The sequence below is a fragment of the Anguilla anguilla genome, chromosome 2 (genome assembly GCF_013347855.1).
Source record: "Anguilla anguilla isolate fAngAng1 chromosome 2, fAngAng1.pri, whole genome shotgun sequence".
Classification (NCBI taxonomy): Eukaryota; Metazoa; Chordata; class Actinopteri; order Anguilliformes; family Anguillidae; genus Anguilla; species Anguilla anguilla.
This window is the reverse complement of record NC_049202.1, coordinates 5,768,033-5,910,040: the sequence shown is the minus strand read 5'-3', so window position 1 is coordinate 5,910,040 and position 142,008 is coordinate 5,768,033. Positions and strand designations below refer to the sequence as shown.

Sequence of the window (142,008 nt, the reverse complement as noted above, 5' to 3'; positions counted from 1 at the left end):
TATAAATAATACATAATCATATTTGATACAGGTTGGTGAGCCAAAAAGATATAATGAGAAAATATGCTAATTACCCCTAATTATTATCTCAAAATATTTCAAGTTCAAACAAAACAACGGCGTCTAATTTTCAAAAACTCTAATGAATCTGTGAAATACAACGGCCTTTTTTTCATCAGATAAGGGAACAATTATTAAATGCAACGAACTGCTCACACTTTTCCAAAAAATAATGAGCCTTTTCCAAGTTAATTGGTTTTACTTGAGAATCATTGCCTCAAACCAAAAAAAGAAGAAAGAAAAAAAATCACCTTTATATTTTATAGAATATTTGTGTCCTAAAATAACAGGAATTAATCTGCCTTAACGTAGAACCTCTATCCATTACAAGAGAGGAATATTGATTAAATTGCACACATTACTGCAACCAGTTTTGTTAACCCTGGGTCCTGAACATAGCTATAAACGTGAATCACCCTAACCCTAATGATTACCATTTTTCTAACCCTAATCCTATAGTTTTAATGAAACCATAATTATAGGCCTGTGAGTCATCTGAAATATGAAATATGACACCTGGGCATTAAAATGGATGAAAAACAACCAGCATATCATTAATTAAACCAAAATAAATAATAAATAAATGTAAAAAATCAAGGAGATCTGTTTTAAAAAATCAGCTGTAAAAAAATGTGGGTATAGAGATATGCCCCAGTAGTGAAAAAAACGAGTGACTGAAACAAGGAAAAGCCCTTGCACTGACCCTTTCCCCAGCTCCTGAACAAAATGCTAAATTCCCCTCAACACTAATGCTCAACATTGTCCTAATACTAAGCCTAACCATAATTATAGGCCTAGAGAGCCATCTCAAATACAATTTTTTTCCTTCTCTTAATGTGGATGAAATACCCCCAAAATATAATTAATTCAACAAAATAAATTCTATGAAGTCTGAAGTCATTCATTCTGAATGGACGCGAAGGCGTAATAAAACCTCAACCGATTTTAAGCAAAACTGATGTGTGTATTTTTCATTTAAATGTGGATGATCTAGGATATGGTCGAGCTTGAGGTAAGGCATACCAACGAGGAGGAAGCCTTTCAAACAGGGGGAAGGAGAAAGACCTCTCAGAGGGGTCTCTTTCAGATAACACCCCTTCAAAAACACATAAGAGGGTAGGAGAGTCACAGGGCATCGAGTTTTAAGGGAAGATTAGCGACATGCTAAGGACCCAGTTTGGTAGGAGAACATCAAGGTCGGGGAAGAGTGTGAGAACACCCTCAGTGCCGGTTACACACCATTCCAGAGGTAAACATCCTGCTAAACGGATCAGAGGCCCTTTTTTCTTGAAAGGATTAAGAAATGCAATCATTGTATGCAATCATTATAAGATGCAAAGTAGAGCCAGTTTGCAGAATGCAGTTTTACTTTTTTTGATAGCTGAACACTCAACGAGAGAGAGATAGAGGAAGAAAGAGAGGGACATTGTAAAAAAATACTTCATCATACACAAAACTCCTTACTCTGAACAGTCACACTGAAAACATAAAGACAATAAAACTTTGACCTTTGATTAAACACTGAGGATTTTTTTTATTTTTTTATTTTTTACGAAAGTAGCGCCATACTCATTCACTGTACCTATAACACACACACACATATATATATATATATATATATATATATTTATATATGCAGAGAGCAGGAGATTAAAAATAAAGACAGGCTCTGTGACAGTCAGGTTCATCTCCCTCTGTGTTCTAAATTATATCTTGACATCTGATACTTGCCAAATTAATTTATGGTTCAGCCATCATGATGTTTTACTCTCCGCAAATTAAATTCCACTGCTGCTGGCCTACAGGCCTCAGACCTCCAAGCAGCCCATTGCATTTTCCGGAAACCTGCCACAGAAGGTTAATTATACACAGAGACTGGGAAATACACTATTTTCAGTTGGGACAAAGGCTCTGAAGCACTTGAGTTGAGACAAGATACAAGGAAGACCCCCAAGACTAGAAATCAAAATGCTTTACACAGAGGATACTTTTCACCAGGGCTGCCCAACCCTGTTCCTGGATATCTGCTATCCTGTAGGCTTTCACTTCAACCTTAATTTGGCACCCCTGATTCTACTAATTAGCATCTCAACAAGTTTTCAAGCTGCCGTGTGATTTGCTTGGGTTCGAGTGGCGGTAGGAACAGGGTTGGGCGGCCCTGTTTTTGACCATTTAAGGTGCCACTATTTCTAAGTCTGTACGACAGCATGTGGGTTTTGGCGAAAGTTTAATCAAAATGGCCACTTACATTGTACATTTACAGAGGCATGTTTCAACCCATGCACTGTGTCCTCTCCGTATTACAGAGGAGAGGATTAACACTGTCTAACAGTTCCTCAAGTTTCCTGAAGACAGAAATATGAGGAAATATGACACTTTTTTTCCTTTTCATTTCTTTGGTGCGGAGCTTAAACATTGACTGAAACAAATTGTGTTAACTCAACCATTATGGAATTCACAGTCTCACTGTCAAATCACTGCTCCTGAAATGTAGCTCTCTAAAGGTATTCTGTTCATAATCTGGCCTCCAAGCTAATGTAAGGAGATATCCTGCACTGAAACTCAATGAAGATGAAAATCAGTTTCCCCTTCTATTATACTTTTGTAAAGGTTTGTAATAAAAAAGAAAAGCCTGACCGAACTTCTGACAAATGGCACCATATTCATTGAGGTTTGGTTCTTGGTTAGATTTTCCAATAAATAAGCAGTATGGCTGACGATAAGAGGACAGCAGCCAGAACCGAACTGAACAGGAAGGCAACAGACTAAGATTTTTTTATTTTTTTATATATTATTTTATTTATTTTTATTTATTCATAAATAGCTGAATATTTAAACATGTTTTACGATTCTCCTGCCCTGTCCACGAGACAATTCTAGTTTTTTTTATTTTATATATCTTTAGAATCTAGTTTGGCCAAACTATGTTATACTTAATTCATTGGACCCTACTAATCATTTTCTAGAGCAATCATCCCCACTGGGCGAACACACGTGATGAATCCACTAGATTCAGTGTGATTAATGATCCGCACGGTGTTGAGTACTATAATCATTTTAAGGCCTTCTGCCTCAGTATTCTTATTATCACATGCTATGTTTGGGCATTTAATCTGTTCTGTGACTGTGCATTACAATGAATAATTCAGTATTTTATGTTCCTAATTCATGCGTTAACCTCACTTCCAAGACTGACTATATTACAAATTACTTGTTTTACTTGTTTGCCAACAAACTATTAAGCTGACAATTCGCTGTCATCTCTGAACACCCACTGACTTGTTTTGTTCTCTGAATATTTATATCAATGCTTTTAACTTAATCAAGGTATTGAGGTTACTTTCGTTGTGTCAAGGCAGAATGTTTTTAGGTTTCTCATTAAGTGTTGAATCTCAATACTTTGTAGTTTCATTATAGGTTTTGACATCAATGAACAATTCGCATTAAGGTTACAATAACGCATGGGCATCATGAACATAAAAATAAATTAATTATAATTATTTCATTAAGACTGTCTCAATGAAGTAACCAACGCTTTCGATGTGAAAGCTTGCAATTAAAACGGAATAGGGAGTGTGGAGGTGAATTATGCTAATTAATCCCCTAAAATCAATTAAATACTGTTTCTATAACACGCACACAGTACATGATTATAGGGTTGAACCAAAGAAACGGCTGTATTCAGTCAGAACTTTAGAGAAGTCTTTCACTGCAGGCGCAGAATGTACTCTTTAAGGTCCGTGTTCCTTTCCCGAGATGGAGTCTTTGGCACAGCATACAAATTAGAGGAAAAAGAGGCCTCCTAGCCTCAAATATTAAGACAAATTATGCTGTAAAATGAAAGCAAAGGCAGCCCTGCCTGTGATCCATGGTTCTGCTCTCTCGTTCTCTACCATCATACATTACCACCAGAGGACTGGATAAACACAATGCTTCAAGACCCAGAAATATGTCAGTGGAATACATGGAGATTGTGGCTGTGATTACTCAGTGATATTACACTGTGTGTGTGTGTGTGTGTGTGCGTGCATGCATGTGTGTGTGTGTGTGTGTGTGCATGCATGTGCGTGTGTGCGTGTGTGTCCCACCTTGATAATGACAATGTGTGATCGATATGACAGCAGTTCGGAATAAGCGGTTTGATTTATTTTATTTTTTGCAAAATAATTTACAGAGGAAAAATGAAATCTGTCCAGGGTGTAAAATAGTCATTCTCACACAGGATTTTCATCGTAATGGCTGTGTGGATGATGAATAAGTAAAAAAAATGTTTTCAAAATATGAAATAATGACTGGTAAGAACCCTGTCAGTAGAAGTATAAATATTCAATTTTAACAAAGATGTTCATATTTAATTAAAAGAATGGGGATTGTCTGGGTATGCTAATCAATCCTCCCTTAACGAATGGTAATCAACAGAAGAGTTTATTGTTTTCATTAGGAGAGCCTGGTATCGTAGTTGCACTATTTTCTAGGGACTCAGCTCTGCATGTGCGTTACCAGACTGGCTGTTTAGAAAGCTCTAGAAAATGTTCTGCTTGGTACAGCATTTGTTCTTTTTCATTTAAGATTTCCACAGCACAGGATTTCTGAACCGTGTCTGTTTTTATTCTGCAGCTGTCGCAAAACTTTGTGACTACCTTAATGAATCTGTCCTCTTTGTGCATTTTACTAGGTTTCTTCCCAGGCACTTGCAGAGGGTTGAGCCCCCACCCATTTTAAACACACCCCCCCCCCCCTCCCCAATTAAAAATAAAACTATTTTAATCTTTGCATGGCGCAGCATGGTTTGTTCAACATTCTCTCTAAAGAGAGGTTCTTCCTCTGTTTCTTGGACAATATCGATCAGTGTGTGAGTGTCTGTCCAAAAAACAACCGGTACCTAGTTTCCATTCTCTCATAATTGGCCACTTTTCATTTTTTATGGAATCCCTGAGGTGTTTCAATAGCCTGCAATTAATTTTCTGTAGATAGTTTCCACATTGAGATAAATAAATTAATGAATTGTTAAAAACATGACAGATAGGCATGAGCACAAAACACGTACCTGTAAACATAAACAATTCTCATGTTGTCAGCAACTACTGTCCTCATGTGCTGGAATATTCCTTGAAATGGCTATTAAAACAACTGCTGAAACACTGACTTGTTAGGTAATACTGTGGCCCAATGCCTCTAACAATCCTCAGGCAATGCTTTAGGTCCAAACTGCTTATTACAAAAAATAAAAATAAAAAATCTAATCAGTCTCAATGCTGAACAGGAGTATTGTAAAGGTTGACCCTTTTGCCAAGACAGTCATTATACAGAAGACTGAGGGCTCATATGACAGCCCACAGAAAAAGCCTTCAGTAATGACATTTCTATCTTCATCTCCATCACTCCTGCCATACTATTAACTCAATCTGAAGGTGGAGGTCAGAAACACTGCTGGGCATCCCTAATGATAGTCACCACTGATCAAAAGCTACATGCTGCACCTGCAGATGACTTCAGGCAAGCCTTAAGCCATCCAGAGTAGCTATGCATATCCATTAACAACATCTTTCTATCTGCATTGTCACATAGCCTGTTAGGGTGTGCGATCAGAAATATGTGATTAGAGTGTTTTTAACTGAACATTCTAATGCTGATGTAACAATCGCTGCTGGTAACTGAAAGCAATGGATGTCTAGAACACTGACTTGGATTTTTGAACCTACTGTTTAAGGGGTTAAAAAAAGACAAGGCTCTATTGCTTTTTTTTTTGGTAACTGTCAAAAAATGCTACCTAGTGCTAGTATACAAATTTATGGAAAAACAATAGACAAGCTTGCTCATAAATGAAACCATGTTTCTTAAAAAGTAGCAGAGGCAATTATGTTCTTCTCATTGTTCAAGAGGTAAAGGCTAAAAGTAGCTGTGAGCCAGTCACAGTAATTGGACTCAAACATAACAAGCTGGCAGGCGTAGATTTGTTCAGCGCCATCGAAGACTGTCGCACAGAAAGCCTTCACATCACCACAGTAAACAGTTTACAGTTAAAACGTAAAAGGCACGAAAACATTACCCCACCTTAGCTACAGCCATTTTTACATTGTTTCACACATTTAAAAAGACAAATGTCACGTGTGTAAGTCACACGTTCACTGTTAACAAAGAAAACAAAAAAAAAAGTTTTGTTCAGTTCCCTGTCCTTCTCTTAGTTAGGCCCTGAACCTTATGTTTCGTTAATACATATTCAAAATGTGTTGATATTGTAAAGTGGTGCAATTAAAAACATAAAAAAACTGAAAACTCTAATGAGCTTCTTTCTCATCGCTAAATAACCCTTTGAACCGTTGGTTTTTATTATTATTTTATTTCTTTCCAAAAATTCCAAGTGTTCTAGAACATTGCTTTTAATTACCAGAAGTGACTGTTACAGCAGCTTGAGAACATTCAGTTCTCATGATCTCTTTATTTGGACTATTAGAAATTGCGTATATAATCACATAAATAAAACTCACAATTTGTTTAGTAACTGGGATGTTCGAAAACTAATGGAAACTAGCTTCCGCGTCAATTACCAAGTCTTAAAGTGTATTACCAAGTCACTGTAAACAACCACAAACTGCTGCAAACCACCCTATGGCTCTAAAGGATGTACAAATAAACCAAGACTAAAAAAGGACAGTAACACTTTTCTAAAGTAAAGCTTACTGAAAAAATGCATTCATAAAAATTGGACAATTGAATAAAAAAAAAGAAAAAAGTACCAGAAAATGTTCTTCATTCGGCTTCATGCAGTCAAGCCTATAGCCTGTATCCATTCTGAAGGCAAAACAAAAACACCTTCTAGTGGTTTTTAGGCTTCCTGATAGCACCCAATGCTAACATCACAGCGGAAGGGGTCAGAACGGTCGGATTGGACGCAGGTCATTAATCTCAGCAATGCTTCGGGGCAGTACGGGGTTGACTTCCTCCTGGATTGGGCAACAGTTTGAGAATGATTACATCTAAAGGCCAGTTCAGGAAACATCCATCTCAGAGGACCCGCTCAAGGGCCCGGGACATCAACCTTTCAGCGCACGGTCACCTGTTCTGCCCCCCCAAAGCAGAATTCTCTTTTCCTTGGAAGGTTTATGATTTGGAACTTTTTTTTTTTTTTTTTGTAGTCAAGTAATCATTTTTCATTTTTCTTACCCCATGTATTTTAGCTGTACGGGTTCCCAGTGCAGAGGCATTCCATGAAGCCATTACGAAGTACAACCTAGCATTTACAGCATAAACCATTTCAGTAAGCCTATCTTTCCTATTAGTGGTAGTAGTAGTAGTAGTAACAGTAAAAGTAGCAGTAGTAGCAGTAGCAGTAATAGTAGTAGTAGCAGCAGGAGCAGTGTGTATGTGTGGGTGTGTGTGTGTGCTCTGCTGTCAAAACTCCAGGCTCTCCCCTCTCTGACAGAAAATTTATTTTTAAACCATTCCTTTAAATCATTCTTTTTCTTTTTTGTATTTTCCTTTCGTATCGCAAAATAAACTTTTACTCAAACTTTTACCCAAAAAAAATGTATTCAAATTTGAGTTTTAAATGAATTATTTACTAGAGAAATCACTACTTTTACTTTCACTGAAACAAGATATCACTGAAGTAAAAAGTACTTTTACCCGAGTATTTCAGCACCCTTTCCACCCCTGGAGATCACGCGTATTCAAACACAAAGGGAAAACACGTACAGTACAGCAGCGCCTGGCAGCGCCGGCAGTGAGACTGTAAGTTCCCTCGCCACAAAGAAAGATCCGCTGAGACCCAGGATTAGGCTTTGTAACCCTGTTCCCAGCTCACGCTAAACGCCCAATAAGACGTCCCTCATCAAGCGCCAAAGCCGGGAACCAGATCTGATTGGCTTTTCGGTTCATTAACCGTTTGGCCAAGTTCCTCTCGCGGCGAGGGATGGCGGCGGCGGCGGCTTTTTTATCCGCGCGCGCGCGCGGGCTCTCTCGCTCGAAAAAAATTCCCGCGGACGGACCTGATCTCGGCGAGGTTGGCGCCTGAAAGACGGGCCTGTCGGTTATCGGCGAGGTGCAAGCACGCGAGGATTTCCCGCTAATCGCCTTTCAGCCATTTCAGTCGGGGGACCGTGACGACGTCGACGCGGCGACTCGCATTTCGTCAGCCTGGGGCGTCGTGAGTCTGGCTAAAACGCCGCAGAGAGGCCTCGCCGCTCGGGCTCCAAGTTCGTCCGAGAGGACGTCACGAGTCAGGCGTTGGTCTCTGTACCCCCGCACTCCCCCGTTCGCTCTCTCTCCTTCCCCATTTCTCCTGTAATGAACTCCTTCACAGCTTGCTGCTCCCTGACAAATGCTTTCCCCAAATTCCTTTGTACTCTTTTTCGCCCCCAAATTGGAAGGTCCGATTGTATTTATTTATCATTGTCACAACCTTGGCTGTTGTCGCAGAAAGAGCTCAGATGAGAATGGCCGGGATGACTTGGCAATTGACACCGAAGAGTGCAGACTTAGCATTGCTGAAATGAGTTGGCTATTAACACAGGAGAGAGCAGACTTAGCACGTCCCCTCCTCCAAAGCACATGATGTCAGCCTCACTTGCTTACCACACCAACTCGCACAGACACGAGTTGGAGGAAGTCACTCTGTGTGCAGTTGAAAAGGGACGAGAGGAAACCCAATCGACCAGAAGGGGTTGCTAACGCAGGAAGAGATCATTCCGGCCCACTGAAATACTCCCCAGTGAAACTCCCAAAAAACTCCCCATAAACTCCCTGGAGCGCGTAATACACCTATTTTCCCTTACCTTAGGTAAACAACAGCATTACAGCATCAGTTTCAGCAAGCACAACAAACAACTTAATTTCATAAAGATTATGAAACATTATGTTGCAGAACAATTTTCTTGAAATAAAGGATACAACAGTATCAATTTCAACATTTATACAGTTGTGTCCTTTATTTCAAGAAAACTGTTTGTCAACATAATGTTTCATAATCGTTATGAAATTACATTGCTGTGGGTGCTGACATCGATGCTGTAATGCTGGTTTAAGGTAATAAAAAACGCGGCCTCTCTAGTGTTAACAGACACCAGACCATAGGGCCCAGAAGCCAGAATGCCAGGAGGGAGGTATCTTAATATGATCTGACACCCACTCCTTCACTCTGGTCCTGAGCATTTTAAAAGAGTGCAGTACAGCAGAACTTTAGGTAAATATTTTGTTCGGTGGAACACAGAGGTTTTTTTTTGAAGCCCTGAGTGGATTAACAAAATAAGTGCTCCTCCTTTGCTTTTTTGCACACTGGGGGCCTTTGAAAACACAACCAGCTCATTTAATTACCTGCACGTCTGCCAAAGACAAACCCAGCAGTACAAAAGCTCTCTCTTTCTCTTTCTGCCAGAAAAAGATAAATGATTTTATTATTTTATTTTTTTAAACACCCATTCTCTCCATTTCCACACGTTTTCAGAGCGTGCTTTTTGCCCTGTAGTTACGCACGCCGAGTCATATTTTTGAGCCGAGACACGTACACGCACGCGCGCACACACACACGTAAATATGAATATCAGTTCCTATGGCAACACTATCACCCACAAATCATCGGGAGCGCGCAGTCGTTCTCCTTCCGAGAATCTCCATAAATCCCCGGTACCCGGCACTTAAGACGAGACGTCGGTTGAATTGTATCATAGCGGGGCGTTCTCTGTTTCTCTCGCCGCGCGACGATTGTTTTAAGACGGCCCTAACGGAAGAGCCCGGGAGGAGGCCGAAGATGCGTTATCGTCTGCGGTTATCACGGTTACGGCCACACCCCCCCACCCCCCAGCCCCTGGTCCCGTTTCGCTACGCCCGCTGACTGAAATCTGAAGTCGCCGCGAAGTCACTTGCGGCATAAATATCACTTTACTTACCGACCGAAATTGCATTACCCGCGCGGGCGATTCTGAGAGTGTGGAGGATTCGAGCAGTTCGCCACACCCCACCGCTGATTCGTTCTGAAATGGGATCTGTGCAACAACAAAAAAAAAAATAAGGCAACGTGGCGTACTGAACTACTTACATATCACTTCAGAAGAAACGCCGCGTTCGGGCTGCGGCTCGTGATTAGTCACGGCGGGGACAGGTTAGGTCTGGCGGAAACGGGGAGTCTGTTGAGGTCAAGGCCTGAATATGTCACTCTTGTGATGGAGAGGAGCGGGACTGGAGAGAGCGCGGAGAGATCGCTGTTGCGGAGAAAAGGAGAAAAACAGGGCTTTTCTGCAAACGTCTAGTGCTTTTTTGCCACAATGCCGAGTTTCTGTTGTCCTCCGCTGAGACGACGAGGGCGTCCATCTTCTTCAAGGTCTAACTGGCTTCTGAGGAGCTGAGTCAAGCTGCCTGTTCGCCAGGAGGACCGAACGCACAGCAGGCCCACTGGCTCTTAACCTCCGGGTCTTTATTAGCCCGCGATATAATTAATAGTTTGTTGTTTTACTTTTGCTGGGAGCATTCATTAATCAAGCGCACGACGGTGCTAATGGAGCTCAAGTGGTCTGCTATGAGAGAGGCAAAGGCGGAAGATTAAATGATCAAAGGGAGCTGCGTTTCACAGATTTCGTGATCCGACAACAACAGGGCAATGGACATCCATCCATCCATCCATCCATCTATCCATTATCTTCACCCGCTTATCCTGGGCAGGGTCACGGGAGGGTGCTGGAGCATATCCCAGCGTGCATTAGGTGAGAGGCAGGGCTATACCCTGGACAGGCCGCCAATCTATCGCAGGGTACAAACACCATTCACACACACACACACTCATACCTACGAGCAATTCATGTCTTTGGACTGTGGGAGGAGTTATCCAGTGAAAAGACACGGGGAGTACATGCAAATTCCACACAGGAAGGCGCAGGCCGGGATTCGAACCCAGGACCTCCTTGCCGTGAGGCGACAGTGCTACCCACTGTATTTCCTGTGCGTTAAATCTGTGTGGCAATGCAGTGGGGAGAGCGCACATTCAGAACAGTGCGGCTAAAGGTTCAGTCGCTGGGTCACCCAGAACGGCTTCTGCTAAAAAAAAAAAAAAAAACGTGGTCGTCACCGCCGGGCGCCGCGTCGATTCCGGAAGCCTCCGCACTGCCTCGGGACGTTTCCTCGCACGCGATCGACCCGGCGGTTATGGATTTCGCTCCTCCGGTTGTCTAATAAAAAGGGAAAATATGAAACGGTCCCCAGCGAGCGGCGGCACTCCGCTGGGCCGTTATTGAATATCAGCCATTCAGCCCGCCCCCATGCAGATACCCTTTATCGACGCTAGCCTCCGCTAGGCGAAACGCACCTATCCGCAGCGGCGGGAGAATCCCGCGTCGTCTTCGCATCGACTTCCCGCTCCACGTGGGTTAGCTTTAGCCTGGCGCAAAGGCTAAACGTGAGAGGTGGGGGGGAGGGGGGGGGGGGTTGAACTTTTTGGGGTTTAAGGCTGTGACGAACACATCCTGGGACTCACCGCCTTCAGTTACCGAGCGAGCGGAGCCTCACACGAAGCCTGTTCGGATTACAGAGAGTTTCGGCGTTTGTCATTCCTGCTTTTGAGATATTCAGTTTGTTTCATCTCTGCACACATCGCGGCAACCTGCTGCGGCAGGAGCGCTAAATTGCTGTTATTACTTCAAAAGACATATTCTTCAGCTTCACCACTGCCATCCTGGCAGCTCTGTAATGACATTTCATTTAAAGGTAAAAAAACGTATCGTGACTGTGCACAGGCATTTGAATAATGCATGCAGGCATTAGCAGAATCCTGCCGCTTAAAAAAAGTCAAAGTCACCTTTTCCGTATGTTTGGTTCCTTGTTGCAACATACTTTTTATGGCCTGGAAAATGGTTGATATTTAAACATTAAAAATAAACATAAACTGCCTCTCATTATTTCCTCCCTCCATGTTCAACAAAGAAACTTTCCGACGTTAGAGTTAGATCATTCTACAACAGAGCCTCCTGACCCCGTTCCTTCAAATCTGCCATCTTTCACTGCAACCCTAACAAAGCACACCTCATTCAACAGCTAGAGATCTTGTTAAGCTTGTTAATTATTAGAATCAGGTGCACCAAATCAGTGTCGAAATGAAAACCTACTGAACGGCAGATCTCCAGGGACAGGGCTCGGGTAGCCCTGTTCTAGAAAATAATTTTTTTAAATGTATTTTTTTTTTTTTAAATAATCACAACCGATGGTTGTGTTTATAGTTTTGGACACATGTCCTACGCTGTTGGCTCTGCTGGCCCTTGAGAGCTCGTGGCGTTTGCTATCCTAGCGGGTTCCCCTGGCCCCGGCGCATGTCTGCATGGGCTTGCGGGCACCGGGTCGATGCGGTTCGCTGAGGGCGAGAGGTCTAAAAGTGGCAGGTAGGAGCAGACGCGCGGGACCGCTCTCAGGCCTGGGGGGGGGGGGGGGGGGGGAGGAGGGGGAGAGGCGGGTGAAAACAGGCCAAAAAGGTCAGACGCCAAGCTGAGCAAACTAACAACCACCAGAGCATCCCTCAAGGAGAAGGTCGAAGAAAGTGCAAAGCAAGTTGCCGGGAATAAAAAAAAAAAAAAAAGGAAAAAAAAAAAAGAAAAGAAAAAAAAAGATATAGTGCGCCTACATGCTGACCCAGAAACCAGGACGCTGAAATCAATAGACGTTTGTTTACTGTACATCATGCGGAACGCCTGGAGCCTGTCACTGGCTGCTCCCAAAATGGCCGAGATACTCTGCGTTGGATTGTGCGTTGAACTTTAATGGCCGGGCTATAGTTTCTTTTGCGTAGTATGCGAAACGTACCGTAAACACACAAAAACGCACAACAGAGGAGGACTTGTGCCAATGCGCCCGATGAGATGTCGTCGTCTCAGCTGGCTGAACACCAACCTCCCCGGGTGAAATGAGCGCCAATGCCAGCCATGGTGGGCACTGCCAAGGTTGGGATGCCACCAGCAGTCCCTTTATTAAATCTCCTATTCAACACTATACCACCACCTAGACCAGTACATATACCAGCACTACATTCTACATCTAATTACAAGTCTAATTCATTAATAAAAGGTATAGTGTGACACAATTATTATTTCTCACTAGTCATAACACTGCAGGTTGTACAGCACAGATTTTTCCTGTATATGATACAAACCATTGATCAACCTTAATCAACTATTGAAATTATGAATATCATTCATACCTGCAACCATGACTATGAATAAATAAGCTACTATGTTTAATATGAACACAGATAAAAGTTTTCACATTTGAGAAAATGAATAAAGAAAATGGAATGATTTCCTGCAAACAGATTATTTTTCATTGTGACAACTTAACCAAAAAAAAAAAAAAAAAAAATCATTCATTTCCGGAGCACATTAATAATGTGAATACGCATCTGTCTTTCTAATGTCCTCAGAAGGAAGTCATTATCTTTGAGTGACCGGTGAATTTATCTGCATTCTGGAACCAGCCGTGGGGTAGCTCCCAACCTGCCCACGTCAGTGCTCCATTCACACGCGGTTAACTTCTCATTTCCTCCAGCCCAAACTCATTTTTCATTCCGTGCTCTTTCCATCAGATTTTTACATTTCGCAACTATAGAGTGTGCGTGTATGCGTGTGCGCATGTGAGAGATGTTTAGCTGAGGTGTTAACTGGGTTCGTTACACGTATTAAATACATGTGCTCGACGCTATGCCATTAGGCAGCAAAGACAATTCAAAATAATCAAATCATGAAACAGTCAGTTGTCTTCATTCTTCTCCCCCCCACAGAAACAAGTTCCTCCTGTAGGGTACTGTCAAAATTGTGCTCATTTAATTGATCACAAAGTGCCTGGAAACCTGAAATCAGGGTGTCCTATGGGAAACTTCAAACAAAAAAATCTTTGTCTGACAAAATAACATCCAATAAAAGTCAATTAAAGTCAGCAAGACATTGCAGTGATGAGGGGGAAACTTGGCTCAACCATCTCTATTGCGCAGCACCCACCTGGGTAATACAGAATCCTCAGAATCCTAGAGTAGTTTTTAGCAAAGTGGAATTAAGTAGACTGACACCAGAGACACCAAAAAATAATAATTGGCAAGTCTTGGAGTATGATATATGCACAATTCCGCATGTTCTGGTAGGTCAGGGTTCGGTGACTTGAGTTAGCACATTAGCATGTTCTCTATAAAACCTACATATTTCAATTTTTTTTTTTTTTTTAAATGTAACCCTTTTTAAATTATGATGGGAGTCCCCCTGGACGCCTGCACCAGAAAAAGGTTGAAAACCCCAGCTACAGAATGTGACATCACCCCCCTGGAGAAACCAGTGAGAGCGTGATTAGCTCCCTCGGCTAGGGACCTCGGGTCTGCGCTGTGGCTCAGTAGGCTAATCGTATCCCTTGTTGCACGGAGCGGTCGCACCGAGGGGCGAGGTTGTCGAAATTCACTGCGCGGCGACCGCCTTCACACGCCCCGTCACAAACAGCCGAGCCCTCGCTCCCACACGCCGTCGTAATTATCACACGCGGCATTCGAGACAGATACAGCGTGTTCCGGTAAATCACGATAATTACACAGGTACTGCACACGGAGAACGCATCGGTACGCAAACACGACTCGCGATAAGCAGCAAACGACGGGGGATACGCATTAATGAGAGCAAGAGAGAGAATCCCTCTCCTTCGTCTCTACCTCTGAACCTCCGGCTCCTGGGCTTTTGCCTGTTTGACGGTGTTTATGATTCACAGGGCATGCCTTACACACAGGTCAGAGTAAACAGCTCTTGCGCCAAGGCTAAAGCGCTAGCCAGCAGACTCTCACAAGGTCACCGACTTACCGGTGCTCCTCAGGTAGCGCTGGCTGTGTCTGAGATTTTTTTATTACACATCGCATGGGAACAGGAAACGTATAGAAAAGAGACAGCGTGGTCGATCACGTTCTCGGAGTATTGACGTGATCGAAGCCTGACGCGCGAAGCTAGAACATGCTGTTCAGGCTTCAGAAATTAAGATTTCAGGGTTGGCCAAGTTTCATGAGGATTGTGATAGGAGACCACAGTGCAAGGAAAATATTCAGTGTCCAGTGTCACAGATCTGCTGCAAAGCACTCAGTTCGTAATAATAGGTTAAAATGACACACACCTCAAATGCACGGGGAAAAAAATGCCCCAAATATTTGGGACACAGCAAGGGAGATAAGGGGAGAGAAATTCAGCACACCTTCTTCATTGCTGTATAAATTCTCTGTCAATATCAATGCCTGTGTGTCATCCCAGTACGGTTATTTGAGTGAACTGTATGCTGATAAATTATCAGTTTGTGCTGCTGAGCTGACAAACTCAAAATCAACGAGGCAGTTATCTATTTGTAGTTGAGAGGAAGGGAGGGGGGGGGGGGGGGGGGGGGGGGTGGGAGGGGGAGAGAGAGAGAGAGAGAGAGAGAGAGAGAGGGGGGGGGATAGAGAGAACACACAAGGTGTTAAGATGAACAAGTCCTGTACACAAGCCCACCCCACTCTGACTCATTATAGGTACAGCATCAAACTTGAATGAGTCATGATCATTTGTCTCAATAGCAGTAAAATAATTAGCAGTGAAGGCCATTCTCTTTGACAAACTCAGGTGGTTGAAGGGCTCTGCTCTTACAGGTGCCCCAGGAGAGCAGTCTTAGGAACGCAAATAGGAATATACCCAATTAGTACTTTCAGCCGATTTCACAAACATGTTTCCCCATTCACAGAAATGACTGAGCGTTATCCCTGGGCCAGCAAAATCAAATGCTAAGCTAATGAATCACTGCACACCAGTGGCCTACCACATCTGCCTTCACATGGTGAGAAAACGATCGTCTGCCGCCTCCTCACTAGGTTTGTTTATTATATCGTCTTTTGTTTGTGAATGGGAATGAAAGTTTCTGGGCTCCATATTGGGGGGGGGGGGTGGGTCGAGAATCCATAAAAATTTTATGGCTATTAAAATATAATTTTGATATTTTAATGGTTTTATTTTTTTCGCTCTGTAGGGCTAGTGAAAAATAATAATCATTTGGGCTCCTGGTTACTTCAAAACCAGAACTTATGAACCGAAACGGTTAGGCTCATAAGTTAATTTGCACCAGTGCTTTAATGAAGTTTCATTAACACTCGGTGGAACGCGACAGTTAGGGAACTGGCCTTGTAACACGGAGTTTTTCAGTTCTAATCCCAGGCAGGGCACTGCCATTGTATGGGTACAAGCACTTTACAGTTTAAACTCTTAAACTACTGACAGAAATAAATGATGTCAAACCTAAAGTTGAAAAAAATCTATATATATATATATTTTTTTTTTTTCTCTGTGCAGTCAAACACGGTCAGGGGAGTCATGTCTCCTCTGGTGCCGTGTTGACAAGTTTAATTATCGAGGAGAAATTTCCAACGGTCACACTTGGAGGATGGGAGAAAGGTGGACGTCAGAACAAGTGAAGGGGAAGTTATTCCAAAATGGAGTGCTCTAATTTGCCGATGACACGGTCGTGACATCAGCTGGAAGTCACCTATAGCCCAGAGGGCTAGCAGAGGATGTCCGCTCGATGTTTTTATTAGTGCCTCAGTATTAATATAACTCATGTTCCAGTACATTAATTTTAGTCATAATATATATATAATGTATAATAACATTTCAGCCGTGTATATACGGTTGTGTGCTAGATGAGAGGTTTCGCCATGACAAAGCACAGCGTGTCACGGTCATCGTTCTGAATCTAGGGGACGTCCTGTTAACACTGTGGTCCAACAAGCACACCGTCGCGTCCGTTCTGCATTTCATTCGGACAAATATTTTTTTGGACTTTCTAACCAAAAAAAAAAAAAAAAAAAAAAAAACCAAGGGTGAGTTATCATTTATGAAAAAAAAAACATTTATAAAAACTCAGCCACTGACAGATGAAGTGCAGGTTCAGAGCAAAATATATATCATCGTTAGCTGACAGTTTTTCTGAAATATTGCAGTCTTGGGAAAGAAAAAAAACAACCCAAAAAAAAAAAAAACCCATAAATCATAAGATCAGTTGATTCTGGTCTTCCAGCTTTGCTTCGAATATCAAAAGCCCTGGCAAGCAGGTTTATAGGGCAAGCTACATAATATACATCACACTGATGTGTCTTGTGTGTACATGCGTGCATATGGGGGGGGGGGGGGGGGGGGTTGATCAGTGTGATTCCAAAGGCCCCAACTAACAGGGGCTTTCAAAAAATATGAGATCACAGGATTTTCTGGATTGGTGGAGCCCAGTGTAAGATCTATTCACGAGGCCCTGGTGGTGCCCTTGAGTGAGTGAGTGAGTGAGTGTGCGTGTGTGTGTGTGTGTGTGTGCGCGTGTGTGTGTGTTCCAGTACATTGGAGATGTCACACATGGCTGTTAAGAAGTCGGGCTAATAAAGGCTTACTCGTCAAAAAAAAAAACCTCAAAGCTGAAAGGAGGGGACGTATATCTCAGTCAGACTAATCTGTCCCTGCGCGGGGTCAGACACACAATACAGAGCGATGACCTACAGCAGCCCCTGTCACTCCACATAAAGGTCTGTGCGGTCTGACATGCAAAGGAGAGAGACAGACAGCATGGCGCACTGATACTGGAGTCTGGCGCACGGCTACACACGGACATCAGGGCATCGCAAAAGACCAGATTGTAGGGAGAGAAAAAAAGTGAAAGAGCAAAGTGGAAAGGTTTCGGGAAACAGCTGCCAAAAAGTTTAGTTTGGCTGTACCCCTGCAATGATTTGGCAAGTGATAGTTTGATATTCCACTTAAGAACTTCAACAACCAAATCACACCCCTTCCTTTTTTTTTGAGAGACACGTTTTTTTTTATGTTAACCACCGCCAAGACAGATCTGCGGTATAATTTATGCCAAACGTGTCGCGATTAAGGACAGAAGTGGCCCCTAATCCCGGGGCCCATTCTACCATCTCCACGGCTGACCCACTCTACAGGCCCGCTTTGACAAGACAAACAAACGGGAGAAATTAAATCCGAGCTTTTAAAAACCCCGCTCCGGATAATCCTTTCACTGATGTACTGCGTTTGCTCTCCATAAAAATTAATCATCTCACACCAGCAGCGCGACACTATAGGTGAAGGAAGCGACGATAAACACATTAATTGGGATGAAATTTGAGGCCGTTCATTACTCGGTCTGTGTTCAAAGGGAGCGGGGGAAGCCATTGAAGAAAGTGAAGAAAATTGGCTTTCAGATTTAGTGGCTTACTTTGAATTTAATCTCTCATTTACAAAAACGCAAACATATCAAAAGAAAAAAGATTAAGAGGAGGAGTGTGCAGCGGGGCATTGTCCTGGAGCTAACTGATAAACTCGTTAGCTGTTCGACTGGCGGAAATTCAAGTGTCCACAGTTGACGGCTGATGAAGACCGAAATGAAGTCAACTTAATCCGCTCAGTCGCATTTGTCAACTTTTTTTTTTTTTAAATAGCTATTTGCATGAATATCTCAACTATGAGCTCAGTGCTGAAGTCTAGCGCCTCATTGTATTTTAAAGACACACGCGTTGACAGTTTTGTTAGCATTTAAAGGCTTTCTGGGATTGTAGTATTCATGACCCATCAAAACTGATTCGGTTTGTGTGAAAATAAACTTCAGGCTTCTGTTCAACTGAAAAGTGTTTTCTTGTGTTGACGTGCAGTTACTCAGACAAAGAACTGAATAAAATGAATGTTTATGTCTTACAAGAGAGCCAGTAATTAGAGGACTGAGAACAAAATGAGTGGGTATTATTGTACATCACTGAAGCTTTTGAGTCGGCAGCAACCGAGAGTCAATTTCACACATATGCAAATGAACAAATCACATCTTCGGTTACATCGACTGGTGCTTAATGTGTCATGTGGATGAGGTGGGCAACACTGTCGGAAAGGTAAGACATTTTAAAGATTAGGCTGCCACAGGGAATATAATTTAAATGTTGAAAGGAAAAACTGTGTTTAAAGTGTACTCGAATGGCCGTATTTCCTACAAATCACACGATGATTCTCAGATTTCCATGAGATTCATGAGAATTATGAGATTCAATCACAAACTTTGCATAGGTCACACGGTTTTTTATCACTTGAATGCTTCTGGAGGCCTAGATGCATAAATACTGCCCATTGTCCCAGTGCATAAATCTACAAAACCACTTCCATCAAATAGACCATGACTAAAAACTATGACTGGTAGGAGCAGCATTACTTTCACAAGGACTAAGTACTAGGATTTTGATATGCAATCCACAATTTCTTAAAGGCATATTATGCAGAATGCTTGCCATGAAAATAACCAGGAGTTAAGCTCGGGGTTGCTTTTCCTTGATGGCGACAGCAATTGAAAAACTGAGATACAAAAAACAAAACGTATAAAGCCCGATATAAAGTATAAAAACGGAGGCGAGTGGGCGCGGTTGAGGAAGGAGGATGAGACTTATTCGACTGTAAACAGAGTGCCACTAAGAATCTTAGGCTAAGAATCCTGCATAGCATGCCTTTGAAAATGATGTGGAAAAAACAACCTTTTGTCAATACAGAAAGGCAGCGGAGGAGTCGTGGGAATGAAGGACGACTCACACACACAGCTGGAAGCTTTACAGGCCAGATAGTCCCAGCTAGAGAGAATGCACAATATGCTGGAAGAAGGAGCTGACATCTAAAAATATATATATGATTTTTGGTTTTGGGGTCAGTGTCTCACACACAACACACATATACGCACAGACACACACACACACACACACACACACACACACACACGTACACACACACACCAGACAGAGAGACACACACACACACACACATACCTTGCAATTACGTTGGGACACGAGAGTTGGGAGTAAAAAGCCATGGTGAACATTAGCAATGCTTAACGGAGCAGAGAAAGAGGTCAGACCGAAAGAGCGTCTCCAGGGCCTCGACACCGCTGCGCAGTGATGTCATCAGGAAAGAGCGTCTCCAGGGCCTCAACACCAACGCGCAGTGATGTCATCAGGAAAGAGCATCTCCAGGGGCGATGGAGTTTCCTTCAGTCCCCTTCAACCGCATCTGTGAGCTTCTGTGCTGCTTCTCCCGCAGTGTTCAAGTGTCACGCGAAAACCTGGCGCGTCCATTTCATCGTCATTTCGATCCACAAATCTGAAGTTCTCGCCCTGTCACACGCACTGCAAAACCCTTCATGGGTTTTCGTCGTGGGTTCAAGACCACATGAGACTAAAGCATGTTTTTAGTAAATGAGAAACCAATGATGCAACAAAGATAGAACATTATCCGAAAGTTTTTATAAAATCCTGAAACAAACATTAATGGTTGTGTCTTAATACTAAAATAATGAGATAATAATATGATTAAATTTCAATTTAAAAAATCTGAACCCTCTTACACTGAGAAGAAGTGAGAAGCGTAGGGACACACAGTGAAAATAGTTCTAATGTCATTTACTTTTAATGTAAATCACAAGTTTTTTTTCCCCGAAATGATCTTTGAAATAAAAGCAGAACAATGCTATTCAAGCCACGAATTATACAGCATCGTTCAGAAAAGCGCAGCCAAAAAGACAACCACACAAATGCATTCTGAAACTCATGCCAAGAGGCAGTTTATTCAGTTGCAGATGAGCTAACAATAACAAAAAAAAGAAATTCTAAAAAAGAAAAACCACATGTCAATTTCCTCTTTCAAATCATCATACACTTCATAGACAATCCCCCTTTCTTATGGCTGTGCGATTCAAAATAGCTGAAGTCTGCTAACAGGGGGCAATATGAAAGTAGAGCACAGTTTCAACCCCCCTCCCCCCCAAAAAAAAAAACCCCAAAAGAAGATTGCTGCAAAAGGAAAATAATAATAAAAAAATAAAGTCCATTAACTCCAATATACAGTCCCTTAATCACATTCCTTAAATGTTCACTTATTCCAATTAAATGCAAGCGAGACTTAAAACTGAATATAGTACATGTACAGAGCATATATACATTCTATATATGTACACATATATAAGGCTTATAAAGCTGAAGGTTTTTTTTATTTTTTTTATTTGTTCTGACAGCTATAAATGTGTTGAGTGTTACGAAGGTAATAATGTCGAGTTAGCAAGTCGGCACGTGCCACAAATTGTCTTGACGAAGGCAAACAGGAGCCGATACGCATCTGACGTTTTCATTTACGCGATTCGTTAAATAGGCGGCATTCATTTAGAAAGACGTTTTCATCAAGTTAAAAAGTTGACAAGTTTTTACTCCTTGTATACCTATTAAAAAAAAAACACAGTTCAGACTTGCATCGTTTAAGTTATTAGCGTTTAAAGTTTCAGTGGAAGACTTCAGAATCGACTAGCGTTGGACGCGTGTTCTTGGCGGCTGGTTGAAGGAGAACCGTTTCGCTCATCTTCAGAGAAAATGGCGGCACACGAGCATGAACGTCTGCAGAGTACATCATATCACTTCATCAGCGGGGGGACATTTCACACATCCAGGTGTTCATGCCAAAAAAGGCTGAGGACCGACTTGAGATATGTTTTCAAACACGCACATCTGTGCCTGAGGAACGGATCCGAGGCTTACTAAAGCCAAGAAGCTGAGCAGGTGGCGTCTTGTTTTTTTACTTTTTCGAGATAAAACCTCACCACTTTACTTAAAGTGCAACGCAGAGATTTAACCCAGAGACTGTTTAGAAACATGACGCAGATTAAACATGCCGGATTGCTCTCAGTATGGGCTCTGCAGTACAGAGTCACTCAGTACCTGCGACAGTCACAGAATTCCCAATGTGCAGTACGGAGTCACTCGGTACCTGTGACAGTCACAGAATTCCCAATGTGCAGAATTCCCGCTCTGCAGTACAGAGTCACTCAGTACCTGTGACAGTCACAGAATTCCCGCTGTGCAGTACGGAGTCACTCGGTACCTGCGACAGTCACAGAATTCCCGCTGTGCAGTACAGAGTCAGTACCTGTGACAGTTACAGAATTCCCGCTGTGCAGTACAGAGTCACTCAGTACCTGTGACAGTCACAGAATTCCTGCTGTGCAGTACAGAGTCACTCAGTACCTGCGACAGTCACAGAATTCCCGCTGTGCAGTACAGAGTCACTCAGTACCCGTGACAGTCACAGAATTCCCGCTGTGCAGTACGGAGTCACTCAGTACCTGCGACAGTCACAGAATTCCCAATGTGCAGTATTCCCGCTGTGCAGTACGGAGTCACTCAGTATCTGCGACAGTCACAGAATTCCCGCTGTTAAACTGCACAATGTATAGCTGAGGTAATTTGACAATAAGACAAGATGATGATCCAAATTTTCTGCTCTAAGAGAAATCTCACATACTGTACCAATGTCGGTCTGTCAATCATTTCTTTACTTTGTCCCCATGATTTATATATTTTTTGTCTAATAGCCTAATGAAGGCCACAGTCCACTTCAACTGCATACTCATTATTTTGAGGTTGTAGGAAATAAACATATATGCACTTGAGTGTGTGTGTGTGTGTGTGTGCGCGCGTGTGTGACTGTTTTCTCATGAGGAGATGGGTTTAAATTTAAATGGACAGTTATTTAAAACTACCAGTGAAAAGGAAAGTGTTTAAATTAAAGGGAGAAGACTGCCTTCCCTTCAGCGTTCCTTCTCCCCCCTTGGCCAGTTCCACAGCAGGGGCTGCTGGGCCGACAGAGCGACGATACGAAAGATACGTCCCACTTCCTCAACGCTCGCAAATTAGCATCGGGCGCTAATGAATTCACCGTTCTCTCTATTATCTGTCCTTGATCCTGCATCTGCGAACGGCATGAATATGTATAATCCGACCCATCCACACCCGGAACGCCTATTTACTTATTGAAAGGGAGGAATGACACCTGGGCATTAGGCAATGACTGTCTTCCCCTTCAGCAGCAGGTCTGCAACACAAGGTGAGGCTTGAACCCCAGTGTGCATGGGTAGTGTAGTCCTTTATACATTCAGCAGTGTTGAAGATCGATGATCCAGTCAATGCACCTATTTATGTGTATCAGTAGAGCATCAATGGGTAGTAGAAAAAAAAAAAAAGCTTAAAAGTTTGGGGGATGTGTGCCCGGGGGGGGGGGGGTTTGTGTGTCTGCACATCATCTGTGTGGAGATTCATTTTGACCGTTTTTATTTTTTTAAATATCTGAAGATACTGATCGGCATCCATATAGGATTTCATATACGGTGCCAATTAATTAGAATGTTAACCACTTTAAACTGTCGTTGGATGCAGATCACATCTGCTGTATTCGTCGAATCCCAGTACATACGTACCCTTTTCCTCACAGTCGTTTTCAGTATCTCCCGTACGGAGGAATCTGTACCAGAGTGAATTATTAAGCGTGGCCAAGGCACGCAGACACTCAGCGAAGTGTCCAGCGCTAAGCTAACAGATGGGAGTCGTTTAACGGAGACGCAGTCGATGTAAATATAAGCCCTGCGCCCTCCGAGACCGACGTGGAGGGTGGTATCGCTGATGTTTTAGTGTTTTGCGGACGTGGCGCAGGGAACGCGGTTAGCCAGGTCTGGCACTTAGCTCGCACGTTCCCGGTGGACACGTGTGCGCTCCGTTTCGCCGTTAGCCGCTCCGCTAATCGAAGGCTAATCGTTTTCCCGCTGCACGTGTCATCACGTGTCATCCTCCAGAAGTAAAATTAGTTTCACTTTCAGCCTGTGCTAAGCTAGACCGTTAGCGTTTTCACCATTTTGAGGCTAACAAAAAAAAGAGGGGTGGCGGGGGGTGTTAAAATCTAACTGTACAGCTGTAGGACTGAAGCATATGCTCTTCTGAAGTGGGGGGGGGGGGGGGTAATAGAAACGGAACCGCTTTAGAGCACAGAGGTAGCTGTGGGGGGGTGAGGGGGTGGGGGGCTCTGCTGCATTTGAGGGTCAGTTGCCGTAGTAACAGGCGTGAGCCCGTATTCGGTATGCATTACAGAAGCGAGGGAGAGACAGGAGAGAGAGAGAGAGAGAGAGAGAGAGAGAGAGGAGGGGGCGCAGGGAAGAGAGGCACATTAAAAACACAAGCGAATGAATGCAGTCATAATCCACCATCTCGCAGGGTCACTCCGAGTTTAGGGTGGAGGCGGGCGGGGGGGGGGGAGATCGAAGTGTGGTGAGCGGCACTCTGATGTAATCAGAAAAACCGCGGGGTGACCCGACTCGGGCGTGAGCCCTGCGTTCGCCCGCCGCGTTCGCCCGCCGCGTTCGCCCGCCGCGTTCGCCCGCCGCCTCCTCCCCACTGCTTAAACTGTGTCGCAGGCTTCACATCGGGGCCCGGCTCGGCCGAGAGCCACGAGAGAGAGAAAGAGCCGGGCAAGAGAGAGAGGGGGAAAGAGAGCCGGGTGAGAGAGAGAGAGAGAGAGAGAGAGAGAGAGAGAGAGAGAGAGAGAGACAGAGAGAGAGGCGGGTGAGAGAGAGAGGGAGAGAGGGAGAGAGAGAGAGAGGGAGAGGGAGAGAGAGAGAGAGCCGGGTGAGAGAGAGGGAAAGACAGAGAGAGAGCCGGGTGAGAGAGAGAGAGAGGGAGGGAGGGAGAGAGAGAGAGAGAGAGCCGGGTGAGAGAGCCGCCGGAGGCTCAGAAGCACATTTAATCAGAAGTGTCCATCGTTTCGTCTCAGCCCCTCTCTGGCCTGGAGGGGGAGGACCGTGGGGGGGGGGGGGGGGCTCGTTCCAGGGGGACCGCCAATATGCCAGGGCGGCCAGACCCACACGGCGGCACCTGGAGCCGGCCGCGACACTTTGACGGGCAGCGGAAAGCCTGGCAACTTTCACGCTGCCCGCGTGAATTCAGTTCCTCAGAGAGCAGCTGTTAGCGGGGTTCTTTCTAGTGTTTGTGCGCGCGTGTGTGTGTGTGTGTGTGTGTGTGTGTGTCTGTCTGTGTAAAAGTTTGGCTGAGGGCAGGCAGGACGTAGTGTGGTTCAGTTTCGTCGCTGCCAGTCGAGCGCTGTCAGAGAAAAAGGCACCAGCTGTGTTTCTTTATTTGGTTCTACTCCTATGGCCGTCTTGCGGTTCCACTGTACCGGGCCTGACCGGTTTTTTCTGTCCAGCTCCGACCGGTTCCGACCGGCTCTCCCCTGCGGAGCGGCTCAGCCGGTTCCGTGGCTGCTGTAGTCGAAGACGCCCTTCTTGAAGAACGGGGAGAACTCGCAGACGGCGTGCTTGGACAGGCCCAGGCCCGTCTCCTCCGCGCGCAGGGGCGAGCTCGCCGAGCTCAGCATCAGCCGGAAGAAGTTCCGCAGGTACTTCTGCGGGAGACGCACAGGAAGCAAAAACAAAAACAAACGCGTGATGAACAACACCGATGCCAAAAAAATAAACGCAGCGAGGCGCCCCGGAAAGTTCTGCGGTTCACAAGCACGGGCGCGGTCCCCGACCTGGCGGGGTTTTCGGCGGGAAAAGAAATCCGATTTCACGGCGCGAGGCGACCTGCGCTCGGGTGGGTTCACATGCTAATGCCAGGGCGCTAGGCCAGCTCGATAAGCAGCGCTTGAGCTAAGGTCACACAGGCAAAGAGGGCTTAAACAGCAAGCTGGAGAAAGAGTGACTATTCATAAGGAGGTGTGTATGTAAATGGCAAATGGACTGCATTTATATAGCGCTTTTATCCAAAGCGCTTTACAATCGATGCCTCTCATTCACCCATTCACACACACACACACACTCAGACGCCAACGGTGAAAGGCTGCCATGCAAGGTACCAATCAGCTCGTTGGGAGCAATTGGGGGGTTAGGTGTCTTGCTCAGAGACACTTCGACACCGGCAACCCTCCGACTGCCAGACAACTGCTCCTACTTCCTCAGCTAAGGTCGCCCCTATATGTGTGTGTGTGTATGTGTGCGTGCGTGTACATGTATGTATGTGTGTTTGTCTGTGTGTGTGCATGGGGGGCAGGGGCTCAATTTAAGCAGACAGTATCCAAGGTTTGGAATTCAGGTCGCAAATATTCACAAATCGAATTCGGAGGACGTTCGTGAGCTTCGTCATCGAGGAAAGGAAGTCATCGTTTTCCCGCATCCAGCAAACTGAAACGGGCGAGATATTACCGTTTAAGAAACCGTTTCGCCCCTCTGCCAGAGTTCCTCCTCAGAGACGGGCTCACTGCACGCGTGACCCGTGGGGACCCCTTCAGCGCGAAAGCCCGCGGCCCGGGTTCCCCCGCTCGATTTCCCCGATTACGCTCCGCGCCCCTGCCCCGCGGTTTTACCCACGCGCCCCGCGACCTTGCGGCGTTTCGCGCGCGCCACGCGGTTAGCGGCAGAGGCAGAGGCTCCGTTTCGCCCCCCGCCGAAAAACGCATCGTCCGTTTAATTGGCCGCGATCATTTCATTCAATTTCCTCATTCCGACGGCAGGCCCTAAAACACGAGCGACGCATCATCAAACGCAGCCCTCCTCCTCTCTCTGCCTGGAGACAGCAACGCGCAGCCAATTTCTCACGGGCCATAAAACTCCACCGTCTCCGAGTAGCAATTTATTAGCATCATTTCAAGCACAAAGAACTGAGCCACGCCGGTAAACACACACGGGACCGCGCCCTTTTTGCTCGTGTGGATTTTACCACGGCGAAGCACGCGGGGTTCGAGCAGAGACCGTTTTCGCGCCCCTGGAACCTTGATGCTTTTATTCTCGAAGAGCGCTCAAAATAATAAAACTGTCACGGAGACAAGGAGTCGGTGTCACGTAAGGCGAACGCAATAGGCTGTTATGTCCATCTCGCCTGACTGCTGGGCCAATGAGAGTGCTTCATGTACACAAAAATTGGAGCCTTTCAGGGGAGGAGGAGTGAAAATGTTTGCGTAGACGTTTATTAATCGCGCGTCGCCGCGTTTCGGAGGTCTGGCCAGAAGCGAAATGTAAAGAGACACGGCAAATACTATTGAAGACACCTTTTCAACCTGTCCTCCGTGTCACAAGAACACAGCCACTGCAACAGACGAGCACTTAAGAGACCGGCTAAACTTTTCCTTAGGTTCTGACACAGAACTGCCTGGAGCATATATACAGTCAAATCAGGCCGATAAAGACAGGAGAACTATTGGCTGTTTCTACCCCAAAAGATAATGGATTGATTAACGTCAATGATTTGCCAGAAATTCCACCACGCAAACTGTAAAAAAAAAAAAAAAAAACAAGTCTGTCTCAAGAGTTTGTAATGAGTTATGACTTAATTTTTTTTTCTCTGACTCCAGTAGAAAATAGTTTGTTTCAAGTTTGCATAGGCAAATCTTGAAATGAGTCAAACTCTCTCACCTCATTGGCAACACTATTTAGCAAAAAAAAGGTAATATAAATAACATATTAAGTCCAAATATATACGACTAAAATACTTGCTGAGATTGCCTTATGTTTTTTTTTGTGTGTGTGTTTTTCCCAGTGCAACCGGTGTCCCAGGGCTGAAGCAGTTCCTGATTGCGGAGGAAGAGCGAAAATAAAAACTACTTCAGGCACCGAGGACAGATTTGTGCCTCCCTGTTCTAGACCGTTAAAGTTAACTTATTAAAGAGTTCACTCCAATCGATGTACAGCCGTAGAATCTTCATAATAGGATGAACTTTGGAAATGTTACTTTATTTTTTATTTTTATGGATATTTGCTTAGAGTACCTCAGGCAAGGATACAGAAGGGGGGGGGGGAATGAAATAAATATAGAGGGGAAAAATAAAACTCTCTACGCTTTAATACTGGGATCCAGCTCCTAATAACTCACGGTTCAGGGGGACGTAGCCGTTTGTGTAAAAGGCTGTGAAAATCAGGGGTTAAAGGTCACGAACCATTCAGGAAAACCGTGAAGTGCGATTCGTTATGAAGTCGTTCATTTCTCTTCAAACCGCTGCACGCCAAGGTGCCAACAGCTGAATGTATAATAAGTTGGTAAGTGGCACCGAGATAGTTTTGCATTTTGCATAAACCATGACACCATTACTGCATCCCGAGACACAGCATGTAAATAATGTCACACAGAAAAAAGAGAGAGCTAGAAATGAATACAGAACAGAGAGAGAAAATGTGTTGGCATTTACATTTCTGGCTGCATAATTACTTTAGCTATGATGCGATTAATTAATTTCCGTGATTAATTTAGTAGCATTGTCAAATGCGGAAAACTGCAAAAGGTGTTAATGATCTAAAAAGCTGACAAAGATGATTACGATTTAGCGAAAAGCTGCTTTTCCTAATCTGTCCTGACGTTCGCGCAACAGTTCTCTCGCACGTGTAGGCCCAGCGCGTGGGGGAGGAAAGACAGAGAAATGAAACTCTCTCCAAGCAATCAAAGAAAACTAAAAAAAAAACTAAACCAAAAGGAAAAAGAAAAAAAAAAGGTGAGCCATTCGCAGTTAATGGACTTGATTTATTTTAGTTTAAAATGCAACGGTTCGATAATAAAAAATAAAAAAAGCCGAACAGACTGTTTTCGGGGAAAAGCGAGGCGTGGGGTGTAATTGAAAAAGGGGCCTGAAAATTGGGAGGCTGAAAATCACTCTCAGCCTTGAGCTTATTTTCACCCAACAGAGCCCACCAATCACAGCCGACAGCTGCAGAAAGTCCCGCAAACTAAAATAAATAACAAAATTAAATTCAATCTATGAGCCGGTTTGATCTAGAAATGACAGCCATCTTAACTTCCATCAGGTCACATATGCAGGTGCTAGTCTGAGTACACATTCAGTGAGAAACCAGAGGACACTGAACCAGCCACAATTTCACTAAAGGGGCTCGTTTGGGAAAGAGCTTGGTGAGAGTACTGACTTCACCTACAGGTCTACCCATGGGATAAGTCATTTCCTCCACAAGTGTTTTTTAATTTCACATCTACGAGACAAGCCCATCTTAAAACCCAACTGCAGCAAAATCCCATCGAGGCACCCAGAAAGCTGGGCTGACCAATCTGCCGCTCCATAGGCTGATGGCCACAGACAGAACGCCCGTCTGTTTCCCCGGCCAATCAAAAACCGTCTCTAAGACTGGAGTCGGGGAGGGGCTTCCTCCAGCAGTAGCTATTGTGACTTGAGTCCCCAGCCAAAGCCAGCGCTCTACCACATTCCCATGGCACTTTAGTGGGGCAGCATCGGACGGCTTTTGTGGTTCAACCAAGTAACCGACTGTCCAAATACTGAGAGACTTTAATTTCATCGAGGCTTTGGCACACCGGCTTTCCCACGGCCTTAGCCCAGTCGTCAGATGATCCGCAACTTAGCGTCCCCTTAAATTATTTTCATTTGAGCCCGATTTTCTCTCTTCCACTTTTTTTTTTTTTTTTTTGTTTAATTTCCTTATCGGCTTCTCCTCATTTGATAGAGTCATTCAATTTCAAAATACAAGTATGATTTAATTAAAGGATGACTTTTATATTACGAAATAACGTTTCCCTCAGCCAGAAGCGGTCTGACATTTTAATTAACACCGGGTTCGTCATCTAGATATTTCTCTTGCGCTTACACGCTCATTAATCGCTCGCTGGGCTATTATTGCATTCCATCTTTAATCTTTGCGGCGGGAAAAAATCTCCAGATTAGGGCCCGTGGTACAAGACGACGGCAAGAGCGCACCTTCCCTCAAAGTCCGGATCCGTTTCAGCTTCGACCTGCGGGAGATCGCTTCGACCTCTGACTGAGTCCTGTATCCGTTAAAGGATGTCGCGCTTCCGTTAAAAGCCTTTTAAAACAGTCAGGCCATTACGCAGGCCGTATACCGCTGAACGCCGCTAACCTTTTCTCAGACAATCTTAACCTTGAGAGGAGAACCAGCCAGCCATATCGAAGTCACAGATGCATCAGCTGCCCAAGCCTCTATACATACAGTCTTTTTTATTCTTTATTTAGGGTTTTTTTTTCCGGCTGAGATAAGACGGTAGACCCTGGGTGGACTGATTTTATGTTACAGGAAAGGCCGAGGAGAGCTAATCTCCACAAACCATCCTGTTAGCGTCCCCGCTGTCCAAAAACAAACGTGAACGGTCACAAAAAAAGAAAAAAAGAAAGGTGAGTGGCCTGGGCATGCGCTGACCCCCCAGGTGGACATGAATCCGGGGGTGGACAGGCTACTGATGGACAGGCGGAGGCCGTAAGCCCACTCTCCACCAGATTGAGGGTTAGGCGCACGGCGGGCGCTAAGGCTAGCAGGCAGACACGCAGCTACACAGGCAGGCTGGTCTGCGTGCGTCTGGCCTGTCTGGGTGATACGTCCACTGGCCTGGCGGCGTGCGCAGCCGCTGCGCTGTCGATAACCCACCCGGGGGGGACCTCGAAACCCACGCCGGGGGTAGAAACCGCCTGGAAACTCGAGATCGGCGGCACGATGCCGCCTCAGCCGTGCGGCAGGAGAGCGGGATGAGACGACGAAGAAGAAAAAGAGAGGGAGAGACGAAGAAAGAAGAAAGAACAGACGGCTGAGAGGGGAGAGTAGAAAAGGGAGAATTCTGCACGGCAGAAATTCATTATTAAAGAAGTACAATATAAAAAATACAGGATGTTCCCCCAGGGCAGATGGAGGGGTGGGTGATGTGGGCAGGACGAGGCAGCCGGTGAGAGGAACAGCCCCACGAAAGGAGGGTGCTGCACCCATGCTGTCTTATAGGGGGTGGGGGTGGGGAGGTCGAGGGTTTGGGGGGTGGGAGGATGTGGGTGGTGGGGGGTAGGGGGTGTGGAGGGTGGGAGGATGTGGATGGTGGGGTGTGTGGCAGATTGGAGGATGTGAGTGGTGGGGGGTGTAGGGGTATGGAGGTGTGGGTGGTGTGGGTTTTGGGGGTGTGGAGGCATGGATGGTAGGGAATGTGGGGGTGTGGGGACGCGGGGGGGGGGGGCGGAGACTAGGTCGGGATGACCGCAGGGCGGGAGTAACCGCGAAGGGAGCGCCCAGCTGTCGGCCATGTTTGCGTCCGGAAAGCACGCGGTGGTGACCCGATCTCGGGCCTCAGGGCGTGGCTCACGACACGGCCCAGCGGAGACCGGCGCGGGGGGGGCGCTGTGCACCAGCTGCTACTGTCCACGCCAGCCAAGATCCACCACTGTGCGCGTCAGTGACGGTAAGGATGGGGGGGGGGGGTAGGGGGGAGGTTTCAAAAGATTATTCACATACACACAGGCATTTAATGAAAGTGGCATTTCAATCAAACCAGCCTACAGTCACTGAATGAATAAATACATAAAACATGAGAGAGAGAGAGAGAGAGGTAAAGGTATTATAAACTACACTAATGAGACAGAGCAGAGAGTGTTCTCTTCAAACATTCTGGATGTTTGCCATTGACATTTCCAACAATTAAAACTGTTGGAGGCAATTAAAAAGCGAGCTACACTGAAACAGAGAGAAGCAGGAAGCTCTCCATCCTTTTCTCTCTTTCTCCCTCTCTCTCCATCCCTCTTCTCTCCCTCTTGTTCCCTCTACCCCCCCCCCCCCTCTCTCCCCCTCTCCGTGTCTGCTGAACGGAAGACTGCGTGTCGTGTTAGGGTGGAATTGATTGTCTTCACTCCGGCTGCTGTATTAATTAATGAACCAGAGACTCGGGGACTGGAGCAAAGGGGCTCTCTATCCTCCACCCACCCCCCCCCCCCAACACCACCCCCCCCCCCCCCCAACACCACCCCCCTCCTCCCCCCCTTCCCGCTCTGCGAAGCGTTCCGCCAAGAAAGGAACGGTTAACCCCTTCGAGCGCAACGGCCGAGATTCTCACGAGCCGGTAAAAAAATAGGCGCCAAAATTGGGCGCTAAAGGGGGGTAGCCGCGCCGGCGCGTGTATCCGCGGATACGGAACCTTACAAACGCTACAAGCGCACGCCGTCTGCGCCGCCGCTCGTTATCAACTATTTATGAGGGGGGGGGGGGGGTAACGGAAAAAGGGGCTTTCTTCCATGTTGCCTAACGACCCGTGTCCTTGCAGCCTCCGACCGCAAACCGCGAAAAAAGAAGAAGAAGAACCGCCATCTGGTGCCGCCATCAGAAAAATATCAGCCGCGGAATTTAACGGAGATTATGAGGCGGCCACAGTTTATAAGCGTGGTTTTCAAAAAAAAGTTACAGGCCAGCGGGCAGGGTATTCAAATACAGCCGTGATGTCACAGAGAGAGAGAGAGGGAGAGAGAGAGAGAGAGCACTACAGACCGGTATTACCCTGACACGAGGACCTCGTTTATGAGAATCTGATATCGCTGTAGTGAAGATTACGCGCTGGCCTTTTTTCGAGCGCTTGGCGTGATGCGGTCGATCGAGCGGGGGGGGGGGGGTACCGGGGAGGCGGACTACAGCCGCCCCCCCCGTTAGAGCGAGGCGGGAACGGACGGTTTCCGTCTGCGGATCCGCAGCTCGCTGCTGCCACCTACTGGCGGGACCCGGCGCGTGTCCCGGCGGTGATGCCGAGGAGGCGGTGTGACCCGCTGCCCTGAAACGCCTCGACCCGGGACGGCGGGTCTTCCGCGGGCGCGGGCGAACCCCAGGGAGGTTTCGGGTTTCGGGGGGGAGCGGTACGTACCTCCAGAAGGGCTCGCCGCTCGGCCACCACGCGCTCGTCCCGGTTCCCAAACAGCTTCTTCGGCGGGAACTCCAAGGCTGCCAGCTGGAGGGAGGGATGAGGAGAGGAGAGGAGAGGAGGTCAGAGGAACAAGAGGAGGAGAAACCTGAGGGTTACTAAGAGTAATGGGGAGGTGGAGGGAGGAGGAGAAGGAGAGAGATGGAGGGGTGAGGGAGGTTTGTAGGAAGGAAAGAGATGGAGGGATTAAGGTGGGAGGGAGAGCGATGGAGGGGGAGGGGGGGTGGAGGTAAGATGGAGGGGTGAGGAAGGGGGTGAGGGGGAAAAGAGAGATGAAGGGATGAAAGGGAAAAGAGAGATGGAGGGGTGGACAGGGAGAGAGATGGAGGGGTGGGGGATAGAGAGAGATGGAGGGGTGGGCAGGGAGAGAGATGGTGGGGTGAGGGAGAGGGGTTGTGGGAGGGGGGAGATGAAGGTGTGGGGTGGGGGTGAGGGGGCACATGGCGGTGTGGCCTGCAGGAGTCTCTTCCCGGGGACGAGGTGTTCTGTCGTTCGGGGGCGAGGCGGCGGGTCAGACCCCCCTTCACGCTCCGTTGGCCCCGCTGACAGGGACTTGAAAGGAGAGGCAGACTCATAAAAATGAAAGGGGGGGGGGGAGGGGGGGGGTGAGCGTGATCTTAAGTGTGGGGCGAAGGAGCGGGTCTTAAACCCCCCACCCCCCTGCCTCCCTCCCCCGGCTCGTCTGGGTCCGCTCCTCCGCTCTCCTAATCAATTCATTAAGCCAGCGGGCACGTGTTGCACAGGGAACGGGGGAGGGCGGGGGGGCAGACATTACGCATGTGAGGAAGAGAGAGAGCGTCTGAAGAAAGAAAGAGCCGAGAGACGAAACAGGGAGGGGAGGAGGGGAGGGGGAAGGGGGGGCGGCTCCCAGGTGAACAACCTGGGCTGGGACTTAATAAAACTTCTCAAATATCACGGGGAATAAAACCTTCTTTTAGAAAGATAAAGAGCAGGAGCGAGAAGGGCAAACGAGCCGGTTAACGGGGGGGGGGGGGGGGGGGGGGGGGACGAGGCCCGTCACCTTGAATTATCATGCCGTAAGGACGCCATTGGTTCGAAGCTCCGCGGTAATCTCCGGAAACAACGGTCCCAGGGAACATTAGCATTCCTTTAAAACGCCACCGCATACATCCGTCCCCCGCAAGACCCCCCCCCCCCCCCCCCCCCGACTCCGCCCAATTCCCCGGACTGAGGGGGAACGGGCCCTCGGCGAACCCCGCCCCCGAGCGTAATGGAAATTACCTGAGGGGGAGTACGCTCCGTTACCTGAGCGCTCGTCGCCATAGCAACAGAACAGAAACACACCTTGGGAAAGCGGGGTGGGGTAAAGGGGGGGGGGGGGGGGGGGGGGGTTAATGCTGGCTGCTCAAGTGGCTGTCTACTCAGTTGTAAACAGATTTCCTCAATGCAGTCTATCCAAACGGCCCAATGCAAAAACAGCAGGAACATCACGAAGCATAGCTTACTATGGTAGCTTAGCAAACCAATGGAATGGAATCTTACTCATGCTCTCTTCAGCGCGGCTTCACAAACGCAGGCGGTGCGAATGAAGGAAAGATCTAGAAAGAGACGTTCCGATACGCGGGGGCTGGAGCGGCAGCCTGACAGAGAGGAAACGGAGTTGCCAGACACATGCCAAAGTGCGCTGAAAGACATCTTCCTCTCAGAAATGACAGCTAAATCTGAACCGGTCTCTCCTCAGCACAGGGAAATAAAAAAGCTTTTCATTCGCTCTCCCCCTCTCTCTCTCTGCTTCCATTGAGAGAAATGAAGTAGGAACCGGTGTTTTATCAAGGAGGACCGAACTTAATTGGATTTGCGCTTACGTGAAACCCAGTGTCTCTTCGCCACTTCAAGAAATAAGTTTAATGCGGTACTTAGACAAACTTAGACTAGCGATACGGCTAATGGCTAATATGGAAACGAGCGCCCTTCGGTTCTGTTAGTCTCCGGGACAGATCGACACGCCTATGACACGCAGCCTTCCAGGGCTGGCTCTGATAAAAAAAACCCAACAGTGGAAAAAGACGCGCTTCAGTGTTCTCCCAGGAGCCCATCAATCTCAGGGAAACGCAAAGATGACATTTTATTTAAGTCGGTTTCACTTTGCCAAGTTTGTCAGTTTATTTTATTTTTATTTTTTTTGGTTTTTTTCAGCATGGAAATAATTTGAAACCACATGTGGAATTTCCTCCAGACGTGGAGCAGAAAAACCCGCCATGTTTGTGGAAAGACTCGCGAATAACGCTCTCCTAGAAGAGTTTCCAGCGATATGTATTCAATTCAGACCTGGATTAAATACGTTTGTTCAATTCAAATACTTTTCTGTGCTCTATTGATCTTGCCTGGTGTAATTGAGCCTGCCAATATGACCAGAAGGCATGGTTTGCACTTTTTGAGAGTATTTCATTGGTTCCCAATACACCAGACAAGATCAGTAAAGCGTAGAAAAGTATTTGAATCCAAAACAAATACATATTTGACCCAGGGTCTGATTCAATTCATATATGTACATACATACAGGAATGCAGGCACGTGGAAGTACACGCACAGACAGAGACACAGACGCAGACAGACACACACACACACACACACACACACACACACACACACACACCCACACCCACACCCACACCCACCAAAACCCCTAATAATCCCAGCATTTCCTTTCAGACGTGCAGTACGGTAAAAATCGCGGCTGTTGACAAAAGATGCGAACGACGATGCTCTTCACATCGAGCGACGCCGCGGAACACTTCTCGCCAATTACGCCGCGCGCTCGCGGGCGTTCTCGTTTCTATTTTTAACGCGCGTCGCGCTGACTGGCGGCCGCGGGGCCCCGCCTACCTAATTACCCGCAAATTGCGACTCTCTCTCTCTCCGCGTGACTCGTTTCCGGGCCACTAGCGTTCCCATAACAACCAGCCGCCGAACGCTGGAAGACCCCACAGAGGGGCCAGGCCCGGGTCCGGTCCGGTCCGACCGAACACGCGGGTAACTCCTTTCATCTCAGACTAATTAATGAGTTAATCGGCCCGTGCGGTTTTTTTCCACGCCGGCGGACGACAAAATAAAGACGAACGGCGGACTAGCGGACCGGAACGGCAGCCGTAGGGCGAGCACACGCACGCCACATTTGGCCACATTTAGCGCACGCACGCCACACTTAGCGACAGTTAGCACGGCACGTTTAGCTGCGCGGCGGATGATCTTGTGCAGGGCGTCTTGGGTAAGCGCGCAGGGAATGACATACTTAAAGTCAACAGCAAATCACCGGTGGCATCACATAAACCTGTAACACTGCTAGCATAGCAAGGGCAGGCGGGAGACTTAGGGTATAGTGCTTTAAGCACAAAACAGATGGGGGGGCTACGGTGTTAAATGTAGCCTGAGAGGGGGGGCTTTTTAACACAGGATTCAGGGTTCAGGGTTCAGGTTTAGTGGAACTGAGGCAGCTGAGTTGCGGGTCTGCAGCAGGACACGGCGCACAGGGTCCAGAGAAACGTCCTTCCCATTGGCTGGAAGTGCGATACTCTCACTCGAGTTTGGGGGCGGGGGGTTGACCCTGGAACGCTCGGGGGAGATCCCACAACAAACACAGCGGAGCGTGTCATTAAATCTAAAATGAGCGCCAGTTCTGCCCCCTACAGGTGGTCCGCAGCACTTACCCCTCCACACATTTTTAATAAATTCATTACAATTAAAACGTTCACAAAACTGAGACTGACCACACTGTGATGTCACAGCAATGCTGCTGCCAGTTTAAAGTGCCTGGGCTCGAGTGTGAGGCAATCTAGCGAACTAATGATGCATCGCACAGTTTCCCTGTACAATTTATAACTGCGCTATGCCTACAGTAACAGTTGGCTTCTGTCGGGTTGATTAATACTGCCTTGCAGCAGCTAGAGGCACACAGACAGAGAGAGAGAGAGAGAGAGAGAGAGCGCATGAGAGAGACAGAGAGAGAGAGTGCGTATGAGAGAGAGAGAGAGACAGAGAGAGAGCGTGTATGAGAGAGATAGAGAGAGAGAGTGCGTATGAGAGAGAGAGAGACAGAGAGAGAGAGACTGACAAGCCCACTATCTGCTGATGGAAAAACATGACAGTTCTTGCCCAAACATTAACAACCCTGCACTGATAATTCTTACTTAAATCAAAACAGTGATATGGCCGGCTACAATCCTCCAAAACTCCACAAGCCTCAATGAGCCAATTTAATCCCCCTGACTGACAGCGGGACACACAGGGCACCACTATCCTAAACTGTAAAGGATGGGATGACGTACCGCAGTCCTGCACCGGCAAGCCCCGCCTCCAACTGTTACATGCAGCTCGGTAACAGACATCTGATTGACAGTCCAACAAGCCCCCCTCTTCCCAGGAGATTCAGCCCCTATGATCACTATGACAAATCTGGCACAATTCTGACCTCACAATGGCAACCTGTCACGGATAGCAAAATGACATCACTTGTATAAGCAACACACATCAGCTTTCCATTGATCACTGGACCCAGCCATTCACCCCCTCCCCCCCCCAAAAAACACAAACATTAGTCCACAAACACCTGGGTGAAGCTATTAAATTCATGATAAACTCTGCTCAACCCAAACAAACACCCAAACACCCCTGCTTCTGAACCGAACACTGAAGGGGAATTTAACCACCGGCCTCGATATCTGCAACATTACCCGGAGAAAGAATGCATTCTCACTTTCACAAGGGAGCTTTAAAATAAATAAAAAAGAAAACAGAGTTTATAAAAAGGACAGAGTTCTGCGCTGGCTCCATCGCTCCTGAAGGGGGGCTTCACCGCCAGCGGGCCCACGTTTCTCCGACGGCTGCCAAAAACGGGCGCGGCACTCGGCTTGGGATCCCCGAAACGCCTCCAGGTGGCTTCGCCGGAGCCGCAGACACCCAGGAAACACCCGCCAACCGGAAACGCGGATCGATCTTCAGAACGAGGAGAACATCGCCGCACAGCGCCTGCCAGGCTAACCAGGGTCACATACCGTCCAAACCCCATCTCATTTGAAAATGACTCCTTCAGTAACGAGAACAAAAAAAAAATGGTGGAAAACCAGTAAAATTCTAAAGAATAATGTTTCCCCAAACAGTGGTAAGAGCGCTTGGTTAATAGAACTTGCAGAAAAAATGCTTGGATCATGGCTAATTTGATTAACATATGATATGGCATGCATAAAATATGCATCCCCAAAACTAGCTGCTGTACCCAGCTCCTCTCACAAAACCAGCTAATCTGGTAGTGCTCTACATTTACCACACATTATCTATTAGGATAAGGATAATGGCATAATGTCTGACTACTGTGCATATCATCCACAACGGGGGGTTGGGGGGTGGGTTTGTCTTATTGAAGTGATACGATTTTACAGTACAGCGGTTTAGGCCCAGGGTGCGTGCTAGACGTATCCTTGCTGAAGGTCTGATAGATCCATTTCTTCCGCTCCTTTGTACCTTTTGAGAGGCAAAAAATATCCCCAGACAAAAAATTTTTTTTTTTAAAAACCTGATGTCTTACAGAGCACAACCACCTCTTAAGCAAACGTTCGCCGGATGCCACACGGTGACAAATCTTTTTTGCGCGGCCGAAAATAGCGAAGCAATTAGCATTGTGCTCACATCTTCGGGAGTCGTATTATACACGAGATCTCACGAAAGCCCGCGCCTGAGAGGCGAGGGGAGCAGGATCGTATAATTTAGGCGTTCGCTCTCGCAATCTTTTCCATCTGAGCCGCCGCCGCCGCCGCCGCCGCTGACAGATTGAGATCGGCATTATGTAGTTCAGGCAGAAGGACTGGAGGGGAGAGGAGAGGGAGAAGGAGGAGGAGGGGGAAAAAAAAAACGGTTTGGAGTAAGGAGAATAAATAAATCTGGACACCAATTTCAGAAAGGCTTAAGGTTTTTTGCCTTTAAAAAAAATAGAAAAAGAAAAAAAAAATCCCAGCTCAAAAGCCATCGCACAACGAACACACACGCACCCTCGATATATTTCTAATTCAAAAAGAGAGAGTGAGGGAGAGGAGAGAAAGGAGAGACAGAGAGAGCGAGAGGCGGAGAAAGAGAGAGAGATAGAGAGAGTGATGAGTAACACAGACAATCAGTTCAAACTGCCTGAAAAACAGCAGTTTGTTGGAACCGCCATTTAACTTCTCTCGAACCGCCGAGGTGTTCCGCGGCTATCAGACACGTTACCGACGGGCGTCGGATAAACAGAAAATAATCGAGCGAACCGACGGCGGGAACTAAAGACGAAAGCTAGCGCGCGCGTTAGCGACACCTTTAAAAAGCCATTTCATGGCTCCAGAGTGCACGCTGACCATGGCCAATGTTCATTTATTTAGGAACGGCGTAAATACAAGAGGATCAAAGGAGGGGAACGGCCTCTCTTACACACACGCGTGTGTGTGTGTGTGTGTGTGTGTGTGTGTGTGTGTGTGTGCGTCTGCAGACGCCTGACCTTTACCAAAGCATTAGCCTCAGTGTGGAGGCGGAGCGGACCGTTCCATTACCAAGGACACGGACCCAAATTGATTTGAATAAAGCGAGCTGGCACCGCTGCGCTTTCTACAAGGGGGGGGGGGTGGGGTAAAGAAAGGAAAGAAAAAAAAAAAAAAAAAGCATAGCTTCATGATTTCTTGCTCTCGTCTCCCTGCTCCCACCGGGGGGGGGGGGGGGCTGTGCTGAGTCTCGACTCACCTCCTGGGCAAACGTGCCAAGGTGTTTGAATTTGATACGAGCGAACGCTGGGAGCTTTGGGGGGGGGGGGGGGGGGATGAGAAGGGGAGGGACACAGTCTCTTCGGACACCCCCGCCAGGGAGAGTCACCCCGCCCCTCTCCCTCTACTCTCGCTTTCGGGGGGGGTGGGGTTTGGTCGTGAAGCGTACTGTGACAGAGCACTGGTCTTACACAGTGGTTTAGGGAGCTGGACAGCCTACGCCCAAGGACACCGCTTCATAGTGCAATACTGCTGTGCCCTTGAGAAAACAACTACAGTCAAATTATCTCCTGTATAAACGGACTGCATGTAACAAATGTCTACTGTGTTAGTCTCTCTGCGTGAGCGTGTTTGCCAAATGCCTAAAACTAAATGTATATGCTTGTGTGTGTGTGTGTGTGTGGTGTGTGGCGTGAGGGGGGGAGGTATGAGGTGTATGTGAGGTATGTTTGGAGTTTGTGTGAAGTGTAGGTGAAGTGTATGTGTGGTGTGTGTACAATACGTGCGGTACATATGCTTGTATGTATGCGTGTGACAAAATGCAGTGCAAAATGCATCATGCTAACTGCTCTGGATAGATCTGTGAGGATGGCTGGATATCCCACCAAACGATGGCAAAATGTCAGGGCAGAATCCTGCCGTCTGTCAGGCTATTTATTTACCTATTTGGGTAAATAAAACATTACTGGTCATAAAAGACAATACTGGTCATATAAAAAAAAACAATGGCCAAAAAAAAAAAAACATGGAGACAATGGCCCAATGTGAGGTCATCCAGTACCAGCGTTCTCCAAATCTCCCCAATCCGTCAGAAGCGGATCGTCCCGCTGAAGCAGTGAGTCACGTAAATCGCCTTCTCGTTTTCGGGCGCGCCCCAGAACGCAGACCCGCGAATCTCAGTCAGGCGCGTTCTCGCCGCCCGCCGCCGCGGCGGCCTTTTCAAACGGTTTCAAAACCCGTTTACTCACCAAGCCCCTCCCCCACGCCCCCCCCTTGTCTACTCAACTTCAATCAGCCGCTTAGCCGGAGAAGCAAACGGGGGGGGGGGGGGGGGGGAGGCCTTGCGCATGCATTCGGAAGCAATCAGATAAATTAGCCTGGCGGAACACACACACGGTGAGCGTGTAGCCTGCGCCGGTTTATGGCCTCTGACGACTGCATGGCCGCTAATCGCGTTTTCCCTTTTACTGCAACGCGTGCAGCTGGGCTCGTTCAAACCGCATTAAACCGCCGTGGCGATGCGGAATCGGGTAAACGTCCATCGCTCAAACGCGCATCGCTGTTAGGTACAGAAAAAAGTTACCTGGCCCAGTGCGGTTTTTTAAGATGCGTTTTACAATTGTGACATCACACCAAGGGGTCCTTCTCCCCCCACCTCAACTTCCTGTGTACGGTAATTATTTTTTTATTTTGGTAATTTAAAAAAAATAAAGTCGAGTTTTTATAGTCTCCTAACAACGGCTCACAGACCACACCCAGTGAGTAAAGAAGAGAAGAGCAGAAGCCACCTCTGGGTTTTTGAACAGGAGGGGAACGGCTGGTTAAAGGATGCTATTAAACGGGACGTTTCATTAGAGGCTTTTCTGCATCTGTAATTATCCTCTCCCTTAAAAATCTCCCTCTGCTTTAAACAAAGTGGAGCATTCAGAGATACTGACAGCGGTGCTTTGTCCTCAGATTAAGAGAGAGCGCTTCATCTTTCTCGCGTCAGATAAATTAACTGGTCACCGTAATTACTAAATAAATTATTTAATAAACAGGGGTGTCGAGTCTGGGGAAAAAAATAAATAAAAAAATGCAACTGAACCCATGTAACTTTCATGTCCTGGCCTGAGTGTTAAATATTAATGAGTATGCAGGAGAGGTCGGTCTGAACAGGAACACATGAAGATGAATGAGTCAGTACCCTCCAGCAGAAATAACGGTCTGCAACACACACACACACACACACACACATACAGGTGAAGCGCTTTGCAGACACTGAACCTGTGGCAAACGTCTAATGCGGAGACAAATCAGATCCTTCATACCCAACGCACTCTCGCAAAACAATGCGAATGTCAGTATCTTTCAAGGATACAAAAAAAAAATTTAAATGAAAAATAAGAACAGTCTGAACCCGTCTGCCATTTCCGAAATACCAAAATAAAAAGTTTGTACAAAGAAGCGCGTGAAGAGGAGAGTGAAGGTGGCACTTTAGACGAGACTTTTTTCCCGATTCAGCCCCGGAGTCACCAGATGGGAAACCGAAATCCCCCTCAGGCGCAAACTGCTCTTCCTGTGAAAGCTGTCACAATCCGGGGCTGCCAGTGTCGCTCAGGCCTTGCAAATGCTAATCCGGCCCGTGTAAAGGTCCCGAAAAATAAATGAATTAAATAAAACACAGAAAAACACACACAAAATTTTTTTTAAAAAATACGCACACGCACGCACATAAACAAATAAATAAATTATTTCTGTTCCGATCCTAAAATGGCAGCGCGCGGCGATATCTCCCTCTAAAGGGCCAGTGAAATCAGTCGGGCCCCAGGATTGGGGGGGGGGGGGGGGGCTCAGGAGCAGTTTCGCTCAAAGGCACGGGGGCGACGTTCGACCCGCCGTCGCGAGGGGCCCTTCCAGGCGAAGCCGGATGAATTCCCGCCGGGGGGATTCCGATAAACTCAGCCGCCCGCCGCCGTCGGGTATCGCCATCGCGTCCCGTTAAAAGTGAAATGACGCCGGGGTTGGGAGGGAAAAATACAAAAAAATTAAATGCAAAGTTAACAGTTAAGGCTGGGGAAACATTTGCTGAACTTTAACTGTCTGAAAATTCACACACATTCATTTTCAAAAAGTGTCGGTAGGATAAAGAAAAGGAACAGATGCTAAGGGTTTATGGGCTGGAAGGAAGTTTGTCCACAGATGCATGAGATGTGGGCACACTGAGTACAATAAGGGGCACCACCAGAGATACTGAGCCCCATAAAAATATCTCACATTGGGCCCACCACCCCAGAAAAATCCTATGCTCTAACATTTTTTACGGGCCCCTGTCAGTCAAGACCTTTGGAATCATCCATAACTGCCACCCTCACACCCCCACCCCCCACACGGCTTCCCTGCTAAGTCGAGTTGCAGAAGGACATCTTAGTAGTTTCACATACTGAGGCTACAGATTTAAATCATGCAAATCAAACCCACACCCCTACAAACCTCTCTCTTCTTCAAATCACTAGGTCAGTGGCCTGGATGGTACTCCTACTGTGAGCCCTTAGTAAAAAAGACACTTGAAAAATTCATTTTTGGTCATCATTTAACTTCACATTCTCCTCTTCAGCACTGCTCTGACTGGACAGCTCCTCTCCCCCTCGACAGCTCGTCGAAGGAGGCCGCTTCCGATTGGTCAAAATCTGCGGCACATGCAGAGTGCAGGACCACGGTCAAGAGCACCTCTCTGGAATGTCACTGCATCGTTTAAAATATTCTATAAAAAAATGAACAAGTGACAAAAAACACTATAAACACCGATGAGAGTGTCGGTTAGATTTTAAGCGCGTGTGACGGAGATAAGCTGCTTAAAACTGCAGCAAGACACACCATTAATTGCACCATTTACCGCAGTACAAACGATGGCGTTCGCCTGCCACATCGCACACCCATTTTATCTCCATTAGACGTGTCACCTGCTGCCAAGCATGACACGGACACGAGGGGAAACATCTGGGCCCAAAATGGCGCTACGCTCACGATTTCATCCAGACAGGAACAGGAACCGCAGACGTCCCGCTACGGTTTATCTATTTTTCTTTCCTTGGCCTCGGCCGACCACGTACACAAGACAAATGAACCACAAACACATTGTAAAAATACGACGGGTCACGGAGATCGAAACTATTCCCGGAGTCGTTCAGTCAGGAAGCGTCCCGGCGCAGAATGGGTTAAATATTACGCCGGTGTCATCGATGCGCGAAAATTGGACGAGGACCTCGCGTGGCAGCCGGCCGCTTCGGAAGTGCGGCGGGGCGGAGTGTGACTCATCGCGATTCGGATCACGGGCGTTATCAATCTTCTCCGATACCCCCCCTCTCCCTCTCCCTCTCCCTCTCGGCTCCGAACCTCCTGTTTATAAACTAAATGTTTTCCTCTGTTTCCCAGAGTCACCAGCCACAATTACAGGGAGCCAGCAGTTATGAAGTGCGGAGAGGAGCGGGGCGGATGATGAATTGGACCGCAGTCGGCCATACTAATGAAACAAAACAAACTGCTCAGCATTTAGCTCCTTTATTCTTTATTCCTTTATTTCAGTATTGCTGGGCTGCTCCTAGTAAACATGTTTGTTTGGTAATCTTATCAAGTGTGTTTGTGTGCGTATACATCGTGGCCATCACGCTTAATCCTTGTACCTCCAATTTTGGTAATTTTGTTTTTTTAATACGTATTGAAAGTTCTCGCCCGGCTCTATCCACTGCCATTACTTTATAACTCAACTAATGAAACTCATTCAAAACCCCAGATGATAAGTTCCATAGAGCTCATTGGGAAATGGGACATGGGAAATGGAAGCGGGTTTTTCACCGTTCCTGAGCGTGGTGCGGAAGAGACGCACTTCGTACACATTAAGTGTCGTCTAAAAGCCAGGCCTCCGCCACCGCGCATCACCGCAAAGGGCCTCAGTTCGACGGACGGGCGCTGGGACACGCGTCCCGCACCTTCGCCAATCTCCCGTTGCCGTCTGCGGGCGCAGACCCCAGTATCTCCAACGGGCCCCGTACATTCGACGGTTTATGATTTTAATAACCGTCGGGGGAAATGGGATGAATTGGGGGGGGGGGTAAGGGAGGGGGGGGGGGTGGCTGCTACGTCCAGGCCCCAGAGCCTGCAGGGGAGAGATAACCCGCTGAAGGAGACGCGACTCATTCATCCCGCGTCACAGGTAATGAGGCTCCGTGCCCGTCCGGGTCGATTCGGCTCACGTCCCGCGCCCCTCAAACGCCGCCTCCATTTATTTACGAGCCCCGCCCCGCCCCGCCGCGTTATCTGGACGGCGGGGGAAGAGAGCGCGCCGGTGCCGGTTCGGGACTCGTAAAAAACCGGAAGGCGCCGGGTTCGAGTCCCGTTTGGGAAGAATAACAGCCGTGGCCTTGGACTGAGGTCAGTCGGCAAACATTCAGCCGCATGTCTCTCAGCTGCGCAAACAGATTCACAAATCCTAACTACCTCTTTACAAAGGCGAAGAATAATTACAGGTACACTCGTCGCAGTAACGGTTCCAGACAACCCACAGGCTCGGGCTAGCACATCGTGTACTCCTACGTGTCCCATGTATGCAAGCGCAAAATAATCCCCGTCTCTCGCTATTATCCTAGCATTAATTAATTCAGCATTAAAAAAAAAACCTAAATGCACAAAGTACGTGGAAAGAAAACTCAATCTCGGCTCACTCTTAAAAAGAATCGCACAAACTCTTAAGGCAGTAGTACGGGTCTCCAAAACTCAAACAATGTTACCTAAGAGGGGCCTGTCAGTCTCCCCCCCTCTCTCGCTCACTCTCACACCTCTGGTCAATACGTCCCATCAGCAGCAGTCATCTCACACCCTGGCTGATTAGGACTCCTCTCCCCAACCCCCAACCCCCCCCCCCCCCCCCCCCCTTCCCCCCGTTTAAACCAGAACATTCCACACCCTCGCTGCGAAAAAAAAAAGAACCGGAACAATGCCCGTCGCAGCCCCCCCCCCCCCCATCTCCCCCCCCGCCCCGGGATCGCGTCGCTAGGCAACGCGCGGACAGGCGGGCGGAACAAAAGGGAGGCACTTCTCCGAGCGGCGGAAAGTTCCGGAGGAGCGGGCGGGGAAGCTCGCCGTGGTGTCAGGCTGACTTGGCGGACGGCGGCGCTCGTTGTCCTCACGGCCGGCGCAGATTGGCGGTCGAGGAGTCCTCGGGAGGAGCTGGCTTAAGACGGGGGCCGGAGGTGCGAAGGCCCATTTTCTCCCTCTTTTCTTTTTTAAACACCGCTGTCTTTGTGTCGCTAAGTGCTGCCTCGGCTCGCGGGGTAACCTGCTCCAAACTTAATGTGAGCCCCCCACCTCCACCCCCCCCCACGTCCTTTAAGGGAATAATGGCATCAGACAGCGAGTTTGTGCGGTGGCGGGGCAGGGGGCTGTTCGGTCACACCGCCCGAACTACCGCTCCCTCCGTTTTTCCCTCCGTCACCCCAGATCGGTGCCGAGAAACTGAAGAGATTCATCACTCCAGTGGCCGGCATCCCATAATAACCCGTGCTCACATCCCAGGACTTTGACCCAGCCCGACCAATCGAAACATTGCTTTGTTTGACAGATGCCAAATGATTCCTTCACAGGATTCTTTTTAATTGGTTAAATTATAGGCTGGTAATGTCAGTGGGAGGTTCAACGGTAAAAATGTGAGGAAGCGGGGGGGGGGGGGGATGAAATGACACGTTTTCAACAACCTCAGTCGATGAAGATTTTCGCTGTAATAGAAATACTGCTCAAGTCCCCCGTGCTCAAAGATCCAACTTTCATAAGAACACCTCAAACTATTTCAGCATGTGTTTTCAGACAGAGTGCCAATCAGTAACTTCGCATCATAAGGTGCACAGAAATCCATTAATAATAAATATATGAATATACAGAACATATAAATGGATAAATAAAGAGTGGGAATCCAAAAGCTGAAAGCTTCACAGAGCCTGAGGGGCTCAAGGGGAGCAGTCGTGATGCTCTGGAAAACAACGACTGTTCGTTTCCCAGAGCGACCATCTTCACCTGGCGCGTCTCCGCGCGTTCGGGTATCCGGGCCTGATGGGTAAGAGAGAATGGCTCGCCGCACCGCGAAGAAGAACGTTCCGCGGGAAGCGCGGGAAGCGGGAGGCCGTCTCCGTCAGCGTAGCCAGGCGACAGGCTCCCCGCTCTGAGCCGCTAACCGCGTCGGAAAACTTCTGAGTCATCGAACACCGCAAACATCTCAGAAAGCGAAAGGGGGGGGGGAGCAATCAAACGCACGCGCCGAAAGTCGTGAGACGGGAAGGGGAATAATTCAAGATGTGAAACGGGGGGGGGGGGGGGGGGGGGGGGGGTGAAGCGATATCGGGACGCGGCGGTCCGAAGCGGTTCCTACCTCCGGGTATCTCAGCTTCAGCGTCTTGTGCATTTCTCGGAAGCGGCTGTACCTCCGGAACACCGTCCACGTCTCGTCCAGGACTGTGATCTGCGGGGGAGGAGTGGGTGGCGGGTGGGGGCGGGAGGGAGAGAACAAATAAAGCTCAGATCATTAGCAAGAACTGAAATGGAGGGGGCGTAAATGAACGAGAACAAATCGATGACTTTCACAGGATCACACGTTTCGTTTGGTAACCAGCGTCATGGAAAATTCTAAAGCATCTGCAAGCGTTTCTTTTCCATTTTATGAGCATCTACATAGGCCGCGATACTGCCATAGGTCAAGTAAGCCAGTGGTGCCAAAAAAATCCTATTTGTGCACGGTTTTAACCTGTCAGAACAAAAACAGCTACACAGTTTTTACAACTATACATAACCAACTGAATGCACTCTTAAAAAAAATAATAATAATTGATCTTCCTTTAGCATCCTAAGACCCAGCAATTCCTTTTTTTGTACCCTGTAGGGGACACAAGTCTCTCGTCTTAATGTTAAGAACAATATATTCTACCATGCTAAAGCAAACACCACAAGGGACATTCAATAAAAATAAAATATCTTAAGCGAATATTTTACCTGTGACATGTTTTTTGTCATTCACGACACTTTTATTATGTCAAAAATAAATAAATAAAATAGCTTAAAAAAAAAAAAACTCTTATTTTCTCCTGCCGGGTCTCAGGAGGTTAAATACTCTTTTTCGGAATATTCAAAGCAACGAGGAAGCCCAGTTTTGTTCTCCCCCCCTCATTAAAACTTTCACACGTTCCCGTCACTCATTTTATAGACCGCAACTTTTCCGACACCTTCGATTGTGAGCAGCACGGGGCCTCCAGACGGCGAAGGATATACAGAGTACACGTCTGATTGTGCGAAACAAGATCCCCTTATCGCAGAGGAGAAGAGTTCAGACCACCGTATTTTGGGGTTTCAGCAGTCATTAGGCCGCCCCAGACTTTGTCGCATAATCGTAGCTTAGTGTCGGAACTCGAGTCTTTTTCGCAAATGAACGTGACCTCCTTTTTATTTCCCCTGAAAAGTTGCTACTCGCACGGCCAGAATTATCGTGTCACGTCCGATTAGTTAAAAGTATCATTTGTGGGATCGCCAAATTCATTATTTATCACTCTTGTAATTAAAAACTAATTAACGGTTAATGATAATTGCAGCTTTTGCGCGTTAGCGTGTTCATCTACAGCTCACACAATCGATTTCAGACAAAAGTATCTGGTCCCAGAATTAAAAATGTTTCATTATGTTCTCCTACACAACACATTGTACAAAGAGAATGACCTACGTTCATTCAACATTTGAGAGTAGGAGGGCATTTGCATTTGTTTGGGAGTCAAGGTCGAGGCCAAATTACTGAATCCCGGAACAGTAAATCTTTAAAAGTGCAGTCGGAACTTTCTAGGCACTGGTCAATTCAGTTTCGTGCAACAATAAGATGGAATTTAAAAAAATTCTCCACACGAAAGGATCCTAATTCAACTAATACAAAAGGACAGAGGAGACACACTATCACTGACTGACCTTTTATAGCATATATTTAAAATGGGCAGGCTTGCATTTCACAAGCTCGTCATAACCTTTATTATATGCAATTACGTCCTTCGGTCTTGAAATTCAAGAGACTGTAAATTTGGCACAAAAAAAAAGTTCAGAACCCAATCCAATATTTTCGCTACATTGGGCCTAATATTATACAAATTATGAACAGGGAACAAACTGGCGAGTAAATTAAAACATAGATCAGCAGTAAATCCACTGCCTCTTATTCATTTGCAGACACTCTCCTCCTCTTTTGTCTCCAAATTCAATGGTCTCCAGATGACGAGATTCAAAGCCGACAGTGTGAAGGCTAATTAAAACGTCTTCAAGCAATGAGCGTGTACTGGGGGGAGGAAAAATAAATAAATAAATAAATACATACACAAAATGGCGGCCCTTTCTCAGACAGGGCCTCTCGCTGAGAGCGGGTGAGTAGGTTTTTCGTAAGGGGGGCGGGACGGCGTCCCGTGTTGGCATCAAGCCCTCCCGTTCAAGCAGGGAGAGCGAAGCCGCCAGCGACTGCACAATTAGACCCCTAATTTTCCACGCGGGGTGGCGGCACTCATCCAACATGGAGAAACTTGCACTTTATATATTAATGAATTTATTTATTTATATTTTAAAAGAGCGGGACCAGCCTCTGGCACTTGAGAGCTAGGATATGGATGGGGGCACAATTAATTTCTTTTATTTTATTTCTTTTGTAAGAAAAGAGAGAGAAAAATCAGAGAGCGAGAGAGAGAGAGAGAGAACGGGAAAGGCCGACGCCTGCAGCTCACCTTCACTTCAAACTCGTAGTGCTCGTCTTTTCCCTGGCCCCGAAGGACGTACCGCGGGATACCGATTTTCACCGCGTCCCTCGTCCCGTCAGGACCGGCCACCAGGGGGCGAGATATCAGCCGCTGCTGAAAAAGGGACGGGGGGGGGGGAGAAAGAGAGAGAGCGAAGAGGACAAAAAAAGTAAAAGCACGTAACTCAGACTGGGGAAATGGTAAAAGGAGGACACTGGCATTTGGAGCTTTGAAGAGATCAAAGTTACACGTCCACGCGAAGAGTATACATTAGAGGACGGCATCACACCAGAGAGCCGACGCGTTTGCCCGCGGAAAGAATAAGACTGCGCATTAAGACGGAAATAAAAATGGAGCCATTCAGCCAATGCCACACGCAAACACATTAAATACTCCAGGAATCAGAGTGACACACGTATAATCTCATTCTGCGAATGCTTTGATGTGCGGTGCTATGCTAATACCTGCCTGTTAGCCTGACGTGCGTCGCTGGGTTATCTGCATTTAAACTCCAACTGAACCCGAACCTTAGCTACGAAATGACAATAAATCAAGCCTAATGACAAAGAAATGTATGTAGAATTACACACACACAATACATGACTTGTAGAAACCATGACGGACCGTGCGAGGAATTATATAAATTCAATCTTTATTTAAATTTCATGACATAAACATGACAGTTACTGCACACTGACAATACTGTGAAATTCCTGTAATCACACTGCAAATTACATCAATATCTCTTTTTTTCTGCTGCCATAAAATTCTTCACAATCACACAATTCTTTATTTAACGGCTTTGTGCAAATGTTCCTGAACAAACAGAATCAGATACAGAATGACAAACTCAAACAAAAAGCAAAATAAGAAAAAGGAAAAAGAAGAAAAAAAAAAGGAAAACGTGAATTGACAAAAACATCAGCGCTGTCAAATGCTTGTCCAAATATATTTAAAACCGCTCGACTGTCTGGTGCAACAGGATACGGCATGCATGCTCTTCCACATCGCGAATGTCAGCGAGCAAACGGAACAAAATTCTAATTCTTATTTTATTAATTCGCTTTTAGGGCAACTGCGTGCTGTAGGTGTTTTTTCTCCATTTCGATTGTCAAGCACCTACACAGGCGAGGAACGAGAAACCCTTAAAACTAGAGGGGCATTAAAACCATACACAATATTTAAAAAGCAACAGGGGCTTTTTGGGATCGAACCTAAAAATTTCACTTCCAGCATTTATCGCAACGCCAGCGTAAAGCCACATCAATAGACCTCAGCAGAAAGTCTTACATTTTAACCGGTCGTTTTTCCACAGTTTCAAACGCAAACGCAACTCTCCCACTCGCTTACGGTCAGCGGAAACCCGCGGAAGGCAATAATTATGCTTATATAACCGAGAGTAAGGCTGAGAAAACCTTGCGGTCGCCGGAATCGGGCAGAGTTGTCAGGGGCGACGTTGTTCTCCCACTCTGGAGGGCAGAGACTCGTCGCCGAAGACGACCTGCTTTGTGCAACATCGAGCCGAAAGTCACGCCTGGGTTTTCGCGTCGACAGCCAAGAAAAACACCGACACTTAATTTCCGCTCGACATTTCCTTTCCCCCCACCTTCTCGCCGTCACCTCGGAGTATTAATTACAACAACAAAAAAAAAGTCCCAAGTTTAAAAATACTAACCTCACCCTTTAACGCACCCACGGAGCCCAGCTCAAATTAAGTGAGTAGAAAAACAAACGCAAGCGAAACAAAAATGCGAAACAAAAATGAACGACGTGTGAGTGTTCGCTATTACCCCGAACAAACTTAAAATGGAAATTCGTCTGTCTCTCTCACACTCCCAGTTGGCCCATTTCCCCATTCCTCCCCCACCCCCCATTAAACCCGCAAGGAATGAAGAGTGATAGCTTGGAGAAGGAAAAAAAAAAAAAACAAAAAAAAAAAACAAAAATAAAATGTATAGACGTCAGCTCCAGCCAGACTGAAAAAAATGAAGCTGTTGTTTGGGAATGACAGACACTAATTGAGTGGAGCCGTCAGCTGTGCGCAGTGCAGTGCGGTAAGGCATCCCCGTTATACAGCTCAGCTGAGCTGACAGGTTTCACTAAAGGTGACCAAACAAAGGCACGCATTGTTGAGGGGGCGTCCCTTATACCGCAAAGTTTCTTAAAAGTACCCTCCTCCCTTCAGTAAAGTGCTCGGTGCTGAACCTGAAGTACGGTGAACCGGAGAATTTGGAACCAATTTGCTGAGAATATAAAGTACTAGGAAACACACACATACACACACATACGCAAGCACAATCAAACATACATGCACACACTCCCACACCCGTGTACTCACGCACACGCATGCGCGCACACACACACACACGTACCCGTGCAATCACACACACACACACCCACGCATACACAATGAATAACAAGTGTTCAGCTTTCTTGATGTTTCCTATGAAAGGTTTAAAGGCATCATCAGCTGTAGATACAGTACCAGGTGTAAACGGAGTGAAAAGAGGAAATAGATCAACGTGCAAACTGGCAAAACAGTATGAACAAATTTCACAAATAAAACAAGAGAACCTACACTAGCAGCACAGACGGTGCCAGCATATAGCCGTACACAAACACATTCAGTTTAAACTTATTTCGTCAATTCTTCCAGTAGTGTTTTTTTTAAATTAATGAATCATTCTTTGGCTTCTTCGCTGCTTTTGAGCGGTTACAGTTCGGACAGTAGTTGGATTGCATCACAACTCCCGCATTAGACGGCCGACAAGCGGTTGATCAGGACCGCGGCCTCTGCCCTACAGCCGAAAGTTAATTTCCAGACTTCGGACCGGGGCGATAAATCAGCGGGCTCGGCGGGAGAGGGGACGACGGCCGACGCCCCGCTTCCGTGGTTTCGCCCGGCTCCGCCCCCTTCTCGGGCCGCCTTGCCGAAGACCACGTCCAGCTGGAGGACGCCGCTCGTCTCCGCCACCAGCACGCAGCGCACGTCCGCGCAGCGCCGCACACCGACCACCTCGAAGTGGGCCCGCCCCGGCGCCGCGGCGACCCATCGGGGGGCGGGGTGAAAGACGCCGTCCTCCCGCACCAGCGCCAGGTGGGTGTCGGTGAGGAGGAACTGGGCGAGGGCGCGAGGGCGGGGCTCGGGGGTCACCGCCGCGCCCACGCTGGCGTAGAGGAGCGGCCGCACCTCCGCCAGGCGGGGGCCGTCCGTTCCCATGTTGCAGTGCAGGAGGTAGACCAGGTCGGCCAGCGCCTTGTCCAGCTGGCAGCTGACCCGGACCCTCTTGGCCTGGAGGTCGGGCACGTGGGAACCCCAGTCCAGAGACAGCTGCATGAGGTCCCCGCAGAGCAGAGGGTGCTTCCGGAAGGTCTCCTCCGCCAGCTCAGGGCACAGCACCTTCAGGAAGGTTCCAAGGAGCTCCTGGGTGAGGCGCTTGTTGTGGGTGTACAGGGTCAGAACGGACTCGGCCGAGGAGCCCTGGAGCCTCAGGTGCTGACCGGCGAAGCCCACGTGGATCTCGCCGACCTGCGCGAGGGGCGTCGCGTGAAACACCGCCAACGGCGGCGTCCCTCGCTGGGCGTCGGGCGCCGAGGTCATCGCGTAGAGCGCGGAATCAAACAGAAGCACGCAAGCGGGTCTGGGAGCGGGCTCCTCGTAGTTGGCGACTCTGAGCCAGTAGACTCCGAGCAGGCTCTGCGTAGAGCAAACGGTTGGCGGCAGGACGCCGTGGAACTGGGCCAGCAGGACGTGCGGAGGCTGAGCCTGAAGCTCCGGGAGGGGGCTGGGAAACTCCACCAGCCTCTGGCAAAACACGTGAACGTTTCCGCTCCTGCGTTGGGTCACGGAGTCCCCCGACACCCCCGCCACGGTCTGGGGCGGCACAGCGTCAACCGACTTGTTGACGTCCTGCAGGTAGGTCTGGAGAGAATTAGTGAAGCGGGCGTTCTTCTGCGGGACCTTAGGTTCCAGAGGCATCTCCAGGTGCACGTGGCGGATGGCGGGCAGGTCTTTGATGACCAGGTACATCTGCTTATAGCAGCCGCCCCCCCCGCCGGCGTCCTCCCCCTTCCCGGCCGGCCGGAGGACTCCAGGAGCGCGCTGCAGCCTGCGGCTGGCGTCTCTGTACAGGGAGGAGAGCTTCCCCAGCAAGCTGCCCAGGCTGTAGCTCTGGTTCGCGTTGACGTCCCGGGACGACGGTTCGTCATCGGCGGACGGGTCCCGTCCCGTCCTGGAACGGCCCTCGGCCGACGCTCCGGAGATGGCGACGCGACCAAATTGGCGTTCCGGAGGGCGACTCGGCAAGGACGTTTCCAGGCCCGCGCCGGGCGCTGCTGGGACCTCGGCGGCGGCTTTTTGCACGCGGTAACGAGCGAGCTGGAGGACGGGCCGCCCCTCCTTTAACGAGGTCTCTCCGGGTTCGGGGCTGGAGCGGCCGGGGCGGCCAGAGCCGCTGACGGTGAGGTACCCGCCCCCGTCGGCCGGCTGCCCGTCGTCCGCGCCGCGACTCGGGGCCGGGCCGACTCCCCCGTCGACTGGCGCCGGGACGGCCGGCGGCCGGCGGGCGCGACCCGCGATCTCCCAGCGCTCCGCCGCCACGGCGACCGCCGCCGTCTCCGCCTCCGCGCGTCCCCTTGATTTATGAGGTGACAAACGGGGCTCCTCGTCAGTCCTGCCCGGGAGAACGTGGCGGCGACCCTCCTCCGGGTCGTTAGCGCGCCGCAGCCGCCGCTCCGCGGGACAGGGGGGCTCGTTAACGAAACTCCGCCCCTCCCGCGCCCCAGCGCCGTCCCCGCCGCTCGGCGGGCCGCCCGTCCCCAGGCCAGAGGAGAACGGGATGGCAGGCTGGAGCGGAGGCTCAGGTTCTCTCTGTGTGTGGAGAGAGGGGGTCTTTGACTTTGACGAGCTCAGACAAAAAGGATTACTAATTCCAGCTTGAAAAAATTTTAATCACTAATTTGCCCAATTAAGGTTGCTTTAATTTAAAAAAAAAAAAAGAAAACCCTCTAATTACAGCTCCACCATGATGGTACTCGAAAACAATTACGAGGATAAAGTCATCACCTCAGAGGACACCGATTACAAAAGGGACAGTGCAGCATGCTTGCATGTCAGATTTGGTGCATATATAGATTAAGGATTGATTTCTGCGGTGAAATATGGAATTTGCATCATTTCTTTCGCTATACACATGCATCGCGTTAAGAAAACCCAACGAAATGCTCACAGGACTCTCATCATGCTTTTTATCCCCACCCCAAAAGTCCACTGCAATGTAAATTTAGATAATCTAAGCACGTGAATTTGACTAAACTAAATAAATCACTAAAAGACCACTTATATAATATTTCCTATTTAAAAAAATAAAATAAAAAAAGTGGGGTAAAAAATAAATTAAATAAATAAATAAATAAATAAATAAAAAAATAAAAAAAATAAATAAATAAATAAAAATGTCCCCTATGGGAAGATAAAACCAGCCTAAGACTGACGAATCAGGCACTGACGCATGAGGGTCTAACAGCACTAGCCGCAGGGTAAATACGGAACGATAAATTCGACTCCATGGACTGAAACGTGTCACAACTCCGGGGAAAAGCGGACGATGACGCAAAGAAAGGAAACCGTAAACAAGGCCTACAAATCCAAAAGCCGATCGCAAGCAAGAAGGCGGTTCGGAATGCTGAGTTGTTCTGCGATGCTAACAGGAACTTGTTTTGATCAACGCTCCCCATGATGTTAGTAGGAAATGATCACGAATAAAGATCCAAATGCCAGTCATTGAACAATTATTTCAGGATTATTGAATTATTATTAATGTCGTAGTTTAGTTTTCTCCCGGTAGATGACCCAGTTAGATAAAAACGTCCAGACTTACCTTATATTTCAGTTTCCGCGGATCCAGCCCATTTCGAGATTTCTCATCTTCCTAGAAGAGAAAGACGGCAATTTTCTGAGCACCGCAATCAACGGCCCTATAAAAATATGCAGCATGAACGCGGGCGAGATCATCACTTCCAGCCCGCCGGCTGTAAAATCAGCACAAGCCCCAAACGCAGTTCATGGCATTATGGGCAAGGGAAAGATTATAATCAAGAAAACCAGCAAAAAAAAAAAAAAACACTTAAAAAAAAATTAAAATAAAAAAATAAAATAAAAAAAAAGTGCTCAATTTCGCACGGTCAGAAAAACATTACCTGGGACCGACTGCTCGATGCATTCCTGATGATTTTCCACAAATTTTTAAAATGAAATAAACATATAAATTTAAAATTAATCTTTTTTTTATTTAATAGAGGGGGAAATCAAATGGACCGAGTCAGCTAAGGATACACGACATGCTCGATTACAGAGGTGTGTTTAAGAGGAAGTCGGAGAACTCATCGATCCGCTCCGCTTCACCAAGGAGGATTATGGGAAATGCATGCAGTTCATGGGCCATTGCGTACTCCGTTATTGTGCCCAACGCACCCCAGAGTTCGACCTCCGCTTACCTCCATGGGTTTTTCAGAGGCACCGTCTGTAACCGACTTCTCTTCCTCCTCCTGAAGGACGGAAGGATTTGATTTCCCTCATTCCGTTTTAACCTTTCCACACATCTCAGAAAAGAAAATTCTAAAGATTCTGAAAGGTGCTGAACCTCAGAGACCCCAACTCTGGGCTTTAACTCCACTCGTCGAACAGGAGCGTCGTGAGACTGACGAAACGCCGCCTGTGCCCACAGACGCATCAGCGGGTTTTCGTACTTTTCTTCCCCCCTCATTAAAAACTAAAATTCGATACAGGGAGAGCGAGAGGCTGCCCCTGGCTCTCTCTCTCTCTCTCTCGCTCAGCTGTCCGGTGAAGCCTCTGACAAATGAAGTATGTAATGCACAGTGACAGTTCAACTAAAAAAAGAAAGAAAGAAAAAAAAAACAGATACTGAAGCGATATGAAGACTTGTCTGCCCTGCACGGCTATCAGAGGAGCAGACGCCCACCGCCCCGCCATTTTAACATCGTTAGCGACACCCGGCCCAGCTCCAGTCGGGCTGCGTAGGCAACGCGAAGCCCCTGTACCAGACGAGTACGGGGGCCGGCCTGATCTGAATCACTGTCCCGCAGGGGGGGGGGGGAGGGGGGGGGAGAGAACGTACCCGCAGAGATTCGGACGACAGGGAGAGCCCCACGCCGACGTCCCCGTTCGCCAGGCTCATCTTCTGCAGCCTCCGCTGCACCTCCTCCTCGATGTACGCGTTTATCCTGGACCCAGACGAGAAACGGCGAGGGTTACACATCAATCCTGCTTTCAATTCCTCCTCAAATTAACCAGGGGGCGCCACCGAGAGCTAAACCTCCAACACAAACACGCAGTAGCGACCGTACCACAACACATATAAGGCAATAAAACAAGTCACAGTTGTGTACAATAACCAACACAGTCGCACTCCTTAGTACTAAGATCAAGAACTAAATGAGTTTAAAATCAGACTGCCACTGGTATGCTTAATTTGCCTCTGAAGACAATTTCAGATTTAGTGAAATTGAAAGTGCTTTTCCCAAGTCCTGCAGAAGGCAGGAGGCCTTTGAAAAGCAACGCTAACTGCAGCGATTCTGGTGGTTAGTGGTTACAATTTAATATTACTAATTATATTTACAAGGAACAAAGCAATTACACCCATACTGGGAAGTGTGAAGGCTGGGACACTTATTTGGAAATTCGGATCAAGTAATTTGTAATGTTGTGATGTTTGAGACCAATATTTGCTGGCAAGAAGATAGAACGGATAATGGCTTCCGCACCAAATCCAAAAAAAAAAGAGAAAGAAATTTAAAGAAAACAAGTCTCTCAGATTTGAATAGCAAACAGACCGACTGTCCGTGTGAGATTAGAACCACTCAATTAACTGTGAAATTAAATACGACCCCGAACACACAGAACGCCGAAATCAAACAAACCTCAGACGGATTAAGACTGCAGACTTCCTGGGGATTTTAGGCATTACCGCTACGTGACTGGGAAAACGGACAAAAAAAAAAAAACCTTCCCATCCCCCACCCCACCCCCACCCCGTCCAGCTCCACCTCCCTACCCCATCCACCGCCTCAGTCAATCCATCAACAGACCGAGAGCACAAACTCAAACCAGCCAGGCGAGTACAGAACGTCTTTCGTTTGCTGGCGAATCATTTCTGATCATTTTCCCCCCGCTGCCATAAAAAGCACCATCTTACCAGCTCATCCCATTGGCTTCTTTACCCCCCAGGACAGCTGCACTAAATAACACCAGCAGGCAAACAGAGGGATGGACCCCCGCTTAACTGAAGAGACAGATAATCACCGACATTTTCTTTCTTGAAAGAATTCACCCCATTTCATCCATTTTGATTGATTGTCTGAGTCAGAGCATTTGTACTAAACAGTTCAGCATCATCTGGAGTCATTTCTCTAACTCTTTTCAGGGCACAATATCTTATAAAGCAGGGTCTGACACTGCCATGAAAAAGTATTTTCCCCCTTTCCTGATTTCCATATTTGTCGCATGTTTGTTTTTTTTTTTTTGTTTTTTTGTTTCCAAGGTGAAGGGGGCGTGGTCGAGGCCGGGGCGACTCACCTGTCGTCCGTGAGGGGGAGCACGCCCGGCAGGCTCGGGCGGGGGCTGACAGGCGAGCTGCTGTGACTGGTCGACCTGTCGTCCCCGCCCACCGAGAAGCTCCGCCCACAGGAGTCACCCTCGCTCAGCCTCTGTTTCAGCTGCAGGATCTCACGCTCCATCCTGAGGGCCGGAGACAAGCTGCTGTTAGCCAATGAGAGAATGAGACAAGCACCCACTAGCCAATGGGAGACAGATACAAGCGCCCACTAGCCAATGGGAGACAGACAAGCAGCTGTTAGACAATGAACCACAGAAACAAGTAGCTGTTAGCCAAAGTGAGAGACAAGCACCCATTAACCAATGGGAGAGAGACCAGCTTCACTCAGAGCATATGCTCTGGATTTTAAGGTCACTACAGACAGAAGGAGAAAAGAAAAAAAAACAGATTTAAAATGCAGAGGATGGGAAATTAATACCATCTCTCATTTGGTTTGAGTTTTATCTTTTGCTACTCATGCTTAAAAGGCTGAGGCCTTCGTTTACAAACACAATGAAGCAATGCATTATGGGATTATTGGTTCAAAGTGCCTCTGAAGGGGAGCAGACTGTTCTCAAAACTGTCCTGTTTTTTTTTTTTTTGTTCAAATTTTGAAACTGTGTGTGTGAGTACGGGTGTGAGTGTACACACACAAAATAACGTTATTTTATTTTTTATTTTTGATGGTGTGCTAGCAGTATTTTCTTGAGCTCTCATCCTGTTCCTCTACCCTGAAGACATCAGACTGTCAGTACAGCGACATCTTTTACAGGTGCTCGATCTCTGAAACGCGTCTGCGGATTCAGAAAGAGTGACACACAGCAAGACCGAAACTGTCACTCATCACAACGGCACGCTTCGGCTTCCATCGCTGTGGAGCGTAAATCTAATCGTGGAGAACTTTTGTGAAATCACATCTTGGCAGCGCTATGAGACGATTCCAAAGGGGGGGGAGGGGGGAGGGGGAGGGGGTGGGGGGTGGGGGGGCCTAGAGACAACAAACACGTTTGACAGATTGATCCTTAAACACATATTTACTCGTTCCGCTTAATCCTTTAAAACACAGAGCTACAGTGGCAGCCAGCTACTCTAATTTCACACCGCGTTATTCGCGAGCGCTGAAAGGGAACATTTATTCGCGATGGCGAATCCCAGCCGAGGACACAAAACGATCAACGAGACTCAATTAACGGCGAGTTACTGGCCGCCGACCAGGGCGTTCACGCCGCGAAGCAGCCGCAGAGCGAACGCGTGGTCTCCTTTCTTCGGCTCGCTTTGACATGGCGCACATGTCAAAAACGCGAAAGCCCAAAATCCGGCCGCGGCTAATTACGCTCCGTGCCGATGGCACGCCTGTATTTTTCCGCTAGACCGTAATCCTAAGTGTAAACGTGTCAGAAAATTGCACTCGTTTGCAGAATCGTGCAGGCGGACGCTTTATTTGTACTTCCCGTCGTCCGTGAAAGCGATAAATTAATGACAAAGTGAGAAAGTATCCCTCAAAGTACACAAAGCGCATTAATAACTCGTGATTTTAAAATAGAAATAAATCAAAGTTTCGTTGAACAGCTGAGATCCATCGAGGCATCGATACAGTTCAATCTAGTGCGAGAATGTTCCAGAATAACATCCCAGAACACCATTTTATAAGTCTCGGCAGAAAACCCCGTCTGTATACAAAAGAGATTTAGAGCGAGTCTCGGGCAGACCTCCTGTTCTTCTGTCAGGTTCGCTTATCGTGTCCTTCAGTTAAAATTTAACTTTCTCCCTCCACAGCTGCTGAGCGCCAACGTTCAGGGCAGCAGAGCTCGTTTCGATGTTAGAGCGCTTCACGCCGGTTTGTTTTCACCTTTAGAAGTCTCTGAATTAAAGTACGAAATTAGAACAGGATTCGTGAAGACGGCTGTTGTGTAAAACTTTACTTTTGCTCCAGCTAAATAGCCTCTATGCAGTAGCCATCTGAAAGCTTCACTTGATTCACAGGATTAGAGGTCTCGGGCTATAAATGAGGCTCAAGCCTGCCGAAGGCCAACATCTTTACAACCCAACCTGAACCAGGCCGACAGGACGCAGCCGAATGAATGTTCGTAACCATCAGAACCGGCTGTCCAGCTACGGCAGAGGATTGTACCTGATCTGACCCAACGTCACAGAGGTAAGAACAGGCCCTGATACCCAAGAAACTGACAGAGTACCTTTGGGCTGCGCCGAGTACGGGTCAGGATGCAACCCTCTACAGGGGATCAGGCCATAAAACAACTCAACTATAACTGCTAAATATGCTAATAAACATCTACACCCTGGGCTTTTCCCACAGGGGGTCCCCACAGACCCCTGGGGGTCCGTGAAGGCTCTGTGGGGGGTCCCTAGGCAGGCCTCACATTCAATTTGCATAATGCATTTATTTTATGCAAATTTCAATTATTTTTAAGTATCAGGGATCTACACTGACATTTTTTGTAAAATGTTTAAGGTGAAAAATTTAGGAACACACCAATGCATCCCAGTTTGAAGAGGTGCACCTAAATTATTTTTCCAGTTTTTGTGAACATGTGAAACGGCTCTTGGGCAAGCGGAGTTCTCACCTCTCTCCATCCTGCTCCTGAGCCCCTTGCTCCTCCTCCGGACTGGCCTCCGAGCCTTGCTCCTCCTCTTCCTCCTCCTCCCCCTCCTCGCCCTCCTCCTCGCCCGCACGGGCGGAGCGTTTGCGTCCGCGCCCCTCCGTCTCCGTCCCCGTCTCCGGCTCGGCGGCGGCGGTGGAGGCGGACCGGCGGCGGCGGCTCCGCAGGGCCTCCCCTCGGCGCTCCAGCCTGGCCACCGCCTGCTCCAGGGCCTCCCGCTGACGCTTCCCCCGCCACTCCAGGATCTCCTTCTCCTTCCGCCGCACCTTCTCCTCCTGCCGCGCCACGTTGGCCGTGAACTCGTACGTCCGCTGCAGCTGCTGCAGCTCCTCCGCCCCGGCCCGGTGCGCCTGCAGCTGCTCCGCCTTCTCCTCCACCTCCTTCTCCACCTGCCGCCATTTTAACACCTCCCTTATTACACCTGCCGGAGAGGCCTTTGCACATTGTATAACATTTATTCAGCCGCCCCCACTTCATTATTTGTTTTGAACCTCCTTCTCCACCTGCCGCCACTTTAACACCTCCCTTATTATAGCCGCTGAAGAGGTCTTCGCGTGTTTTATAACATTTATTCATGCACGAAAAGGGCTGCAGTTCCTACAGGGGTCACCTGATATGGTATATAAACACCCTCGCACTAAAGCCGACAGTCTGGCACTTTGACCTTATGTTCATTCTTTCGTTTCAAATCCAAGGTGTTGGGAGTAGGCAGCCAAAACAACAAAAATTGTATCACTGGTCCAAGTAGTTTTGCTTTTACTTGTATAAACACACACATACATGTATGTAAAATCTGCAGGGTGTAGAGGATTAATGACCCGTTTTATAGGGATAAATATATGCATTATGAAAGGGGTTCTAACCTACGTGTGAACTCATATCCGTGTGTACTGCTAATTGAGCAGGGGGTAACTGGTGGAAATTTAAAAGCAGCACACGTGCACACACGCATTCTCACACACATACACACACACACACACACACACACACGCATACACGCAGTCTCACACACACACGCACACAAACTCACGCAGGCACGTGCACGCAAACTCACGCAGGCACGTGCACGCGCACCACACAGACAGACACACTCCAGGAAGCTCACTCTCTGTGATACAGATGAGCTGTGTGTCTGTCTATATGAGCCCTTGTTCATGTGTTCTACTGCCCCTTGGTCCTGGGGGACCCTTGTGTACGCTGGTTTTTGTTTCAAACACAATTGCAATCCTGGAATTTTAATAAGCCGTTCATTTTTTTCTCTCCTTAATTAGACGCTTTTCATGTTTTGAGGGATTATTAGCCACATTATGTCAGAAAATGGCTATGAAGAACAAAAGTTCCACATTCACGTTGTGGTTATCGCGCTATAATGCAAATGGTTCCATAAAAAGAGGTTTAAAAGTTTTTTAGCGGATGAAATTAAAGACTGAAGTGAATCAACAGGCTCCTAATTGGCGAAAGTGTGGACGCACGGCCACTAAAACCCGCCGTTCGCGAGATAATAGCGGTTTCAGAGTCACAGCAAACGATAACGAGCCACATCTGCACTGCGCTAACAAGTTTACGATTTAAGAAGTTTTTTTAAAAATTATGTAAAGAACTAATGAAAGAGCGTGTGTAAGAACCCTAACTGAGCAGGAGACTGGGCTGAGAAACCCCAGCTTCGGGACGGGCCCCCGGCACGGTCTGAGTTTGAGGCCCACAGTTTTTGGGGCCCGGGCTCACCTGGTACAGGGTGTTGTCGAGGCCCAGCGGACCCCGCTCCAGGAGCTCGGCGGCTCGCTGCCTCTCCTCCCTGACGGCGGGGAGGTGGGTCTGCGTGAGGGAGGCGAGCTGCCGCTCCTTAAAGTGCAGCCTCTGCTCCGCCTGGCGGAGGCGCTGCTCCTCCTGGGCCACGCTGGCCCCGTCCTGCGCCCCCTTCTCCTGCGCCTCCTCGCGGGCACGCTGCATGAGGCCCAGGGCCTTGCGCTCCACCGAGACCTCCTTTTCCAGGCGCTCCTGCTCCTGCGTCAGCGCCTCCTGCAGGCCCCCCAGCCGCTCCAGCTGCGCCTCCTTCAACTCGGCGTACCTCCCCCTGGCGCAGCGCGCCTCCTCTGGCTCCTCGCCGCCGTCGGGCCGCGCCTCCTTGGCCTTGAGCAGGACCTCCCTGATCTCCTCCAGCGCCTCCTTCTCCTCCTCCAGGCGCCGGGCGTCGTCCGTCCTCAGGAGGCCCACCGTCTCGTGCCTCTCCCGGAGCTGCTCCTCCAGACGGACCACCAGGGAGACCTGCTCGCGCTCCTGCTCCTCCAGGCGCCTCCTCTCCAGCTCCAGCCTCACCGACTGCTCCTCGCACTCCCGCCTCAACCGCTCCAGCTCCCGGAAGATCTCAGTCTTCTCCTCCTTCAGGCGCTCCTGCTCCAGCCGGGCCTGGCTGTGCAGCTCCTCCTGCTCCACGCGCCTCCTCCGCTGCTCCTCCAGCTCCTGCTGCTCCCGCAGGCGCTCCTCCTCGAAGCGCTCCCTCTCGGCCAGGAGGTCGCGCAGGCGGCCCTCGATGTCCTGGCTGCGCTGCCTCAGGCTCTCCTCCTGCCGCCGCATGCGCAGCTGCGCCTCCTCCGACTCCTTGCGCTGCGACTCCACCTCCTGCTGCATGCGCTCCAGCTCCGCCTTCTCGCACTTCTGCTTCTCCTCCATCTCCTTTATCAGCCTCCTGCGGGAGGAGAGAGAGAGGGAGTGCACGGGGGGCGTCAGCCACCTTTTAAAAAACCGTCCGCGCCTCCCTTTACCGCCGCGCTAGCACGAACGCGCCGGGCTTCGAGCGGCTCGCGCTTCCGGAAGCTTCCCGCCGCCGTAACGAGGCCCGCCGCGCTGCCCACACTCCCGCTGCGCGCCGCGCTGTGCAGGCAGCGCAACGATAAACACACAGCCTCCGTTCCTCCCAGGACTCCACACTCTGCCATAACGCGCTCCCGCAACTGAGGAGGAGCACACTCGCGCAGCTGGCGGTTTAAATATAGAGCGACGCGAGTGTTCTGTCCGTGCAGACAATTTAATCTCGCCGAGGGTGGCAGTGTAGCCAAAGGCTGTGGGATTCATTCCCAAGAGCCCCGGTAGCATTGAGTAAGGCAGCTAACCTGAATCCAGGTGAACAATTATACATGTGGAAAAACTGTGCCAGTCACACTGGATAAGAGTGAACGCTAAATGCTAACGTTCAGGTAAAGTAACGTTATGTAATTCACGTACCTTTTATGTTCCAGCTTCTCAAGCTCCTCCCGTTGTTGCCTTTCAAACTCCAACCTGTTGACAGGTACAGCAACACGATCAAAAATCACGATCAGAAACCAAATCTTAGCCACCAAATCAAAAGACACTGACATATTAGCCTAATCGACACACACCAACAGGGTTTAATCAACAAATAGTGTACACAGACGACAAAGACACAAGTGAACACACACACAGCATCACACAGGGTACTGAAGACCGCGCAAACGGTTAGCTTGGTCCTTTCTGTGGGGGTATTAATTCAGCAAGCGATGAGGTGAGCAAAAAATGAAAAATAAAAAAATCAATAAAACTAAAACAAATTACTAAAATAAGATGAAGCAAAGCGGTAACACTGCAACATAAGAGCACCAGGCTAGGTTAGCATGCACTCAAAGCAATCGAGGTTAAAACACCGAGTTCCTCTACCTGAGATAGATGGGTCCCTTTACATTGTAGAGACTGCCAGAGGAGGTTCGGAAAAAGCAAAGACAAGCATTAAGACAAGTCCTGCGCCATCGACACCCCTACTCAATACGCTCTCATGAGGGCACAAGCCCACCAGAAGAGTCAGGTCTGGTTTCTTCCACTTCTGTTAGCCCCTGTGATAGTGTAATGTGTTACATGAACCAAGTGAACCAAGCAGTGCGTTTCACTTGCATTGAATGCATTTCCTTATAAATAAATGCTAGCATACTGGAGCAAAAGCATTAAATGCAATTCAGAGGATGGTTGAAAATAAAAATAAAAATCTCTCAATTAAAATGGGCATTATGTAGCTTTTTGAAACCGAGGCTGTAAAACTGCGGTTGGAACTTCGGAGAGAAGGGCACGGTTCGGGACACATCCACAGGCCCGTCGGTGAAAACGAACACGAGACACAATGAGATGTAAATCACACCGCAGGCTGCCTTCTCCCCTCAACGTAGCCTAGCAGCCGAAGGGCACAGAGCGTGAAGAAGCAATCCGGTCCGACCGCTCTTCCCTCGGACACCGGAGCCATGCGCGTCCGCTCGGCAGAGATTAATATTGCGACAAAAGGAGTGACTGACTGGGAATTAAATGTTACCGATAAATAAATAAATAAGTAAATAAATAAAACTTTGGCTGGGGCTGCAATCCGCACTGGCGCCAGCTCATCTGAACTCAATTTAGCTGCCAAACAAAAAAAAGCTCAGCGCTGGTAAATTGGGATGCGACACAAACTGAAGTACCGTTATTGTTTCTCTGAAAAACGCCTCTGTTACAGAGTCGCCCGATCGTCGCGCTTGAAAGTCAGCTTCTATCAGACGCCGACGGTCCTCCAGGTTGATTACAGAGTGTTTTTTTTCTTTTTCTCTCTTTTGTTTATTTATTTATTTATTTTTTATCTCCGTCCTGCGATTTTTCTTCAGAAGCTCGATAGCGCTCCGGAGCGTTTGGAACGTGATCGAACCGCGCGCCCCCCGGAGGGATAGCACACGTCTGCTTTCGGCAAACGCTGCACCTCTCGGGCCGACGGGACGTCCTCGCTTCTGAGCTGGGGGGTGGGGGGTGGGGGGGGCGATTGGGAGGACGGGGATTTGATTTCCAAAACAGAGGCGAGCCACCACGTGATACAACGATTGGCTTGACCATATTCATTGACCACTGACCGCCATTTCAGGTGAGATTAGGTCAGCGCAGGTCCTTTTAAAACAAGGCCTAAATTGTATAAAACAACCCTCGTCCAATCGGAGTTACCGAAGCCACACTCTGCCCGCCAAACCGCAGCCCAGTCAGCGCTGAAGGAGAGACCGGCCACATTAATACGAGCGGTGATGAATCGCCGCTGACAAACAATTTACCTCACGCCGCACTTTTACCAGGAAGCGCGCTCTTAAAAAACGAAAAAAAAAAAAAAAAAGAGAAAAGGAAAGCAAACAAACGCGACGTTAAACAGAAAACACTCGGCCGTTTTTTTTCGGAAGGAGGTCGACGCGAACCTCGCGCTTCCCCCCCGCAGACGGAGAAAAATGGAGGGGAGACGCGTCGGGGACCTTGATTTCCGGCGCGCTCGCGCCAGACTCAAGGGCGAACAGGCGAATAAACAATTTACAAGCGAATGGATTAAGGCCGGCTCCTCGGGAAGGCCGAATCAAAACTGCGTCGGCGCGCTCAAGGGCGAGCCGGGAAGGCGACGGGCCGCCTGTGCAGTTTAACACGGCTTCGAGAGCACTCTGTACAGACGCTCTTCAGATTATTTATTTTATTTTTTCCCCCCCCCACCACCAAACGGCGAGGGTTTAGACTCGCAGATACTTTCGCGGCAAACGAGCGAGACGGGTCGATATGCGATTAATTTTATTTTATTTTTTTTTAAAGCCGTATAAAAATCTCTAAATGAACTGTGGCCTCGATCGCTAATCTCGTCCGAAGGAGCAAGCAGCGAAACGCACCGAGGATGGAGCTGCATGTTATCACCCCCCATCCCCCCATCGCCCCCATACTCCCCGCCACCCCGACCCACCCCATCGCCCCCATACCCCCCCACCACACCCCCACCCCCACCCGCCCCCATACCCCCCACCCCCACCCCCGCACCAACTATCACCTTCAATATCACCACAGATTTGAGGAACATTAATCCTCCATTTCTTTGTTTTTTTATTTATTTCTCCTCACCACACATTTATTACTTTTCTCTTCTGTTCTCGGGGGTGCGATTGTTTGCAGTGGGTCTCCATTTGTGGATATTGCGTTTCTTCTCCTTCTCCCAAACTGTTCCTTCTAGCTCAGCAGAAGGTTAGCTATAGCATAACCGTAAAAATAATATAAATCTTTTTTTTTTTTTTAATGTATTCCTTTGTTAAGGCAGGAGAGCAGAACGGTTCTCCAATGTATGTGGGGTCTCAGAGATACACAAGCCAATCCACTTCCCTATTTCATGCAGAAGTCAAGAAGAGAGATCCTGGCTCATTGTAAGATGAACGGCGTTCATCACAGACGGCGTGGCGCAAGCACGGGGAAAAACTAACGACAGCACTTCGGGACGTCGACGACTAAAATATTCAACAATGACTGCCACAACCGGTCCCCTGACTCACAGTCTCGAGACAGACAAGGTTAAAGCATCCTTCAGCGAAGAACAGGCTGAAAAGAGGTGGGGGGGGGGGGGGGGGTAGAAAAAAAGGATTTGCGATAGAGGCAGTCTTTGTTGCGCTGGCTTGATAATTCTTTTGAGGGAGTAAAATTATTTAGTCAGATTCACGTAATTCACCGGGGAAGAGGTTTTTTTTTATTTTATTTTTTTAAAAGCAGACAACCTGCCTGGTGAAAATGCTAATCCCTTTTTTCTGTCTTTTTTCCCCCCTCTTTTTGACAGGAATGGGGGGAGGTGGAGGTAGACGAGAGGAACGGAGTGAAAAGCATCTGTTCGTCTTCCTAATGAAACTTTCATAAGGTGCCACCTTCTGTCAGGCGTCCCCTCGGGGGTGTGGGGGGGGGGGGGGGGGCGGAGGGGGCCCCCCCGGCGTTGGGGCCCTGCCAGGGCCTTCAGGAGGAACCGGGGGCACGCGTCTCACGGTGGGGGGGATCGAGGTCCGTCAAAAAAAACGAGGACGGAAGTGTTCCGGAAACATCTCCCCGACGCGACGCGCTCCCGTGGGACCCCCCAGCGTGCCCGCTCGAGGATCGCCTGGACGACCCGCGCCTGTCCGTCAGCGACAGGAAGCCAGGAGCCCGGCCTGCAGGGCCGCCGTTCCAAACGACGTCAACGATCGAAGACGCGGCGCGCTCCGTGTGCGAAACGCCCTCTCCGTAAAACGAAGAGAAATCTAACCGCAAACGGCAAACGACACAAAGCAGTGTAGGAATTAACTTTTGTGCGTTTGTTCTTTTCTCCCTCACTCTCTTTTCTGTCGGATTATTGGAGAGGAGGTGGGGAGAGAGGTCTACCATGCCATTGTTTTTAGCGCTCACTGACTGCTTTACATGCTGTTAGTAGAAGACCCTTTTTTTTAAAGCATAGAGTGGTTGGTAGAAAAATACACTAACAACCCAGTCAGCTGGCTGAAATTCACAGCAAGAACAATGAAAAACAAGCGTGCTCCAGCTTTTCAATTTTTAAATGCTATGCAAGAACTCGGCTGCCTAACTACACAAAGAGAAAAAGAAAAAACACACAACAACATAATTATAGATCTGCACAGCGACTTTGGTTATGTTGTGCCTTGCTGACTCCGTGTCATAGCTGAACAACTAATGACATCACAGGAAGCATCGTTGTCATGACAACAGTCAGGAAAAAAAAAAAAAGAATCTATCTTTGTAATTTCTAGAAAATACACAGAAGCCAGATACTGGAATCCAAAGTACAGAAAATAGGACTTGAAGGGCTAATCTCTAACAAGCTTTATCCCAGTACAACGTTTGCCTATTTTGGCACTCGGTAAGAAAGCTGCTTACAAGTTAGTGTCGCCCAACTGCCAAATTGTTAGCGAACCGCATACTACACAAAAAAAACACGAATAAGTATAACAATAATTATAATACCAAAAAGGAACACATCTCTTTCAGCTTTCTCATGTCAATCATGCGGGCAGCAAACCCAAAAACGAGACACATTAGAGCTAAATGTTCACATTTATACAGAAACATGAAAAGAATGTTATTTTAAAAGTCTTTTAAAAGCCACTTTCACAGCAGTCCTCAGAAACATCTTTTTCTTTTCTTGTAAGTGCAACTGGTGGCCGTTTTATTTCTGCACCCAAGATACACAACTTCAAAGAGGTGTAGACAACAAAAAAAAAAACCACTAAGATTACGGAAATCTCAGGAGGGGGTAATTGAGCGGGATTTTCTAAAGCAGGAATTAGATAGTGACAGTACTGCCGCCTATCAGTACAGGGTAAACTGCAGACCGGGAGAGGAGCTCTTCCCATTCAGATTTAAAGAGCGCCCTGCAATCTGAATGAATGTGACACCGCATGGTGTACTGTGCGCGCATGGGCAGGGGGAGTGCCCGGGGGGGGGGGGGGGGGGGATTCTGGGAAAGTGCATGCGCATGGGCGGGGCTTAGCGAGGGAGGCGGGGTCAGCCGTGCGGGGGTGGGCGGGGCTACGGGCCGGCGCTCACCCGGGATTGTATAGCATGACGGCGGAGAGGTTCTCGCAGGACTTGGACAGGTCCGTCATCGACAGGCTGAGGGTGGACAGCAGGCCGCTCTGAAAGGGCGAGAGACGGGCGACATCTTTACCCAGCGCCCACCGTGCCATCAATACCACCTTCTTCCCACGAGACCAGCTTTTCCAACAAAACCCAAACATGATTACACAGTACATGGAAAATCTGAGGTTCACATAACGCCATTTTAAACTGAGTAGAAGATTGCACCTGTGCAGTACTGGGGCAATAGCACTGTCTCTTAATCAGACCCTGCTAACTCCCTGTCAGCACCACAAACACAGCCTGTTCCCCTTTGGGGGGGGTCAGAGAAGGGGGCACTTCTGAAACCCGCCCGGCACTGGACTGGCGCGGCTGGATTGCCAGTCACGTCCCGCCGCAGCGTTTTCGACTCGAACGGCCGCTGAGACGTGCGGACCGCGCCCCGGGGCGGGCCTCCCGAGCCTTTACCCGAAAACAGAGAGTTTATGAAATCTGCTTTTCAAATGAGCCGGAATGGCTGAAATGACACGTTTGCTTCCCTCTGTCCCTTCCCTTCCCTTCCTTCCCCATCCGCACTCTCAGAGCCCCAGCAGTTCCCTCAGTCCCTTCCCCATCCACACTCTCAGAGCCCCAGCAGTTCCCTCAGTCCCTTCCCCATCCACACTCTCAGAGCCCCAGCAGTTCCCTCAGTCCCTTCCCTCCCCCCCCTTCCTTCCCCATCCACACACTCAGAGCACCAGCAGTTCCCGACTGAAGTTCATGAACTCCTCCCCCACCCAGAGAGTAATGCACGTCTGGCCTTTCCCGAGCGTCTGGTCAGAGTGGGTAAAAATGAGGAGGAGGAGGAACAGAGCCATCCCATTGAGGATGTGTAGCTGGGTTTCAAAATAACTCTCTGCATCTCACTTCAAAAAAAAAAAATAAATAAAAAAAAAAAAACCTCTTTTCGAATGGCAGAGATTCTAAAGGCATTAATGACTTGCAGTTTCCTAATTATGCCGCACAAAGCTTTTAAACTTTTTTAAAGAAAGGCAAAGGAAGACGACAAACGCAAGCACAGGCCGGAAAATTATCGCAAACTCCACTCGCTAATTAGCCCAAATGAGCGCGCCACCGCGTTAAAAAAATAATGATTCTTAAGAAAAATAAATAAATAAATGAATAAATAAAACTTACCTTCCTTTTTTCCCTGAGCTTAGCGGCTTCTTTAGGGTGATTAAACCGGAACATGTTTGTTCTCCCGAGCAGTATGACAGCACCTGCAGCACGGAAAACACAAAAGACACAAAATAACAGAATCAGTGTGTCTGAAGAGTGCCCTACACACTGAAGAGTGCACACTACACACTGAACAGTACGCTACACACTGAAGAGTGCACGCTACACACTGAACAGTACGCTGCACACTGAAGAGTGCACACTACACACTGAAGAGTGCACGCTACACACTGAACAGTACGCTACACACTGAAGAGTGCACACTACGTTACACACTGAAGAGTGCACACTACACACTGAACAGAATGCTACACACTGAAGAGTGCGCACTACACACTGAACAGTATGCTACACACTGAAGAGTGCGCACTACACACTGAACAGTATGCTACACACTGAAGAGTGCGCACTACACACTGAACAGTGCGCTACACACTGAAGAGTGCGCACTACACACTGAACAGTGCGCTACACACTATCTCCCCCTAAAGGCCTACATATCTTACAATATACTGCAGTAAATTCCGTTTTCTAAACAGGGGAAATGCTGGTGCTATGGTTACACCCCTCCCCCACTTCCCTCCTCAGCCCCCCCCCCAACCCTTTACCTCGTTTTTTTCCCACTATTTTTTTTTATTTTTTTTATGTGGGGCAAATACTAATCCCACCGCCATTAACGCCCTGTGCCAAAGTGACAAAGCACCGGAGAGGGCCGCAGCTGGCGGGTCCCCAGCGGACGCAGAGGCTGAAAAATACTATCATCTGCACAGAGGAAGCGGCAGAGAGACGCCGCGCTTTCCAACAGGGGGGAGGACGGTGAGATTGAGGAGACGCTGGAATTGCTAAAGAGAGCCCGTGTGCCGCGTGGGTGACGACGCGTTCCCCTCTCTTCCCCTAGGGCAGCGGTCTCCAACCCTGGTCCTGGAGAGCTACAAGGGTCTGCTGGTTTTTGTTTTCACCTTAAAATCAGCACCCGGTTGAGACCCAAGACACCAGGCGAGTTGAGTTAACCGTGTAATCAACTGCTCTGATTGATTCACGAAGCGCAGGGTCACCATGACGACCAGCAGACCCTGTAGCCCTACAGGACCGGGGTTGGAGACCACCACCCTAGAGAACAAGCCTTCACTCGGGGGGGGGGGTCCCGGAAAACATTCGGTTCCACTTTTACCCCCCACCCCCTCGTAAAATCTGAGTCTGTTTCTCATTGGAGGAGGCTGGAGGCCCTTGACTGTCGACAAACCGCAGATTAACCAGACGGGTTCACAGCTCAAGTCGCTGGCCTATCGAAAGCAGGTAACGGACATTGCGGGTCGTCCGGCCGACAGAGAGGTTTAAACGAGCGCTTCGCCCCCCCCCCCCCCCTCGGGCGCGCGCTCTCGTCCCGTTCGCCCCGCCGCCCGCGGCTCGCGAAGCGAAGCGGGAAAAGGAGATCACCACCGCCCAGATCATTAAAGATGGAGTCAGGGGTGCTGGCACGCCCATCCTAAAAGGGCACCAGAGGGCTGGCCTCAGAGCTCAGGCCTGGAGGACCAGAGTCAGCCGGTCTTCAGTACCTTTCAGCACCAGGGATTCATTTACCTCAGTGACTGGGTAACAAATCCAAAAATTTTTGCTCCCAAGGTGTTAACTGGCTGCCGATTGGAAGAAAACCACGAACACCTGCAGGTACTGTGGTCCCCCAGTACTGCAGATTGACACCACTGCTTTAGACTGTCGTTGATCACAGGTGATTTAAATGGGCACACTCATATTAAAGTCATTTTTTTTTTTCAAGGAACGCAAAAGTGTTAATCAAAGCGTCTTCACAGAATTGAGTCCTTGAGAGGCCGGAGGGCTACCCTTTTGAGATTTTGCAAAAGAAAAGGAGCCGAACAGGAGAACAATTCGTAAGGTTTGGTCGTCCTCAAGAAAATCCTTCATTCTTCAGTCCTCAACTTCCGTACTCCACGAAAGTTCAACTTCTGACACTCTCCAACCGAAATCACTCTCACGAACTTGAAATGCTTCATGTATCAGTGAGCTAGCAGAAGTTAAAAAAAAATAAAATAAAAAAATAAATAAAGCCATTTGAAAAGGAAAAAAAAAAATGCTCTGCTAAGGAAAGCTTTCATTTCAGGCTTCAATCAGCATATTATTTGGAGGGCTAGCGATGAATCAACTGATTAGATCGCGGCGGCAGCCTGATAAAGAATCTCGCAAAAACCCACTCGGACGGAAAGCCAGCTCCAGGTTTCATTTCTGACGCCCCGATGCTATCGGCTTCCAAAGCCCCGACTTCTCGGCCTCGGATGGTCAAAACAAATTCACTATTTCATTCCCTTTACAATCTCCCCCCCTCCCACCCCCCAACCGCCCCCCCCCCCTCCCGCCCCCCAACCCCCACCACCCCCATACTGCAGTATCAGACCAAGGTTAAGTCAATTCTGTTCACTCCACCCATGAATGGCTTCCCTTTATGGAATCCGCTTTAAAGAATTAATAAATAAAAACGGTTTTAAGCCTGTATCAAGCTTCATAAATGCACGGTGCGGTAAGAAACGGTGAACTATCCAAGAAATTTCCCATCATGCCTTGCCACCGCTCGGATTGTAAAGCGGCTGAGGGTTCCATGGTCACCACTGCTCTTGCGAGCTTTGTTCCCGCTCACAATGGATCCCATACCCCATTACGTAAGCTCAACTGCAGACAAAGAACCACACACACACACCAAGTCCAGTTAACTGACCTAAAGGTACTGTGTACAAGTCTCACATGCTATTATACGTACATCACTGCAAAAAAAATTTTTTTTATTGAGTTCCCAGTTGTCCTACCCAGGTAGATATTTTAAAAAGTAAATATCCATTAAGCTTCAGGTCAGCACCTCAGTTAATTGGAGGTGGTCTGCAGGGAACAACGTTATTTAGGGCAGCAGTGCCCATTTCGGGTCCTAGAGTACTGTTTTTTAAACTCGATCCCTGGGGACCCACTGTGTTGTTTTCGTTACAGCCAATATCTTGATTAATTAAGTCTGCTGAAAGCGTGTATTTAAGCTGAAACATTTTTGTACCAACCTGCTCCCCCACTGAACACTTCCATCTTAACAGTTCAAGTTTCTGTGACCAGCTGCCTGCACCTTCAGAAATCAGGACTCAACTGATTGCAGACCGACATATAAAATCAGCGAAGAAATTTAACTGCCTTCCAAAGGAATCATTTGTCACATTACAGAAAATTAAGGCGATAGAGGATCTGACTCATGATGAGTCACTGGGATGTGATTACACAGCATTTATCCTTCACACAGCGCACAGCTTTTTCTGACATGGCGCGAACTTAAGGGCGCTAACTATCCTCCGACAAGCAGCACCTGTCAAAACAGGAACGATTATCGGCGCTTTGCGATTCAGAGGCTGAACTTACGGCAGGAAGGAAAGCAGGCACACGCAGGACCGAGCACGGGAAACGCGGCCCGACAGAACCACAGGACCCGCTGGCTTATTGCGCTCATCCAAAATCGCCCGACCGATTAAGACGAAGAATCCAGGTGAGGCAAGAGAAAAGTTTAAATCGATGTTTTAACTCTTTGATTTTGTGGCCAGTAACAAAAACCAGCAGACCCTACGGACCATTGGGTTCTGGGTCGAGGTTCCCCTGACCTACAGCATCGTTCCCAAGGATAGAGCAACAGAACCTGCGGTTCTCTGGGTTCTGGGTCAAGGTACTCCTGACCTACAGCATCGTTCCCAAGGACAGAGCAACAGAACCTGCGGTTCTCTGGGTTCTGGGTCGAGGTACCCCTGACCTACAGCATCGTTCCCAAGGACAGAGCAACAGAACCTGCGGTTCTCTGGGTTCTGGGTCGAGGTACCCCTGACCTAGAGCATCGTTCCCAAGGACAGAGCAACAGAACCTGCGGTTCTCTGGGTTGTGGGTGGAGGTACTCCTGACCTACAGCATCGTTTCCCAAGGACAGAGCAACAGAACCTGCGGTTCTCTGGGTTCTGGGTCGAGGTACCCCTGACCTACAGCATCGTTCCCAAGGACAGAGCAACAGAACCTGCGGTTCTCTGGGTTCTGGGTCGAGGTACCCCTGACCTACAGCATCGTTCCCAAGGACAGAGCAACAGAACCTGCGGTTTTCTGGGTCCACGGTGAAAACACCCAAAATTTGGACAGCTCACGACACAGTGTTTGGGGGGTGGGTGGGGGGGCTTACCTTGGTTGAGCTGGGACGGCCCAGTGACCTGCACCCCATTGACGGAGCACTGGGCCCCGTGAAGAGGCACCAGGGTCACCGTCCCGCTCACGTTCTCAAACACGCAGTGCTCGCTTTCCAGGTCCAGCCCGTGCAGAACTGGGGGGGGGGGGGAGGAGGAGGGGAGAGCGAGAGGAGGAGGGGAGGAGGGAGAGATGGAGGGGAAGAGGAGAGAAGGTGAGTGAATGAGAAGAAAATACCCTTTTTCACCCTTATTCCTCTTTCCCCATTATTATCATCATCATTATTATTATTGCGCCATATCACACAATAAACATCCCAGACTGCTTCACACAAGTAACAAAGGCCGCTTATATGAGCACGGGGTCTCACGCGCCCAAACAGACTGCAAGGCGTGGATTCAGTACACCCTCAGAAGACTGACAACAAATCAGACTACATTTCCCACAGTGCATCCTGTGCCAGCGACGGGTCTCCAACTCACCGATGTCCTGTTCGTTCGTGGCGTCCTCCCGGCCCACGTACGTCTTGCCCTCCTGCAGCCGGAAACAGGGGGGGGAGCCGTTAAGGACACTCCGAAAAACAAGCGGCCCATCGCCGATGACGACGGACATAATCACGGCCCGCTCTGAAGCAGCCCCCGGGAGCGGGTAACCCTCTCCAAAACCAGCGGCCGCGCCTCGCCCCCCTCGCCCCCTCGCCCTGCGGCTAAACGCCGGGACTCACCTTCAGGTGGTACAGGATGATGCCCGTGCTGAGCAGGTCGTCGTCGATGCCGATCAGGTGCGGCAGCTCCGAGTCCAGGACGACCCCGATGCCTTCCTTCCGGAGGGCGAGCGTCTCCTCCTGAAAGCGCGGAGAGCGACCCGCGAGGTTACCGTGGAAATCATACGGTTTAAATCTTTTACCGACGGGCTGAGGCCAGCTGTCTGGGGCTCGTTTGTAACCCGGCTGAACGGAGAGAGCCTCTCCAAACACCGGGCTAACCGTCAATCAGCACTCGCTGGACCCTGCCCGGACCCTTCAACAATAAATAGAGGAACCTCACGCTTCCTCTCCAAATAAATCTGAAGTCTCGCAATGCCTTGGGAGCAACTTCAAACCCCCCCCCGAAGATGGCAAATATAATCCTGGCAGTGGACAGAGGGAAGACCTGTACAACAGGACTCTGGCCTCTGATCTTTCAGGTGTATGACAGTCAAGCGTGAGTCTCACAGTGGTGGTTAATTTACCCAGGTGACAACGCTGCACAGGGATGCTGGAGTACAGGAAGCAGTAGGGAGCCTGCTTTCCTGTATGAAAGAGCTGTGGTCCCTTCAGCAGAAGAAGCTGAGCGTTTACGCACAGAACACGGTCACATTGCTAAGACACTCACATCCAAAGCCGGTTCTGACCCAACCCGCCCCGCCCCACCCCACCACCCAAAAGAAAAAAAAAGACATTACAAGGGCTCTCACACTCAAGTCTTGTTTGTCCATTCCAACTCCCCCTGGCTCTCTATTCAAAGCTTACTTTTGCTTAACCTTCAGCAGCAATGAAGCCCCCCTCTCTCTCTCTCTCTCTCTCTCTCCCTCTCATCCCACAGCCTTATGTTTGCCTGCTCACCCGGTCCTGCCAAACTCCTCAGTCCTCAGAGTCTGAGATTATTGGCAGCTCCATTAGAGATTAATCATGGCTGCAAACCATTTAGTATGTACGCACTAATTTTTCTTTTTTTCCTTCCCCAAGAACAACAGATTGGTTGTTCGCAGGCTCACTGTGAAGGCGCATGGTGATAAACGGGTTTTCATTTCGCGGGTGTGAATTAGCAATGAGTCACATGACAAGCCTTTTAGATACCGCTTTTCCACCAGGTTTTTTTTATTTTTTATTATTCCCCTCTTCCTGAAATATGACATTACGGTGCATAAAGACCAGATGTCAAAAATGTGAATAATAACAGATCCCTAGTCTATAATCCACACGCGAGTTTATGATTTATGTTGCCCCAAAGCACTGACATTCAGATTATAGCCAGTTACACCCCAATATTAAAGCAGTCACTTCATAAATCTAAGAACGTCACGCTCAAATCAATTTTTCATGAGGAAAACGCATTCTGCTTGGGGAAAAAATAAATGAAAAAAAAAAAATCAGCTAAAAATGCATTTCATGCCATTTTGGTCCCCTCAACAGGAGAGGCAATAGGAAATACAAACCGATTAAAACCATTCATCTAAATGATTGGAACAGCTCTACTCAGTATTTATTTTGTACTATTTTTGGATCGGAACGGAGTTCCAGGAATGACAAAGGAACTCAGATCCGTGCTTTCAGGTGCACTCGGATTTTGAATAATGTACAGGTTTGCAGAGCTTGAAAGTCTGCGTTCCTACTACTATTATTATTATTACATTTACATGTTTTTTTTTTATTTTTTTTTTTTTACTTTGCCATTTTGTAGGGTGAAAAAAATGATGCTGCCATGGCGATAGCAGCCAGGTCAGGAGGACGATCACAGGAAGGGATGGAAAAATCCACACAACAGCAATGCGCCCAGGGGACTGTGTGATTATTTTTCACCCAGATAATCAGCGAATCAGCAGTCGCCGGTACAGCACCTTCTTTCAAATGTACATACTGCCTTTCGATTTGAGAGAGAGAGAGAGAGAGAGAGAGAGAGGGGGGGGACTGGAAGTGAAGGAGAGAGAGAGGGAGAGAGTGTGATAGAGATAGAGAGAGAGAGAGAGAGAGAGAGAGAGGACTGGAAGTGAAGGAGAGAGAGAGGGAGAGAGAGTGAAAGAGAGAGAGAGAGAGGGAGAGAGAGTGTGAAAGAGAGAGAGAGAGAGGGAGAGAGAGTGTGAAAGAGAGAGAGAGAGAGAGTAAAGAACGAGCTGTAATGGTCCTTGGCTCGGGAGCCTGGAGTCGATCCCCGTGATTGTGAAGCGATCAGCCGCGATCAGCCGCGAGGAGGAGAGGGGCAGAATTCCGCTCCGCTCCGGAAACCAAACGGCCTCTGGTTTTATTCACCGCGGAGAGGGAGGAGCCACACACCTCAGAGCGAGGCGAAGACGTTTCTCATTATCTGTCCTTCGCTTCTGCGGGGTGCCGTGAATGAGGAGGCCCAGGAGAACAAACGCAGGGCAGGGGGGGGTCGACCGCCGGTTCAGCGCCGTGCTGATCAGGAAGGTCGCGGCCTCTCGTTAAAACATCCGAAAATACACAATGAACCAATCTGCAGGTGTCAGACTCGCTCCATCTGCAGCAGAGTTTGACGCTACCAGCGAGTGACACAGTGACCGTTATTATTTTTCACTGAGTACATATTCTAAGATCTTCCCAGCATCATTTAGCCTAACTTTCTACTGACAAAAAAACAGCCAGTCCCCCCATAGAACCAGGCTCCTCCTACAATCAGGCTCCTCCTACAACCAGGCTCCTCCCGCAATCAGGCTCCTCCCACTGGAGTTTGGAAGCTTTAACTTATTTTGGGCACAAATCTTTCCCGGCTTCTAATTTTAGTTTTTTTATTTTCAATTTTTCCTGTAAATGGAAAATTCACATTCACTCACATGCCAGAGACCGCTCTTGGCTGGGGGTAAACATATGGCCACACAGGGGCTCCAAATGCATGGCGCGCGCGCACACACACACACACACACACACACACACACACACAATTTCTTTGAATATCGTGCCCCTCATTCCGGACAAAACACGAAAAATTTACCACCGACCCCATTTCGCAGAAAGGGGCCAAAAAAAACAACGGAAAGCACGATCAGCATTCTAGAACCCATACCGACCGGAATACCAATGTCGGACGGCGAGAAACACAATCCGTGCTAAAAGGCAGTCCCCACACACGCGCGCGAGCCTCAAACTCGCGCTTAAACAAATGAATCAATGTCAAACCGAAGATGTGCACACACTGCGTTGTGTGAAATGTGAATCTTTTTTTTTCCCCCCCTCCTTTTTTAAAATTTATTTATTCTGAGCAGGCTAACGACCCGCTTTCTGCTCCCGCTCCAATTAAGGGAAGGGGAAAATGTGGGCCTAGCGTGCCCCCGTCATAACTCCTCCCCCCCCCCCCCCCCCCCCCCCCCCACCCCCACCCCCCCTTTTCCCCTCCATTAGCACAAAGCTGTGAAGAGCGAGCCGTTAGATTCCTATAGATAGTAATTAGCTCCTTAGGAGCGAGAGCAACGTAAGGCGCATCGCCGTGGGAAGCCTACATGACCCGCAAACAAGGCACGACTGGGCTCGGCCCGAGCCAGAGGGAAGCCCCCACGGCCGCCCGAGGAAGGGGGGGGGGGGGGGGAGACGGACGGCGTCACGCGGCTAATTAAAGGAATTCTTCAGAGGCTTCCTGGCGGGCGGAGAGGGGGCTCGCAGACTGATGCGCCGTCACTTTCGCGAAACGTCAGGAGGACACGAGATTAACCGCCCCGACGAGGTTAAGGGGGCGAGACCCGCCAAAGCGCCGCTTTTCAGGGGGGCGGGGCGAAGGGCGGAGTTTTGGCTGCGGCTAGCCGAAGGCGACGTAAAAACGGCAGTCGCTCACGCCCTCGTTCGCTGATCCAGGAAGCACTGCCTGCGGTGGCAACACTTTACCAGGGACCGGGAGGCTAAAAAGGCAGTTGAAGGTGAACAAACAACCGCCATGAACGAAGCCCATTGGGCAGATTTAGAAAGCAGCGGGCGGGGGGGTGGGGGGGGGGGGTGAACGCTCACTGACTCGGGATTGGACTGCTATTGAAGGGCCAGAAACACCGCCAGTCACACGAGTCCCTGGTGATGCTGATTTGGAATAAAGCGCAGAGCCGTTTCAACGTTACACGCACACCCCACACCCCTTTAATTCCACCCCTATACCCAAATACAGGCCCACTTAAGCAATGTGGAGAGAAGGGGTTTGGGGGGGGGGGGGATGCAGATCTGCATTTTCAGAATGAGCGTGTGAAATAGGTTTCTTTAAGAGACGTGAGCAACGAGAGAGAGCTCCCGCTTGAAAGCACATGGCTGTGTGGAGGTCTCAAGGGCTTTAGAAGGTACGAAAAAAAATAAATTAAATAAATTTGTAACCAAAACCTGAATGAGTCATTTACGAGAAAATGTGACCAAGTCCATGGTCAATTACAGTAAAGGCCAGTTTCCATTAGTTGTATCTAATGAAAGGTTATGACTAACACCATTAAAATACTCACAGATTTCCAATGACTTCTTCCCCTATTTGTGTCACAATAGGCGAAAAGGACTGAATTAAACCTACTGTAATAAAAATGTAAACGGCAAGAACATTCGGTGAACCGCAGCATTCACAAAAAACGGCAAGGACACCCACATTTACCTGACAAATTAGGGCATCCATTTTTATCAATTCATTTATGTATTTAAAAATCTTGGATACAGGTTCAATGCCTGAGTTTTTGAGGAAGAAAGTACGGTGGCTCAACATGCTGGGTACACGATGAGTCTTGGGTTTATCCGTCACCAGCGTCCAGGGAGAAGCTGAAGAGCGGTTTCTGTCCGGGCTGGAACCGTGGGCCACAGCAGGCGACTGAATCATTTTAACCAGCTCCTCCTTCAGCGCTGCAACTAAGCCGGTGTCTTAAGAGCCGGGTGTTTAAAGACGGAAGACCTGACGGCACACGAGTCCTGCTCCAAACGCACGGCTCTGCGACTTCGGAACGTCTCGGGTGTGGGGTACCGCACGCGGATCGTAAATCAAGCCCTTCGCCAAAGCGAAACGGGCGGTTAGGATGAGGACCCGTCGGCAGCGCGTTGAGCGAGTCGGGGAGCGACGGAGCGGGGGGGGGGGGGCGAGCGGTGCGAGAGATGCTCGGCCTTCCACTCTTCCTCCAAACGGCACTCCAGCATCATCCCTCAACAAGACTTTTTATTAGAAAGAGAAAAGAACTAAAGAAGAATGAGAAATGTGGAGTAATGCTGTGTTGGCACGGCCCAACGGCAAAGCTGAAAATATCCTGGTTGGATCATCAGTAGTTACACAGAAGTTTTCCCCCCCCCCACGCTATTTGGAAACATACAGCTCAGAAGGAAACTTAAACAACGCCAAAGCATCTGTAATTTAAATAAGCCGGCCTGTGAGAGGTACAAAGGTTTTGTCCCGATTGGCCAGCAAGAAAGAATGATGTGGCATAATCACTTTTCCCATACGAGCATAAGCTTCCCTCTGCAAAACCTGACTCTTAAAAAAAATAAATAAAAAAGAAACCCTTTTTTTTTGAAAAATAAAATGCCCTTAATGACCCTTTCTGACAGGCTACAGTTTATTCACTATTTGTACGCCCGGCTTGGTTTTTTGTATACGAAGTAAAATGTCACGGTAATGTCTTATTCTTAAAATGATTATAAATGGCGTCCCGTGTCATTGTTCTCCCCCCCCTTCCTCCCTCCCTCCCCACAGGGGAACACGGTCCCGTAAGAGCTGCATTCGAACCCCGGTGAAAGGCGCTGCCCAGGGGAGCCAGCGGGGGCGCGGTGCGTATCGATTGTGTGGTGCTGGTCTGAGTGCAGAAACCCCCGAATCAGTCGCCCCCCGTCGCCCGTCGCCCCCCGCCCCCCCCCGCCTCCCCCCCGCGCCCCCCCCGCGCTGGTCGTTTAGCCGGGTGCTATATTATGCCTGAGTCAGAGGCTCCGGTTAATGGTATCAGGTTCTACGGCGCGCGCGATTGGCTGACGCAGCCCTTTTGTCTGCTGACCTGTTTTTTTTTTTTTTTTTACGCTGCTGGTTGATGACATCGAAGGAGCGAGGTAAATGAGAAAGTCCGGGGGAGAGACGCCGGCCGTGGCGACCAATCGGCGGCGAGTGAACGCGTCAGGTGACACGAAAACGGGCAGGGATTGGACGGTGAGCCGCAGGGTGAAAATGAACATTTATGCTCTTACGTTATGTTAGTTTCATAAGGCCATTCAGCCCAACAATGCTCACCATTTTCCTGACTAAATTGTACCTGGTGCTCTGATTACCTACTGGCTAGATCGTATCCAACAGGGTAACAAGCCTGGTCCTGAAAACCCCTAGGGTTCCGGCCTCTACAACACGACCTGGCAGGCCATTCCACACAGGGTAAGGGAGGCCAGTCCGGGCCCAACCAAGAGTAATTACACACACAGAGATTCAGGAATGGACTTTGATTAAATGCACATCCGCACTCATCCACTGGAGAAGAAAACAAGGTGGCGTTATTTTTATTTATGTCCTTTTTTTTTTTTTTTTCCAACAGGGAACCGTTTCCAGCTGTGGTGATGCATAAGTGTCATTACCCGTCTGACTTACAGCACTGACACCTGCCACCCACGTCGCCCGAGGGGTTTCAGCGCTGAATTTCCTGTCAAATCTCAGGGACGTTTCCAATGCCTTTAATTAGAAAATTCCGCTAATATTTTTTAATCTGAATCTATAAATAAACAATAATTGACTTAGGTTAGGCATTTCTTTGAAACGGTACGCCTCCACCACTCTCAACGCATTCCCAAAACGGAACATTCCGGTTTTACCCCTCCTTTGAGCTAATCATAGCAGGTTAATTAAAGCCAAATTAGAGTAATGATGTAGTTATGGAAATCACTCTAATAAAAACTCAAAATGGCATTACGTACCCTGCTCTGCAATTACATAAGAGGAGAATCTTATTAACGGGAGAGGGCGAGCAGCGAGAGCGAGTCTTTAATGCCGTTCGCGAAACGTTTTCGCTTACCCGGCGTGTCTGTCAACGGCGAAATTATCTGGAGTTGGTATTAAAAAAACGCCGCAATCAAACGTAAATAAAACAAACCGAAACGGCAGAAACCGTACTGGGGGGGGGGGGGGTGTTTCTGCCGAAGCACTGCAGCACACGCCCGGCTCTCCGTTCCGAAGTGAGCAATGCGTCAGGACACGGAGTGCGCTGCGGTAGCCGAAACTAGAGTCCCCCAACTCCACCGGCGACAGACGATTTTAGCCGCTGCCTGGGACGAATTATGTCTATTAATAGCGCGGCTCCGCGGCGGAAAGAGCCGGCACATTTTCAAAAGCCGCTGTCTAAAAACAAAGAGCGTTGTTAAGAGAGCGGCTGGAGGATAAAGCCAAGCCATCAGGGAGAGCGCACACCCCCCCCCGCCCGCCCCCCCCCCCCTGCCGAGGCCCTCGCCTTCCTTAAATACGACGCGCCCGGACCCTTAAATCTTCCCTCCAGACTGAAGGTCCCGCAGCGGCCTTCGTCTACTCCCCCCTCCCCCCACCACCCCCCCCCCCCTTGAAGCTGGTAAATGCCGCATAATCGCTCTCCCCGTGCCAACAGAAGGACAGGCCGGGAAGACGATGCTTCTCCAACCGCATGCGTACACGAGCAGTGGCGTACTGTGGTAGTGAGCGAAAAACATTCAGGATTTACAGGGGGAGGGGGCGGGGGTGGGGCAGGGCTGGTCAGGGTGTGGTCAGGACTTCACAGGACACCTTATGGTGGGATGGGGTTAGGGTTAGGGGTCAGGTGGGGCAATTTAACTGTTTTTAATTCCTCCTCCAACTTTTGCTTGTACATTTTTTCCAACGAGCAGCAAAGCGACAATCATTCCACTCGACAGATCTGTTGGAGAGACGGGGGGCTCTCCCCAAACCCACCATCGCCTCTCCGGACTCCCGCCGCGGGTTCCTCACCCCCACCCCATCCCCACCCCATCCCCACACGCAGCCAGAGGAGATGGAGACCGCACATCGCTCCGGTCATCCGCGGCGGATCGATAGCCAGGCGGGACTAAGAGCTGACGGGTCCTCCTCCGCCGCCCCGTTTCGCCCACACCACCGAACGTCGGAGGCGGGAGCGCGTCCGAGAGGCTGGACTCGCCGTCGAAACACAGCAGGTGAGAATCACAGCCCAGTTTGCCATCGCACCCCGGAGCGAACCGACCAAGTGTCTCTCTCTCTCTCTCTCTCCACTGACAGGGAAAAGCCAGTACACGCAAGGGGCCTGATTTACTGAGACCTTTAGCATGTGCCAAACCTTCTAGCCACAAGCAACACCAATAACATGACCAATGATTGGTGCAAAGCAAATACCACAACCAATTGTCGGTCATGTTATTGGTTTTGAGTGTGCTACAAGGTGTTGCACACGCTAAAGGTCCAAAGCATCGAATAACATTAACACGCTAATGTAAAAGAGAGAAAAGAAAAAAAAAAAGTCTGCAATGTTACTAACGCTCTACTTCCGTCCTGGTTTCCACACGAAAGACGGCATGGATTTGACCTTCTCCAGAGAGAGAGAGAGAGAGAGAGAGAGAGAGGGAGAGAGAGAGAGAGAGACGACATCGCCTCAGATGGAGCTGTTCGTTTAACGCAGTAAACGGACGCTCGTAAACACAGGCCTCGGTAAAGCAGGGAGAGAGGTCGCCTCGCAGGTGGAGTTACATCACAGCCAGGCTACATAAAAACCAGCGTTCAATAAGAACCAGACGCGGCGACCCGAATCGCGATCATATAAAGGCGCGACCCTAATACGAAGCAGGGCCAAGAGCTTTCCGGAAGCTACCCACACACCCATACGCTGCCAGCAGCTACTGCACAAACTCCAGTCTGTGCAGCGCCTGAGCAAGGCCTTTCAAAAATAATCTGCGATATTGACGTTGACGCAACGCGTCTAAACGTGATATTTTGATTAATAGCGTTAAGGCGGAGAGGGCGTCTTTGCTCAAAGTCACCCTCCTTAGTTCATAAGGTTCTCATGAATAACGCTTCATTGTTTATTTTTTATTTTTATTTTATTATATTTTTTTTTGATAGGCCGCATCAACCGGGGATCCCGGGGGATCTGCGCACGCTTTTGGGCCAAAACGAAAACGAACGGCACGATTTCCTGGAAGACGGAGCGGTTTTAGCTCGAGGCACGTAGACCATCAATCTTTTGGGTTTTCCGCGAGTGCGGCGCGCGTTAAAATTAACAAACAGCGCAGGATGGAAGAGCGGGTAAAAAAAAAAAAAATGAAACAAAAACAAATTAAAAATAAAGACTACCATCCCCTCCTCCCCCAGAGAATCGTACCTCGCTCCCGCAGACAAAGAGCACAAATGAAAACTATTTGCGGTGAGCCACTTTTCCAAAGCGCTCGCTCTCCGCTGCGGCTCGTATTAATCAAGCGGCCTTTCGGCATGCCTGCTAACCTAAACTTTCGGTCCAGATCCCGCGCCGGGCGCCCCAATCGAACCTTCAAGCCGATGAAAACAGGTAGAGTCCACCCTTACGGGGCAATTTACCTCCACTGCAAACAAACACGCTGATCAATCAGAATCCAGGAACCACCGGTACAACACAAATAAGAACATTCCTGCAACACAGACAAGCCAAGCAGACACTTTTTAGTCGATACCTCTGTTCTGGAGTTACTGCAAGTGCACTTTCGTGCTTTAAAACACAAACCCAAGAATGCCCCAACACCAGCCAGAGTTAAGCCAGCAAGCAAACAGAAACTTCAGCAAGCATCAACTGTATCCTACAACGCACACAGAGACCGTTCGGCCAATGAGATTAATACACTAAATCCGAAATAAAACATTTCAGTGATACCATACCTTTAACAATTTTGAAAGTACACAGTCTTGGGAACTGATATCTCAATGCAAGCCACTCTGAATGAGAGAGTCTGCTTGTAATGTAGCTTAGCGTAGTGTAATGGCACATAACTAAGGCCAAACGAACCACTAGTCAGGCCTCAGCTGTGATGCGTACACCGCTGAGAGGTGTGTTCTTCCCCCGAGAGCCTCCCTTTCCTCAGAGTGGGTCTCGCCTGTTCCTTATTCCTGTCAAACGGCCCCCGATCCCACACCGCACCCTCTCTGGGATTCGCACCCATGTCTGTGCGAGCGGAGGGGAGGGGGGGGGAGGCCAGGCTGGGACGACTCCGCGTCTGCGGCGTGCCGTGTGTCACACACCGCTAAGTGGGCCCGAGCTTACCGCCACCGCGCCATCGGGCTTCCCTAACCGCGCGTGCTAACAAACCTGGGAACAGCCGTGCCGCTAGCAGGCTAGTCGCTATGGAGTTTAGGCGGGAAAAATCCTGTGCGTTAGCGACAAAAACCGCTAGTAAACTTCCCTGGGCTGTGTCACGTGACACCGGACTGCAGCAACAACTGGAATTAAAGGAGATACCCGACCGTATTAGAAGGAATAGTCGGTTTAATTTCAACTTTATTTTGTGTTTTTCCTTTAGCTTTTTTGTCTTCCTGTAGCCTCTCTGTGAAATTGACAGACTGGCCCTTTTTTGCATTACGGCGTGTGCTAAATGATCTCTCCACAATGGGGGGAAATGGCTTCGCAGATAACGCTGAAGGAAACGGACACAAAATCCATACGGACGCGTGTTTTTTACGGGTAAGGAAACGCGCGCGCCACCCGGGCCATCCGTCTTCGTAATGAAAGGTCCGGTGTCTCCGGCCAATCACAGCCCGTCGCTTATTACCGCCATAGCGTTCCCTCACAGCGGCGGGACTGACGCGCCCGCGTGAGGCCTCTGAGCCAAAACCGCTCGCCTCCCGCAGGGTTAGCGTCTCCGAGACGAGGTCGTACGTCGCCTGCGGCGACACCTGAACCGGCCAATAAGCAGCCAGCGTCTCCAGCCGGCCAGCTGCCGCCCCCCCCCCCCCCCACCACCACCACCACCACTACTACCCGCCATATCTCCCCTGCATTAATCCGTGGCGGACCTCGAGCCTATATATCAATACTCAATTTGGAAAAAGGCGGCGGCTCGATTCTCCGCAGGAGGGGGGAGGAGGCGAAGTAAAGAGGGTTTAAAACCCATTTCCCAGCCCTAATTATTTGCGCTTTAGCACCTCCCTCAAGACTTCCATTTAATCTGCTCCTTACACCTTTAAACGCATCTCGGCATGGGACACTCGATGCTAATTAGGATTAATAACTGGGATTAGCATTTCTGAGCTTCCCCTGTCGTGGGCCAGTCAGCGAAGGCAGAATTAGGCATTACGTAACAGTCATGCCCAGTACAAGGCGCTGCTAAGAGCAAACTTTAACCAGGGAAAATAAAATGGAGACGGCTATGCTGCCATCTTATTCGCAGAAAACTAAACAGAATCCCCCACCAATCACAGAGGTGTTTTTCCAGTAACAACCAATAGAACAGCACTAACAGTGACTGGTGGACACTTTGTGGTGTCTTCCTTGTACTGTGGAACACGATATTCACCAATCACCACTGGTGTTGTTGGATGGCTTGTTACCAATGGAGTCCATAATTTGCCAAGCTCCCATTGGCTAAAAGTAAGGTAACTCACAGCCATCTTTTTTTCCCCACTTCAACCAGCACTCTACTTCTTCTGACTGATATTTGCTGAGGGACGAATTCAGTGAAAAAGGAAGTGCTATATATATATATTTTTTTTTTTCCTTCTTCAAAGCAGAGAAAAGTTGCTGGTAGAGACTGCTCCACAGAGTCCCACTCATCAGAATCCACAGTTTCAGCGCTGTTTTTCACCCCTCCGCCCCCTCCCCCTCTCCCACCGTCTTGGAAGACTAGAGAGAAAATAGCGCTGAAGCAGATCTCGGCTTGTTAACAGGAGAGGAAGAAGAAAAAAAAAAGGAGAGAAAATTACAATTAATTTTTGCTGCCGCGTGAATCATCTCCATTCACAACAGACGCGCGTCTTCGCCCCTGACACTGAAGTCCACATCCTGCCGGCGAGCGGAACAAGAAAGTGTCCCGCCTCGCTCGTTTCGCCGAGAGGAACGCCGACTCGCCCCGAGACAATCAAAGACGGGGAGTTATTCTCCCCCCCCCTCCCCCATCGCTTTGACAGAGCGCTCGTTCGACGTCGTTCCCCTACACCCAACGTCTATTTAAAGCGCGCGGAGAGGAGAGCGAACAAAAGGGCCCCAATTAAGAGCCGCGCGTTGAACCGAACGTAACGAGAAGGGCCGGCTCTGTGCCCGGGCTGTGCTCTGCGCTCTGTGCCCGGGGCTGTGCTCTGTGCCCGGGCTGTGCTCTGCGCCCGGGGTTGCGCTCTGTGCTCTGTGCCCGGGCTGCGCTCTGTGCTCTGTGCCCGGGGCTGTGCTCTGTGCCCCGGGCTGTGCTCTGTGCTCTGTGCCCGGGGCTGCGCTCTGTGCCCGGGGCTGCGCTCTGTGCTCTGTGCCCGGGCTGCGCTCTGTGCCCGGGGCTGCGCTCTGTGCCCGGGCTGTGCTCTGCGCCCGGGGTTGCGCTCTGTGCTCTGTGCCCGGGCTGCGCTCTGTGCTCTGTGCCCGGGGCTGTGCTCTGTGCCCCGGGCTGTGCTCTGTGCTCTGTGCCCGGGGCTGCGCTCTGTGCCCGGGGCTGCGCTCTGTGCTCTGTGCCCGGGCTGCGCTCTGTGCCCGGGGCTGCGCTCTGTGCCCGGGGCTGCGCTCTGTGCTCTGTGCCCGGGCTGCGCTCTGTGCTCTGTGCCCGGGGCTGCGCTCTGTGCCCGGGGCTGTGCTCTGTGCCCGGGGCTGTGCTCAGTTCCTTACGCCCGTACGCTCCTTTTCATGAATGAACACCTGACCTCTCAGGAAAAACCCTAAGCTTCTGTTTCCCTCGACTAGAGTGCTGGATGTTAATCACAAATAAAAAATAATATTGGTAAAATAAGTGGAGAGTGATAAAGAGAAAATGCCAATAGCACAGCACAAGCAGAGGACATGGCAACCATCTGATCAGTATCCACCCCTCCCCTCCCCTCCCCTGCCTCCCCCCTCCCCCCAATCGCAGCTTCGCATGTCGACTCCAGGATCGTTAAAGGAGCTTTAATGGCTGCTGGACGCCGATCTAATGTGAACAACTGGAAAAATTTAACACAAACACCGCGCTGACTTTGTGGGTTTGGCTTTCGACGGCCACCTCCGTCCTCCTTCGGATGGAAGTCCTGCTTCAACGGTGCTGCAGTGACACCTAGAGGCACCTCAGGGAACTGAACCAAACATTTCCGTTATACTACCCAATAGTACGGTGCAAATGCTGCCATTAAGTAGTTATAACCGACATTAAATTAGATGGAAGTTTTATACCACTGCTTAAATGAGTGCATAACTCCAAGACTGTCTTTGCATAACAAACCAAATGCTCAGAATAGTTTTACTCTGTGCATAACATTAACACCACAGCACTTGATTCCATAGAGCAGCAAGTAAGGGACGATGAAATGATGTCCCAGCAGGAGGGCAGTGTGTCCTGGGAGGTGTTCTGGGAGGCAAGGCGAAGACAGAACAGGAGGGTTTTCGGCTGAAAAGGTGCTTTTGAGGCCATCGTGACCCGTACACACAATCTGCTCACACTTTCCACACACAAATCCCTATTCTACTCACTTCTTTTTTTTTTTTTTTTTTAAAGGGAGGACACATTTTCTCTCCCTCTTACCCACAAGCTATTGGGGGCAGTGAGGTCACCCACAAACGCATTTCTCATTTCCAGCGCTACATAAAGACGTCGTACATCGAGTCGCGTGCGAGGGACGGACCGGCGGAACGTCCCGGAAACGCAGGGACACCGCCGCCCTCTTCAGAACGCGTTCCACCTCTCACCTGCACTCACTGAAAATTTCACAAAATTTTTCTCTTTTCCTTTTTGAAGTCCGTTCTGAATCCCGGGGTGGCGAGGCGCGGCCGCGCAGAAGGGCTTCCGGAAGATTCCGCACATCAGCGCTGCTCAGCGAGGTCGCCGCCCCGTCGCCGAGGTCACGGATCCCGCTAAATTGCACGGCGACAGCGGAACGCTGAACACACCGAGCGCGAGCGTAAAGCGCGAGCGAGGAAATGTAAAAACTGCTCGTCTCGAGAGGGGAATTTTAAAACAAGGGCGAGATGGGACTGCTGCTGTCGCAGGAGTACCTCTGGGGCTGCAGAAACCGCTCAGCCAATGAGATTCCTCAGAATTTGGGCATGAGACATAAAGAACGCACCTAGGAAGATATCCTAGGTAAATTGGAGAGGCCATAAGGCTATCACTGCATTATGAAATATGTAGATAGATATAAATAAATAACTATAAGAAGATGCTGGTAATCTCATTCAGCACATTTTGGCACTGAAACGAGTATGCCATTTTCTGCACCTGAATTGGCATATTCACCTTACCACAGCACCCCCAACGGGAGAAAGGGGAATTTCACATTTTAATGCAGCCTTAAGTCTCATTTAACGGCTCTCAAGGTCTTTGTGTTGTTTGTTTAATTAATAAAAATATTTCCGCCCTCCGATGCTTCATTTTAATGCACGTTCAATATTCATGAGGCAAACAAGTGACTCCTCGTCAAGACGCATTTTAATGGTATCAGTAAAACACCTGCTGATGTCACAGCCTCTCGTTTTAAAGGGTAACCAGGTTGCTCCCGAGTAAATACCAGGAAACTATCGACAGTCAGCATGTACACATTTAAATCTCTAAATCGGCTTTTAGATAAGTGTACTGTAACAGTGTTTGTGAAATGTCTGGTTTGTGGAAGCCAGCACACACACAGAGCCGGTTTTAAACAGGTTATGACCTCAAACCCAACGCATTATGCAGAACTCGCTCACTCAAAACTCACTCCAGTTCTGGTGTTCGCGACTCGGGGGGGATTGGTTGGGGGGGGGGGGGTTGGGGGCGGGGGGGTGAAAAGTGAAGATTACGGCTGATTGGCCGGCTGAGTAACGGTGGCTGCGGACGCGGGGGAGCGGGGGCTCTGCGGAGCTGGCGCTGGACCGGCGCCGGGGCGCGGCGGGTTTTTAACGCGGGGCCGCCAGGCGGAGCCGAGCCCATCTGTCGGGTTTCGCTCCGACGGGCCGACGCTCCGCCAGCATCGCTGGGAAAACGCCGCGTCACCGCCGTCCCTGGCACGGACCCAGTGTGTGTGTGTGTGTGTGTGAGTGTGTGTGTGTGTGAGTGAGTGAGTGTGTGTGTGTGTGTGTGTGTGTGTGAGTGTGTGCATGTACATGTGTGTCTGAGAGTGTGAGAGAGTGTGTGTGTGTGCGTGCGCGTGTGTGCATGTGAGAGTGAGTGTGTGAGTGTGTGTGTGTGTGTGAGCGCATACAAGTGTGTCTGAGCGTGTGCGTGAATATGAGCGTAAAAGTCATGGAGCTCACGTCTGCATTTCCACACTTAACTCAGAAACAAACATGGCGGCTGTCTCAGAAGTGCTGGCCTCCAGCGGCATCTACACATGTCTCTCTCTGCCCGGTGATTCGGGAGGGCTGGTCAGCGCACCAGAGGCCACGCCCCCCTTCGGCGATGGCGGTAATGAGTTAGCGGCCGATTTGTTCACTTGCTGGCGGCGGTGGCGATGGCGGGACTCCTGGAGAAGGCTCGCGTTTCATCTCGCTTTAGATCGCTAATGAGCGCCATCTCAAAGCGGCCGTCATTTAATTGGCTGACTAGGGCGGGGCGTGGGGGGGGGGGATGGATGGGGGGTGGGGGAGGAGAAGAGAGATCTGAAACGCCGCCGGACTGATGGAAGCGCGCGTCGACGCCACACGGCAGGCCGCGCGGAGGAATCGCGCGGAGCGGGAAACGCGGGGTGGGGGGCGGATAATTGCAGCCGCCCGGGGAGGGGGAGCCGGCTTTCTAAAAATAACGCGCGTAGATTCCCCAGCATCAGGCGGCACGCAGCCTGCTGTCCTCGTTCTCGCAAGCAAAGCGTCAGACCGTCACTGTGGTTCAACTAGCACTGCAAACCACACTCAGGCTTGACAATAGGTTTACCAAGCTCTATTTATGCTACGTCGAACGCAACACCCCCTCAAGCACGTTTTCCATTTTAAAACCAGAGTCGTTATGCTGCGTGCACACTGATTAGCCAACGTCTGGGCTTCTTTGCCATCTGGATCAACCACCAAATGTTTGAAATGTAAAGAAAAGATAAAAAAAAATTTTAATAATCATACAGGCTATTCTTGTGGGACACGAATTAGCCTCAAACTCATTTTCTGATTAAAATACAACACTCTTAAAGTCCCTCTTGTGCGCACGCAGAACCTGATGTTATGCTGTAGGTTTATGTACTACTATCAGTTCTGACACTGATGACACCGTTTCCTAAACTACCGTGTAGAGGCCTCCATTGGGCTCGAAACGAGGCCAGAGTCCGCCCACACCCGACGTCTCTACGGCCCCGACCCGGAACCGGGAGTCCAGGGGTGCACAACGAGGGCCAATCCATTTCAGGATTTTGTGCCAACATTTCCCAACATTTATTGAATTGGCCCAATCATATCTTGATCCGACATGTGTATAAGCACCAGCTACAGCCGCAGACTGCAAGTGTATCCTGGAGATTTCACTGTGCTCAAGTGCAGTAGTGAAGCAGCATAGTTCATAGAGCTGTAAGAAAGGGTAATCGGTTGGAACAAAAACCAGCACACAGATCGGCCCCCTCCAGGACCGGAGTTGTGCGCCCCTGCTCTACTCAGATTTTACACCCAAACCCAGAGAGAGACCGATCGATGAAATAACAAGCCAGCGCATCAGAAAATAACGCTGTGTTTCCTCCCCTCAGGAAGGCTGCTAGCAGGGGTGCTTGCGAAACCGCACCATCTCCAGGTGGGCAGCGGGTCAGAGCCCGATTTGACCCGACATTACGGAGCTAAAAAATCTCCCCGATACCCGGACCAATCACAGCACAGACCTCTGCCTTTACGTACACTTTTCTGTAAGTGGGTCCAGATAAATCCTGACTGTGATATGAAAAAGTTTCAAATTTAAAGTTAGTTTAAAGCCGGTTCGAGCCGGTTAAGCACCTACCTTCAGGATGTTCTGAGTCTCGTTCCACTTATTGGTCCATTCTTTCGTGAGTTCCAAGACCTACCGAAGAGCGAAGGAGTAATTAACGCGAGCGACTCTCAGATGATGCGCACCGCTTTCGAGCAGCTTATTAACACGCTTGCATCATTCTCCACAAGACGAATAGACCTAATTAGGAAGTGGAAAACGAGTCTAGCCTGCCCAACACCAGATGGTGGAAACTCTCAGAAACTTTGAATAAAAATCTGTTTTGTTCGTTTCCTCTCCATAAGTTTTCTCCAACAGAAAGTTGGGCAGCCATGTCAGCCCCTTCTCGGTCAATTCCGGCGTTAGCTAACAGGGGGGAGGTTCAGGACACAGGGATGCACCAGGACACGATTAGCTCCTCCCCCCTAACGCTGCTGCGGAAGGTTCCGGAAAACGCGACGGGCTGCCCCAGTGTGTGGGAGCAGAGGAGAGAGAGCTCTCACCCGGGCCTCGTTCTGCTGCAGCTTCTCCTCCATGCTGAGAGCGGTGGGGGAGTCCAGCAGCGCGATCTGGAGGGGGGGGGGAGATCAATACCCAAGTTATGAACAGAGCATACACAGTATTCAAACATATCCACAAATTCAAATGTACTCTATTAAAAAAATGTTATTTAATTTATCTAGTCATTTTATTTGCTTTATTTGTTTTTATCTGAAAGGGTAAATAAACCACACATTTGTATTTTTAAAATTTTAATAATTAACCACAATTTAAATCTTTCTCTCCTAGCTACATGTACCACAACTTTCTTAAAGTGTGCACCACAGATTACATCTATACCAACTGAAGAGAGCTGTAGTATCTTTTCCTCCATTATAAATAACTTTATTATGATTATTATTACTACATTAATGTAATTTAAGAGCCTGAGTAACAACAGGTCCCCGGAAGGCAATAGAACCTAATTCTCATCCTCATGATCATTATTATCGCTACATTATTGCAGTTTATGAGCCAGGTGGACAGAGCCCCCACAAGGCAGGAAAAAGCTGGTTCTGTGTGCATGTGTGTGTGTGTGCGTGCGTGTGTGTGTGCGTGTGTGGGAACGCCATCATAATCAATAGCAATAACACCTATAAATGATTATTATTTTCACAGCTACCTGATTGCCCTGGATGAGCAGGGCCTTGAGCCGGGCGATCTCGGCGCGGAGTTCGCGGATGAGCTTGACGTTGGAGTCCTCGTTGATGGTGGGCTTGTTGATGATGTTCTTGGCGCGGTTGGCGTAGCGCAGGGTGCTCAGGGTCTCGCCGTAGTTCACGTCGGCGGGCGAGACGGCTAGCGGGGAAGACGTTACGTTACATCACAGGCATTTAGCGGACGCTCTTATCCAGAGCGACTTGCGCAACATTCTACTTAGCATTTACACTTCATCCATTTATACAGCTGGATATGTACTGAAGCAATGCAGGTTAACTAGCTTGCTCAAGGGTACAACGGCAGTGTCCTACTGGGATATTGAACATGTGACACACACACACGCTGCTGAAAACACTGAGCGGGAAACAAGATGGCAGAGGAAGCGGAGCGGCATAGCGTTTGGGGAACGGGAACTGCGTTTGGGGAACGGGGACCGCGTTTGGGGAACGGGGACCGCGTTTGGGGAACGGGGACCGCGTTTGGGGAACGGGGACCGCGTTTGGGGGAACGGGGACGGAAGCTCACGTTTGGAGGCCTAGACTGTTCCAACTTACTTGCGATCATAATGGTCTTGGAGTTGCCCCCGAGGCTGTCTTTGAGGAGCCAGGTTAGCACCGAATCTCTGTACGGCACAAACACCTGCTTCTTCTTCAGCTGCGTGCTCGTCCCGTCCTGAGAGATGTCAGCTAGGCCCAAAAAGCAAGAGGAAAGGGTTAATCCACAACATTCTCTCCATGTCTGCAATCTCAGAATAACACCATTAATACCCAACAGCAAATTGAAAAACTAATGCAGATCTGTAATAAAATCAACAACGGACAAGCGAGCTTTTTTAGCATACTGTGCTGGAATTCTCTACTGGATTTCCCTACACATAGGCCCTGGACCACCTGACTTTCTCTCATCTCTGAATGTATCAAACCAATTTAGTGACCCTCTCTCCAGTTCGTGAAGTGCTTAAACTTATTTAAAGAGTGCCGGAAAGACTGCTGGACCCAGACAAGGCTTTAGCACCTCCGATTCAGCCACTTAACACCAATTAAATTTATTCGCATACAAGGGCGATGTCAAATAGTCTAGGCCTGGGAGACGTGTCACATACCGAAAGCAGAGATGACACTGCCCAGTGTGATCAGGCGTTTGAGAATTCCACTTCCTTTCTTCAACACGATTTTATTAAAAAAGGGCCCCATTTTTAAAATCATTATTAACCCTTTGAGGTGTAAGATCACAAGTCAAATCAGAACGTTCTTAACTATTAACATTCTAATGCTGATGTCACAATCACTGCTGGTAACTGAAAGCAATGGTGTTCTAGAACAGGCTTAGAATGCTGAAAAATGTTCCGATTAACCCTCTGAAGAGCAGGTTTATCTCCAGCTGTTTAAGCTGGGGAGATTTGTGGGCGTACCCAGAGCGGAGATGACGTTGCCCAGGGTGACCAGGGATTTGTTGATGTTCCCGCCCTCTTTCAGGCGAACGCCGGTGGCCCCGGTGGCATCGGCCCTCTCGCTCCCGGCCAGGTCCACCAGGTGGATCTTACTCACCGTCTCCGACGGCATCTCCGCGTCGAATTTGGCCTGTGGGGGGAGGGGGGTGGGGGAGGAGTCAGTCAAACACCACAATGAGGCCTGCGATAAGTGTGGGTGCTCAACTACAGTCGTCCATCAGTGCATGGACTGCCATTGCTTTTATGTGATTTTTAATTGCGTTAAAAAAAAAGAAATGTACTCATTTGTTCTGTAATCGGCTGACGACTACTCAAAAAGGCACGGGCTCGGAACGCCACATTAAACCGAAGCAGATTAAAGACCAGCTTCAATCAGTAGGACAGGTTTTGCAAAACAGCGCGAGGGGCTGAGGTGGACCGTGAGATTGGACACACTGCGCTAGTGACACCGCACGTGCAGTCGCTCTGACGTTTCACTCCACAGCTGATCAGCAGAGAAAACGTATTCTCTTAACGAGCGGGTAGCGAGGTCTGAAAGTTTGGAAGCTGCTGCAGCAGGACAGAGAAAACGCATCAATTAAAGAGAAAACTATTTTTTTTTTCCCCCCAAAAAAAAAAAAGCCTGAAGTAGCAAGGAAATATGAAACGATTTCCAATTTCACAATTTACATTAATCCACGTCTTCGGAACATAACGTCTGCGGACTGTGGCGGAAGCTCCAGGAGCGGCAGCCGCAGCATTAACACTCAGAGGTGCCGCGCGGCTGGATTAGCGAACGCTAACGGGGTAAACAAGGTATTAAAAAAACGCCAGCTATGGGAGTGAGCCCCTCCTGGCTTCTGTCCACATTCGCACATCATAAAACAGCGTGCGGCTGAATCCACACACTCCCCTTGACCGCCATGCTAATCGTCACAGCCAGAGCTTCAGCTCAATTCAGACAGCGTGCACAGAGGACTGAGAGGAGAGCGTGGGTCACTGCAAAAACCAACAAATAAGTCTTAACTTACATTTTAGCCTTATTTACACATATCTTATGCGTGTTACTTTTTCTGCTAAATAAGACAGAAAGATTGCCAATGAGCCGAGACAATTGTAGCCGTATGAAGATTTGCCAATGGGGCAAGAATTTCACTTGCCAAGCAAAAAGTAACTTAAAACAAGCTAATAGTTTCCAGTTCAGTGGAAAAAATAAAAAGGTTTTTAGAAGATAGACTTTTTCGGCAGTGCTGTGGGTGGGTTGGGGGGTGGCTGGGTGATGTTTTGGCAAGGGTGGAGTCTGCTCTGACTGTGGTCAGAGGGGGTGTGGGTATAGGGGGTGTGGCCACATGGGGCGTGGTCAGAGGGGGTGTGGTCATATGGGGCGTGGTCAGAGGGGGCGTGGTCAGAGCGGGCGGGCCGGGCTTGCCTGAGTGAAGTTGATGGTGAAGATGGCGTGGGACCGGCTGCTGACGTCGTTCATGCCGGTGCTGGCCGTGGTGCGGTTGATGTTGCCGGCCTCCATCAGCTCCTCCACGTCAGCGTAGTTCTGCACCAGGTGCTTGGACAGGTCTGCCCGCGGGGTTTCGAAAACGGCGGGTAAGAAAAGAGGTTGAACCCCCTCCAGCCCCCCCCCACCCCCCTCCCCTTAGGAACCTTACATTCCATACCAGCATCCCTACGACTCACAGCCTCTGAAAAACAATCATCTTCTACATCGAGACGTTAAATATCTGCGACCGGCGCTGAGGAGAACATGGCCGCCGGGTTGCGGGCGGGTGCATGGGCGGACAGCCTCCACCGCAGCCGCGCTGATCCTGGCGTGGAGTTCGGTCAGCACAGAGGTAATTTCACACATCGATCCCAAAAATCAGGGATAACATTCCAAAAAAAAAATGTTCAGTAAGTAGAGGTGGAAAATCTGAGGTGAGCATAAATTTTTTATGACCCACATACACGCTTTTATAAAGTCTTGAGCCGGTTCTAGATTAGGCAAGACAGCAAATTTTTCTGTCCAGGATTGATTTTCGCAAAATTTCAAAACCCATTTACAAGACCTATTTTTTTATTTATTTTTCCCCTCCCACTGGCTTAACCACAAATCTACAGCAAATCCTTCACCGGCCCCCCATCGCCCGCCGGGAGAGCGGTTTTACAAACGGTCGGCCGGTCGCGGCGCCCTCACCCTCCACGTACGGCCCGTCCTTGGGGTGCTCTCGCACGCGAAGGTTGTAGGTCTTGGTGGACTTCCTCCGGAGCAGATCCCGGACGCGCTCGTTGTAGATCTCCAGGTAGCTGTCGGCGTGGATGAAAAACGGGGGGGGGGGGACATCGATCAACGCCCGACAGAGAGCACAGAGAGAGAGAAAGCCGCTGATGGTGGGGCCGCGGCCTGGAAGAAGCCCGGCCGTAAATCTCTTCCCAGCATGCTTTGCACTTTCGTCCTTTAATGGGGGGGGGGGGGGGCCCGGCCGGAGCGGCTTGTTCGCGGGGGCTCTAAAGGGGGAAAATTACGCGATAATTCACAGCGGAGAGAGGCCAAGGCTCTTGGCTCCAGCGAGCACGGCCGTTAAAGTAAATAGAGGTGTTATGGAGCCCCACTGCCACGGCAAACGCACCGCGACAGTCACATCAATACCGGCCGATTGGAAAAATCACACGGCGAGCGGGACGACCGGCATCGCACGCCACGCTCTTTTAACGGAATTAGCATACTGATGTGGGTAAAAATGCAAAAAAAAACGATTCAGTCTTTCCCCCAAGCCCCATAGTGGCAACAGAAATTTGCTAGCTCTCGTACATATATTATGAAAGCTTGAATTATTTATTTTAAAAACTCACTCCACTACAAGTTTTAGCTGTGCCCAGGCATGCACACGCTTTTGGAGCGGGGGGGGGGAGAAGGCCTTCGATCGCACCACCTGTCGTGTGAATATTTCACGCGGGAATCTGGCTAGCGGTTCGCGGCGGCGTCGCCGATCGCGTTCGCTGGCCGGGGCTCGGGATTTAGCGCCGTGGTAAATCAGAGGACGACAGCTCGCAGAACGTGAATCAGGAAGCGGAAAGACTGCGGCAGGGCTAGGCCTTGCGTGAAAACGATGAAAAGGGGCCAGACTTGTTCCTCCACTGCCTCTGTGGTACAGTAACTAAACGCAGTGAGGCTCAGCTCCATAACAGAATAGTCTCGTCCGACATCCTACGCATTTAGAAGCTGTATTTTACATGTGTAATGTAAAAGCTGAACATTTATCATGAAGTGCAGTTTCATAAACTATTTTAAAAGTTTTAAATTTAGTTTTAAACTTTTTTCCTCTCGTGTTGCCACTCAATGGTAGACTTTGCCGTTCTTGTCTTGGTGGTGGCTTGAAATACGATAAAACATTTTCACCAAGACTTCAAGAAAGCAGAAAATTAACTTCAAACGCAATCTGCACTCGAGGAGTTTCGTCCCATTAAATCATAAGATCACTTCACCTCCGGTGGAGGAGAACCGTTTAAACTGGAGAGCCATCCAGGAGGAGGAGGAGGAGGAGGCGCACGGTCACCTTCAGCAGAGCGGGAGGAGAAACTCAAACGCGGTCGAGGCTCGGCTCGCTCGCTCGAACGCCGGCCAGCGAGCCAACGAGCGTAACCGCGGCAGCTGCGCCGGAGCCCGCCCGCGACCCGGCTGACCGTTACCGTTGGCAACCCGTTAAGCACCCGACGCATAAAGAGCACCCCCCGAAACGGACGGGCCGGACTCCTCGCTCCGCAGGAACCCGGGACGTAGGGTAATTAACGGGGGGGGTGACCTAGGCGTGCGGACGACCCCGCGTAGGGCGGTGAGGAACGGAAAGGCCGGTTGGGGGGGGGGAGGGAGGGATGGGGGGGGGGGGCAGGACGCTCACCTGACTTCGGTGCGGAAGGAGGCCTCGTCCCACCTCGCCATCCCCGCGATGCGGCTGAACAGACCCTCGCAGATCCGCGGGATCAGCCCCGAATCGCCCTGGAAAAAAAACCCCAAAAAAGACAAACGGCTGCAATCTTTCTGTGGAGCACGCACTATATACACACACGTAAAGCTGTGCCAAATGCCCATACTGCCACCACCAGAGTGCCGTATGATTTACCTTCAGATACAGCCTACTTCTCTTCGCACGTTTTCCTAGCAAACCCAGCAATAAACGCAATAATTCTGAAAAATTATGGGACTTTTCTAAAGGTCAACCCAGCAGTTTTGCGGGCAATTCCTCAATGATGGGAAATCCAGGCCGTTTCTAGGGCAGAAAGTGGTTATTTTTTAAGAAAAAGTGAGTGAGGAGAAAGTTTGTGACCTTCAATTAGTCATAAACCAAAGATATGGGGTGGATAAAATTTTTTTTACAATTCTGAGCACCCAGATTGAGACCTGTGGGATGAAAGTATCGATTTCAGGACGCTCAAATGGCAGTTTAATGCCAACGTCACGTTTGTATTCACTTCAGCTTTCGAAAAACAGATACAGGACAAATCTCACTGACAAGCCATATCAGTTCCCAAAACCCTTTGGCTTTGACTCTCATCAATAACGTGCTGCTGGGACCTCACGGAACGTGCCGGAACATGCCTTTCGCTCTCTCCCACCCGGCCAATGAACCCCTCGGCCCTGCCGGAGTCAAGCTCTCCAATCACAGGGCCTCTGGTGACCGCACGCGGGTCAAATGATAATCCAAAATAACACCAAGCCTTTAGATGCTGTTAAAATTTCAAAAAAGTATTTCCCATATTTTTTGTTGTCGGCATTCCGACAGCCCACTCCTCTATGCCCAGCACAACTCTAAAACCCGTCTTGCTAATCAGTGATAGCTAATGACTTCACGTGCAATGAATTCACTGGAAATCGTTTTTCATATCAGGTGTAGACATTGCATAATTTTGCCAGTTTAACTACATTTAGCCTATTCCCCAATGTTATCTTACTGGACCAACCGATAACGATTATAACATTGATTTATTTATGGATCCACGCAATCTTCCCTGACATGTTTTGAGCAGGCAGGAAGATAGGGAGCCAATTAAAGTGAATTTCAATTCATGAATCTCCAAATATTAACGGTTATCCATGCACCGTTTTTCACTGAAAAGCCACTCTGATGCAGCTCTGTGGGTCAAGAGGTCGAAGGGCAGTTTGATCCGGTCTTACCGGGTGTCCCATCATGGTGTAGGACTTCCCAGAGCCCGTCTGGCCGTAGGCGAAGATGCAGGCGTTGTAACCCTCGAAAGCAGCCTTCAACACGTCAGTGCCAAGGTCTTTAAAAACCTGCAGAGAAGAAAAAAAAAAAAAAAAAGTGGAAATCAGAGCGGTGAGACTTGGCCAGCGCCCCCTAGGGACAGCCTCTGGCTAAGCGTGAGCCAGGGAAGTCTGAGGGCTGAAAATTTGGGGTTTGACAGGGCCAGAGACCCTGGTCCGTCAGGATGCGCCCGAGTCGGTTTGGGCTGTTGCCAAGGGCGACAGTCTCTGCGTCACGGGCACTGGCCATCTGTTCAGCGTAAAGAGAGGGGTGAAGGTTCGAGGCCTGGCAGGACCCTGGAGTCCCTGAATCCCCCTTCCTGCGAGCTTTCAAACAAAGAAGGGAACGGCCACGAAAATGGCCGACCAACACATGGCTTACACAATAAAAGGTCTGTGCGATAAGATAGAAAATAAAAATAAAAACAAAGCACAAGCAAGCACACCGAAATGACATCGACCCTCTCCTCATTTGTTTACAGTACACAACCAAAATGTGTCAGGCTACACGCCACTTTCTCTACCACAGCTATAAAAGTCGATTAAAGAGAAATTGCTCACTGCCTCCTACTGCAGTGAGGCCACAGAGTTAACTTGCGGCATCCGAAAATAATACATATCAGTTTCTTCCACCCACTTTCATTAAGCTCACCAGATGAAAACACGCGACACTAATTACAAGTGGATTGAACTCGACTTCAGTCGTTAATGTAAAAATAGACACGCGTTCATCAAACTGAGGAGAGCAGCGTGTCGTAAGATCTGAACATTTTCTCTCTCTCGTCTTCACGGATGCGTCTTTCGTGTCTGCAGTACCTAGCCGCTCCCGAAAAGCAAACAAGCGGTCTGAATAAAAACCGCTGCCAACATTCAGAAGCGAAAGAGAAAAGAGCAGCCCAACACAAAGCGTGGAAATGGTCACCACGCTAAAATTGGAGGACTACGGAGAAGAGACTGCACTGTGAGCCAGGGCGCTACGCTAACATTTTTTTTTTTTTAAGGAGCTCATTGGCTCCAGAGTTTAAAAAATTTAAGAGCTCTAATGAACCCTAATTACATGCGCTCCTAAATTATTTTTCCCAGTGCACATAAATTTTCAGGAGCAGATGGTCCTAAAACGGGAGCACACTGCAGGACCCTGCGAGTTTGGGCTTATTTGTTGTTCACAGGCCACATCAAACCGGAGAATCACTGCTCCACCCCCAGGCACCGCACACCTAAATCAGCTGCACTGGACCTGGCTGCCCTGGGGGATCTCTGCATTATTTAAAGAGAGGGCGGTGATCCACGTACAGCTCCTGTACACAACCAGACAGATGGCTTGTGGCAGGCAGTCCGGGGGAACAGGATTCTCACGCATTACCGCCATCGGCCTCCATAGGGAGCGCTCTCTGTGTTTATAGCGAAGAGGCAGGCGGACGCCTCCTGTTTAGAGAGCGACGCAGAGCGTCAGAGGCTCCGTGCGCCATCGTTTTTTCTGGAGCGGGGGAATGCGTGTTCAGACATCAGGCACAACCGCCACCAAAAATGTCTGAGAAGTCTGAAGCTTTAATTGTGTTAATAAAGGCAAAAAGTACCATTTTAGTTCTGTCCTCACACATGTACCCTGTAGATAATGTATAATGACCACGGTCATGAGGTACCCATCATCTTTGACTACCCCCCCCCCCCCCCCCCCACAGCTTTGCTCAGATCTGCCCTCTCTCTCTCAGTGGCAGATTGGTAGTGATGAGGGGGGGGGGGGGGTTACGGGTCCATCACAGGTGCAGGACGGAGCGCAGCGACAGCTGTCTGACACCCCCCCCCAATATCTCAGCCACAGACACAGAGGCCACAGCAGGCTCAGCCCACACCTGTAAATTGGGTCTGGGGCAGAGAGAGTCCTCCAGGGGAGGAAGTGCTTAACGGGCCTCGCTGTACAACAGACAGGAAAGTGTGTGTGTGTGTGTGTGTGTGTGTGTGTGTGTGTGGGCATGGGGGCACGTGCGTGTGTTTACATATGCATACAGTTTATTTAAATAACTGCGGCTTTGACTTATTGAACACATTTTATACACGACAGCTAACAGCCAAGAGTCTAAATTCAGTAATCAAATCCACTGGTGTATTCACAAACCATCAAGAAATCCTCCTTAATTGAAGATTTAAATATAATGACTTATGTCCACATTCAACAGTCTGTCATTATGGTTATGACTTAGGGAGACGGTAATTTCGTGAAACCATTAACCAACACTCTACAGCTTAGCCAAAGTACAGCACTCCCACAGAGCTGTCCTAGAATAACTGAAACGCGTGTCTCAAGGAACACTATAATGGCTTCTCCAGCCAAGTTCTATTTTTCTCCCTTCTTTCTCCGCACTCAAGACTGACATCAGTGCGATTAGAAACTCCGCGGAATCAGGAGTACGACCGGCACTAAGATTACAGTTCTCAACTGTACTGGCGGCGGCTCAAAGAGCCCAATCACCAAAGCGGTAATTTGTGATTTGCGCTTTAGCGCGTTTGAGTTCGTACCGTAGGGACTACCCATTAGGCTTTTACGGTCCCGGCGGAGAAAATGAGCATTCCCGCGCATACTCAAACAACCGTAATTATCGCCCCAGTGTTAAACCACAAAGTGCACGGAAATAGCTTTACTATACAGTCTACGGTTTTTCCCCGTGTTCTTAATGCACTCCACTTCAAGGACACCGCAGGTTCTCTATGAGAGACCGTTATCATCCGCCATTATACCATCGGAAGGTCCAAATCAGCCTTGAGCACTGCTTAAGCAGCACCGCGAACGCGTCTGAAGAATAAGGCCAAGGGGACGCGTATTTGGAGGGAGCAAAGCGAAAAATCAGGGGAAATTATTTTTTTCCCCACCAGACGACTGTTGCCATTTGACAGTGATTGACGCAGGCAATAAAATCCATGACTGACACAGCGTTCGTAAAACGCGAGGTTCCCATCCCAGGTTCTGTTTTGATTGAGCAGAGCAAAGTGGATTAAACCGCTACAGAGTTCCATACCCATTGTTGTACATCAATAGCTTGTCGTTCCGAACCCATTTCAGTAAGTTTAATAGTTTAATAGCACCACCTGCTGCTTTGCAAGACCAGTGATTCAGGAAAATTACTTGAAGCCGTGCACACTGACACATAAGCTAACAGCCATTGATTTGTTTTGGTTTTCCTGCATCGCCTTCTTTGAAATTATTTCGAAACGAAATGCCGTGTTACATTTAACTAAGTCTGCTCCACCAGCCCGAGGCCACAAAATGACTGGAGCTCAAGCTAAAATTATAGGCCTTCAGACGAGCCTACACCACACACGAAAGCAGAATGAGAAATAGGCCTATTAAAAAAACACACCATCAACAAAACTGTTTTGGGAGAAGGACGTGTCAAAAAATGAGCAAACAGGATCGTTATCTCAAAAGTAAATATGCGTACGAGTCGTTTCAATTCAACATCCTGGAATAAAAATAAATAAAGAACAAATTCAAATCTGTCCACTAGAGGGCATTAAAAAAACAAAACATTCACCACCAGGATCTTAGACAATATTAGGCATATTCATCAACAACATTACAACTTCACACAGCAGATAATTAAAAGGAGGGAATGGTAAAAATTTCTATAAAAGTGAGATCTGAACAAAACTTACTGCCTTAATCTGGATAAATTTGCACAATTATTCAGGTAAATGTATATGCAAAGGCCTGGAGTCTGAGCTCCAGTCTATTTACACTCATTCCATTAGTATTGTCTGTGCAGCAGCCTATAAAAATCCTTAAAACACAAAAAATGATCAAACTCCATCACACACTAATAAATGCTTCTATTGTAGCTGGAGCCCACACAGCAGCCTGTCACACAACATAATATAAACGTGCTCGTGCTCCTCACGAATAGACCACCAGCAGGCCTGTGTGGTCAATGTGGGTAACACAGTCATCAGATTTCTAGATTTCTGAAGGAATGGCTAGTTAGCAATCATGCAGGGGGTTACTCTACAGACTGAAACAGTCTCTCGCTCCCTTTCTCTTTCTCCCTCTCATCTGTAACCATCCGGGTCCTGCTGTTGCACTGCATATAAACCCTACTTTGAGAGGACGAGATGACAAGAAATGCCTACAAAAGAAAAACAATGTGACGATACAGACAAATCAGAGGATGACATTGACGGCGCGCACTAGAGGACACGGCCGTACCTTCTCCTGAGAAACGAAGCTGGAGCTCTTGCAGTCGGCCGAGTCGTAGGAGAAGTCGTACGTGAACGTCTTGACTCTCTCTCGCCCCGAATCCCCGGAGATTCCCTCGGGTATCTGCGGGGGGGAAAAAAAAAAAAAACATGAAGTTCAGCGCTTTGCACGGACAGAACAGCCCGGTAACAAGACAACCGCAGCGAGCTTTGCACAGAACCCCCGAGACAGAAATAAGCATTACAAATGGTTCTCTTCCTCCGTGCTACTGTTCTGTTCAAACGCCGTGCAGACATGTGAAAAGCAGTGAAGTCATTCGATGTGAAGGTCAAACTGCATTCACAGGGGGAAAGGGTTCAGACAGCAGTATCCTGGAAGGCAGTTCCATCATTAGCTGAAACATGAGCTTCCTCCTCCACCACCGACTCGTACCAGCCCTGCATCGCTAAACCTCAAAGACCCTAATGCACTGCGTAGGATGTCTGGTCACAGAGACAGGGCTTTAGAAAATTTCATATCACCCTCCTTAGGGTAAATACTGAGGATCTTTTAGTTTCAATATATACAAACTAAACCAAACCACAGAGAACACGGCAGTAGAGCTTCTCATGTGATCTTTCAGACAGTGAGGAAACACAAGCGGCCTGTAATCTGTAGCTATATATGGGTTGAAAGGGGGATATTGCCCACTGGACAACGTTCAAAGTCCTCCAGCTTCACCAGGCATGCTGAAACTCACCTTCAGGTTGGTAATGGAGGTTTTGTTCCCTTCCATGTGAATTATAAACTTGGCGGAAAGATCTTTCTCCCTGGGAAGAGAAAAAGGACTGTAAACTCCAAAACAGGCACATAAAACAATAGAATGCATTTAAACTTGACTTTAAAGATTATTCAGTTACATAACATGGAGTGGCTTTCTGAAACGATAAAATTACTATCTCAGATCTAACCCAAGCAATAATGGCTGCCCAACATGTTTTCAGGGAGCAAAAAGCAGGGGCTTGCATCCAAGACAGGCAATGAAACAATGCTCAAGAGCCAGGCAGTCTCCTCCACGACACAAGCCATTTACAAGCTGGCAAGCTTATCTGGCCGCAGAACAAAGAAAAAGCCTCAGTTGAAACATCCACATAGCCTAATGGGTGCAGCTTTCTTTATGGGTTATGGAGATGCACACTCAACAGTGCCCCACCTCAGTTCAAAACTCACCTGTGCAGTGCAGGGTTTTCTATAATCTGGAACCCTGAAAGCCAAATTATATCACTCCAAACTAGGGCTGTTCAGTCTCCATGCCAAACATCCAGATGTCAGCCTCAACAGGCAACTTACAACTACCACCACAGCAATGCTAACGAAATGTGTGAATATAACTGTCACTCAGAAATTCTAGTGAAATGTTTACCCGCGTTAGCTAGCAGAGTTGATTAGCAGTCAAAGTGCATTCCTCACAGTCGGGTTTCAAAGCTACTGCATACCTTCTGACACCATTAGAATGCAAACGGTCACAGTTGAACAGAGGAAAAGTTTTGATTGGCGGGGGGGGGGGGGGGGGGGGGGGGGGGGGGGGGGGGGGGGGGGGGGGGGGGGGGGGGGGGGGTTTCCTGTGCTCTCGGGGAGCCGCTCGAAGGCTTCGTTAGCGCGGCCATTTGAACGAGCACATCCCCGTAGTAACCAGGTCATGCTAATAAACAGCCTCACGAACGCACAAGGCTATCGCCTGAGGAGGGGTTGATTGATCGAGCCCAGCCACAGGCTTCCCTCTATCCGGGGGCGTCTTGGCCTGACCTCCGAATCCCGCTCAGCAGACAGATGCTAATGAGCTATGCTGCCATCAATGAGTCCTGCCTTGCTCACGGTTTCCCTAATTATCAGCTCAATAAATGCACTGCCGCCATTACAGCTAACCGATTGCCCCACCACCCCATCATACCTGAGATCTCAACTCAACTCATCTCAACACATTCAACACGAGGGTTAAGGATCCGAGGAAGTGGCGTTGTCTTCTTAAAGTTATCCAGCCTGACAGCACAACTGAATTTCTTCAGCAAATTACCTCTAGGACTGAAAATAGCATTGCAAGATGGATGACCCCCCTATATCTTTTTGGCTTCTAGGGGAAGGCAGACGGCAGTCAGAGAATCTCAAGAGTTTCATAGTAAAAGTTGTCAGGGGGACCAAAGTAAACATGATAAGGCAGACTACTGAAGCAAAGACTGTGATTACTGCTTACACAGACAAAAAAAAAGCAAAAATTGCCTGAGAACTTCTTACACTTGAGACCACACAATGCAATACAGCTAAATTAAATAAGCTCAGCAGCCACATTATTCATGCACTGAGCCACCACTGACAGGGACTATTCAAAAGGTATTGCTTTTAGTTCTATACAGATACAATGGGTCCTCTGCACCAGGTACCACGATCATACAAGAAACTTTTTTAAAAACGCTTATTTTGTACACAAAATGTGTGTAATGATAGCGTGCTTGTGACCCGCAAGGAGTAATGGCATATGACTAGCAAGTAAACTGGCAACCAACACTGTAAATACACGCTGTCAATTCACTTTCAAAGTGCTTTATTGGCATGACAAATATGGAATAGACGCTCGTGTGGCCCAAGCACACAAAGGTTACAAAATAAAACTATGAATAATATAGATTATGCTAGATATTGATTATAGATTAAACTGCCAGATTATGGATTGTGAGAAAAAAAACCTATAATGGCATTAAGTGATGTTTGGTGTCTGTCTGGCTGTCGCGTGTGTGAGTGCATGCGTTTCTGCGTGAAAGCGTACACGTGTGCATGCAGTTTGTGCATGTATGCGCGAGAATGTGGACATGACGTGGTCACTCATTGTCCCTCGGAGCATGGAACGATAACCAAAATCGCTGTCTTTCCAAACAAATATTATGCGTCCGAGTGTAGCTGCATGCCTACGCTTGTGAAGGTAGGTTCACATTTATGTTCCACGAACTTGGGGGGGTCGGGGGGGGGGGAGAATTGGTCTCTTGTACCCTACCTGCTTGCATATACTCATGAAGTGTAATGTTTCAGGTGAATTCGGAACTGACATTTGCTTTGTTTATAGTTATGCTGAATGTAGAAAGCCGATCTGTTGCTTGAAAACCGCTATTGTATTTACATTCGCAGAACGCCCGTACCAGTCCAACTGCCTGAGGGATTGTTGTGTTTACCTAAATGAGGCGAAACGTTATTTGCCGATTAAAAGCAGTATCGGTAACGTTGCATGAAAACACTCAAATAACGCTGCTTGCAGAATAAACGGTCATTTCTTTTTCATCCGCATAAATCAGGTGAATTTATTAATGATGGTTGTCATGCGGGTTGATTTGGATATCAAACTCAATTCCCTATGCAGCTTCACTCCGTATCTAACTGGCTACCTAAATAACGTCTATAAAATATCAACAAACACATGAATCTTTCACAGATCGCAAGCAAACCAAAGTTCAATGAATAACCTATGTTTAGTCACGGAATCCAGTTCAGGCTCTGAGAGAAAGCAATGGGAAATGACAAAGAACTGAAGGTAGGCTACATAAACACAAACACCTGCAAGGGCTGCGTAATTTCCGGGATAGCTAACGTTAGCCAGACCACCTAAAAATAAGTGTCGGAGGTTAGCTCGTATAACTTAGCTCTTGAGCAATTAGGTTATACCTATAAAACAGAACGATTTTCCCAACTGCAGCCAAACACACTTATCTGGCATGTCTTCGCTGTTTGAAATCAAGGTCAGCGTAAATTATCTAATTCACAAACAGGGAGAGGTGCTGAGCCTAGCACTGGCAGCAAAAGAGCTAGGCTAGCTAGTAGAACAGTGCTGCATCTAACACAGTGGACCCGGCGTTTTGCTTAAAAGGTTTTGTTAGATTGGCTAGCCAAGTTAACATTTTACCACTGACTGAACTTCATATACAGTTAAGCCCGATCATGCTGTGGTCTCGTCAGAAGGCGTAAAAAACCGTCCCAGGGTTTCAAGCAAGCAATAAGATGCGAGTTACTCCAGCAAGCTAACGTGGAAACTTACCGTCTGTTCATGGGCCTGACCCGGACAGCCACTTTTACCGATGCCATTGCACATCCCTGTACGGGTGCGACAGCTTCACAGGTCGGTTAGCTAGCTTAGCTTATCCAAAAACACAAAACTGACGTCTAGCTAGTAAATGCTGGCTAGATACTATCGAGTTAGCAAGCAAACTCTTTAGTCATGATCCTAGCTAATTAGCTAGCTATCCACACCGACTCGCCACACTGGAAGTTTTCTGGACAACTTCTTTCCAGCTGTCGCTGCACGTCCTTTTATACCACCGAACTTCTAGCTGCAACTCCTCACAAACACGTTATCTGCCCAACGCTTCCGACTGAAAACAGAAAAATCAAACTACTCCAGCATTGTCAGCTGATAAAGGATATATTGAGACGGGTGGGGGAAAATGACAAACCGTTCGGTCCAAAAACGCGTTTCGGGAAAGGGGAAATAGCGGCAATCTCTGATGTATTAGGACTCCGCATACCTGTAATGTCGGGCTACATAATAGGCCCAGTTTTTACCGTTGGATTTACCTGTGACGCCAGAAAGTTATAAAGGGAACATAAACGTTCCGTTTAATTATAGACTAGAATACAAGGATTTGATTGTACCAATTTAAGAATGTCTCTTTTGTTTTAGTTTTTTTTCACATACCCCTGAAAAATGTGTTTAAATGAAACATGACATCATAAACCGGTTGAATATCATAAACAACGATAATAATTGATTCGCTTATTTGGATAATGTATATCATATTGTAATCAAAAAATGTGAACAACAAATGCGATGTGGGTGTATTAGCACTAGGTTGTTCATGAATTCATGCATTCCACTTAGCTTGTCTATCTCCTATGAACTAAGTACCCTGTCAAAGAGGAACTGGAACTGGGAGTAGTTATCTCAAATAAAAGGCTGTATTATGTGTGTGCCAAACCACTAATATCAGCTTGTACACGTATTCCATCTTTTTATTCATTGCATTGCCATTGTGGAATGTGGACTGAACATTCAGTTTCAGGCAAATGCGATATAACAAAGGTGTTTGTTCCATGACAGTGAACTGCACAAACCAGTTAATTTACCCGCAGAGTTCAATAAAACAGTTGTGCCCCTTGATAGCAAATCATTTCAAGGAGACTTTATGTGGCCAACAGAAGCTTGTGGGCCCTGGCTTAAATCTGGGGGGATTCACGGAACATCCGGAAGCATTGGGGCATACGTAGCTCTACTTTGGTTCCCAGTCATCTATAAGGTGTCCTGACGTGTCATCCATCTGCCCTGCCTATACTCCTGTGGAAGACTGAGTACGCTAAAGGATCATGTTTTTGCATCACGTGTGTGTATGTGTGTGTTTGTGTGTTTGTGTGTTTGTTCGTCAGCAGTTAGAGAAAGTTGTTTTGCCCAGCTGTAAGATAAAGATGTTTTGCTCAGAGCTGAGTCAGCAAGAAGTTGAAAGTGTATGCCACTGAATCAATCTAGAGTGTGATAAGTATCTGATAAGCAACTGATGTTGATGTAGACACTCTTGTGAACACGGGTTATGTAACCAGAAAGAGTGTTGCGTTTTCCTCCCGAGAAGCAGTAAACTGGCGTATTGTGTAGCCTACATCTCTCCATCCTGCATGTAATAAGGAGTGCCTTACCACCTGATCCTTCCAAACGCACAGCGGTTTATTTCCACAACACCCCCATGCATCACCACTAAGTGTCGCCATTCAACTACAGTACCTGCAAGTTCACCCCCCCCCCCCCCAGCTCAAATTGTCCTTATCTGAACTGTCACCCTCTCCCATATATTTCTGACAGTTAGTGTGAAGGAGTGGTCATAGCAGAGAGAGCCTATTTTCCGTGAAGCCCCAAGGCAGTGTTTCACATTGACATAACATCCTCTGCAAACCTGAACACACCGACCGCCCTGTGCCCCAAAGCACAGGAGCACAAAGGCTGGAGACAGGGGCTGCAACACCACAGAGTCCCCAGCAGGGGGCGCTGGATGAGCATTACATTTCATTTACATATCAGGCTTCTGGCAAACACTCTTACCCAGAGCAGCTTACATTCTTGCATACAATCAATTTTTATAGCTGGATATTTTTTTGAACCAACACAGGAAGGGCATGTGGTAGAACAGCAGTTCCCCATCTGAGAACTGAAGGGACAACCTTATACTTACAGACCCACGCTGTAAAATACATTTTAAAAATGAGGTTCTCCAAAATTAAAAATTCTTAGGTAACTGGTTATAATAGCATTTTTGAGTTTGCCCAGGTTGCCATGTCAACATGAAAGGCTTGTCACCAGAGCTGAGAATTTGTAATAAACAGAACTTTGAACCTTGAAAGTTGAGCAAACACAGAAGTGCAATGGGTTGGGTAAAAAATTTTTAATTGGGAGAACCTTTTCTTTTTTCTTTTTTTTTTACAGTGCATTTCCCTAACCATTAAACTACACTGCCACTCTCAGCTCACATGTTTGTCACCAAAGGACAAAGGTTAATATGTATAATAAAAATAAATATTTTATTTACCTACACAGTTTTTATTTAGATTTGATTCAGATTCAGATTTCATCTTTGGATTACCATTACACGTATAAAATTAAGTGCGAAATGCTTCTTTTTTCTGTGATCTTCCTGAGCAGGGTTGACCATAATCTAAGGCTACACCCACAACAAGCAGTTTTCATGTGTCTCTGTTGCATTCTCGATAAATGCATTAAATGCCACGTGAATGAACTGTGACGTATGACTTGTGTGGCACAGCGGCACAGTACAATGATTAGAGAATTCAGTCTTGCCACGCAGAGGTTGCAGGTTTCATTCCCAGATGGAGATCAGCCACTTGGCCTCTTTGGTGCGACCCTTCAACAGAATTGCTTCATTAAATGGCCAGCATATATGTCCACGTTTAAGTGGGCTGTCAGAAAAATGTGTTCTGTGTAAGTAGCTCTGGGTAAGACTGGTATCTACTAAATGTCTCAAATGTAGTGGAGGGCATATGAGGAAAATCCTATATCTAGGTCTACGTCACAGAAAGATTTACATGATTAGTGTGTTTGTTTTGAATGTGTGGAATTCCAGCCTGATCAGGAAGTCTGTGAAACATAAAGTAAAACTCAAAATAATACACTGTATGATTAATAGAACTATTTTGATTTGAAATAAGCCGCAGTGAAATCAGTTTCCCTGGTCCACCTCTAGGGGGAACCATTGCTTAAAAATGGTCTGATGACGAAGCAGCCATCTACAGGCATATTTTAGGTTCTTATAAAGGAAACATTTTGGTCTATCATCAGCTTCAACCATTTTCAGCTAATGCTTTAACTCAATACCAATCATTTTCAATACTCCTACATATTCAGGATTACAGCACCGAGAGAACATATTTTGCACTTCAATATAGCAATTTGACTTGCATTAAGCTCAAACGAGATGTCGTTATGCTTGACCCACACACACGATTTCTCCAAGAAAGAGAGAATGACTGCCGCAGTTCAGACACTTCGACTGGAATGTGCGAACACAGAAAGAGGTGATAATCAAAAGGAGTGCAAGTCATCATCACACCCGTTCCCTTAAGTGTGGGAATAAATAGACCTTTTTAGTCATAAGAAGTCCTCACAATTGTCATGTATTATTTAACACGCAGTAAGTAAATGAGTCTTATGATCTGCGTGTGTTATAACCCGATACATGTTTAGACCTGGATACAGTGTACTGTGCAGCTGTGTGCAGAGAGTAGATTCACCTGTATTTATGTTGCTATCAAGTAAAAATGTTTATTATTATAGCAACAGTAGAACAAGACACACATCTCTGTTCTTGACATTTGGATGCAGACAAACTACCACCCACCCAAAAAAACCCAGACTGCCAATATATGTATTTCTTTTCACAATGGGAGTTTCACAACAACGGGAGTCTTGAGAAACAGTGTGTTCAACTCGACCTGCTTCATTGATCCCGTGTTTTCCCAAAACAAGATTGAGCTGCTCTGCGACGGAAGACCTCCTTTGGGATTCTCCAGATTCGCCGTGTAGTTGGGCAGAAAGCTGATATGTGTGGTGTGAATAACACTGTGCCAGGATCTCCAGAGTGCCTATAGCCCAATATTAATGCAGGAGCCAAAGGCTTCATGTGTGCCTGTGTACAGTGTGTGTTTGTTTCTGTATTGATTCGCTCGAGGTTTAAAGCATAGGACGCTCTTCTTTAGCCTCCAGACGAGACTATAGCCGGTCTCTTTGAAGCACCAATCAGAAGAGGTCTGCATTAAGGAGGTTTCCATGGCTACTGGCACTGCTGGGGTGACAGAGAGCTATCAGCAGACATCGCCGTGTGACTGAGGAGGTAGCTCTGGAGGCAGTTCTGACGGAGAGTGCTCAACAGAAAAGTAGTTAATGGTTGGGGGGGGGTGGGGGGGGAGGGTGTAAGGGGGGTCAGTGGCTGCCATAAAGCTCAAACATTGTGTACATTACTATTACATTACTATTAATGCGTGAACTTCTCAAACATGACCATACATTTATTAAAATGCATCTATTTGGCATTCAGCGCTGTCACACGGTGTTGAAATGAATCCCAGACTGTTAAGAAAATCGATTTATGCTTTCTCTGTCCTCGGTGCGAGAAAAAATAGCCGGGGAAATTATTACTGTGATGAAATGTTGTGTGTCGCTGTTATGCTGTCACCAAACTGCATAACATTTTGCATGCCATCTGTTCGATGCATACCAATGCACAGACAGACACACAGACGCACGCACGCATGCACACACACACACAGACACACACACACACGCGCATTCTTTATGCATGCAGTAGAGATTCTTATTTATTTATATTCTGTTGTTTATCCCTATCATGAAGTCCACCTCATATGCAGAAAAATGCTTCCTATTGTCCAGCTGATATAAGCATTCTCTAGGGCCTGTGAACAGGCTAAAAATGTAGGTTAGGCTATAAAAGCAATAGGAAATAGCAATCAGATGGTCAATTAGACAATTACTGCACCCAGCATTTACATCTATAAATAGCATTAACAGCCAGGCAGACTGCAGTGCAGAATCGCGTTTGTAATTCTGTTACAGCGAGTACATGGAGAGTGTCACAATGCGTAAACTACACCCTTCGAATAAGCCCTACAGTATGCGTCAGTAAGTCAAGGGCTAAAATGTGCTGAGCGTGGAGTAGAAAAAACAGCAAATATTAATAATGAGACAACGGTGAAACGTTGCAAAATAAAACTCAAGAATAATCAGAGCATCTGCAGTTTTCTTGCGATCTGGAGCTGGTTTGAACACCCTTTTTCTGCGATGGATGCCAAAGCGTGCTTTCTCAGTTTGTCATTTTTCACGAGAAATTCGAATGGTTCCCCAAAATATCCCCCAGAAGTACTTTTTCTGCCGGAAATGGCCCCTCTGCTGAGGCCAATTCATCCCATCAGAATCCACCTGAACAAAACCGGTGGAAATACGATGACTCATGCGAGAAGCAGCGATCGTCATCACCATCGCGTTGAAGCATGTGACCGCCAAAGACCCGGGAAATCATTTTTTTTTCCCATGTGGGGGACATGAGTTTCCTGTCTTGATCTCAAGAACCATATATTCCACTCTGCTGAAACCTACAGTACAAGGGACATTCAACAAATATCAAACAAATAATAGAAATAAAACCATTTTCACTGCAAAATGTTGTTTTTGTTATCCATGATTTAAATACTTAAACTTTTTTTTCCTGCTGGGTCTGAGGAGGTTATTCAGCCAGTCATCTGGCAGTGTGAAATCAGATGGAAGTGAGATTCTCAAATTTAAACTTTCCATAATGATGATGATGATGATGACGATGATGATGATGATGAAGACATTTAATACATGGATCAATACGCATCACCTGGCTTAGTGTACAAGGAGCTGAGCTCCCGCCTGCAGGAGACAGCGCAGAGGAAAACGAGGAGGGCCGGCGTAACAGAAGAGCAAACACGCCGGTGCCTGGGAGAGTGTTGGGAACATGTTTGCTTTCCCGGGACAGTCAATTTCTCTCGCCGGGCAAACACGCCAGGGTTTTGTCTGCGAAAAATCCCTGTTTGCTCTGGGGACGGAGAGCACTCCATTCTCCGCCTGCCGCACAAACAGATGGGTGACAAGCCTCCTGGACAGCCCCCGCACGTCTGCAGGGTTTGATCAGTGGGGGTTTTTTTTGAACACGTTCAAAGGGCGTAGCTCAAAATGTCACGTTGCTACACGTATGCTCTGGGTTTTGGGTATCCAAGTTTAATTCATAATTTCCTGGGTACACTGCAAAGAGGCAATTTATCTTCTGGTGATTAATTGCGACACTTCGTATATTTGCTTGGAAAATAGCCATTGTTTATTTTTCCTGTTTTCCTGTTCTCCTACAAAGCCATTTTTAAGATAGTGACTCGATAAAAATACCATGCAAATAAAAATGTATTAAATTGAATTGGAAAAAGTACATGCTGTATATTTGCCTACACACTTCTCTAGCAACAGTGCTAATATTAGCTATTTATGTACTAGCCATTTCTGTTGTGAAGCTGAATAATTAATGGGTGACATGGCAGTACAGTGTGTAGGACGGACACAACAAGAAGGTCCTGGTTTCAATTTCCAGCCTGGGCCTTTCTGTGTGGAGTTTGCATGTTCTCCTTGTGTCTGTGTGGGTTTCCTCTGGGTACTCCGGTTTCTACAGTCCAAAGAAAATTAGTAGGCTAATTGGAGACTCTAAATTGCAGATAGGTATGAGTGTGTGAGTGAATGGTGAATGAAAGGTGTGTGTGCCATGAAATAGATTGGCGACCTGTCCAGGGTATATTCCTGCCTCTCGCCCAATGCACGCTGGGATAGGCTCCAGCACCCGCCCCCCGTGACCCTGACCAGGATAAGTGGGTATAGATAATAGATGGATGGATAATTAATGGAACAGGTCAGTAGTCCCTACGAGATTTAGCAGTCGACGTGCTACCCTTCAGCCCACTTTCCTCAGAAGCCCTACGTATATTGCAGCCAATGTGAATTTTATTTGGGCTGGCCTGTTTGCTGCCTGATTGATTTTCTCTGCATTCTCCCTGTACGCTCAGGCAGCGGAAAAGACTCCTTAAAAAAAAATGACGAATCGGTGAAGCGCAAAAACCTGAACCGGCTGCTAATGGGAAGAAGGTAATATAGCCAAGGCCTGAAGAGGACACGTTAACCATATCAAGGGCCAAGATCACATCGATTTCCATCTGGAGAGCAGGCTACATACGCTCCACACTTTCGTTTTTTTTTTTTTTTTCCTCAAATCCTCCCATAATGTGCAACCACAAAGGCCCTTTGGCATGAATTTTCATGAATCTATCAGCCTTTTTACATCAGTTCGGACAAACAGGTCGCGCGCGTCTCAACCATTTTTTTTTCCCTCGTCGGTTGAATTCCTGACAGACCCGCAACTTTCTCCCGTTTCTATGATGTGCTTGTTTGTTCTTTTCTTTATTTCGCGAGCATCAATCACATCGATTTCCTGCCGGGGAGCCACACTGCCGCGTAAATCTCATTGCTCTCCTCCCCGATGCTGATTTCCACACTGCCATGGCAACCGGGACATTTTTCGGATATCGACGGCAGGGGATGGGGGGGGGGGGGCATCTATGCGAGGTGCGACCCTTCTGCCCAATGCATCCCTTTCCCATCCCAGGGGTGCGTGCGTGCGTGTGCGCGCAACGAGGACGCTCAATTCTCAGAACCCCTTTATTCCTTCGACCAATCGCAAGCGCAGTCCAAATCAAATTTTAAATAATTTTAACTTGCATGTGGCAATTATGGTCCCTTAAATCAATGGTGTATTGTGTCAAAGCACGGAGCACTTCGCCCAGACTCAATTCCTGGTGATCAGTCCTCTCGTTCTGGGGTTCAGGTTCAACGTTGTCATTAGTAACGCACGGCAAGGTTAGGTCATCCTCTTCCCACTGACAGGTCAGCATCAACCTGCTGATACCTTCTCTGCCGGCATTTAGCAACAAATGAAACAGTACCAATTAAAAAATCCGCATTGATGTTCTTCTCCTGGAGGTGGTATATGTTATTGTGTGTGTGTGTGTGTGTGTGTTTGTCCGTGTGTGTGTGTGTGTGCGTGTGTGTGTGTGTGTGTGTGTGTGTGCGTGTGTAAAGTGATGTAATTTTAGTTACTGGTGAAACTAAAATATAAATATAAAAATACCCTTTAATAAAAGCAGATAATATGCAGATTTACCATGGATTGTTTGATTACAAATCTAAAATTGTGGAGTACAGAGCCAAATCAAGAAAATGTAATTGTCCCAAACCTCATGTATATATGTTATAGTTTTCCCTAACCACTTTTTTTAGTAGGAAATTATAGTGAAAAAAAGGGGAGAATGTGATGAATGAAATGCCAGTTCCTGGGAAAGAAACACAGAAAAAAAAAGATGTTCCTCCGGGCCTGGCAGATGGGCGACTTCCTAACATCCCTTCCTTAGTCTCCGGAACATTCCGATTTGATGCATCTCCGGAAAATCACAAACGCAACGTCGTTTCCATGGACACCGAAATCACCAGAAACTCCTCTAACTAACCAGAGCCTCCTGTCGTTAATCAAACAGAAGACCGAAGGAACACAAGAGTCAACCCTCCGGTTAGCTGGTAGTAATACCCGTGATCAAAGTAAACATTTGTTTAGGGCCCCACGATTGGTTCAGGGCCCCCTCCCTCCAAGATAATAATTTTTTTTTTTTCCATTTTGTGTTCCCTAAGACAATGGCTTTTTCATTAATCAAAATATATTTCTATTGGTGCCAGATCTTGCTGGCTGGGGCTTGCGGGGGGGGGGGGGGGGGAAACAGATCCGGCCCCATATAGACTTTTTGTTTAGGGCCCCCAAAAACCTGCCCATGATAGCAATATTACATTACACACTCGGATTTTCAGTGACTGGTTGGAATGACGTCATATTGACGTCACACTGACATAACAGTGAGGACCATTAGGACTGTCACACGTGGTCTGGTGGCCCTCCAGAAAAGCTTTCACTGAATGGAAAGACTGGGTGATCGCTACATTCAACTAGCAGCCATGTTGTTAGTTTTGTAATTTCGCAACACAGTTTGGGCACAGAGTCTCTTTTCAGGCGTTGGACAATGTAAAGCCAACAAAGACATCGTCTGGGCATAATTACGCCGCCGCAGTTTATGAAGGCACATGCCATCTGGTGTGCGTATAATCTTTCATAAAGTGCCACTCTCCCTCACTTAACGTTCTGGCCATTAAGTGATTGGTGTCCATTTTGCTTTAGTGTTGTCGGGTTACAGGCCATTAGCGTTCGCCTCTGACTGAACTGAATTTCCTCAAGTTGACAGGTAATGACGTGTGAAATTTTTATCGTTTATTTTTATTTTACTCTTATTTTTTTTCGAAAGCTCATTCTGAATCCTAAACGTCACGTTCACCCGTGGTGGTAGAGATAACTTCTCTGATTGTCTTTCGCTCTGGGAATTCATCAATAGATTTATCATCAATTTATCTACAGTGAAGTGAGCATCAAAAGAAATGTAAACAGCAATTAATTCACATATTGTGTGACCAGATAGCGTTTATGAGTTTAGGACATGTATTTTAATGGAACACTAACGCATGACTCATGACTAAACATGACATCATCGACTTATGAACATAATACCTCACCCAGTTGTTTAGAAAGATTATCAGACTCTTGAGACTTTGAAATAACTTATTCATTTGAATCTCAAACCTGGTGAATATGGAGATAGAATAACAATGTAAAAAGAAAGATGATATATTGCTTAGTAAGAGGGAAATATATCAAACGTATTAGTAGGGTGGAGGTTTGATTAAAACACAGGTATGTATCAGCGTCTGCAGTGCAGAATTTATATCCAGTCCGATGTGTGTGATCACCAAACCAGCTTCGCTTATCAATACGCTCGACTAGGCAAAATGTAATCAAAGACAATTAAGCTCATCACAATCTGTCATAGAGTCATTAATCAAATTCATACCCAAGTAACTGACAAACAAAATCTTCATGCTATTTTTTCTAAGAACATTTTATTGTGAAAGTGATATTTCTGTGGATTCTGTGGCTTTGAAAAGTTTGCCAAATAAATAAATAAACAAACACACAAAATTAGAAGCCAACATCTGAGTACTGCATTACACAATAGCAGATTATATGTCAATGTGGACAAAGGGGAAACATCAAACATGGCTGAAGAGTTATTTAGTTATACAAAAGTTATGTAAAAAGTACATAATAATGGACAGAATATAGAATATATCATAAGAACATGGGTATTTTTCCTCTAATGAGTGGCTGGAATAAAAAAGATCTACAATAACAAATCTTGTATTTAATGTATATTGTCCATTATTCATGCTTTGGTGGTCAGAGTATTAATTAGTTTTGGTGGATTATGGTGTGCTTGAGTGATTTGGACTATTACTGTAGCACTATGCAAACAGCATAAATCATAAAGGGAAGCAGACATGGGCAATGATGTGTGTGTGAGTGTGTGTGCATTTGTGTGGGTATGTGTATGTGTGTGTGTGTGTGTGTGTGTGTGTGTGTGCATGTGTGTGGGTATGTGTATGTGTGCGTGTGTGAATGTGTGTGTGTGTGCATGTGTGGGTGTGTGTGTGTGTACGTGTGTGTGTATATATGTGTGTGTGTGTGTGTGACAAGACATGTCGTGGGGAACGTCCTGTTACCGTGGAGATGGGGGAGTCTATAGCCTGCCAGGGTGGATCAGTTCAGCACCGATCCCCACAAATGTGACACATCATGCTGACTGGCTTCAAAGAAAACCAGCTTCACTAGGGGGAGAGGTGAGGGCCAAGTCACGTTATCGCCATAAAATCCCCCCCCAAGCGCAGATTCCCTAAAACCACACCGAGCTCGTGTCCGCAGGTGCTGCTCATGCTTTTTCATTTCACTGACTGAATACTGTGAGAAATGTAATAAAAACTGCGCTAAATAATTAAAGAGCTGCACATTGAAATGCAGCAGAGTTTGCTGAAAACAGAATATCTACCCCGTGCAAAAAATGTTAAAGGGGTTTGGTGTGATCTGTACTCCTAAATATTTTATTCAATGTAGATTAAAATTATGCTTTCCTTTTAATGCAATGATTAGGAAAGAAAGTAAACTGGTGATGTCTACTCTCAAAACGCCTTCCATCAGTGGACAACAATGCACCTTTTTGGTAACACTGTAAATGAATGGCCCTTCGTACGATCCCAATAACTCCTTCATAAGCACGTTCATTAGCACTACACTGTCATAAGTAATAATGTCAGTAGCCTTTCTACGTGGAGTTTGCATGTTCTCCCCGTGTTTGCGTTCAGCAACCTCACTTCCTCTCACAGTCCAGGCTAAGTGGAGAGTCTAAAATTACCCATAGGTGTGAGAAAATGGTGTGTGAGCTACTTGTCCAGGGTGTATTTCTGCCTCTTGCCCAGTGCATGCTGGGACAGGTCCAAACCTCAGTCACCCCCCCCCCCCCCCCCCGCCCTGACTCTGACTGGGTTACATAATGGCTGGATGTCATCAGTGATGCAATAAGTGGTATTATCATTACATACACAGTGGCACACTCCACTCGTGCTGTTTGATGTGCTGTTTTTTCCACAATTCCACTTATTCCACTCCTTGTTACTGATGTTCCTCTTACCTTCGTAAATATAATTTATTCATCACGAAGAGCACTGAAATCAATGACAATTGGAACTGTTGGCAAATCATGCCAATACCTTTACCTCAAATTGAGTCAAATAACATAGTACCAAAGGAGCAGTTCAATGGCGTGTTCAGCACAATAATCAATACCCTCTTCTGAAGTAGGGCGCATCAACCGTCGCCGAATCTGACATTTTGTGGTATTTATGCGAGTTTTTCGACACACACGAGTAATTAGCCATGGTTGCAGGAGACTGGAAGTGATTTCTGAAAGCATCTGCTGGCTTTTCATTCGCATCCAACAAAGGCTGTTTTCCACGCTTCTCAGAGAAAGGTAAAAAAAATAAAAATAAATAACAAAAATAAATAAATAAAATAAAAAAGAGCCCAATCTAGGCGATACGCGTTCACATGCCGGAAGCACAGTCTGTTAGTCACGGTTACCTAGCCAGGGACCGGAGACAACAGGCACGGAGAAATTTTTTTGCTGCGTGTTTTCAAATGTCACGCGCTCCCAAGATGGATTTTATTGTGATAAAAAAGACAGGCCGAGTGTGATAGAGAGAGATTTCCCCCTGTTTACTGTAAATGAACACAGATACGGTAAACTGGAGACATCACTAAAGACAGAGGAGCCTTTCCTTTTGGCTTTTTTTCCCCTCCTTTTATGCATATTATTAATCAAACTGGCTTTCACACCTGTCTCCGCGCTAACTAACATTCGTCATGACAACCAATTACCCACAGAAAAGCGAACAAGGCCAGGGAAAGCAATTAAGCCGCAGAGTAGCATTGTCCGCCGAGCACAGAAGAGTGTGTTACTCACTGATATCTCTCTCCCCCTTTACCTCCGTCTGTCTGTCTCCTTATCCCTCTCTCTCTCTCTCCCTCCCTCTGTCTTCCTCTCTGTCTCTCTCTCTCCCTCTCTCTCTCTGTCTGTTTGTCTCCTTCTCCCTTTGCCTTCCTCTCTCTCTCTCCCTCTTTCTGTCTGTCTGTCTGTCTGTCTATCTGTCTGTCTCCTTCTCCCTCTCTCTCTCTCTCCCTCAGTCTTTCTCTTTGTCTCTCTCTATCTTTCATTTTTCTCTCTCCCTATGCCTCTCTCTTCCTTCTCTTCTCTTCTTTCTTTCTCTCTCTCACCATCTTCTCGATCCCCCCCCCCCCCCCCGCCCCCCCGAAGGGAAACTAGGAGTTCTCAATTTTATTGGGAACTCAGTGACCCCCGTCAACCTTTCAATCTTTTCAAGATTTTTATAAAAATAGACACAGGGTGGGGTGGCATGGTTATGTGGATAGCCCTGTCAGCTCACAGCAAGGAGGTCTCACCCCCTCTATCCCCACAAAAACTATGCTTCCGCTGAGATGGGCACCACAGCGATATTGCCCAGGAAGAGGGGATAGGTAGGAAGACGAAGTACAGGGTAGCATTACTTTCATGTGTTTACAGCCCTGCATAGCTAAAGGGTCACAGCCTGGCCTGACCTTCCCCTGAAGTAAAATGTGAAGCTTTGCTTTGCCTTGGCAACTCAAAATACTTCTGGGGTCAATGAGGAAGGTAGCTGGTAAATGGGGATGCACAAAAAATGTATATAATGATGCGTATATAATAGTGCACGCTGGGATAGGCTCCAGCACCCCCTGCGACCCTGCTCAGGATAAGCGGGTATAGATAATGGATGGATGATGCAACCAATGTTCACTTTTCTTAAATTAAAGCTGCTAATTAGATATAAGACCAAATTGGATATGGCAAGGAAGAGTAGAGCCAAGAACAATGGCAGAAAAATGCCCTGGGGCCAGCTCTGAGGACAACAGGAATTAAAGGCTAGTTTAGGCACCAAACGGAAACGGCACACAATTGATTCCTTAATGAGGCAGTACGTGTAGAACAGGATGTGGTCACTTAATGAAATAAACCTGATTAATTGGTTACCCTAAAACTACAAATGGTTCCATCTGCTTTATTTCCCTGTTTACTGCCAGCCCAATACTCGATACCTCTGAAACAGGCGGCGTAGAACACTGAATTTAATTCTTTATTTGGGACCACAGCTATATGTAAGGCACAAAAAAAGGGCCCCAAATTATTTTGATGTCAGGGATGCCTTCCTATCTTGCTAATGTCATTTCCCTCTCTCTCTATCTCTCTTTCTCCCTCCCTCTCTCTCTCTCTCTCTGCTGTGCACAGAAGAGTGTGTTACTCGTTGATATCTCTTTCTATATTGCTCTGTCGTTCTCTCATGTTCTCTCTCTCTCTCTCTCTCTCTATTTCTCTTTCTCTCTGCCTCTCTCTGCCTTGCTCTATCACACACACACACACACACACACTTTCCATTACCCTAAAAATCTATCATTACATTTTCATAATAATAATAATAATAATGATAATATTCTATTATTAAACAACACATAATGTTGACATAAACATTGTAAAATTTTTTATTTAAACTCAGGGAGTCAGTAGGGGAGCCTGAACCTGCAGTGCTGCAGAGGGGGCTAAAAATGCCTTTAAACTGTTCATTATTTTTAATTGTTTTGCATAATTAGCTGTTGATTTTTCTTTTTACTCAATTCCGACTGTTGTGTTGCCATTAACTTTGTGTACGTGTGCGGTTAATCACATCAGTCATTAATAACAGCAAATTTGTTCTAACCTTTCATTCATCTTTTTGTTATGAAAAATGTCATACTCGTGGTGTTATGAGCTGAAAGATAACGATACAATATTCAAGAAAAATATTAATGAGCTTCAGCTGCATTTTATTCACGTAGATGTAAAGGAAGCCTCAAGCACGACGCCCTCCAAACACAAGAAAGCACACTGAGGCTGAGACACAAAAACAGAAGACAAACTGCACAGTTTTCCCAGCAGATTGAAAGTGTAGTAATTGGGATTATGTACGCACAGACAATATTCCCACCGTGTCCCTCCTCTAATGGAGGATCCCCCAGCGGTCGCTTGGGGAAGAGCAATTGGGTTTATGGTCACAAGGAATACCAGGTGCAGTATGTTATAGTATGCTATAGTATGACTAAATCTAACAATTCATTCAAGCAAGCATGCAGTGCTAGTCTTTACACTGCAGATTACATCAAATGTGAGTGGTGTTCTGAGAAGTTGTTTTTTTTTTTTTTTAGTCTGGGGATTTGTGATTTTTTAAACTATGAGAAGATGCAGCTGAACAAAAAAAGAGAACGCCGCTTATTTGTGTACCGCACACAATGGTGTGCAATCACAGCCGACCTGTTTGCGACTTCATTTTGTTTGTGACTCATCCGAATATCGATGCATCGCTTCTAGGGCCACATTTTTCATTGTTCAAAATGATAAAAATCCATTCCCTCCAGAACGCCCGTTTCTGTGCTGGAATCTTCGAATCAATGCAGTTCTTAGACTCATCTATTATTTATGAGTCGGGTCGCTCAGCAGCGTATAGATTAACAAGGTTTGTTAAGCTTAATGGTCTGATTATTGATTGGACGGTATAAAAATACCGAGTGCAAAAGGGAGTAAAGGCTATCAGATTGAATAAAGAGATCGCCGCGCATAATTGTCTGATGCACGCTGTGTTTCTCACACTGAGGAGCTCCTTGCAGTGCGTGGATTAAACAGCGGCTAACCTAGCGCTTGCTTATTGCGATGCACTTATTTCTCCCCAGTGAAAGCGCAAAACAGCCTCGCTGATGTCTTTCACTTTTTATAGCTGTTGCTAATGTATACGGCTGGCAGTGCTCAGCAACTGAAAATAAACACTGAGGGGAATCGATAGCGTATAATGGTTAGAGAACGAGGCTTGTCACCCAAAGATTGCGGATTTGATTTCCAGCTGCTTTGATACATTGTATGTAAAAAATAAATAAATACCATGTAAATCACTCCTGAAAAAAAAAGTATCTGCTAAATGCAAAAAGAAAAAAGGTAATGCTATGTCTATCTCAGTACAACTATTTGTGCTTTGCCCACACCTCTGGCCAATCGCATTTCTTGGGTCCCATTTTCTCCTGCTCAGCAACTAAGAGTGATGTCGTGTGTTGTATTAAGTCTGAAGTAAATGAAAAAAAAATATATACCCAGGCTCTTCACAGAGACTACCCAATGTAGACACTGGAGCACTCATCCAAAATGGAGCATTTTTATTTAAATTTAGACTGAGGTTTCGACTTTGTGTCTTCTTCAGAGTCATCGGTATTGGTCTTATTTAAATAAACATGCTTTATTTTGTATGAGTGCTCCAGTGTCTCCATTGGGTAGTTTTTCTGAAGAGCCCAGGTGTATATTTTTGTTACATGCACTGTCCCATCCTGAGAGCGCCTCCTGTCTTTTATAAGCTTTGACTGTTGGGTGTGAGATTTGAATTTGAATTCATTACAGTTCGCTTTTGATTCAGCATTCAAAATGGCAGACAAACCGCAATGCATTGAGGACTTAATTCAAGGCTTAATTTTTTTTTTTCCACGGCTCACCGTGTGTTTGTGGAAGATCAGAAGGCCCCCCTCCCCCCCCTCCCCGCCTGTGTCATTCGAGACAGGTCAGGATGTGCGGTGAGTAAACCTTTAGCGTGGCCGAGCACGGAGAACGCAGGCTTCACATCTTCCCGCAAAGAGCCTGTCAGCCGGCTTCAGTATCACCACAGTTTCCAATTGGACGCCGCGGAAAACTAGCCGCCGGGTCCAATTTTCACGCGCACGGATGAGACGGTCCACAGCCAGTCGATAATCCACAAGTGTCCACAAATGTCACATAATGGAGAAAAAAAAAAGCCCACAAACCGAGTCAGGGTTAGGAACGATTAGGCGCGGAGGAAGACGTTAAAAAACAAGGCCTTAAAATGATGTAATGAACAGGCCACTTCTCCCACACAAGAGTCACTGTCAGAAGTTTATATTTATTAGTGTTATGTATTTAAAGTAATGGCACATAACTGAATCATGTTTGAGTTTGTATTTATGCAAAGCTACCTTGACAGCCCACACATTTCATGCTTATTTTTTTGTATAAATTTCAAAAAATGGAACAAACTGCCATGTTATTCATGTCCACTCGGCTATAATATTTCTGCCATTCACAACATGCAATAATAAATCTAGAATCTGAACATGCATTTAGGGAAAGGCTTATTTTTTTGTGTAAGTTTCTAAAAATGGAACAAACTGCCATGTTATTCATGTCCACTCGGCTATAATATTTCTGCCATTCACAACATGCAATAATAAATCTAGAATCTAAAGATGCATTTAGGGAAAGGCTAGGGTACATGGTGCAGCAACCTGGTCTTCTGGCTGAAGTGAAACATTAACTACACTGTACATATTACACAATCAGATTCTCTAATCCATCATCACTCACACAGCTTGTATAATTTAACGTGCAGTCTGTTTCTACAGCTGGATATTAACCGAAGCAATTCAGTTTGAGTACCTTACTCAAGGTTACGATGGCCGAGCCGTACCTGAGAGCCAAACCTACAATCACGGAGTTACCACCACGGACCCCAGGCCATTATGGTGCACCGCTGTGGCGTACGTGCTCATGATATTCGGCTGCCCAAGCAGTGTGAAATAGCCCGTAATTATTTTGACCCGCGCGATGCAATTGAATACCGTCGTTTGCAGCCGATTAACGTCCGGCGTCTTTTGTGTGTCTCTGGAAAACGCCGCGAACGAGGTCTCCGTAGAAACGCGCTGACATCACCGTCAGTGTAAATAAGTGGAAATCTAATGGAAAGATAAGCGTTTAATTCGCCTCACGAGCGCGAATCTTTAGGCCCCGCCCTCGTTGCTGTCGCGGCGGGAGCACGCCGTGACATTTGCCAAACCTGTGCGGCTGAGAGAACGCTCGTGTGCGTAATCGATGACTCGTACTTCCTGCATGATCTGCACGCTGCCCCCCTACCCCCACCCCCACCCAGCCTTTGACTCTATCTGCCTTTGAAACATGACCATTGGGCCGGGCTTGCGGCTCTCAAAACACCGTCCAGCGGTCGTGACGCAATGCTTCCAGCGCCTGGTGTAAGAGGCATCAAAGGAGGCGGAAAGGGTGCTCGGTGTGACACATGAAGTTTGAAAGAGCACGTTCTCTTCAGATGGTACGACGAAAAAACACAGGGCCGAGTCACTTGAAATAATTCAGGAAACATTGGGTAGCACTGCTGCGGAATGCAGCTTTTTAAAATTTGTCTAAGCTCAGAAAAGCCAGTGTTGTTTTTTTTTTGTAACTTGGCCTAATTCTGATGCCAGTGCTTTTAATGGCAGGCCTAGATTTTGCAAGTTTAAATTGATGACTTATAGATTTTGCGTATATGTGTGAGTAGCAATGAAGCTAGAGAGAAACCAGTTCCCCTGACTACAGTGAAACGGCACCGATGATCTGGTGGTTTATAGGGTCTATTTTTTCCTGATAGAATCATTGTTTTCATAGAATTAATGACCAGACGTTTTTGCTTAACAACGGTGCAAGTCGCGCTCTCAACCAGAGTTTTGCATAACAGCTGTTCAAATTGAACTGTTGATTTTTTGCTTGACGACAGAAAAACAATACGCCAAACAGATCGCAGAAGAATATTTAAAATTCAGCTGATTAAGTCGATAAAAATCAATGTAAATAAGAGTAACTAATATATAGTCATTCTTGGGAACCATTGCATAAGCAGAATTAGTCCCCTTATTGAAAAATAATGTACTAATGCATCACCACCCCCGTCATACTTTATTTTCCAGTGATGGTTGTGGTTTAATTTCTCACGTATGTATTTGAGCATTTGCATAATGAGGAACAGCATTTCCGGCAGCTGAACTCCTTACCTTGTTTCGGCTGCGTGAGAACTGTCAAACTCACAGGGGTTGATGGCCTGGTGATTATGCCTCTCTGGGGGGGGGGGGGGGGGGGGGCAGCGCCTACAATTAAGCACTGTGCCGCGCGGCGCAAGGCCCGAGAGACAGAAGCAATGTTTGCCCCGTAGCATTTAGCGTCTCTTGTTTGCCGTTCTAATGGGCCGTGTTCTCCGCGCCTGCGACGTCGCTTCGCGCAGGCCTAGCGCGCGGCGGCGGCGGCGGCGGCGTACGGCCTACGCCCGGAAAAAAAGAAAAAAAAAAAAACCCCCCGAAGACGCCATTAGCATTAGCGCTGATGACATTTTGAAATGGAAAGAGCGTCGGGACCACTTCTCCGCCGAGCGTGGCTTTATGTAAATACTGACCTTTTGCATTGTGCCAAAGTAGTGTTCCCCCCCCCCCCCCACCCCCCCCCCCCCCAAGGTCAGAAGTTTGGCCCCTTTTGTCTCCCTAATTGCAGCGTTTGTTCGTTCCCCATTAAGCCTGTCATAACACGTATTCACCAGTTGTGCTCCTTGGTACGCAACGACATTATTTTTTGAAACATCTGTAAACACAATGATGAAAAAAATATATATATATTTATTTTTTTTATAAATAAATAAATCCAGTTCATATCTTTAGTCCGTATCTGCCTCATAACTACGGAAGGAGCAGAGTGGCGTCGGAGAGAACGTGCTTTTGTGTCCGTCGCTTCGGCAGATCGGAGGATGAATAATTGAGTGGGGGCCCATAATGAAAATTATGCATGCATGGACGAGATCACAGGGCGGAGGAGAGAACAGAGCCGGGCTGCGGCACGCTGAGACGGCGGGAACCGCCGCGTTCCAAAATGGGTCCTCGTTGTCCAGAGGGGCGTCCTGTACAGTGCCCGATTTAGGCAAACAGCGTGGTGCTCCCTTTGTGGAGTGTGTGTGTGTGTGTGTGTGTACCTGCTGTCTTTCATGTTTAATTTTAGTCTATTTTATTTTGAAAAGTACTGCGGGTACTCTCTCTTTTTCTCTCTCACTCGCTCTCGCTTTCTCACTCACTCGCTCGCTCGCTCACACACTCTGCCTTTCTCACAAATTTGAATTCAAATGAGCTTTATTTTCATGACAAGAGAACTTGTGTTGCAAATGCATTGACATATATAGTAAGATTAATAAGTACAAAGAACCCCCCTGCCCACACCTAGAAATAGAGAAAAAGCAGCCTTCCATCTCATTTCCTATACACAAAACACTCAGGCCACCTTGAAGAAGATAACAGATTTTTTTATTCATCAGATGAATGAAGACACCTGTGTTTCAGATATAATGAGTAAAGATGATATAAATGCAAATTATTGTAGACCTTTCTCTCTCTCTTTCTCAAACACACACACACACACACACATACACGCTTTCTAACACTATTTCCCTTTGATGATACGTGTTATTTTTTCCACTTCTTTTAAATAACATATTGTTATGAGAACACGTCTTGTGGGAGTGATTTATCATCCCAGAAGAATGGAGGTAGTTAGCGCAGCAAACAATGGATCAACTGCGTATTAATGCCCATTTTTGATGAAATGTCGGATGTCAGGCGTCCACGTACTTTTGGCCATAGCGTAGCGTTTTCAGAGCTAGACATACTAGATAATTAGCTACATATTTGAACAGCAGCAGCACATGCACCCATACGAAGCATCGTAATTATGTCTAAACACTATATGCCTATATGCATTTTAATAAATCCAATCTGCAAGCAAACCTGTGTTGGGGAGAAAGCTAATTAAGCTGATTGAGCCAGGTAATTAGTTCCAACGTGCACACACACTGGCCATCCAGGACTGAGGTTAGCTACCCCTGTCTGTAAGTCCCAGAGCCCCATGTACTGTATGCTCAGGGTTTACATCTCAACACAATCTTATGCTGGTTCTGCATAAGCATAAAGTTCAATTCTTCTGACAAGATGTCTACCCACTCAGTGAAAACTTACGGTTTGAAGACACTGAGCGATCAAAATCGTGATTTGTATGTATTTGAACTGTTATCAGCTGACACTGTGAAGGGTGTTTTTTATCATGAAAGCAACAAAGCTCTTATACTGCACAATATCTGATGATTTTATCTTGGTCATTTTATAGACTATATGTTTCTTGTGTAAAATTGTGATTTGTATTTTAACCAATCAGCAGTTAACCAATTTAGTGGGCTGCCAATCAGAGGTGACCATGATGTGAATATCCACACTGAAGGGACACATTGGTTGAGTTGTCCAGGTCTAGCGATTAGAAATAACATACGTTGCATGGAAATGACGTGCACCTACCTTCGTGTTCACAAATTTTTTTTTTTAAAAGGTGAGCATATCTTAAGCATCTGGATCTTGTGCCTTAATGAGCACTTTAAATGCAAGAGAATTCTCCAGGTCCTTAGCATCCCTGCATGTGATCTTATGTCATCCCCATCCTCATATCCAGCTGAAGCCTTCTGTGAAATTACTCTGCAAGTAGTGTAACAATGTGTTAGCAGAAGGAACTCCCAATTCCCCAGATTGCATTAGATAGCTGCATGGCTCGCCAGTTAATAGGCTTTATCTTGCAAGGATACTTGTGGAAAGACAATATAACATATCCAGATTAAATTGGTTTTCTATTTTTGGGTTCTCCGACGCTTCAAGTCGGGCTCACGTGCTGCGGCTTGTTCTCAGGTGAACCGCGTGCGTCCACTGAGCACAGCCCCCTCCACAGTGTCTTCAAGCAGGATAAAAATAAAAAGCGAAAAATAAAAACGAGCAGGCTGGAAAGAAAAATATTCAAAATCCACAATGAAGGTGATTTATTGTTTTTTTTTCAGAGCCATCGTCAAATCAGCCCTAAAGGTAAAAAAAAGAAGATTGTTTCTCAAAATGACAACCTTTGAGGAAATGAGAAAAAATAACTTATTATTATTATTATTTTTTTATTACATGACGCTACCTTAGGCAAGTTATTGCTTTATTAGCCGTGAAACACTGACAGCACAGAACTTATGATACAAGTACAAGTACAAATATATATATATATATATATATATAGAGAGAGAGAGAGAGAGAGAGAGATGGCAAACTTGGAAGCGCCTGCACATTTGTCTTTGAAAGCCTGTCTGCATGTCTGTAAATCCTCCATTATGTTTTATACTATGTTGAAATGCTCGTTAATTTAATAAAATACAAAAATTAATACAGCAGAGGTTAAGTTAGGCAATTGTTTTATTTAGATGTGATTTACTACCACCATTAACATCACAAACTGTATTGAATCTTCTGATTATTCATGATGCTAAAAAATAAAATAAAAATGCCAAAGAACTATTTAGTACTGCACAATTAAAAGCACCTTTATTTCACTGCCGTAGTCATTTTGATTGTTAAAATGGTACGCTGGTACATTTCCATCAGATCATGATCCTATTTACTCAACAAAAAAAGATAGAGCTTCCATCCCTAAGCAAATTTTATTGTGAATGAAATGTGGTAAAAGCCTGATTTTTCAGATAATATTTAATGTGTTTGTATTTTGACAACAGTGGGCAAAGGAGAAAAAGATCAGAGGAGAAAATGCTGATAAACAGACCTGAAGATTTATCAAGGTTGGCCACAATTTTGAGAAAGGGTATTATGCTTTTTTAATGTCAGGGAAGAGCAGGTCATAACCTTTATTTAGTCCTGAAAGCACAGAGAATTTTTTATCTGAAACACATCTAACCCTTCCACTGCTTCTCTTCCAAGAAGTGCAATATTATAGATATTAGAAGAGATCAAAGGTGGCCTGGCACTGTACTCTCTCACATGGGGCTGAAGGATGGATGCATTTTTTTTGTTCTTGTTGTTGTTCTTTCTATCCAGTACGTTACTTGATGTACTGACAAAAACGTAAAAAAAAATAATAATAATAATGAAATTATAAAAGTGATATGCTAGAGATTTCAAAACAGATGCCCCAGCACTGGATAAACTGTACAACAGTTAAAAGGGAAAAATATCAAAGAAAGCTCATTTCTTTATAAAATCATATTCGGCCATCAAAAGCTACTAACATTTCAAGCTGTTCAATATCAGTAATGGCACCAGTCCATCAATAGGCATTAAACAAAAGTGCTGTGTTATTTTAGGTAGGCACAATTTATTTCTGTAGGAAAGACAAATCATTTTTTTATTTGTCACCCACTTCTCAATTTCCTTCAATCCAACCGCCAAAAAGGTTTATTATTTTGGAATAAAAGGGTTTCTGGGTGGTTCCTGTAGCTGAAACGCTGGTTTCAGTGTAGTGATGACCCCTACGGTCTGGTTGACTGTGGACCTTGACTGTGCCAAATGAAGCTTTGGCTAGAAGGCCCAGAATGGTGATGTCATCACTCAGAACGAGGGGGTGGGTTCAGTTGGCAGGATGACCTCACCGCATTATGCAATTGACACTTCTCCAACCAACCAGCTTCCTGCAGTATGCCTGCACTAAATGTACATGAAGCTATGCTTGCACAAATGGCACATGAAGCATTCTCCTCTGACTCAACGGAAACCAGCTCAGAAAAGAAGCAGGGGTTTCAAGGAGAGTTTGTCTGAAAAAATAAGGCCTTGCCAAGACAGATCTTTCTGAGAAAAGACTCTGTAAATCACTATTATTTCACACAGACATATGCCACTCAAACAATTTTGTGACTTTGTTTCTGTATTTTTTTCATCCATAGGAAAGGGTATACAGTATTTGTGCGTGCGTATGTGTGTGTATGTGTGTGTGTGTCATGGTTTAAAATTGTAGGGCAACAAATTGTGAAAAAAGGTCCAAGGGTCTGAATATTTTTGCAAGCCAACCACTGCAAAGCTAGGCTAAAATAAACATTATAATGCGTGAAGGGGTTCATTTTCTTCAATAAATCAAATGAGGCCTAACTCTCTTCCTTATCAAATCAGAGGCACTGGTAGATAAACAGTTATGAACAGTGGCACATAAGGGTCAGCCATTTTGGCTCACATGCCTCTTGCTGAGACGTGGATTTGCACGTGTCTACCAATAAATTTCTTTAATGAGGTGTTCACAATCCAGCAACGTTATGCTTGTACCGTATCAAAGCACAGCAGAATTGGCTGGCAGTTAATTAAGTAGGTGCTGTATTGCATATTAACTTATGCATTGTTAGATTTTTATTACATCTACAGATTGTGATTCATGTAGTGTCATCCCCCCTGCCCCCCACCCCACCGCACCCCACCCCCCCAGCCTGCCCTTTCCAAATCCGGTGACTAGCACTGTGCTGGCAGAAGTAAGCAAAAGGTTGGATGGGGACACAATGTCTGGTGTCACTCACAGTGCAGAGCAGCTTGTTTGCTGCTTGGCCCCGCCTCTCTCTCCTAACGGACGCGTTGGCCACGCCCTGGGCCCACCTCTGTTCCCAAACAGGTGCCTTGGCCCCGCTTCCCTACCCTAACAGATGCCTTAACCATGCCTTGTCTCAAACCTTGGACCTGTTTCCCTCCTGTGTGTCCTTCTAGAACCGATTGTGATCCTGGAAAGCCTCCATTTTGTTTCTGTAGAGGTGGTGATTTTCTATCCACCCCTTTGTGTTCTTCCCTGGTTTTTGTCCAGGTCAAACTAACCTCACTGAAGCACTGTACCTGTACAATTTGGGTACAATTTAACTGTTCGAAAAATTCAAGGAGATGATCACGCATTTTCTGTTCCTCTCTTTCATATATTAAAAAAAAAGTTGGTTCCACTCTGTTACTTTTAAAGGGTTTTTTTAAACTGAAAGCTGTTAGAGCATAAGACAAGGCCACCGGGAGGTACTTAAATGTCAATGTATTAGATTGCCCTTCGTGGACCTGTCCCTGTTCTCTTCTTTTACATCGTATAGTAGCCCCTGAAAATGACAGTGGTTCGGTCGAATGGCTGAAAAACACTGCTAATATCCTTCAGACCAATTTCAGAGTGGCTTCAAGCGCGGCAGAAGGATTCATGTCTGACAGGTAGACAATTTTGGTGTCCAGGAGGAGATTTTTTCTTCTTCTTTGAGTTTACATTGGCCTGGCACTCCACTGGTAAGCCTAATATCTCATCCTCAGGCCTTTGCAGCAGAGAGGGCGACCTAAATCCGTTGCAGCCGTCACATTAAACACCGCTCACAGGGGAAACTGAGAATTGTGGGATAGCCTGCCATTCCAAGGCATCCACAAGAATGTGTTCACAATTGCGACACGTTGCTTTTCTCTTCCAGGCTGCTAAACGGAAAAGCCCAAACAACAGTATTTTCCATTTTGATACATTGGAGTGTCTCTGTAGAACACGCACAAGCCAAATGGCTGAGCATTGTGTATACTGCAGCTTTGCTTGCATACAGTTCATTATACCGGCTTTAAATGGCTTATCTGAAGTTTTCCAATCTACCAATGGCTTCAATTAGGGTTAAGGGCCCAAATTAGGGTTAGGGTTAGGAAAACGGTAAGTCTGAGGCTAAAGGCAAGTTCACGGCTGTGTTCAGCAGCTTGAATAATGGTTAGGAGACAGGTTTGTTAATGATTTTGAATGAGTCAAATATTTTCTACTGTAGCATGGGTACCTATGGCCATTAAAAATTAGCAATATATAAAAAAATTTTTCAAGGAAAAAATCTTTTTAAAAGACCTGAAACATATCCTTTCGCATTTGTATTATTGTATGTGTGATATTTACCTTGATTTTTAATCAATTTTAAATGGCTTATGTGAAGTTTTCCAAGCTACCAATGGCTTCAATTAGGGTTAAGGGCCCAAATTAGGGTTAGGGTTAGGAAAACGGTAAGTCTGAGGGTAAAGGCAAGTTCACAGCTGTGTTCAGCAGCTTGAATAATGGTTAGGAGATAGGTTTGTTAATGATTTTGAATGAGTCAAATATTTTCTACTGTAGCATGGGTACCTATGGCCATTAAAAATTAGCAATATATTTAAAAAAATTTCAAGGAAAAAATCTTTTTAAAAGACCTGAAACATATCCTTTCGCATTTGTATTATTGTATGTGTGATATTTACCTTGATTTTTAATCAATTTTAAATGGCTTATCTGAAGTTTTCCAAGCTACCAATGGCTTCAATTAGGGTTAAGGGCCCAAATTAGGGTTAGGGTTAGGAAAACGGTAAGTCTGAGGCTAAAGGCAAGTTCACGGCTGTGTTCAGCAGCTTGAATAATGGTTAGGAGACAGGTTTGTTAATGATTTTGAATGAGTCAAATATTTTCTACTGTAGCATGGGTACCTATGGCCATTAAAAATGAGCAATATATAAAAAATTTTTTCAAGGAAAAAATCTTTTTAAAAGACCTGAAACATATCCTTTCGCATTTGTATTATTGTATGTGTGATATTTACCTTGATTTTTAATCAATTTTAAATGGCTTATCTGAAGTTTTCCAAGCTACCAATGGCTTCAATTAGGGTTAAGGGCCCAAATTAGGGTTAGGGTTAGGAAAACGGTAAGTCTGAGGCTAAAGGCAAGTTCACGGCTGTGTTCAGCAGCTTGAATAATGGTTAGGAGACAGGTTTGTTAATGATTTTGAATGAGTCAAATATTTTCTACTGTAGCATGGGTACCTATATAGGGCCATTAAAAATTAGCAATATATAAAAAATGTTTTCAAGGAAAAAATCTTTTTAAAAGACCTGAAACATATCCTTTCGCATTTGTATTATTGTATGTGTGATATTTACCTTGATTTTTAATCAATTTTAAATGGTTTATCTGAAGTTTTCCAAGTTACCAATGACTTCAATTAGGGTTAAGGGCCCAAATTAGGGTTAGGGTTAGGAAAACGGTAAGTCTGAGGCTAAAGGCAAGTTCACGGCTGTGTTCAGCAGCTTGAATAATGGTTAGGAGACAGGTTTGTTAATGATTTTGAATGAGTCAAATATTTTCTACTGTAGCATGGGTACCTATGGCCATTAAAAATTAGCAATATATAAAAACATTTTTCAAGGAAAAAATCTTTTTAAAAGACCTGAAACATATCCTTTCGCATTTGTATTATTGTATGTGTGATATTTACCTTGATTTTTAATAAATTTTAAATGGTTTATCTGAAGTTTTCCAAGTTACCAATGGCTTCAATTAGGGTTAAGGGCCCAAATTAGGGTTAGGGTTAGGAAAACGGTACGTCTGAGGCTAAAGGCAAGTTCACGGCTGTGTTCAGCAGCTTGAATAATGGTTAGGAGACAGGTTTGTTAATGATTTGAATGAGTCAAATATTTTCTACTGTAGCATGGGTACCTATGGCCATTAAAAATTAGCAATATATAAAAAATTTTTTCAAGGAAAAAATCTTTTTAAAAGACCTGAAACATATCCTTTCGCATTTGTATTATTGTATGTGTGATATTTACCTTGATTTTTAATCAATTTTAAATGGCTTATCTGAAGTTTTCCAAGCTACCAATGGCTTTAATTAGGGTTAAGGGCCCAAATTAGGGTTAGGGTTAGGAAAACGGTAAGTCTGAGGCTAAAGGCAAGTTCACGGCTGTGTTCAGCAGCTTGAATAATGGTTAGGAGACAGGTTTGTTAATGATTTTGAATGAGTCAAATATTTTCTACTGTAGCATGGGTACCTATATAGGGCCATTAAAAATTAGCAATATATAAAAAATTTTTTCAAGGAAAAAATCTTTTTAAAAGACCTGAAACATATCATTTTGCATTTGTATCATTGTATGTGTGATATTTACCTTGATTTTTAATGAATTTTAACTTATGGAGAGTGAGTCACTTCTGAGAGAGCACTCGGCAACCCACAAAACATTCATTACAATTTAAACGCTGTCTAGTAAAAATCTGTGCTAAAAAAAGACTTACGAATAAAATATTTAACTCTTATTAACATGAAATCATCCTCGGTCTCAATGAGTAAGCAATTTTAAACACTTCAGAGCAAAGACAAATTGACAAATGATGCAACTGTTTGAACAAAACACAGCAAATAGGATTTACAAGGAGTGTAATACCCCTTTTCTGGAACTGAATCGCGGTTACCGTGGTCACCAAGCCACCAAATGGACCGATGATACTTGGTGGTCATTGGCCCATGCATTATGACCTCATCAAAGGCAGAACAAAGGGACTGGATGTGCTGAGAGGTCAAGTCATGAACCATGAAGGCGTGAAATGGCAGCTCAAGTCAGGTGACCACCATGCTTCTCTGGGTCCGCCCCCTCAGGCCAGGGGACCCACTGCCTTTGTGTTTCCAGCACAGTCGTTGCATGTTGGAATGGTAGACTGTACTATGGCCTATGCTATTTGTCTCCGTAGGGCACAGGTGTCAAACTCCAGTCCTGGAGGGCCTCGTGTTTAGAGTGTTCTCGACACACGTGTTTCATTTAAGTCACCGATTGGCTAAAGAATCCACACAGCTTGTTCTCAAGGCCTTAACTGGCAGCTGATTGAAAAGAAACCACAAAAACCCCGCAGACACTGCAGCCCCCCTTGGGATTCAGTTTGACACCCCTGCCATAGGGGAACCCTTTTTAGTTCTTTATGGAGCCCTCTAAGGTTAGGCGTGAGATGTGTGACAGCTCCCAGATTGAACCATTTTATCTGACAAGGAACCTTTGAACTAGATAGGGTTCCTCAATGGAGACGCAGAGGAGCCTTTTGAAGCCCAACAAGGGGCAATCCATTTCAGGATTTTGAGCCAACCTTCTGCCTTTAATTATTGAATTGTTTAATCATGTCCTGATCTGACGTTTGTATAAAGCACCAGCTACAGCCGCAGAAGACTGCAAGCGTGTCCGTATGATATTACTGTGCTCAAGTACAGGGGTGAACCAGCATAGTTTATAGGGCTGTCGTAAAACTAAAACTAAGGTAATTGGTCGGAACTAAAACCAGCGCGCAGACCAGGCCCTCCGGGACTGGAGCTGTGCACCCATGGTGCACGTTACGCTGGCTACAGGCCATTACAGACAACGGAGAGGCTCCTGTAGGACTGTAATCACTGCTGCATTCAACCCAAACTCGCTGATCCTGTCTCGACCTCGGGCGAGACCCACTGAAATAAGGCGCAGAAGCAGCGCAGGGGAGGTGTAGACGGAGGAAAGGAATCAATTTCACCGGCTGAAAGGGGAAAGACGGGAGTTTCTTTGAACCGTTCGTCAGGTCTTAAGGGGACACCAGTTTCCTAGGAAACAGTAGTCCCATTTCCAGACCTCTTCAGGCTGCAACTGAAAAGAATATTAGAAAGGATCTGATATGAGAAAAGGCTTAGAGAAAGACCTTTCTATAACTTACTTTATAGATCTACAAGAACACTTCATTGAACAATCAGCTCAGAGTCTATTTTGGTTAACTATATCCCCCCTGTTCTTGAAAATGTTACTCATTTTTTATTGCGTAGCTAAAATAATGTTAATGCATGAGATGCATCTCAGGTTCTTTTTATAGCAATCCTTTAGTTGTATGTAACATTTCAACAAAGATGTTTCAATCTTACTCATATTACATGTATGTATACAGCACAAGCTCTCGGCAAATCTGTATATATACTGTATATTCTCACTGAAATATTAAATTATATTACAGCAGAGAGCTTTGTTGTATGTGCAGGCTATATCACAAGCCCAACTGAAGAAAAAAAAAACGTAATAAGAAATGGGCTCTTTCAAAAAGAGAGCCATTCGTGAAATTAGCAAGGCCTGGTTAGTCCACTGTGGCAGATAGGTTATCTCACAGGGTCTATGGCAGGGAAATCCAATGCAATCTTACAGGCCAGCAGAGGTCTGACAAATGTACCCTCCATTTTAGCTGACAGGCTCCGAGCATGCAGAAGACCTGTAATCCTGCCCATTGATTTGCCCAGTGAGTGATCTTCGATACGATCTACTCCTCAATTTACAGACAGATAGGTGTAGGAGACCTTGCACAATTTTTTTTTTCTTTTGGTTTTGACATCAAGGGGAACATTTCAGCTACAATGGCTTTTTTTACATTTTTGTTTTGTTGTTTTTATTTTAAAAGGATTTTGAAGATTGAGGGATAACTGACTTCTATGTGTACTGGTTAAAGGCTAAGGAATGGAGATGATGATGGAGATGAGCCTTTGTCATTCATGGTTCCTTGATTTGTTATTTTTTAGCATTCACACTCTGTAGCCCTCCCCATTGCCTTCTACACGCTTAGCAAAACATAATACCAAGCTTGCATTTTACTGCTATGCACAACCCGTCTCTCCATTTCAGCACTGTATTTATTCAACACTGTTTCACACATTATTTATTTATTTACTCTTTCATTCATATATATACCTCATCATGTCAAAGCTGAGTTTGAGCTTCAATATGGAGACACATAGAATTACGTGCTTTATGGATTACTTACACAGCTTACTTATATTTTTTTTGTGAGGATTTTTACAGAAAGTTCCAAAGACCACAAACAAACAAACAAATGACGACAACTGCAAAATCGATTTTAAAAAAAGATTACAGAATCAATTACGTTTCTAAATATATGGGAGTTTTTTCTAAGATAATTGGGTTTCTCAATAAGATGACACAGAATTGATGTTGTGCAGAGCAGATGTATCGGTGTATACATTTCCATTTTATGTCGTACATGAGTATATTCATAATAATTATACACCATAGTTTGTCTGCGATGAAGCATTGCAGTTTTATAATGTGAAAATGAGGTCAACAGATTTTGTAAATCTCAAGAGAGATAAAAGAAAATATATTTTATTCAAAAACAGCAGAATGAGTAGAGATATTAAATTTGAATGATTGCCACTTTTTCTCATTCAACTTTAGAAATCACATTCTAAGCAAAATGAATAAATAGCCAACAACTGGGGATTCATATGGAATATCTCCAGCCTGATTGCTTCTGGGGTATATCTGAAAATTAGTCTGTGCACCCAGTGAACCCACAATGAAATCTGTGGTTGGGATTACTGGAGTCATTACCCACTTATCCAAAATACACAGACAAAATGGCTGCAGTGTGAACTGCAACCATTTCAAATGGCCCCCATTCCCACCTGTGCCAAATACTGTAAAAATGGACACCTTTACCTATGTACCAAAAACGAAAATGATATGTCCGTATCACTATTCCAGACGTTGTTTTCACAGCATGCATTATCGTACGACATAGTTCATTGTTTTCGTGACACACAATATTGTACGGGTATAGATAAGAATGGGAAACAACATGAGGCACTTAGAATGCAAATTATTTTGAAAGGGTATCAATTACAGAATACATCACACAATAAAAGAGAGAAATGTTATTTCCTGTTTGCCTTGCACTCTGTGCATTTGCCTAAACATGGACGGTTTGTATGATGCCCTGTTGTTTTTGAAGCAATACATAGTATCGCCAGGAGATATTTTCTGAGGATAAATGCTTTTAATTCTTTTATTTTCAGTTTCTGGAGTGCAGTTTTTTATTTTTATTTTTTTTCTTCAGTGACAACACCTCACATGTAATCGGACAGATGAGGAATCTACAGATGCGGAAAAACATTTCAATCTCCCTGGACGTCTGATGACTTGGAATAAATGAAAGGTCGCGAAAGGTTGTTTCATTTTCTTTGGTTCCTGATTACAATTTCAGTCATTGACAATGGGAGCCCTTAAAAAAATTAAATCAACTGCTTCAAAAATAATACATTTTTTATGAGCAGAACTTTACCAGCATATCGTAACCTTTCATACTTTCCCATTGTTTATCTTGTATAAGCTCTGTTTCACTAATATATTCTCCTTGTTTCAGTTCCAGAGATACCCATTATCATAAAAGGATAGACTCTCGCGGTGCATTCCACCTAACCCATTAGCTAGCTGTAGAGGTGAATCATGCATTTGACCAATAAAAATGCATGATTTAGTTCTGAATTACAGATGATTGGATCAGTGATTTACCCCCTTTAATTAAAGTAAACAGCAACCAGTATGACACGACAGTGATGAGGTGCTCATTTCAACAGAAGGTTAAATGAGTAAAACCGATGAGCGTGATGTCATTTCTCTGCAAGACACAATGAGCCAACATCTCTCATAGCAAGGGTGCAAACTTCCCCTACGGCTGAGTCAACATGATAGGCAATGCGATATTTGCAACAATTTCTTACTGAACAAGAAATTAAGCAATAAGGAATCAACGGTGTAAGAATTATTTTTTTTTTAAATGTAAGAATAATCCAAAAGGCAAAAGGTAACACCTGCTATTTTTGTTCTCAAAGCTGGAAACAAGCCTTAGTTTGGTTATATATCTGTTTACAGTCTCTAGGGAAGTTGAACTTCATCATACTGTGAAATCACATATTCGGCTGCGTTTAATTTATACTGAATTATACATGAATAAATGACAGTATAATGAAATTTCCCTTATTCTCCCAATACAGATATTCCCAATCGTATTCACCAGCAGTGCTCACGTCTACTATGTCCTCTGCACTCTCAAAATGTGTTGTCTTTAGCTAGACGTGAAGACATGATTTTTTTTTACACGGTGATCCACAAGCTGAGTTTGAAGAGAGCTCAGTCAGAGAAACTACATTTCATGTGCAGCTTGAGCAAGCTCCCTGTGGATCCCCAACCTGCCAGCAGGGGGCACTGTTGCGCAGTGAGACGTGGTCACCTTGGCCAGTTGAAACCCATCAGTTCAGGGCAGCCCAACCCTGTTCCAGGAGATCTACCATCCTGGTTTTCATTTCTACCCTAATGTGGCACACCTGATTCTGCTAATCAGCATATCTCTAGCTGTTGAGTGAGGTGTGCTCTGTTAGGGCTGCAGTGAAAAGATCTACAGGACCGTAGGTCTCCAGGAACAGCTCTGGGCAGCTCTGCTCTAGCCGATGGCTAATTTGAATGTCGTCCGGAAGTTCTGGGACAAATAAAATTTGATTCCAGATTGCTGCCCATCCATGCACTATAACTCTGCCTTAATTAACGAGATGAGCCCCCCCAGCAGCCCCCCGAACCCACCCACCCACCCCTTTAGGTTGCATTGTTGTCTGAAGAGTGCTAAAACTCATTTTTCAGTCAAAAGTTAATCACCGATCAGTTTCACACCCAGTTGCCCGTCCCAGGCAGCTCCCCAGGCACAGCGAGACATCCAGGCAGTGTCTAAATAGATCTAGGCTTTGCAAACCTTGCAGTAACCCTGAGCCCCGAGTCTCCAACCTCGGCCCCATAGAGTCACAGGGCCCTCTTCAGGCCTTCTGTTTTCCCATTAAAATCTAAGAGGCTGTACGCTGTCAGAAATAAAGGCTATGAAAAGGGGCCCATAAAGCCACACATGCTTGTCAGTGGAGTGGCACCCGATAGACAGGCTACATAAAATTGTTCCCCTAGCCTGCGATACATAATTCATCCGTACCTCTATTTCTTGTAAAGGGCACTTATTAGCACCCAAATATGACATTATTGTAATTTCGGGGGTACATTTGGGAAATCCGTGAAAGAACAGAATTTTTTTACCTCCGCTGCGCCTGTATTTCCGAGAGTGTGGGTAATAGAGGTAACAGAACCGTGTAATTATGACATCGGTGGAGCTCGCTCACGGGAAGGTCTGACAGGAAGTGCCTTTTTTCCGCAGGGGCCGTTTTGAGCGAGTTTTTGGAGCGCAATTTTCGGCCGTTCCAGGGAGCTCCGCGTTCCAAAAATGGCGTTCCGGCGATTTGGCGGTTTGGCCAAACACCGCCCATTAAGCCGCTACGCAAGCGGTGTGCAACGGGCGCCTTAATTACCGCATTTGGGAATCGGGTTCTGAAAAGAACACAAACAATAAAAAAATCATTGCTTTGTTCAGCCCGGCTATTGACTTCCCATTTCCATAAAATTCTTTCCATTTCGTCGCCAGCGCATGGGACCATTTCCTTTGTAAATCTGGCTCCGAAGGAGTTTTTAATGGCCTTTTTTTTGTAACGTGAAATTTGTCCCATGATGTCACTCGAAAAGGATGTGCCCAAGCAGTAGAGGCTGTAGAGGAGAACTTGCTACATTCTCTGTAATAAATCATTGTATGCTACAAGGCAGAAAATGCTGGTTTGGCTGCCTAAGAGTGTTTGTAATGAAGCCTCTTGTCTGAACACATGTTATGCAGGAGTGTAAGTGCCTGTTCACAATGACTGCTCATTGGCTCAGTGTGGTTAATTTTGCCGCTTACCTTTTACACTGTTTTTTTTCCCTCGGTCCTTGGTGTCTGGTAGGATTTTTATCAGGGCAATCGCCACTGTATAGTTTTTCTATTTGAGCTGATTGGATACAGAGGTAATGAAGAATAAGAAAGTGTGACTTCAACTGATACAGACGAAGGGAATGAATACAGTTTTATTTCATGCAGTCAGACTTTGAAATAGTTTGAGTAATCGGTGCTCAATATGCACTGTATGGTTGATAAGGTCACTTCAGAATAATTTGTAGTCTAAAGTGTAGTTATTTGAGCCATTCCTTTTTGGTACTAAAACGTGTCCAGTGGTTTTACTGTTACGCCACTGTGAAGCCTGGCAGCTTTTCCTGCAATAAAAAGCAAATGAATAAATGAATACATTGCACAGATAAAATAAGAGACACGATCAAAAACATTCAAGTCTACAAGTCCTCTCATACTAAAACACCATTTTCATCACAAGCACTTCATCTCTTATCAAAGAGGAGTGGGGGAGGGGGTGGTAAAAAAGAAAAAACAAAAAAAAAAAAACAAGTGCGAATAATATGAAGATGCTATCATTGTGAGAAGCCATCGTTCATCTTGCGACTCCGCCACACAAGAGAAGCAATCACCCAAAAAAACGCCTTCGCCCCTCTCTCCCTCCTCTGCAGTGCACTTGTGTGGAGGCGACGTGGGAAAGATCAAATCCCTTGTTTTTTGTGTTTT

General features: G+C 46.9%; 1 protein-coding gene across 1 annotated transcript; it reads right to left on the bottom strand.

Annotated features, from left to right (window-relative positions):
* Positions 1 to 24,584: 24,584 nt before the first annotated feature.
* kif16ba (kinesin family member 16Ba) lies at positions 24,585 to 108,019 on the bottom strand. The gene is made up of 27 exons (XM_035406616.1): positions 107,628 to 108,019; positions 104,310 to 104,379; positions 103,580 to 103,693; positions 99,295 to 99,411; positions 98,021 to 98,118; positions 96,319 to 96,428; positions 95,563 to 95,705; positions 94,116 to 94,284; positions 93,259 to 93,390; positions 92,667 to 92,842; positions 92,008 to 92,073; positions 91,538 to 91,597; positions 74,552 to 74,671; positions 74,310 to 74,361; positions 73,826 to 73,963; positions 69,583 to 69,665; positions 68,377 to 68,465; positions 63,262 to 63,315; positions 61,765 to 62,725; positions 60,004 to 60,428; positions 57,400 to 57,561; positions 55,943 to 56,048; positions 54,686 to 54,736; positions 48,795 to 48,920; positions 46,424 to 46,513; positions 32,510 to 32,593; positions 24,585 to 25,289 (listed from the first exon to the last, which is right to left on the bottom strand). The coding sequence occupies exons 1-27, from the start codon at positions 107,672 to 107,674 to the stop codon at positions 25,131 to 25,133; spliced, it is 4,002 nt and encodes a 1,333-aa protein (XP_035262507.1). The 5' UTR covers positions 107,675 to 108,019; the 3' UTR covers positions 24,585 to 25,130.
* Positions 108,020 to 142,008: the final 33,989 nt, after the last annotated feature.

What these genes read in the sequence shown, in the direction of transcription:
- kif16ba (XM_035406616.1), bottom strand. Translation starts at nt 107,674, where the DNA reads ATGGCATCGGTAAAAGTGGCTGTCCGGGTCAGGCCCATGAACAGACG. An exon ending in TGCTCATCCAGGGCAATCAG is followed by an intron (nt 92,074 to 92,666) that starts GTAGCTGTGAAA and finishes CCCCCCCTCCAG; the next exon opens with ATCGCGCTGCTGGACTCCCC. An exon ending in CAGGAGCAGGATGGAGAGAG is followed by an intron (nt 57,562 to 60,003) that starts GTGAGAACTCCG and finishes TCCGGCCCTCAG; the next exon opens with GATGGAGCGTGAGATCCTGC.